Source organism: Pezoporus wallicus, unplaced genomic scaffold, assembly GCF_028554395.1.
Source record: "Pezoporus wallicus isolate ANWC-B61680 ecotype Strahan unplaced genomic scaffold, APGP_CSIRO_Pwel_v1 contig_7842, whole genome shotgun sequence".
In the NCBI taxonomy this organism is placed as follows: domain Eukaryota; kingdom Metazoa; phylum Chordata; class Aves; order Psittaciformes; family Psittacidae; genus Pezoporus; species Pezoporus wallicus.
The window spans coordinates 137,492-253,717 of record NW_026638766.1 but is presented as its reverse complement, the minus strand read 5'-3'; the positions used below and the strand labels follow the sequence as shown (position 1 = coordinate 253,717).

Sequence of the window (116,226 nt, the reverse complement as noted above, 5' to 3'; positions counted from 1 at the left end):
CCGGGCCGCGTCCGCAGCCCCTGTGGACCGAGGCCGGCACCGGCAGGACACGGGCGCGCCCCGCGCTTGGCTTGGGCGCGGAGGCGGCGGCTTGGCGCGGCCGTGAGGCTTTGCCCCCCCCCCCCCCCCCCCCCCCAGGGCCATGGCGGTGCGGCAAGCGTGGTCCCGGGCAGCGGTGCCCAGGCGGGTCACGGCTGGAGCTTCACCTGTGCGTGCAGGCGCGCTCCTGCCGTGCAAGCACCAGCGGGCACGGTGCACAGGCAAGCTCCGTGTGGTGACCGAGTCAAGGTGCTGCTTTGAGAACGCCGTTGCAGATTCACTTCGGAAGTGTAGGAGGCTCAAAGGACAGAGGGACAACCAGGGCAAGTCTTAAATACGCTGACGGCCGGGGTAGCAGCAGCCCGTGAAGTACATCACACAGCACTGAAAGTGGAGTTTTGACCTAAAAGTCTTTTTCCAAGTGCTCGCTCTTTTTTTCATGCAGAGCAAATGTACATCGTAGCTGGGCTCACATCCTGCCAAGGTCAAGTAGTTTCTCACACCACACAGTTGTGTTACAAGATGTTGTCCTTTACGGTTTTCCCAGGACTTTTGGGATCACAAAGCAGTGCCATTGTCTCTGCCTGTCCTCTGAGGACCGGTGGTTCTCCCTCGCGGAAAAATCCACGTGGAGCCCGACCGGTCGCAGAGCACAATGACCCTGTGATTATGGCTAAGAGGTAGTCTGTGGGCACTGGCTGACAGAGGCGGAGGGAGGAAGCGGTTTGGGATCGTTTCCTTCCTTTTGTGCGCTGGGAAACAGTCTGCTTTTGTAACTGGACTTGTACCACTGTCATTAACTCTGTCCCTTTTTTCTCCACCTGGGTGGAACAATCCACAGGACCTTGATTTTTTAACTAATTATTCAGGTCTGAAGGGTTAGAATAGATGATGCGTTAAATATAAACTGTGTATCAGCAAACTTGGATCAGTAGCAGTGTTGTGTTACACAGTGGAGTAAAACACTGAGCAGTGTCTACCCTTACTTTCTCTAGAGCAGCACCAGAGAGGGTTAGATTTGGTTGTTCTCGTGATCTTACATGAACTTTGACAGGCGGCTGCCCTAGCTTCACAGAACTTAGAACCATGGGCTCCTTACCTGGCTCCACCAGGTCCTTACCTTCCCAAGGGAACACCCTGGCATGAATGAATTTATCCCCCTTCGCTGCAGGTTGGACCCACTGAGCAGAAGCTGAAATCCTTCTCCACCAGCTTCTGCCCCAGCAAAGGGCTGATTTCAGAATACTTTAGACCATGAGCAGAGCCTCCATCTTCTAGTTGCCAAGTCGTAGCGCTTGAGGAAGTGAGCCTTTCTTGGGACAGAGTGTGCTCCTGAGGAGCATGGCTTTGTGCACTGACCACAGTGAAGTCAGAGTGAACCCCTTGTTTTGGCTGGGACCTCTCCATATGGTTGTGTAGCTTTATGGGGGATTAAAATTCCTTGGAACAGGGCCTGGCCTTTGGTTCTGCAGATGTGAAAAAGTTTCAGCATTGTACTTTAATAGCAATATTTATCCAAATCCTGATTCTAATGTTTATCTTTCCTAGTGCCTTGCTGCATAAATGGCTGCACTGAAATTATCGGCACCAGTAAGAAGCACATGGCCTCTCCTAAGTAGCGAAGGCTTTAAAATTTGGCCTTTAATGGAAATTATTCACTGTATAAAAGGCAATTCTTGATTTTATTTCTCAAATTACCATTCGCTTTTAAGATTCTTTTTGTTAAGTGTTGTAAGGCCTCTAGTTCAAGAATACCATGAAAATTAAATTTGGGTTCAGTGAGTGTTCACTGCAATAGCCTTGCCCTTGAGCCAAGCAAATGCATTGTTTAGATTTCTGTATATGTACGTGTCAGATCAGATTTGAAGCTTTTAATTATACGATGACAAAATTCTGCCATCTGTCTGTCATACAGTCTGTCCCCTGTAATTAAGCACATTTGCTTTTCCTAAATCACATGTTTACGTGCTAGTTGACAAAAATGCTTTCCAGGGAAACAGTCCTGAGTGGTGCATCTTCAAATCCTGCTGGCAAAGCAGATCTCCTCTCACTTGTCAGTGCAAAGTAGGTGAGAGATAGAGATCAAGGAGGGGATCCCATGGAAGAGTGAACCCAAGGAGGATGGAGATGCCGGTGTTTGAGCCCATGCACTCAGATGCTGCCACAGGACCTTCTAGAAGCAACACGTCATCCCTGCAGTGTGTTTCCTCGGCTTGAGGACCACACTCACCTCCTGACCCCAGAACAAGGGTGCCTGTGCCTGTCCCTTGTGCTTCAGGTGTCTGAGCTGAGCCTGCCAGATGGGCACTGCTGGTGTGTCCTGCAAGACAAGAAAGTAGGCTCATACTCTGATGTAGGGAACAGCATTTATTTTATGGGAAATTACATTTTGTAGTAGCAAGCTTCTAATTTATGTCTGATTAGACTGTGTCTCTCTAGTTCAGTAAGAACTTTGTTATTAAGCAGCACTTAGAAATGGAAATCAGTCATGTTACAAGGTGAATCACGCTAGTTATGAATGGGGGAGTGGTGCAGCCTCCTTGGAAATGGTCTTTAGGCAAATCCCTTTCTGCAAAAGGATTAGTTAATAAGACTGCACATAATCACCCTGTCTGGGGTGGGTGTTTTCTTATTCTGAGTGCTCAGCCCCTGTGCTGGTTTCTTTTGTTGTTCTCAGCATCTGTTGCCAGAGCACCAGCTGGGTCTCCCGTTCCTACCTATGCAGGGGAATCACAAATGACAATTGCCTGATCTGCTGAGTACCCAGAGGGAGGCACAACACGGTAGGACTTTCACAGGGATTTTCTCCATGAGGCTGCCCACATGCTAAGTGTCATCTTCTGAGTGTTTAAAGGAGAATGGAAATTGCCAACTGAATCATTCAGTTATTGACAGAGAAGTCAAATTCATTTTCCATTTGTCAGGCCTGCAGGCAGCTTCTTAATTGGAAAAAACTCAGCACTGTCTGTTGGCAAACTCCTGTGCTGGTTCGCAGATGCTCTACACAACGTCATTCTGTCTATAATAAAAGCAGAAAAGGATTAAAACACAGTGAAGCATGTCCTGGATGTGTCCAAGATTGCTGTCCTCTTTCCCAGGCGCTTGGCCACTGCTCTGCCTTGTCTAAGAGGTGCGCTGTCTGCCTTGCAGGCAGGGCTGTGCCTGCAGGCTGACACGCTGCAAAGGAGAAGTGCCAGGTTTAACCTGAGCCAAGTGTGCACCATTCCTCTCCCACCACCATTGCAGATGGGTTGCTGACAAGACCCACATCAGCCAATTGTCTGTTTTCCTTGCAGTGGAGCCAAGATGAGGGGGGTACCAACATTCCTCATAGAGGCTGACTTGTAAAAGTCATTCGGACTAAAATGTACCCATCCAAATTTTACTTCCATTTCTGCTAATGCTTTTACTTCCAATGCCATTTACTTCCAATACTGCTTGCTGTCAAAAGTATCAAAAATAATGATGGTTTCACCTTGCTGTGTTCCACCTGACTAGGAGTGGAACATTCTTATTTTAACATCCCTGGTGTAATTCTGGATTGAGTGGAAAGTACCTCAGTGGAGATACGTTTCTGCAAAACTGACGCAGGAGAAAGCAGAGTCAGGCTTGCCATGTTCTGTTGGCAAACAGAAGATGCCTGACTCCATCAGCCAAGCACAGCAACTATGGCTGTGAGAATCAGTGGGAACAGACAGGAGAGAAATGAATGGGCTCAAGACACTTAAAGAAACTCCCTGATGTTTATACCATGCATTGCTGGAGAAAAAAAAAAAGGGGGGGGGTGGGGGGAGAACTTCACTGAGTGTAAAGAACGAAGGAAGTAGGTTAGTAAGGACAAGAATCTCTCAGCAGATCCAGCGCCAGCAAGCCACTCCTCCAGCCTGTCTAGTTATATCAGTAATTGTGTTTGGTCTGTATTACTGTCCCACCAAACTGTCCTTTGAAATCACTGCAAATTTACCCCACCATTAAGGACTGCTGGGCTATCCCTTCAACACAGATGTTAAATCAGATAAAAATAGATAAGGTCCATCTATGCTGCTTCCAAGTATGTCCTAGGGAAAAGCAAGCATAGTTTATGGCTCCACTTTTGTGGGATGTCAGTGCCAGCTGAAAGGGTGAGACAATAAAAATCTTGCCTCCTAATCCGTGGCAGTTTTGGAAGACTAGAAAGGTAGGGATTATGTGGCTTTATGGGATTACGATGTTGCACAGACACTAAATTAACATCAATGTTTTGTCTTTATAATACATGTTCATACCCACCTTTGCTCCATCTGAAGGGGCTTTTCCTAACTCTGTCTTGGTTCTGTCAGCTGCTTTTACTTCTAAACCAATGGCTTGTGGGTGCCCTGCCATGAGCAGACTGCAGTGAAAGGAATTAATCTGACTCATCAAGCCACAGGCTCATTCCTCTTTAACAGGGAATTGTGCACCACAAAATACCATTGTGCTGAGTGTCACCACTCTATGAATTTTACCAAGAATGAAAAGATAAAGACCAAAGAGAGAAGCACCAATGAACAGATAAAGAGCCAGACGATTTCTTGCTGGAGAGACTGGAACCGAGGATCCAAATCACAGCACTTTGATGTGGGCCCTTTACAGAGAGGGGTGAGTTATGAATATCAATGGCTGTGAACTTTCAAATCGCAGTGAGGTGTGTTGTACTGGAAAATTGTGAAAGGCAGCATATTAGTCATTTCCCTAGGAAACCATGTGAACGTGGCATCTGTTCGTGATAAACTTTGAATGTCTGAGTTTGAAATCAATCTGCACCCCACATGTGCTAATGCCTTAACTGCAGTACAGCTTTCACACATCCCATAAAACATACAGTATTTTAAGAATTTCATACCATAACCACCAAATGAACCACCCTCAGTCTGTGAAGCTAAAATCCTTTTCCTTTTCTTTATATATGCCCTGTTACTACAGAGTTCTCTTGGTAGAAAATGGGTAAGAAGGTGGCAGGTTACTTTTGCAGTGTGACCCTTCTGCTTCACCGTGTTTCCCCTTCACCTTTTCCCTATTTCTGACATAGGCACTGTGATATGGAAGTGAGGACCTGTGTGTATCACACACAAATATGTGCAGAGGTCAAACAGGTTTATGTACGATATCCATGGTATGTTCTTACAGGCTTAGACTAAGTGACTGTCATTAGAGTATTCGAATCCTTCATTCAGTGCCTAGGCTGGCTGATAAAAATCCAAGTAATTGATACCATGGTGACCCCTGGAAGTTTCTGTGCTACAAATGTAGAAACAATGTCATTGTTTTCACAAAGTAATCGTCTTTCCTGCCAAGCCAGAATGTTGAATTCTTTACACAGCCCCTATCAGTTAAGCAAGTGTAACTTTACTGGTTTACCTGGGGATTAAAGAATGCACTTTGGGGAATGGGTCACTTTAAAAGTTCCCTGTTTCATGTACAAAGGAATTCAAACGGCTGTAGGTTGCTGTCTTTTTATTATAATACTCACTGGATATTGCCATTCTTCTTCATCCTCTCCGTTCTCTGAAGTTCCAGGGAAAGCATAGCACCAATGCTTTCTAGCTGTGTCTGAAAACAGCAGGCTTGTTTGAGAGTGGATACTGGTTCTGGATGAAGAGATTTACAGAGAGTGCTTTCTGAGCATCGCTGCTGGAACTCAGGGGTACTTGAACTCCAGCTCACATAGCTGCCCACTGCTTTTCTCTGTCTTGTCTTGAAAGGAGATTGTGTGTGTGCCTTAATCCTGTTAAGGAGTGTGTACTTTCTCTATGTTTTTTTTTTTGTTTGAAACTGCAATTTATTTTCTTAGTCTTGCACATTAATAGTTTCTAACTCAACAGTATTTTTCCTTTGAGGATTGCAAAGCACTTTCCATGACAATGAGGAGGTCTGTATTTTTCTGCAGAGCATTAACAACCAGGGCAGCTACAGCAGAACCAGATGTGGAGTGCTGGGATCAGCAAGGTGTAGGCATTAGCAAGGTACACTGCAATTGAGGAAACATTGCTGGGAACCTGCCAAGGAAAGCCTTAAAACATGCTGACTTGAGCGTATTACAAGACACTATGGTTCTCGTCCTGCAAAAGGGCTTCACATGTTCTACACTGATAATTAATGCTATTTATGTAGTTTAGAATGTTGCCATGTTTTTAAGTTAAAGATAGTATCAGAGCTTGCAGACTCAGGACCTAAGAAATAATTGTAGCAGCATTACTTGTTAGAATTATCATGTCAAATTTGCTCAGGTTTCATTCATAAAAAATTTTTTTTGGATACCTAATAAAAAAAAGACTGATGCCAAATCTGCCATTTGCCTTCCTGCTTCTTCAGTGTGTGCTCTCCACTAACCCTAAAACACAGTTTTATTCTCTTCATGCCTGGACAAGAGTTCAGATCCCCAGCTCAGAAACTGCCAGTGAAAAATGCTGTCTCTTGCCAGTGAAGTTCCTGGAAGGGCAGTGAATTCCCCACGGATGGGTAAAGACAGTGCTTTCAGACCTTCTTTATCTGTCTCCAGGAAGTGAAGCTCACGATGTTTCTTTCCCCTGGAGCAGGCACAGCAGAATAATAATCTCGTTTTGTAAAGTATGTTCTGTGTCAGTTTAACATTCCTGAACTTCTGGGATGGCTGAAAACATACAGAGAATGTACAAACAAAAGAATCTGAGTTCCAGAAGCTTTTCCATTCAAATCTCTGAATGCACAGAACCTAATTAGGGCTATTATAAAGAAATTAAAGTTAATGACTCACTATTATACGATCCTTACTGCATTTATATTGCAGCTTGTTCATAAAGGAAATGGTCTACTCAAGACCTGAGCCTTCAAAGCATCTGTGGGTCAGCAGATGAGTAGCTCAGCCAAGGAGACATTGACCACTGAGGATGGTTTCAGCAGAGCAGGAAGGAAGGACCTCAGCAAGAAAGCACACCAAGAGCTTCCGCTGTGCCTGTAACAACAGAGAGAAACATCTTCCCCTCCGAGAAGTACGGACTGGCCTCAGCCGGTTTGGGGTGTAGCTGCTGGATACCGAGTTGAGCAGGACAACTCTGTCTGCAGCAGATGTCTTTTGTGGGTGGGTACCAGGCTGCACATTTGCAGTTTAAAAGCATTCTGTAGCAGCTAGATCATCCCTGGTGGCTGGCTGTGGGAAGGAACGGGTGTCTGCCTATTCATGAACTCGCTCTTGCTGTTGCTGGCTGATCCAAATGTCATCCATACAGCAGGCAGATGTGTTTGTTTCTTCTGAATGGAGAAGGCTTTTCTTTAACTGTTTTTCCACTCACTACGTTGCATATCTTTCTGATATGTATTGAGCTATATATTTAGATAACTGTTAGTAAACCAGTGCCAGGACAATTTTTGGTGACTCGCTCTCCAAACCAATGTCAGATTTCTAGCACTGCAGTCATTTTACAATTGCTAAAGCCAAGCATGGCCAAGTTTTGCCTTTCTCAGTTTTGGCAGTCAGTCTTTGGATCTCTGCTACAATCTCTATCAAAAAGATTTTCTTGAGTAGCTCAAGATTTCTCTGAGTCCTGTCGTTGTATTCCACGACGTGCACAGGAGGTGAGTTCCTGTTCCATCCTTGGTCTAAATTCGTAAAATCACAGCCTTCCTGACACATTTTTCACACTCAAACACCAAAATAACAGACATGGACACCTCCCGTGTAGGCCTGCACCAGCTACCTCTGCAGTCTGCAACACAGCACCCCAGGGCTCGAGCAGGAATGCTTTACTGTTGGTTTTCTACCCACCTTCCCTGGACTCAGGCTACGCTGTTATCTGCGTTACAGTGCTGAAACACTCTGTGTTACACTCACCTACGCTGCTCCTGTTGGTTTAAGCACAATTGAGGCACAGTCTTGTTGGTAACTTGTTCTGCACACTTGCTGAAGCCCAGCCACAGCAAATTACACAGCTGTCATTAGATGTTCAGCTTCGAATGAGCCTGAGGAGAGGTTAATCAACAGGTAATATTCTTGTTCTAGGAAATAGTCCAGCAGAAGCTGTTGGTAAGGGTTTGTGCTGGTCTGGTTATGCCCTAGCTGAGCTAATGCTGAAGACTTTCTGCTCACTGCCTGCTCTCTCGCTGTTCTTGTCTCTTCCCTTCCTCAAGTTCGCACCTTTTGGCACCTGAAGAGTCGGTGCTTGAGGGAAGCTTAAGCTGTCCCAGCCATAACCGGCATAGCCGGTGCTTGCCGAGAGGCCTGGGGAGAGTCAGGGCCCAAGAACGAGCCCATTCTCAGGGTCTGCACAGCTGTTTGTGGCCGTTGCTGTAGCAATGGTGAAATGCTGACCAGGGAGCGGGGAACAGCCCGCTGTGTCTCTGGAGTTAATAATATGATTTCATGTAGTACATCAAACAAGAATGCAACAACTCAGCAACTCTGCTTTAGGAGTCCAAAGGAAACCAGATGAAGCTATGCAGTTTTGTTTTACAATATCCAGAGTCTTTCTGCGAGCCACCTTCTTTTATAAGTGTTCATTCTCCGGGAGTCCTCTGAGGATCAGAACCTAGTCAATGTGCGTATCTGTGTGATTTTCAGTTCAGACTTTGCACAGGAGCTCTGGACGCTCTTTACGAGCCAGGGAGATTCACTTATCAAGTCTCAGCTTTTAACCCACCTTGCCAAGATTCTTCCCAACATGCACCCATTTATACTTCACCCATTTATTCAGTGGCACACACACCCCTCGAATACTGTACTTCCTAGGGACACCAATCTCGTGACTGCTGGCTTTCACTGCAGCAGATCAGTTATGCAGCCATTCATGCAGCCAAGAAAATGCTGTAATATATTTATTTTAATATTTAAATACTTATCTTAGTTCATGATTGCTTTTACTAAACCATGTTCTTTTTTGTTTGCTTTTCTGAAGTATCAAGGAGAACATGTATTAAACCACAGTGAACTATAAGCCTGAGTAGCCTAAGACTTTCACCTAAAGCATTTTTAGTGTTGATACTTATGTGAATTTTAATCTGTGAACCATAAAGTATAACAGATAAAGTAAAGCAGTCATAGAAATAGTGTGAAACTTGAGCTTCCTTTTGGCTTGTTACACATGTTCCCATCCAGATATAAAACACATATGATCTGTGTGACAGAACTTATAATTACTATGCAGGTCCAATTTCAATTTTCCATAAATATTTCATGAGTAAACTCCAAGTCAGGATCATTTGGTGAAGACCCTCGTGAAGCTATTAACTAACCAAGACAGGGACCTGCGGAAAACCCATCCACAGGAAACACCGTGGCACTTGTCAGTTGCACTGACATTTATGAGTCATTCTCTCACCTGCACTGCAGGGAGGACACGGGACATCCTGCCGGTGCCGTCCCCAGGTGAGAGCCACGCTGAGGTCAACAGGACCTTACGGGTTTGTGACTCTTCCAGGTGAGAGAACATTAACGTGAACCGGGCGGCCCCGTCCTGCCGGGCAGAGCCTGGAGCCCTGGTCCCGCGCCCGGCTGGGGTCAGTCAGAGCCACCTGCTCCTCCCGATCCCCTGCAGGGCTCAGCGCAGGAGCTGCCCGGCCACTGGCACTCGGGGGCCAGGCAGCGCCAGGCCCAAGGCGCGGCATACACGGCAGCGAGCAGCTTCCAGACAGCCCGGGGCTCAGGCAGGCCATAAGGGAGGGTCAGTGCTGGAGCCAGCGGCTTTGCTGGGGGCACTGGAAACCTGTTTGATGGCTGGGTCTTGCCAGATCCCAGGGTTTTGTTATTAGTCTCTGCAATTGCCTTACATTTACTGCTGTGGGTAAGAGATGCCCCCAAGGCATGAGGATAGACAGTGCACCAGAGAATAAAGTTGAAGAGCTTGCGTTTCCTGCTCCTGCTAGGCTCTCGTGGCTCAAATGTGAGTGATTTTCCTGTGTCTGAGGCAGTTGAGGAATGAGGGCAATGTACGGCGTTGGGGTCCACACTATGGCTGCTGTTCGTTGAGTGATGGCTGTGGAGCTCAGCTGATTTCTGCATTCTACAAGATAGCTTGGTACAGGATAAGGCCAGAAGTACACAAACAGTTATTGTTAATTTGGGTGCGAAAAGAAGCAAGGAGGGTGTTGCATCTCAGGACTCTGGACTTGAAGCACTGCTGGGCCTAGCCGGGCCCTCCAGTTTCATCAGTGCTGAAGCTGTTTTGTCTCCCAGCCATTATCACGTAGGTAAATCTGGAGATAACAAATGTCACAGGATAGCAGACAGCATGGATTAAGTGCAGTTTTAGGGTTAGGGATCTGGAATAAAAGAGTTGATGGGGTCACCTGCTTGATTGCTGATTGCTTTAGTTCTTGTGTCCCAGGGTTCACAGATATCAGCTAAGTGCAGTGCTAGAGAAAATACCAGGGTCCACTTCTGTGGGATCTGTAGGTATCAGTGTACCATTTGTTGTGCGACTGACTGGGACAGAATCAGGAAGAAAGTAGCAGGAGTAATGGGTTTTTATTTACTCCAAGACCAGGAGTCAATAAGATAGGATCATACTGGGATTAATATTATAGTCAATGTCAAGGCTGGCTTTTGGATTTTGTCCCTCCTTTGGCTGATGCTGCCTCTCAGATATGGTGTCAGTCTATAATTAGGGAGTCTGTAATCCATAGATAAGTGGCTCCATGCTCTGAAGTCTCCATCTGTTGTACACACTGAAATCATTATATCTCTAGTCTCAGTCCTCCTCCAGGCTTCTAAAATGGTTTCCACAGGATTTTCTTTGTTGTGCAAAGCAGCTTGTTCATGGCTGTCACTTGGTGGTCAGGCACTAGAGCAGACATTGCACAATGGCCTCTTGTCAGTGTGGCACAAGCTGTGGGATGCTCCCCTGTCCAAGCAGAACTGGGGCTTTGGAATGTATTTTTCTGCCATGTTCAGACTCAGCCCCCCTCGACCCAGAGCAGATGGCACATTGCCAGTTACTAGGCCTTTTACTATGTTTGGAAATCTCTCAAACAATGGAAAACTACTGCCAGCCAAATGGGCTGCAGAGACAACACAGGAACCTTTTAAAATGCAGTCAAACTTCTTTCCACACAAGCCATGAGTGCTGGCCATACCTGCCCCTGACAGATGCACAGCTCAGCCCTGTTCAATGACAAAACAGTGGACAAAATGGACAGGCCTCACGCAAGGGCTGCCCAAACAACTGCAGCCTGATTCTGGTTACCATTGTACATCATTCCACGCATGCACAGGAAAGGGCAAAATCAGACCTAAGATACACTGACGCCTGGGCTTACCATTCTGAGTTGTATCTGTTCAGGATGCCAGTTTCATTGCACTGGTTCTTCATTCCTCCAGCAAAGATCTCCAGGCTTACACCAGCAGCAGCACAGACTCGGCGCTTACACTGCAGCTTTCCTGTGAACTTCCTGATGCGGGTGCTGTAAGCAGCACCCTGCCTGAAATAAAGCAGTCATTTTATTACCAATTTTCAAGAGTAGCGTGGCAGCCCCAGTGTCCTCGCCTGAGAGCTGTGTGGGGCACAGCGACAGCCTCATCGCCTCTCATCCCATACAGGGGGCATGGCTGCGCTCCACTGCCTTACCCAGGAAAGCTCTGCAAAGCCTGACTCAGCTATGCTGCCACTGCCACACAACAGCAGGAGGCTGCTCACAGACATCCTGTGGGAAGCAGGGGCTGCAGAACTTCTGCAGCACCCACATACAACCTCCATCCCACTGGGGTTTCCAGATGAAAAAGCCCACTCAAGCAGAGCTGCCCTTCTCAGGCAGGTGCAACGCTCAGTGTGGCACTGAGCTCCTTTTCTGGCCCTCGGACACCACTGATGGGTTTCAGCTGTGAGCTCACATCTGAAATGCTCACAGGTGAATCAGTCATTACCCAGACACAGCTGCCACAAAGAGGTAGTGACAAGGATCTTTGCCTCAGGGTCACAGCCCCAGCCAGGTGAGCCACTGCGGCCCCTCTTGTGTGAGCAGTGACGCAAGTGCAGCCTCTTCTGTCCCACTGCACCCTGCCCCTTCACCAGTGACACTGCACACAGGAGGCCTCCAGAAGCAGTGGACAGAACACTTCCACCACGGGCAAACAGTGTCCAGCGGTGCCCTGGGAACAGCCCGGGACGCTCCTGCACTAGAGCAGTGGTGGGGCAGCACAGCCAGGACACCCACAGCCAATCTTCTGCGTGTGTTCCTGCTCTTGCCCGTGTCTCTTGAGCATCACCCACCTCGAGACACCTGCGGGCACCCCAGCCCTGCCCATGACAGCTTCACTCCCATACCAGATAAGCTCACTCCAAGGGGCCTGTAGCACACATCTATTCAACGTCCGTATCTGATCCCTTTGACTTAAGGCTGAATTAGTGGGGTTTAATATTAAATGCCCCTTGCGTGGTTTCTGGCCAAAGGCGGTGAGGTGCTCGGCTCACGTCCTCTGCTTCACTCAGTACCGGAAGGCCACGGTGCAGGGGGTGGACATGAACGCCTCTGAACGCGTGAGCAGCAGCGACCCGAACCTAACCCGAACTCCCTCTCTGGGACCCGCTCCGTGCGGCCGAGGCGTTGAACAGCGAACGAGCGGCAGCGGGCGGCGCTGCCCCCTGGCGGCCGGCGACGGCACCGCTCGGAGCCGGGAACTGCCTCCGCCCCGCCCCTGCAGCGCAAGCTCCGCCCACGAAGCGTCTGGGCCGCGGCCCCTTTGCAGCCCCCAGGGTAAAGCCGCGGCGGCGGCGCCCGCAGCGCTCCCGGTCGGGAGCTGCCCTGAGCGTTCCCGGTGTTGCCGGAGGGGCAGCGCCTGCCGCTCCCTGCGCCCCTCGCCCTGACCCACGGCGCCCGCTCCTCTCCCGCTGTCCTCTCCCCTCGCCTCACACGCCGAGCACACGCCGCGCATCCGCTTTCGGGTGTGGCGGCCCAGCCCCGCAGCCGCGCCCCGCTCCCGGCGGTACCCGGGACAGAAGAGGCGGACGCCGGGAGCTCCGGGAGTGTAAAGTGGCATTTTGTTTTGTAAAAACGCTGCTGTTTTATTCTTTGTACAAACTAAAACACCAGAGGTCATTGAATCCTATATTAAATACATAAATTAAAAAATAACCATTCATAAAACTTTACATACAATGAGGATTCTCTTCTACACGTTAATACATATAGTACAGATACATGTCCAGTGTTTATCAAAGGGTCATTCTGCCAAGTCATTTACAATTCTGTTCTGAACAGACACAAAAAAAAATGGGGACAAAAAGTACATAAAAAACACCTGGGTGCTGATGGGAGGGAAAGGAAAAACGCTTGGAATCGCCAGGAGCTGCGTGGCTGTTCCTGAGCCCTGCCCAAAGGAGCAGGAGAGCCTGGCCTGCCCAGGAAGCTTCGGGGGGGGGGGGGCAGAGGGTGCTTCTTACTGAGATGAGGGCAGGGAGCTGGCAAATGGGGAACACCTACAGAAAAGTCTCCACGGTGTCCCCGCAGTCAGTAAGAGAGGATGGAGGTGGGAGGCAGGCTGGTCACAGTGCAAGAAGCCTCCTGTGACCTGCAGTGCCTAAATCCATCTCACCTCACTGGGCTCTCATCTGGAATGCTTAAAGTTGAAACAAGAGTCTTGAAAATCTCCTTAGTCAGTGGAGAAAAAGCAGCAACTCAGATTTTGGTCAAGCTGACTTGCACTACATGGTTCCTGTGACCACATGGATAGCCTGAGTAACTCCTGCCACGGGCCAGGATGGATGGATGGGGGTGGGGGGAGGAATCCAGGGCTCCATTTGCTGTCCTCAAAAGCTGCAGTAAATCAGTTTTCATTTTGTTGGTTGGTCTGGGGAGGGTTGACTGCAGTGAGAGATTTCAGGGATGATTCTCAATACTTTGCCTCAGTGAGTACCAGGAGCAGCAGAAAGCCCTGGATAAACAGCTTCAGGACATCGAAGGGGTGAGAGCTCAGAAAAACAGATCCAAAACCGAGTTGCCCATGAGCTGTAAAACTAAACCATGAGGAGTGCCCCAGTTGTAGCAGCTAAACAAGTCTAGATTCAGTTCCCCACACCTAGATTGGAAGTACACTTCCATAAGCTATATCAATGATTTACTATATACAATAGGGAATAAATGCATATGTATGTATATATATGTACATATACATATATATTGTATATAGATACATGTATATATATACACAAAACCATCAAACTCATTTTGATCTAGCTGATAGCAGAAGGTTTGTATTACTAGTATCAGCAAGTGTGTTTTAGGCATGGCTTATGTTACCCTGCAAGCAGAGTAAAGCAGCTGCAAGACTCTCTGGTGGGAACACTCAATTGTTTACAAGTCTGCAGACCAAGATAAGCTGTGGACTGATACCACTCCCAGCCACCTGGAGCCCTTGGAACATAGCACCTGCAGGTGCACGTGTGCAGAAGAGTGAAGGAGAGGAAATTAGGCAAAAAAAAAGTAACTGAAGATGTGCACAGCACAGTTCAGAGGGCCTAACTGATGAAGCCTGCCGCAAGATCAGTCAGTGTGTCCAGAAACATGGGATTTCTATCTGCCAGGACCCTTCCTCATGAGTGCCTGAAACAAACTTTTCTAATCCTCCTTTTGTTTTGTTCTTTTTCAACCAAGCAGAGGTGGAAGCTTTTGCTCTGTCACAGAAAACAGGCGCTGCTCATTCTACAGGAAGAGCTCAATGGTTTCATTGCCGGCCCTAATGCTAGGGCAAAGAACTTCCACAGCCTGTTTCACCTTGCAGGACACTGCAGCCAACTGGAACAATGGACTGCAACAGGGGAAAACAAACAGTGAGAGGTGCTAGAGAGAATAACCACAGAGGAAACTCTCATTTGTAGCTAATAAGATGTTGTGAAGTTGCTCAGTGATCTAAAGGTGTCACGTGTGTGGATGAGACTTCCAAAGGGGCTGACTCCAGAGCTTCAGGACTGAACTGCTAGCAGCACTCTTGGAAAGCACATGTAGGTTTGGGACAACTTTAACCACAGATTCTTCTGGGGGAAAGAGTTTGAACAAAGAGCATGCAACATACCTATATTCATTTAACATACGTGCCTAAAAGCCTGTCTTAAAAAAATGAACCAACCAACATACAGCTGGTGCAGAATTCAGTAAACCCCTTGGCTGAAACAGACTGCTTAAGGAAGATGTGGTCATTCCATAATTTAAATTAATTTTAAGGAGCAGGAAAAACTCACTTGCTAAATAGCTTCTAGTGTTTGATGGAAGGCTTAACTCAATCTCAGGGCATGCAAGAAATGAGGATGGTAAGAGTCTTTGTGGAGAAATGGAGCCCAGCATTGCAACCCAGTTGGGTGAATGGACATTAATGAATAAAAGCTATTCTGGCCAACAAATACCTGCAAGGAGCAGGCACCCCTCAATACTAAAGGAACTTCATCTCTGCTGTAGCTAAGGAACTGCTTCTGACCTGCTGAAGTTGCTGTGGCAAGTTACTTCACTGCTTTGTGCCTCAGTTGCTTCATCTGTAGAAATAAACAAGCAAACAAAGGACAGACTGTTTATAAAAGCACTTTTAAAGCTTCTGGTGTGTGCGTAAAGCGTTGGTACACTTGAGGCCTATTTTGAAGGTTTAAGTAATGCGCAGGCTGTATTCTGGCCCTCAGTTTTCTATTTTGTAATACGGACATCCATTTCTCTCAGTGAAAAAAGTAAGGCTCAATCGTGGAAGACAACTTAAAAAGGAGCCTTGCCACAGGAACCCAAAGTCTAAACAGGTACAACTCCATTTGCACGCCGATGGAAACAGTGGCACAGAGAAGTGCCCTGTTCAGTACTTTCCATTCAGCACAGCAGTGCTCGTGGGGTGCAGGACCTCACCATGCTGGCTGCATCTGTGATGCTCCTGACTGCACAGCACGGACCTGTGAGACCTCGGGGAGACACCAGGACTGGGCTCCAAGCTTTGTGGTTAGAAGGGGAAGTAATGCTTTGAAATGCAAACTACTCATACTGGTCCTTAGCTGTGGAAAAATCTATAAAGACTAGCGATACTTTTGACTTAATAAGACGTGTTCACACAGCTTGTCCCCAGTTTTGGTTTATGTGTCACTGATCAGGAAGCCAGCTAACAAAATCAGTTTGACAAGCTAAACCAAAACATATGTTCCAAGCTGGGACCACACAGTTGGAAGCTGCTGCATTGTGGATTGTACCACATGGACTTTTCCCTCCTCCACCCTCCAACACTTTTTTTCTTTCTCAGAAGCTACTCTGCAGGTCCAATCCAGTGATCCTCAGTGTATTATTCAAATAGTAAAACCAAGTACAGTCATTATTATCTCAATGGCAGTCTCTAAATAGAGTATGAAAAGTGTCTGACAACAGAGAGGCTGTTCTTCCTGGAGGGAGAGTGAAGAGAGAGAAGGCTGGAACTCCATCAGAAATCCTCCTTATGCCAGATACCCTCTTCTTCCCTTCCTTTGCTGAGTAGGGTGGTGCTCTTTTATGGTCTCAAGTGCAAACTGTGGTGCCCTGTCCTGCCCATCCTGTGTTAAATCACACTGCATTTTTCCTTTCTTCCCCCACATCGCAGCCATAATTTGTTCCTGAGGTTAAAACCAAAGGGAGGAGGAGTCCCTACAGTGAGAAAGCCAGACAGTTCACACTGAGCGCTTTGTTGTCAGCATCTCTCCATGGCTCATGTTTCTTCTGCCCTGTCAACTTTTGATCTGTTCGTGGTACAACGCTCTCACATTTAAATGATTGCCCTGCACAGCAGGGATAGGTTTTTCTGTTGTAACTTTGGTTCCATGCCCAAGACACACTGACTTGATCAGCTGAAAGTGGTTCCTTCCCGTTAAGTTCTTCCCAAGTGATGTAGGTTCACAGTTTGTTTTTCTTCCCCTTTTCCAATTTCAACATGTAGAATTTCATTAGATGCAGCATATATCATAGCTTTAGAAAGGAACTGTCAAGTAACAAATCTTGAGTGATGGCTTTAAAATACAAGGTGGTTGCAGTCTTGGCTACAGGTTGTTCAATGTTATACTTTTTAAAATAGGTGTAAACAATGTTCTCTTCATCAGGGGGTGGAAGCATTTGCCTTTATATGGACTGAGCTGTGGTCGGGCACTCTGAAAATAAAATAAAGAACATCTGTATCAGCCAAGTGAGAAGTTCCTCCACCTCCCCACCCTTGACCAGACGCAGCTATCAGTCAAAGCTGAAAAGGTCTGTTCTTACAGTTATCAGCGTTAAACTGTTTTTGTTTGTCCATATGAAAGGCATTTGTGAAAATTCTGAGTATTTTGCCAAGCCTGTCCATTTAACCCTAACCCTAATGTACAGCCCTCTCGTCCATAAAAGCCCCCATGGGCATCTTCAGATGAATATTTACGCACCAGTTTCAGTAACTCTTGAACCAAAACTGCCTAAAATTCACCAGTGAAAGGAGACATGACAGTGGGTGGTATGCTTGTGGTGTCAGGGCAACCCCAGAGCCTTGGCTAATGCAGCAGTGAGGCAGGCACAGACTGCTCCAAGGAAGCCTTCCCTACATATGGAAAAGAATTATGGTTCTCAGGTTTGAAACCAGGGAAAAAAGGCCATATTTTTTCTGTATTCTCTCAGCATTCAAGCCTACATGGTAAAAATCACAGAGTGAATTCAAATTCACATGAATGAGAGGCAAATACTCAATAGAAAAAATATTCCATACCCATAAAGGTTGAAAATATAGGTGAAAACTTTATGTACAGAAAATCCTGAACCTCTCATTGCCCTAGTTTTTCTCATTTGCTTCAAAAGGATTTTATCATAGCTGTGGTATAAACTAAAAGGAGGACAACAGTATAGGCAATTGCAGACACTCGCGCAGACAGGTTCTTGCAAATGTCACTGTCAGTTCCTGTGAGTTTTCAAGATGCACCTTAAAATCCAAGTTTGTTTGGTTTTAATCACAGAGCTATAGAATGGTTTGAGTTGGAAGGGACCTTAAAGATCATCCAGTTCCAAACCTCAGCCACGGGCAGGGACATCTTCCACTGGAGCAGGCTGCTCCAAGCCCCGTCCAGCCTGGCCTTGAACACTGCCAGGGATGGGGCAGCCTATTTTCTTTGTTTTTCTGACTCTCTCTTTAGGCTGGCAGCTTGTTCTGGACTCATGATTGTCTGTTACAGGAAAAGACAGTCAGATAAATTTACTTGTTACTGTGGCTCCTTAAGACTAGCCTATACTATTTCAGACTTTCTGATCTTTTTCCCCACAGTGAATAAGCAAGAAGCTGTAAAATCAAAATTTCACCAGTCATGGCCACTCAGAGCATCTCACAGAGGCTGTGCTGTGTTATGGTTTCCAGAAACCCTGTGGCAGGAACATTAATAAGTATGCAGTCTTAACTTAGTCCATTTAATGTCCACTGGATCAAGGCAGTATGTTTCAAATAGCAGCAGCTACATAATGGCACTGGCCATTGTTAACAAGTGTGCTGGATGGTGCTGGTCTGACTGCAACTCCCTGTGGCAACTCAGAAGTGTGATGACTCTCCATTGTGAACTGTCACAAATTGACAACCTGCTGAATTCTCTGACTCCAGACATACACAAAGGCACACAGGGATGTGATCCTCAGCTCTATGCAAGAAGCACCATCTTGGAAGAAATAAAGAAAATAGTCTTACCTTTCCAAGAGGCACATTGACATCAAGGCCAAAGAATAAAGGCAAGAGAGAAGAACAAGAATAGAAATAGAAACTGCAGAAGAAAAAGAAGATGGTGTAAGAACTAAAGGTCATGGCATTGTAAGCGTCAGAATTACTTTTGCACTCTCTAGGACAACTAGAGTGACTATGCATTCGGAAAACACTATTTCCCTAGTTACTTCTGTAGGTACCATACCACCTCTCAGGTTTAGAAAACTGATCCCATTAATTTTTGTGATCAATTAGAATTGGCACCATATTGAAAGCCTGAGGTAAAACTGCCACTATGAACTATGATGGGTTGACTTAAGTCAACAAAGCTAGATATCAGAAATAGCATAGGTAGTATTTTTAAGTGCATTAAAAAACTGCCATCAATCCATGCTGGAAATAGCCTGGGAATATCTATATCCATATATATATATATATATACACACACATACACACACATAATATCAAACCCTAAGAATTAAATGTTTAATAATAAATTTTTTGATGTCTCATTTTAATAATGAACATGTTATCTTCAGAGATGCGAATTTTTGTGAGTTGAAAATTGACATTAAAATGTCTCCTATCCAAGGTCTCCATTTGACCATGGCATAAGTTCTGCTTTGCTTTTTTATTTTCATCAAAGATTATCATCTGTTATTTTTCCAAGTTACATATGTTAGAAAGACAGACACAGAGTCCTTATATCACAAAAACATTGGTAGAAAAGCAGAAAGAATTATGTGTATCAAGTTTTGCACTATGCCCACTTGTTTCACTTTAGGAACATACATACAAACTGAAAGGGCTTGTTAGCACTGCTGCCATTATACAAATAGAGCCATTATTTCATATGCTGTTTCACACATGGATGTTGGTATTTATTAATAGAAGTACATCATCAAGGCCACCACCAGAGATGCATTTTACACGAGTCTGGCATTTCTAGAAAAGACATTCTTGATAGCAGCACACTCTGCTATAACCTTTTTTCAGCAACCCCATCTAACCTAGCTACAAGTAGAAAAATGTGTCAATGTGACAGAGTTGGCCTTATTCACTGAAAAAAAAAAATGCAGTGCATATTTTGACAGAGTATGTGTGTATATATGTATTACATATAAAGAACGTGCATATATAGTTCTTTGGCAGTTTAGTTTAAGGACAAGATTCTAGTGCTATATTTATGTCACATAGTAATTACAAGCTTCAGTAAAAAGGACAGCATCAGAACCTGAGTTCTATAGTCCTGCCAGATAAGAATCATTTTCACTTGGTTTCATTCAGTCCTTCCTGCTCGCTAGCCTCACCTGGCCTTTGATGGAAGCATTGCCTGTCTACCAACACAGCATTTAACAGCCAAGTAAAGGCTTCCTTGTTTGCCTTTATCATTCACCATAATTAAAAGTGCTTGGCATATATTTCCTAAAATGAAATATTGCAGAGGGGACTCTTAAGATTATAGTCTGAATATACAAACTGAAAAGAAAGCATAGTAGAACAGCACCAAGAGATCCAGCTGATTCAGCATAACAGAAAGCTTGTGTAATTCACAAGAACTAGGTCATCATGTTCCAAAAAGTTCCTCAGTGTGGTTCAGAAGCGTAACAGAACCAACCTTTTCCTCCAGATCCTTAATTTGTCTCTTCTGGATGTCAGTTTTATCTTCTAAATCTCGGATCCTCTAAAAATCAGAAAAGAAAGCATCTAGACTGAATTCTCTGTAAATCTGCTCTGCTGAAGTAATAACTTAACCTTCCGAGTGCCAAGAGCCTGGAAATTAACAAATGCATTTCTCTGGCAGAGTTAATCTTGTGAAGTACCACGACCCCATCCACCAACCTTGCCCAACCATGTCTTTACCATGTGTACAACTGCTCAAAACATGCTACTGCAAATATGTGACTGTATCCTCAAATGCTGGACATTAATATTAACTAAAAAAACTAGATGCCAGGCTCCCTCATGACCTGGAGCTTGCCTAAATTTCACCTCAGCTGATGTTCTTATACAGCGAATCTGAGTAGATACACATGTACATGGTTCCTTTTTCTTACCTGATGAGCCTGCTGGAGCAGTTCCATCCTCTCCTGAAGAATCTGGCAATCATATTCTCTGCTTTTCCTCAGCATCTGACGTCTTAGCTTTTCTACTGCTGTCCTCAGCTCTTCCTGCTGTTTTTCAGTCAGCAGTTCCCCAAACTTTATCACTGTTTCTTGCTGCAAAGCATTGTACAAGGTGGCTTCAAGCTCCTGGATCCTCTGGTTGATGCAATACCAAAAGCCAGTTAGAGATGAAACATTGTTTAAAACACAGTGGGAATTGTGGACTTGGTGGCAGATTCAGGCACCTGCATGAGAGGTGGGCTCTGTGCTCAAGTGTGCAAAAAATGTGGAAAACGGAACTCAAAATGGTTCAGCATTTTGACAACAAGATATGAACTTTTATTTTTAAAATCTTTTCATATAATTTTCACCGAAATCCCTAACTTTTACACTTTTATTTTTTTTTTAAGCAGTTACAGAGATATTAGGAGTCGTATTTTTCCTGCCTATAAGGATCAATATATCACCAATTCTAAAATTCTGACCCATTGTGCTAAAAAACAGGAGGGAAGACTGAAGGTCACTGTCAGACTACTTTGGTCTTAATGCTGCTAATCAAGGAGCATTCTCATTCCAGATCTGAGTTCCAGTTGGTTGCACTGACTCCAGCTGGACAAGCTGACGTTAATGAGCAATATTTGCCTTTAACTGACAAAAATGTTTCAGACTTCAGGAGACCTGCCTTTCTGTGACAAGAAAAAGGCAGATGCCGTGGTGACTGTGCAGACTGCACGGCAGAGCATTAGAAGAAAGGGAAAAATAAAAATTAAAAAAAAATGCTAGGAAAAAAGCAAAAAACTCTCTTGCTGATCCAGCAGGAGTCTGTGTCCTTTCACAGTGCTGGCCAATATATGCTGTAGAATCCCCTTTGTACATACCATGTATGCCTGGTCAAGAGCCTGCTTCCTGTAGTCCAATTCTTCCTCCAAATAACCTTTTATTTTGCAAAACTGCTCCTACAATGAAGGATCATGTAGACAGAAAAATTAATGAGTTACTCCAAATATTTGGAGAACTTTTATACAATCAACTACAATTATCTGACTCAGGCAGGATTAGAGACTGGTCGTCAAATGACACTCTGCGGAGTTATTAATATCTGAGCTAGAAAAGAAGGAAGGGAAAATAGCTGCGGGCCACTTGTGTAAGATAATACATCTGATCTACATGGAACATCATCTCTTGGTTGACTTCAGTGATATTGCTTTGCATTTCAGTAATGTAATTTTAGGGTTTCTGTACAATTTCTCTAAAGTTACGTCTTCTGGCATCATGGACAACTCCTTTTGTGCTTTCTCTTATTCTAGAAGTATGAAAGTGTAATAAGCTAAACAAGCGTATTTATGTTCACATTATGTGGGGGAAGCTGCTCTGCTTTAACTTCTCAGCCTACCTTAAGCTGAATTGACTCAAGTACAGACAAACCGCAGGAACAGAATGTAAACCACTACAGCTATCCAACTCTTGTAGTTATGCTTGTTTATCTTGTATGTTAACTAGAATAAGAACAGAGTAAGGTACTAACTTTACTGGTGCTATAGCAACTTCAGTTCAGCTGTGAATGTTTTACCTTTAGGATGGTATAGGCTTAAAATGTAATGAAAGAAAACAGTGTAATAATTCATTACTTTCCCATATACTGGTGTTTAATAGAATGTGATACAACAGCTGATGTTTAGACTGTGAATCTTATGAGACAAAGGGTGCAGTCATTTTCATTTCTGAAAAATCACTGAGCAACCTTCTAGTCCTCTGTACTTTTAAACAGTCATCCACATGGAAATAGAAAGTTTTCAAACCTTCATTACTTCTGTTTCTGAACCAGACCAGTAACAACCTCATGAATTCATCAGAAGAAGACTACATACCTAATTTGCCAAAAGACCTTTTTAGTTCTCTTTTGGCATACCAAATGAATGTGACACACTCAGTACCTTGTCCCTAAAACGTGTATTGGGGAAAGTTTGCTTACCATATCACTTTCCAGTTCCATCATCTTCTGATGCAGAGCAGCTTCAGCTCCCTCAATCTGCTGGATCCACTGGAGGAAAGACAATGAGAGCTGTAGCCTGCTGTGTCTTCTGGGCACATGAGCAGTGGCAAGTGGGACATCTACAGTATCTTGTTAGTCTATTCTTAGTAACCTATTGCTAGTTTAGGCCCATCCTGAGGCTGTTTTTGTGTGACAGGGGCAGCCACAGTGTCTGTAGGCAGCCCTTGACAGAGAAGAAGCAACAGGATCACCATTACCAGATTGCTGGAAGATGGAAAAGCACACTTCCTTGGATGGACAAGAAACCCATTTCATCCCATTGATAAGGGCCCACGACGAGGCTCTAGCAGCTTATAGAATCATAGAATGGTTAGGGTAGAAAGGACCTTAAGATCATCCAGTTCCACCCCCCTGCCATGGACAGGGACACCTCACAGTAGACCGTGTCACCCAAGGCTCTGTCCAACCTGGCCTTGAACACTGCCAGGGATGGAGCATTCACAACTTCCCTGGGCACCCTGTGCCACTGCCTCTTCAAAACTATCTTAAAAATAGCTTAGCTGGGTAGATGGCCATTCCCTTTACAGAGAAGAAATTGTTGACTAGAATCCTTGGAAGCTGTCATGTTGACAAAATAGTGTACTGCATTTGTGCCACAGAAATCAATTTTAACCAATCCTCACTTTCTTTTTCATTTCCAAACCAAGGAACTTAGGCACATACTTACAGTGGAAATGTTGTATACAGATCCCTTCAGAAGCTTTGGAAATGTCAGGACTAGAGATCCCATGCTATGACTAACTGCAGCTTCAATGTCTGATGGTTTCTCATTCAGTTTACATTTGCAAGTTTCATTAGACATTCTTTTTTTATTTGCATTTGTTGTGACTTCACAGCTTGGGCCAGCTGAGTTTGGTGGTTTTGCTGCTTTAGCAGGTGTTTGGGACCATGCTGGCACAGTTTACTTCATCTGGGGATCACTTCCTACACTAGAAAGTTTGACAATATTGACAACAACAGAGCAGAAAATTTCCAGTGTTATATGAGGCCTTAGATGACAAATGAGAAAAGCAAGCACACAGTTTACCTTTTCTGCCAAGGACAACACAGTGGAGGCCTGGATTATGGCCACTTGTTCTTCATTTCTCAAATTCTGAGTAGGGAAAGAGAGGGAATAAGAAAATTGGCGGCAGTTTCCTTTATGAATAAAGATAATCTAGGTGATACATTAGGTCTACCATTTTCAGGGGATCCCTCTAGTACTGGGTATCCCATAAGCCCATCAGTCTGTTAACATATTAAAAAGAAGACTGCTTTTGTCTACCTGCATGATACGGACTAACTATATGTTTTCATTCCACTGCGTCTTAAGAGAAATCTAAACTAAAATTAGACCCGTTTGTCTTTCCTCCTGCTAGTTTTACAAAGCTGAATTTCCATTAATGCTTTTCTAAAGACAATGCTGATTTACACCAGCACGTGAACAGACAATCATGAGCCTTCGTTTTTATTTCACTTTCTTAAAACATACCTAAGATTGGCCAGAGATGCAAGATGATCTCTTACACAGATGACTAAAGCAGACAGCAATGTCCACTTAGAAAACCATGAGGGATTTGATAACTCTTGCCTATTTATGAAACTATATGCAGAGGAATCCTAGTCCTGATGAAGACTGGTTGGCTGAAACTGCCAAACAAATTCATGTGCTTTCCTGAATGACTGGAATTCAGTCAGGCCCAGTTCCCAGTATGTGGCCTTTGGACAGTCTCCCAGTCTGCTAAACCAGATGCTGAAGCTGCTGCTTCGTTACTAGGCCTCTGACTTTTGAAATCTCACAAATCCATAACTTACAGAAATAATAACTCTTTAAATTAATTGTTCTGATGCTGCATAATTTAACAAGTATCTTAGAAAATAGTCATGATAATTATAGATCTCAATTACACTCATGTACAAAATGCAGCTTGTAAAAGGAAAATATCTCTGACTTTAACTTACTCCGTTATCACCTAGGATGTCTAACTGCTTTATGAGGTCTGGGATGCTGACATCCTGCAAAAAGAGAATAAGGTATAGGCACAGAATGCACGTTTTATCACAGCTGCAGTATTCGTCCCTCCTACAATCCATGTTTAAATCAACCATTTTGTTTTATCCCATGGAAATGCATCACACACTGATTTCAATTACCTCTGAGCCAGGTTTTGTCATTATGGTGAAAATTGTGAATCCAGTTCAACTGTGTCAGTCATCATACACTCATTGTAGACTGAGTGTAAATGTTTAAAATTTACTGGAGTTATTGGCAGACATCAATATAATGGGTTACATGGGCACCACTCCTGTAATGAGAAGTGCTGCCTTATAAAACTGACCTACCTTAACCCCTTCCTTCATGCAGTAGATCTGTAGAGCACTCACACCATCTGAGAATGGGTGAATCTGGAGATTAAATGGTGGGGACCGTCTCTCTCTTTCCTGAAAATCAATTGAAAAGATGACAGAGAACATATTAGAACAAAGGAGGTGGACACAGAGCTCGTTAAATGCCATAGCTACTACATCATGCTTTGCAAAGCCAAGCTCCAAGTCAAAGATAGAAACATTTAGACCTAGTCTGAAAAACAGGGTGCCAAGTGGGATGGGATCCTGAATCCAGGTTAATTCTCTTACAGGAGATTATTGATTGATTAATTATATCAATTAGCAAATTGGGTGGGGAAAGGCTGTCACCTGCTAAGACTCAAGTGACTCGCCTAGTGAGGTACTGAACAACTATATACTGTTGTAAATACTGCCTTTAGAAACAGGTATTTGACTTAAGACTGCTAGGATACTCCAGTTACACATCTGCTTGTCCTGGTATGCTGTGTGTTCTAGTATCCGTGGAAAGCAGTAAGTTCAAACAAGCTGATCGAATCAGCTGTTTATACACCCTCATTGCACAAAATCGACAGGTATTTGTCCTGTCTTAAGGGACCAAAGACAAAAATAAAATCGGAAGATGTTATTTCTCATCCCTTTCAAGTACTCGGGGAAGCACAGCAGTGAAAATCAAATTTCAAATATATTCTTGGTTTATGTAATTCACTTGGTCAGACCCGTTCCACGTCATGGAACAGAGCTGTCAGGTAAAACTGGGAAAGATCTATAAATAAGGGACAAATCTGTCCCAGCACTGAACCATGAGAGCCAGGAAAGGCCCTGTGTTACCTTCAAGCTCTGAATGGCAAGTGTGTAAGGCTTTGGACAGCAGCTGCAAAGAGCAACTGAGAAATAAACCAGCTCATACTGGAGAAAAAGCAGATGGAAGTTTTTGTCTGTTAGCACTCCTATAACAAGGGGCAGACAGGAAGAGGGAGCTCAAGGTCTAGCACAGTCCTCTGGCCACCTGCAGAGGCTTCTGTAGCTCCTCCACTGATTTCCAGAGTCACCTGAGGGGCCTTTCTTCCCTAATGCAGGTCATGAGGAAAGCTGCTCAACAAGGAACCGGCAGGGACAGTGGGCGGACAGGCGTGCGAGGGCTGACAGCCTCTAGACGCAAATGAGGAGAGCTCTAGGCCAAGCACCCTGTGCCCATAGGCAGGCACTGCTGGCTTTTCTCACGTGCCAGCATTGGCAAGCATGATGATAAAGGCCACAGGAGCAAGACCACCTTCACCTGTATAAAACATCTCCTATCCCCACCACAGCGGCAGGGAACTGAGGTACAGAGATCAGATCTACGCGTGCCTCAGGAATCAGCAGCACAGGGGCCATTGCACAGCCTTGTCCCTTGGGCACCTGAGCTCTGCGCGCCCTCTGAGCCCAGGTCTCACAGCAGGGCAGCAGCTCCAGCAGCACCGGGGATCCACCGATCCCCCCGCAGAGCCGGAGCAGCTCGCTGCAGGCTGCCGCGGGCCTGGCTTCATCCCTTCCCCACGGCATCTGACATGCACGCTGCTCCTCTGCAATGAAGAGTGCTCTAACCCCCGGGAACACATCGGTCTGGGGAGGACAGGACCCGGCGCCTCTCACAGCCAAGGTCCCACAGTGAAAAGTGTTCAAAATTCTCTGGGTCAGAGGGGACAAGGTACAAACCTTTCACCCCCATAAGACAACAGCCCTGGGTCTGACACTTTCTCTTACAACTGCTTATGCAATTTCATCAGTCATTGCTGAACTGAACTTCAAACAATTCCTCTCCTTCAAGCAAAGGCTGGAGAGGTGCACTTCTCCTCACCCTGAGGAAGGAATTGCACCTGCATCTCTGACTTCTCAGAGGAACACTCCAGGTATTAGAGAGAAAAGTACACTCAACATTTCTTTCTCCTCCAAGACCTGCTCAGGTTCATGAAAACAAAAACAAAACAAAAAAGAGCCCCCAAAACCAACCAAACAACAATTCCACACAAAACCCTGGGTACCTACTCACGGGAGAGATCTTAGCTGTGAACCAGGATACAGCCCTGAGCAAAGCACGTGAGTAACTGCTTACTTAGTTAATTCAAATGTAATTAATTTCTGTTCATTTTGGTAGACTTCAGGACAGCAATAAGAACAAAGAGACTGCTCCGAAGTGCTAGAAAAGCTGTATCTGCAGGTGTGGTAACTAAGAGCCACACTGACATTAACCAGCTAAGCTTATCTATGCACACTGGGCACCTCACTCAGAGAGGTTTCCAAGGTATTAGGGCTGGCATACTTCAGCTCACAATTAAAAATGCTGGCCCTGATTTGTTACTCTGTTGTATCACTACAATGCCTGTGTAAACACTTGGTTAAAACTGGTTCCCAGTGCAAGTGCAGTAGTTTAACTCGATACCAGCTCTACTGTAATGAGCCCATCCATCACCTCCAGCTCAAGGTTGCGGAACTCCAGCAGCTCATTCTGGTCTCGGGCATCCTGAAGCTCCTGTTGCAGGCGGTTGTTTTCTCCTTCCAGTTTCTCTATCTAATAGAAACATGTAAGTTCAGGATCTGTGTGACTGTTACAAGAAATATTGAACATTTGGTGAGTGGCAGCTGAGGTAGCATAGGCAGTGCAAAATCCAAACTCTAGAGATGATTCACTACTTGCTGTTTTACCTCAGTGAATCTTTAGTTTACAGGTGAACTTCTGCTCATCAACTTCCTAAATATCATAAAATGCTTAGGCTGGAAATTTCCCTAAAAGGGTCTAATCCTAGTGAAGATCAGCAGGGAAGCTAACTCTACAGAGGTGTCAGGTTAGCTATCAGGTTAATCTGCATCAGCTGTTAAACACACTGCTCTCATGGCAAAACACTAGAATAGATTGTTTGGGGAGGGATGTGGAGACATCATTATTGAGGGGCTATGGGAAGATGATGGATAAATATCTGTCAGAAACACCTACCTTTGGAGAACTCAGGCTAGATCAGACATTCCCAGTGTGTAGCACCTGAAGCACAGATGGCATGCAGGGAGAGCCGTCTCTGTGGAGGCAGCTACCTGAGCAGCCATCCCTCCCCATGCAAGTGCTCATGTGAACTGCACAGCAAGCATCTCCACACAAGGAGTTCTGTTAGCAGATGAACTTAAACACCACCCATTCACCAACTGTCTATAAATTGCTTGCTGTGGACAAATCCACCACTAGCTCCTCAGCCTGCTCTCTTTTGCAAGTCTCCAACTAGTGCCAGAACATGTATTTTGCAATCAGGTTGCCTGAGTAGGGCCTTAGAAAAAAGCTAGGGAGCATGCTAAGACCCAGCTCAAATGTGCCCCCATGGGTCAGTTTGTCTGGATGGGGAAGAACAGCCCAGGGCTGGAAGATTATTAGGGGTGTTTACAGAAGAGGATAAACACAAGCAAAGAAATCTCATCTGGGGAGGTAAAAGCCAGCAGGAGACCTGGTGCTGGGAGTTCTGGCCTCTTGCTGATGGCAGTCATATGTATTGCCACTGCTGTTACTCTTGGTGATATGCAAGCAATGTTGAGGTCCTTCATATGCGTATATTCTATTATTATAAATATATAGATACAAATACACACACACACAAACAAACAGTATTCCTAAATGCACCAAGGGGCTGAGCCATACAAGTTCCATTAGACTTAGGATGACTTTAAGGCTTTAAAAATATAGATGACGCACAAGGACTAGGCCTATGAAAGGGTCCTGGTGTTAGAGGGTGACTGCGCTTTTACTGCTGTTTCACACCAGAAGCTAAGCTCAAAACATCCTGCCAGGGCAGTAGCAGACTCTTTAGTGCAATGCTACTGGAACACAAAGGTCTGCACCTCCGATTCAAAAACTGAATAGAGCTTCCAGCCCTCAGGCTGATGCTTACCAGCACAGTTGGTGCATCAGCAACTGCCAGCCATAAGGGTGCCTAAGTAAAGCTGAAGAGGGCTCATCTTTCTGTATGTCATCCTGTCCGTGTTAATCTATGCTGTTCTGTCCTTATACTACACATATAAGCACCACACTGCATGTCCAAAAAGTGTATTGCAGGATCCAGATTACATTTCAAAGTGAACACACAAAACTTGGGAACATACCTTGTCTAAAAGCTCTTGGTTTCTTTTAATGAAAAGCTGTTTGTCCTCCACCCAGTGCGAGTCCTGTTGGATGAAGCAGTACTATTACAAAATAATCAAACTCCACGAGGTTACTGAAAATTGGAGCCACAATATTCAGGCTTTAAAATCCTAGAGGAACAAACCGCCATTTACAGAACAATGTATTGTTCTACCAAGCTGTACTAAGGCTTTTGAACTCATTAGACCTGCCTGTTTACTGAACAGCAACATTACATCTCATGCAAATCTACTGAAATTGTGCCAGGTATTTTGTGAGCAGAGCAGGTAAGATCCGAAGCAGGAAAAGAAAATACACACAAGAAGTGCTTACCTGCCCTTTCTGTGCTAAAGTTTTCTCCAGATCTTCTATTTTAGCTTTATACCTCTGGACTTCAGCTTGGAGCTGCTCCTGAGCCTGTTGAAGTCAGGCACAGCATTAAATAATACAAAACAAGCAATGTGACTGGTACTAAAAGGAAATCAAACACAGCAGGGTCTTGGTTCATGCTGTTGCTTCCGCTGACTGTTACAGAGATTCTAGCTCAGCAGTGTTTTGTGCCACCCCACAGCTTGGGGTACAGATGACACAAGGAAACCGTGGCAAATCAGCTCCTCTCCCCACCCAAGCCTGTTACTACTGTGTACTGCATTACAGTAGTGAAACACAAGCTTAGGTATTTGGGGTGACAGGCTTTGCTCAAAGACCCTTGTAAGGGGCAGTCCCTGAACTGAAGAAAAGTGCTTAGTAGGATAGGAGCAGGACAAAGGTAATGGAAAGCAGCAACTGTAACTGCCTGGGGCAGCTTCAAAAGCCAACTCACCAACATGCTGAACAGCCTGATGCCATCTCACAGCTGACACTGCTTTTAGCAGGATTTAGGGATGCAGACCGCCCGAGGTCTGAATGATTCCATGATTTTATTAGAGGAACAACATTTTTAGACTTGAAAGATTTACAGTAGTCTGCATCACATTCAAATTTGAATGCGATTTGCATTTCTTTGTTAGAAACATTCAGGTGACTATCTGAAAGCCCACAGGGCTCCATTTAGCTGGAAAACCCAACCCCTTCACACCATCTTTTGATGAGAATACCCTTGTGACCTGGTGCCAAACTGCAGAATTGCCTGTTTTGGCATGCCTGCCTAACTGCAGTTTTCAGGTTCAGGTGGAGGACAGTCCCATGTAAACCTAGTCATTGTGTCCATTCTTAACAGTCACTCTCTTTAAATGCACTCAATAAATGAGTGAAATGGACAATTGTCAGTTGTATGGATGTTGTATGTGTGTTCTGTTAGGAATCAAATGCTTTTACCCTCAGATACTGACCTTGGCTTCTCTTTCAGCATCTATGATGCCCCCCGTCTGCTCCTGCAGTAGTGCGTATGCTCTCTGCAGGGCCTGGTATTCCTTTGTCAGCTGTCGGAACCGCAGCTCTGATTCTTCTGCTGCTAAACCCTGAAGGATAAGAAAGGACACGTTTAAGCACCAGACAGTAGAGCACTGCTAAAGCAAAGAATGCAAGTGTGATTTGTTAAGCACAATAGTTGGTTTACAAGTCTTGATTCAAATAGCTTTTTTTGGTGAGTTTACTGTAACATGAAGTAATAATGTGGAATTTACACAGAATTTATGTCTTTAAGCTAAAAGAAATGTGATAGGTTTATTTTCTTGAAGGAGAGAGGGAAAAAAAATCATGTCAGATTGCAATGAAGTCATACTGTAGATTCTATGGACTAGATTTTGAAAGAACTTCTCAGCATTTTAGTGTATCAGTAAGCAAAATTGAGGCCAAACCTAATGAAGAACTTAGCACTCAGTACACACTATAAAGACCTCAGTGTTTTGAGAGCCCAACCACTTTTGGAAGTCAAAGTCTCCTGAAAATCTCTCCTTGCCTATGGAAAGAGCCAGCTCTTACCTCATCTAGATCATCATCTGGGGTTGCTGGTGTTCTGTCTGTTCTATATGAGGCCACAGAGGATGTTTCAGAGTCCATGGAATCATCATCATACCCAAAAACTGTATCCACCACATGTCTCTAAAGGAGGGAAAACATGATTTCTGAATCTCCTTGGAAACATGGGTTTCTGATGGGGTGAAAAGGGCAGTCCAAAATCACATTGCTGGTTACTTAAAGGCAAGACATAAAAAAGAGCGATGGGCTACCCCTGCAACTACCATCTCCAAAACAACCCAAAAAGAACCATATGGAAGATTAGGTCTTGGACTGGTGGAGAATGAGTTTGCTGAGTAATTTTTTCTGAGCTGAGAACCTGGCTCAGTCTAAAACTTGGAAAACACCATGCTAAAGGAAAAGTCTCTGCTCTTGCAGGAAGGCATAAGAATTGTTCGTTAACATGAAAGCTGCTCAGAAGACATCTCTCAACATGCAGACTGGTGGGCAAAGACAACACCACAACAGCATGGAAACGCATGTAGAATAGGGAACCCTCCTTATTCTCTCAAACTGCTGATATTTTTAATATCTCGGAGCTTTTCTCACTGATACTGCTGTTGGAGTAAGTGAAAGTTATGCTAATACAAACTAGCATGAAGTAACTTTTATCTCGCACAGCTTTCCAGTACTACAGTAACTCAGTTACAATCTCATGTGGTAAGAGACTGCTAACACTACACACTTTGGTTAAATGTCCGACACCTCACTATCTTCTATCTGAGTAACGGAATTAAATCAAATGAAAACTGTATGTCCTATGAAGGTATAGATGCCTGGCCCTGCTGGCTTAGCTTCAGGGCACAGATTTCAGCATTTAAATACTTGGTTTATGAATAATTCTGCAGACAAACTGATCAATGGGCACTTAAGATGCACTTCTGCTTTGCAGCATTTTTCACTTTTGCTTACAGGTTGCAGCCTTCTAAACCTGGAATTTTAATCATACAAAAAACATGTACCAAAGATGCCAGTAACCTTTTGCATATATTATCTTTTTATGTTGTTCATTATTGTAGAAGACAATAGCCATATCCTCCCATGTTATAAACTCTGGCTTTGAAATAAAGTTGACTGATTAAAATATTTTGTAGTCCTTGTCTGCCAGCTATGTCTGCTGTGTCTTGCTTCAAAACCCACAGAGAAACAATGTGATGACACTGAAATTCTCTTGTGTGTAGGACAGTCCTGCATTTCTTTCACAGAACGTGGCTGACATACCAGGGGATGTGCTTGAGGGACAAATTGCAACTAAGCTCTGTCTCCTACCCAGCATTTCCATTTTCTGAAGGTAGGACATGGCTGTTACAAAGTCATTCTTCACATCTAGCTTATAAAGGAAACTATTTGAAAAGCTACTGACTACTCAGCACCAGCTTTGGACTTGACCCAATTCAGGGTAATACATGGAGTAGCCTGTGGAACTGAGCAGGAGTGAATGGCACTCAATTTAAGAACTACCACTTGAAGAATAAAGATGCACAAGGATTTTGCTTTCACCCATATGTGCTATGAAAAACAGCAGAAGATAGATGGGAGGGCATCTGGAAATGTAAATACACCACAGCATAATAGATATTGAGATCAGTATTTATAGAAACCAGATGGAAAGAAGATTATTACTATTTCAGAGGGAGGGGGCGAAACCCCATTTTACTGGAAATAAAATAGCTACATACCCTTAACTGAATTTCAAAGTGGAGTTAAAAAGCTCTCCCAAAGTGTAAGGTGTTTATAAACCTGATCACTAAAGCAGATTGTTATAATCCACAAAGCTCTCTTTAATCAGATTGCTAAAGCGTGTTTCCTACAGAGCCTACTAGTATTTTTATAAACCAAAAACCATTTTTCGCTTACTTTAATTGGCTTTGAGCTTCTTTTATGCTTTCTGCGACGAATGAGTTTCTCCCTGTCCTGGAAAATAAAATTAAAAAGTAACTCTCATCTTGCTTGCAGCTTTAGAAAGCCAAATCTACAGAGGAAATAAATCATTGGGCTTTCACCAACTCTCTGTTCATACATTCAAACAGCAATCTGATTCCAGGTGGGTGGATTCATACCCAAATCTCTATGCATGTCAGCTGAAAACCACTTGAGGAAGATGGGATATCTGCAGAAAAACCCTTGTGCAGTTGCCTTGACAGGATGCTGAATGACAGGCACAGATGGATTTCCTGTTAAAATCACTGGGAAGTCTGTTGCAGGGGCCTGGTTTGGGCTTTGTGTGAGAGGCTGTTCACCTTCCCTGCAAAGGAGATGCTGCCCATTTCAAAGTTGTTACATGATGGTAATGTTGATCTCACCCCTCCTAGCAATGACCTCTTAGAAAAGGCAACAGTGTGTTTTGGAGTCTCTTTCTCCTTACCCTCAACATCATAATACAAAGTCAGCTGAAAAAGGGATTGTCAGTATTAAATGACAGGAGAACGAGTGAACCACCATCTAGCAGCACATGCTTTCCCAGCACATGGTATCACACTGTGTGCCTGCCTCTTGTTATGGAAACTTTTGAATGGTAGCTTAGGTTATAGCAGTAAAACAAAACAGCCTTGTGAACATGTAGGTACCTTCCCAAGCTCCACAGTTCTTAGTCTGCGTTCATTTCTAGAGCTCAGTTCTCATATAAGTTATACTTTTGAGTTGTAAGGGCTGATGCCCCACTAGAAATTCAATTAAACTGCTCCCTTGCACACCTACATCTGAAAATCTGCAGGTGTTAAAAGTAAGATATTAACCCTTGGATCTCTAGTTACAAGAAGAAATACCATCAGTGGTGAACTGTACATAGGAATTGTTCCTAATTTCCTGGTGCTCTGGACGTACCCTCGTTAGCTCATCAATTATGTTCTGTTGTTCTATGACCTGAAGCTTTAAGAATTCAGTTTCTTGTTCCTCATTAGCCTGATCCAGGTCATTGAGAGATCTTAATTTCTTTAGAGGAGGATGTGATGTAATTTTTTCTCTCTGTGGTAGGAAGAAAAACAGATAAAGTAAGATCCAGCAATTAAAAGACCACCTTCAGCTAAAAATTAGACATTTAAGCTGCACAGCCTTTAAATATCCCTCAGAAACATCACTTTTATAACTTTATTTATACGTGCCAGCACTTCTTAACAATAGAGCAGCACAGGAAGTTTGAGTTCTTCAACCAGAAAAACAAAGCTTTACCTATTTACTTTTTGCGTGGCAAGGTAGCCTCTACAGCAGCCTTTACCCATAGCTCTTCCTTTGCCATGTATCAAGATGCCCTAACATATGGCAAATTCAGCTGAACTCCCTACCTGTTTGGTGAGTATGCAAAACAGTATCTACTCCTGCGACCCCATGCCCTTACTGATACCCATCACATGGCCATACACACTGAGGAGAGGGACATGCTTTAGTCACATGTAAGACATATAACCAGTAGGAAGAAGAGGAAAGGCAAAAAACTGTGGTACCACATCACTTTTAAGTAGAAATCCACATCCTACCTGGGATAAGAGATGGCTACAGCCCGTGAGAATTGCTCTATCCACCCACAGCCTGCTAGCTTCCATAATTTGGGCATCGATAGTATAAAAAGTATATCTTAGGGAGCTAAGTTAGAACATGTGACTGCTGATGTCTAATGCATGCACATGGCCAGATCTCTTCTCTCTGCTATGGGACAGCCCAAGGGGCTGTGATCTGTACTACCACAGCTGTGGAAGAACAATTCTGACCTGTGACACCTGAATTGCAGAGTCTTAAAGGGGCTTAACCTTGTAACACTAAAGCTTTTTTTTCAAGAAAGTGAATCTGATCCTCTTATCCTAATCGCAGGAAAGCTGCATCCATTGCAGAAGTCAGCCTGCTCGTGACTGTGCTGGTGCAAGCCAGAGACAAGGAACACAAACACACTTACAGGAAGTTGTCTCAGCCTGCCATCTTACATCTGGCAACCCAGAACTTCCACCTCCTGATTTTATTAATGCCAAAGCAATCTCAGTGCATGTGTAGGGAGTGGATTCTGACTGATACTCAGGGAAATTTCGTTTGAAGGACACAGGCATAAGTGCTTTGACCCCATTTAACATATCCCGGATGTGAAACTGATAACCCTAGACAAATTTAGAATACCAGAATTACCCTTTCCCATACCCATCTACCATGTTTATGTTTTATGGGAAGACCGTATACGCTCAGTGCCAGACCAGGACTTCACCATCATCAGCAATAACAAGAACATGTATATTCAAAGATGAACATCACACTGGCTGAAAACATCACTCTTAATAGCTTCCTTTTTGAGTCCCAAATGCCAAACAGTAGACTGTGATATGATTCTGATGCAATTATTATTAATTTTTTTTTTAAATAATTGAAACTCAATATTCTAATCTTGGAGATCTTAGTAAACATTCTACATTCACATATTAGGCATTCACTTAAGTGTATTGTATGCAATACATGATGTTACAGTATGTATCTATTATACAGAGACATAAGCATGGTTTTATCTTATCAGTAGTATTACACACGATATACAACACTTCTTTTGTACATATATACATGCATACACTATGCAGATGTGGCTACCATAACAGACATAGATCTACAGCAATTCTCACTTTGCTCTTCGATACCAACCATTTCTATGTTTTCTTTAGTAACTGCTTTGAGTTTATCTTCCATACGCTGCAAAGACTGCATAAGTTCATCATTTCTCTTCGTGAGGCACTTGTTCTTTTCCAGAAGAGGTTTACATTGTTTCTCAGCTTCTCGGACACGCTTCAGCTGTATTGATAATAGCAATTAATAATGGTAAATAATCCAAATAAAAGAGTTTGTTCTCACTCCTTTGTTAGAAGTCCTTTTATTTCTTCCCTATCGGACTAATGTCCCAGTAAAACACCAAAGTGATTTAGTGGAACTGATGTTTACAGCTTACATAGCTTTATCTATATACCTCAAAACATAATTCTGCATATTCATTTCCAAAAGATGGCTTTATCAACGAGAAACTGAGACTTAGAAATGAAGCAACCCAACACAGTCAGGCAAAGCTGCTACAAAAGTCTGAAATGACCTGTGCTTCATCTGCAAGAAACTCACCGATTTTCTCACTGAAAGACAGATTTGCATAGGTATCTACTCAGTCTGGATCACAGCAATAACAACATAGTTGTAACTCTGGTTTTTAATGCCACACAGTGAAATACTTGTGCACATGCACAATGAACTTTGTTTTAATCAAGAAATCACATGACATTTAGTCATCAAATCCTGTTAAGATAGGAAGATATCTTAGGGCATGCTTGGAAGTTCCAGTATTGGTACAACTAGAGTTTTAAGCAAGATCTCTTCCTCTGAAAAAAATAGTTCCATTCAGTAACACTGAGTGTTTTATAGCTATATTTTCTTTCTCTAAGGGAGAACAAGGAAGATGTCATGTCGCCTTGAAAAGACATCATCTCTGTGTCCAGATGATCTACTTAACAAAGGCACTGTCCCAGTTCTGTAGTATTCTTTGTCACTGGGAGGTTCCTGCCCCTTGCAGTTCTGCTGAGGAAAGGACTGCAAGAGTTTTCTGTAGCTATTTAGCACAGTCAACCACACTTGCTTACATCACCAGATCATCTTACTAGGCTATTTAAACTGAACCAGTGATTTAGTCTGAAGCAGGTTAGCAAGTATCTGACAATCCCTTCTGCTAACAGAAAAGGGGGGAGCAGCTAGGAAGTCATTACATCTTTGATCAGAAAAGCTGTGGACAAAACAACTGTTTGTCCTACCCTAACAAATAAGTTAGTTGTTTCTAATCTGAACGAATCAAAGCATGTAGTATTTCCAGCAGTACTCCTGGTCACTTAACCAAATGTGTTTGTTGTAGCCACGTTGTGTGAGGAACAACTCAGCAGCTTTCTAAAAGCACTTTTTTTTCTTTTCAAAAAAATAGCCTGAACACTTAATGACATGCAGCAGGTATTCAGACTGACCCATCAGACTCCAAGTTATTCAGTGGCACAGAAGTCTGAGAGTTAAGAGCTTTTCATAACTGGAGACACATGAACATATCTGTAATTTTCAATCTTGCAAAGACATTTTGCAAATACTACATTAAGAACTTGAAGAGATTCAAGCCAGCTAAACTGATGAGAAACAAGTGCATTAGGAGTCCTAGCTCAGGAATAAAAAAAAATCATGAGTTGAATTTCAACACCCTCATCCTTAATCACAGAAGGGGAAATACAGAGAGGCTAAAAAGCCAGGATGCTGACTTCAACATACACATATTACCACTTAGGATTAAGTCAGACAAAGGGATCAATTCACCACTGTCCAGTCTCCCTAGATCCCTTCACTATTCTCAGCCTGGTCAAATACTGGATTATAAACATTACTTCAGTTACAGGATAAGCCCCACCATACACTGTTGTATGCTCAAAAGGTCAAGGAGGGAACATAAGCGTTCATACAGACACCTACAAATCTCTCTGCCTCAACTTTTATTGTGACTTTTTACTCATGTCACTTCAATGAAATTACTGTTTAATTCTAGGATTAAAAAAGTCATTCTCAGCCTCCCGATGGATGGGAAAGGCATATTCATCACTGCCTGTCATCTTTGGATCCTCCTCTCTTTGCCTTTCCCTATGGCTCCCAACCTCCTCTGTCCGACAGTGCAAAGCCTACACACCAGTTCATTTCGTTCATCAACAAGCAACGTATTCCTGTCCTCCAGCTTCCGGATTGTGGCATTCAGCTCTGCTATCCTCTTCTGGTTTCTGCGCAAGTCCTGTTTATTGGCAACAATATAATACAGTTACTGAGTCTTTTCAAAATACATGCTTGGGAAAAGAAGCCTCAAAAACCACCCACCAGTCAACTTAAGCTGTCATCATCAGCAAATTGTAGTTATGTATTTTCACAATATTGAACGTGCTTGCAAAAATATACATATATTTGGAAGAAAGTATCTGGTTTGGGGGACACTTCAATTGAAAATTTTCAGCTGTTAAAAAAATAAAGAGAAAACAACCAAACAGACGTTGGTATGTTTTTACGATGGGGAAGAAAAAGCAAAAAGATAAAAGATCCTAATTTTTATTGCTTTTTCCTATACCTCACTTCTATTTGCTGAGCCACTATGTCAGGTGAAAAAGGACATCCTTTTCAGTATCAATTGCATTTATTTTCTTATTCCTTATATGTATAAACATGGGTATAGTCACACATTTGTTGTGCAAACATCATACATTTAGTCACACAACTGGTGAGTTGCATGCTTTGTGAGTGATGGCAAGGGCTGCATACCTGGAGAATAAGACAAAGAAAGATCTCCCAAAAGTCTCCCAGATTCTGATGCCCTCCTTCACCCTCTCCATTCCTGACCATCTTCATATGTGGCTTTATGTGGTTTTAAGGATCTGTGCTATCCAGGCAGTTATGTTAATGGAATGATTCTTCCAAAGGTGCACTAATTATTTAATATATTTTATACCTGTAAATACAGCAACTGAGGAAACAGCCTTACAAAGCTTGATCTCATTAGTATTCTCTCTGAAAAATCTATAGACATAACTTCTCTGTAGTGAATAGAGTGGGAATGTTTTCCCAGGGCCTGAGAAAATATTTAAGCAAGAGAAACAGCCATGTTTCTGCTTTGCAGCAGCAAGTAAAACCTGCATACAGGGCTGCTGCAGTGCTCCGAACCATCTCCGGCCCTTCCTGGGATTTCTCTCTTGGGACTGCTCATGTTACACTCTGCTTCCTTCACCAAGAAGAGCTGTTCATCCAGTGCTTCCTTCTGCAGCTGCAGCTTCTGTACATAGCCTGTCTGTGTCTCCAATTCTTTCTCCAAGGAAAATATGATCCTGTCTTTAGCCTTGATCTCATCCATCTGAATGAGAGAAAAAACACACAACAATATTACTGTGTAAACGCAACACCATTTTAGCCTTCTCCAATATAGTAGTGTATGGTTTACTTAACAGCAGTGTTCAACATCTAAATCTGCTATATCACACTGCACCAGGCTTGTAAAACAACACACTTTGAGATTTCAGCCATAACAGTACATTGACACAGTGGCAGATTCACTAGCCTTACCGAGTGAAGCCCGGGGACTGATCCTGGTGCAATGTTAACAGATAGCTGGGTGAATAGTTCAGGCTTTCGCACTGCATTTTGGTCATTGATACTAGTGAAAAATAAGTATAAAATCTGACAAACCCCAGAACGTTTAGAATAGCTCCTCCTCGTGTAAATGCAGCTGCATTGGTTGGGACAGGAGAGGTTATGGCCCAGTTCTGACAAACAGAAGATCTGTGCAGAGCCAGTATTTCTTAAAGGTGATTACTATGCTATTAACCTTGGCTGAGTGCAAACTCAAGCTATTCATTTTATTGTTACTTAATTTCTATTTAATACCCCAGGTCTAGCCAAGACAAAAAGAAAGTGTCACTTATTTCACCTCACAGCAATTTTTGAGAACGATGGCTGATAGGAAAATCTAGATGAAAACTTAGAATTCTAAGATCAGAGCATGCAAGCCTTGCAACCATGAAAACTGATACAAAACTGACAACATCATCAAGCTCAAAAAAATTTAGTGAATGAGAATTTGCAAATCACTCTGGAAAACAGAAGTTCTATTATCCGGGAACACTACTAATCGTTCCCTGAAAACAAAAATTGTATCTATCCTGAATTTTGGCAGCTTCAGGCAAAGACACTTTCTGGTCTTGCAACTTTCCAGTCTTGCAGAAGTCCTCCCCAGACTGTTTTTCCAGTGAGTAGGACTAGCTTCTGATCTCCATTCACTAGATGTCACCCTGATGTAACTTCCTGCACTCTAATAGCAATACAGTGGATTTGGAAAACACTTGTGTAAGATAAAAATAATTCTGGACGTGTTCAAGTTTCTTATGTGAGTAAATAGCTGTCAAGAAGCCTTTCATCAGTGGCTGAAAATAAAATACACAACACAACGGTGCAACCGGAGTTGATCTTAGTGTTATTATATGTAGCTCTGGTTTACCCTGAGTTTCACTATAGTTCCTTTTCATATGAAAATATGTAGACAGAGCCTCAATTCCAGATGAGGGAAAAAAGAAACCCAACAAAAAAAACCCAGTAGTTTGTCTTCATGGCTACACAAAACTGCAAATGGGGATCAAAGTAGCAAGAAGGGTCAAAATCAGAAGGCAGATATGAAGAATCCACCACTCCTAGTCTGCACTACATCACTGAGCATTCTGGCAACAGAAGAACATACACAGGTTTCAAACAGGTTAAGGATGACCCCCCAAAAATTATCATTCCTGACAGCTTACATCACTATTTCTTTTACTTAACTATTAAATCCTGAATTCCAGTTTTCAAGCCAAACTTTCCACCATTGCAAGCAGGTCCAGCTCCCTGGATGAGGAAACATGGCAACTTGCACCATTGCTAATGTGGGCCTCATTTTGTTCATTTTCCCCTGTAATTACTGAAGGCTGTGCCAAGAACAAAACAAAAGATATCTCTCCTCCTGCCATGGATTAATGTGTTTAGGATACCATCACAAGGGCAGGAGAAACTAACAGACCACAAGCGCAGATGCAAACACTCTTTTTCTAACACTTTGTAGCGCACATGTATTGGCATCTCAGCAAGCCAAATTCTTACGGGCTAGGCCAACCATTTCCTCACTTTAAGGTGTTAGCTGCCATCACAGTGGTTGCTCTCTCACCAACTCACCATGATCTGCTTATTGCTAAGAAATAACAGTGAGAAGCCTGTAATACTTCTGCAAACTGAGGTGCATTGCGGAGTTCTGCATTCAGAAAAAGCTAAGGGCACAAGAGGCAAACTCACTATGGCATAAAAACACATGAACTGTTTCGGTTACTGACCAGGCGGCGAATATCCCTTTCACTCTCCCATTTGATCTTGGAAATGGCTTCCTGGTGGGATTGATGCTCACTCCGAAGATCCCCTGCCTTGATCTTATCGGCTTGGATCATATTGTTAAGGGCCTCATCTACCTGCTTTTTGGCAGATTTCAGTTCAGTAATTTCCTGCAGAAGTTTAAGGCGCTCAGAGTCGAACTGCTTTCTGGCCTCCTCACGAGCCTCAATAGTCAGCGCTGTCCTTACTTTATCACTGCTCCCATCCCGCAGCGCACTCAGCGCTGACTTCAGGCGCTGGATTTCACTGTCTCGGACTTTGACCATCCGTGTCATCTCCTGCTCATGCTGTTTGATGAGGTTCTCCCTCACAGCCTGCAGCTCCTTCATTTTCTCCTCATGGAGTTTGGCTTTTAGCTCTGTGATCTGCACAGTCTGCTTGCGCTGCTCCACCTCGCGGATGCGCTTAGTTTCTTGAGTCTTCTCCCTTTCAAGTTTAGCAACCTACATTGAGATAAAATGAAAGTCACTTGCTCCCAAGATAATGTTATCAAAACAGGCCCACACAGACACACAGTCATGTCAAATTGAGGAAGACCCTGCTGGAGAACCTGGATGATCTTTCACCCTCCTAAAGCAAAATACAGGCCAACTCCCAGGGCATTCACACAGATTTTATGCAGTTTTACTCAAGTCAAAACAACCCTGTCTTACCTCACACAGTGACACATGTAGCTTAAGTATTTCCTAAGGAAATAAGACCCCATGTATACGCATGCATCTGTCTAACAACTTTCTATCCCATCAATGTCAGTCACATTCACCAGAAAATTAGAGGGCTCAGATATAGCAAGGTTCCTATAACTTTCATGACCATGGGCAGTCAATCCGATGAGAGAGAAGTGCTTGGCTCTATGTGATCCCACCTGAGGTAAAGTGCAAGTCTCAAAGTCCAGGAAACACTTCATCTTTTACAAATGTTCTAACCCATACACAGCACTTTCACAGACATTTGTAGTAACTTCTTAGTCACATATCTACAGACAAGCATGCTTCATGGTTGTTATGCTTATGAAACAGATAGCTTTACTTAGCATACATCATTTGATAGTACTTATTAAAAATAGTTTTTAAAGTTCTTTGGCCATAGTTTCGGAATCAAAGTTGCAGAGCAACCCACCAGTCCACAGTACACTTGCACTAATACATCTCTAGGTGTAACTTCATAACCCTGAGCAATTCCACAATAGTCACCTGTGTGAACCTACACCAAAGGAAAGCAATGGATAAGGAATGGTTTCAGTTCAAAGCAAACTTGGTAGGTTTGTCATTTACAGTGAAAAAGAATGTGGTTTCAAAGATTGTAAGAACTTCCTTGTTAATTCCTTATTGAAAAAGGACCACAAGGAAGAGTAAGCAAACCTCAAAGGTCAGGTTGGGCAGGGCTATGAGCAGCCTGATCTAGTGCAATAGTTCCTGCCCATGGCAGGGGTTTGGAATTGGATGAGCTTTAAGGTCCCTTCCAACCAAACCCATTCTATATTCCATGATTTTTTCAGAAAGAAAAAAACGGGAAAAAAAAAAAAACCTGTCAATACAAATAAGCATAGTAGCAGGTCATCTGAAAGCCCTCCAGGAGACACTGGTGGTCAAGCCTGCAGGCCTAATTGATTATTTGGAGATGATTTAGTGAAGGTAGGTTTCTATCACCAGATCGTTCTGACAAGTAACACTCCTTAAAAATGAGAGGCATCTTCCTCAGAAGGCTCCATGGAAAACAAATCTGAAGGCTGCCCTACATAAATAATGCAGGAAAAGAGAGTGGAAAGTTCAGCAGAAGATACAGGCAAGAGCTGAAGCTGCAGCACACAGTTCTGAGGTTTCTAAAAGGTTTCTAAATTACCTGGGAGGCACCTCAAACCTCCACAGGTATGTCTATACCATAGGGCCATGGCTATACCGTGTGTGTGATACTCATCTCCCTTTAGCCTACATATCTGAGACCGTAACTGTGGCAGACCAAGTGGTACGTAAACAAGATTTAAACACTGCATACATACCCTAGGGTATAAATACAATTCAGCTGCACTGCAGATGGATTGAAAGGGTTGACATGGATTGCCATGCTATACACTCAAGGAACCCTTCACTTGACTTTGAAATAAGGGCATGTCTTGCTGAGATATCAGCCATTCAAAAAACAGCAACACTGCACAATTTCTAAACACTGAGTGGATAGGATGAAACCCACTAACTTGAATATGGCCAAAGGTGCTACAAAAGACACATTGCTCCATTTGAGTGCCAGAGGCCTCTTAGACTTGTACCTCAATAAAGTCTTTTCCATGCAAGCAACAGGACATCCACAGTAAGAAAATGCTGTATGAGGAGAAAGCAGCAGACCACTATTCTAGGAAACAGTTGTGTTCCATCTGATCAGCTGTAATACCACCTTTTTCATGTGTTTCCCTCCTTCAGCACAGACACTGTTAAATAAAACCAAATCCTCACTTACCTTTGATTTCTCTTGATGCAGCTCAATTTGAATGTCTGTTAGCTTGGTCCTGAGTTCCTCATTGGCAGCCTGTAGGGCAACAATCAGTGCCTCAGGCTTTTCGCCCTTGCTACGTCCTTTTTTGGACATGGTTTCTTATCAGCGAGAGTCCACGTGTTTAATTACTTCAAATACAGACTGCCATCTTTTTCTGTTCCTTTCAGTGCCACTTAGTTCAGCACCTACTGCATGGCATTCTTTAAGCTCCTGGACTCAGCTGCTTTGGAAGCCCTGTGAGAAATAAGACATACTATTATTTGTCAGTAAACAGTGCAGCATGACAGCTCACATGGTTACAGAACACAAGAGCGAGCTTGCTTCTCGAAACACTGCAATCTTTGTCTGAAAACCTGCAAGGGAGATCCCAGCACAATCAAGCTTCTATACGCAAGTCTGGTATATTTGTGGAGATTCCATGTATGCCCTTTTTATGTTCTCAGAAAGGGCACCACGCAATGAAGACAGGAGCTTGTTTACCGTAAGGATTGCTGCTGTTGGGAGTACAGGGCTAGAAAGGGCAGGTAAATTTAACCCAAGCCTTGCAGCCTGAGGTAACCACAAGGCAGGCACTTTAGTCTTGAGCATCCACCAACTATATCTTCCCTTTACCCTTCCCAACCCTTGATCCCCCTCAACATGCTGTGCCACACTCAAAGACTTTCCAGAACACAGCTACAATCTGCTATAGCTCTTCTTCCACCTCTCAAAACCTGGTGAAATATTGCTTCCAGGAATTCATCTGTCTTATAGAAACACAATGGTATCTGCATCCATACACAAAGCTGCACCAGGGGAATTTTAGACTGCATGTTAGGAAGCATTTATCTAGCAAGAGGGTGGTCAAACACTGGAATAGGCTCCGTAAAGAGGTGGTCAATGCCCCACGCCTGTCAGTGTTTAGAAGGCACTTGGACAACGCCCTTAGTAACAAACATGCTTTAACTTTTGGTCAGTCCTGAAGTGGTCAGACAGTTGGACTAGATGAGCATCATAGGTCCCTTCCAACTAAACTATTCTTTTCTAACACAAAGGATAACAAACCAGATCAACCTTGCAGATTCACTCTGCTGATCTGAACGACTATCCTACTGAGACATAGGAAGATATGTAATTTTAAAAATATTTTGTTACTGTGCTTTATGTAGAGCAGCTCTGAATAGATAGAGTGAGGTAGAACAAAAAAAATGTACCCCTGAAACTGGTTTTTGGACTGCAATTTCCATTTAATTTGAGTAAATTAATATTACAGACAAGATTTATCTTCTTTCAGTGGAATTCTTTTTCGCTTAAAGAGTGTTGTGATATTCAGATGCCCAAAGTTGTGTCTTTTCACCTGTAAAGGCAGCCCTACCATTCTTTCAGAGGGAGGGGCCCAGTGAGTTTGTCAGTTCTCCAACATGTTGCTTTTAATTGCACAAAGCTTGAATTTTATGCCAAAGCATTTTTAAGCGTCTGCTTTTCCAACACCTGCTTGCAGACTGCAGTGAGGGACTAGCCTTTCATAAAAATCCCTGGTTAACTTGCAATATCACATCTTCCCCACATGGTGCGAATTATATTTACCGAAGAGTACTGTCCCCGCAGTCTGCCATGGAAATCTAGGCAAGTCTGGAGGATAATTTCACCAGCTGCCATGTCCTTACTACAATGAGCACTCTCAACCCCGAAGTGGGAAGGGAGCCAGTAAAATGTACTGGTTCTCAGCGGTACACATGATCAAATCCTAGATTTTACATCTGAGAAGAAACAGTTTAGTTCTCTGCATAAATAAATTTCCTTGGTTTCAGTGGGACATAGCCTTCGGTATATAGACCTCCCTATGAAGTACATAGGGCACTGTGCTGATGCCATTAGACATACCAGCTCAAGGAAATTAATACCACCACAGCATTCCCCGACTGTGAGAATAACCTGACCCTCATAACTGTTTCAAAACCTGGTAGTTTATTTGGCAATGCATCTATTTAGAGATTACAAGAAGCATCAGTCACAACTGTAAGCAAAAAGACCAGCAGAATTATTTACGACAAATGTCTACCAAGTACAATAGCAGCTGGAACATCTGTCAGCTTTGTCCTCTACTAGCACGTGTCAGTATCATCTGTAGGAATTATTGTTGGAGCCATGAAAACCTCTGGTTAAGAAAAAGAAAGCTTCAAAACCAAGCAAACAAACAAACACATCTACATGCAGATTTCCATCCAAGATAGCAAGATTAAACCCATGCCTAAGCCATAATAAATTGAACCTGGATGTCAGACGAAAGATTGTATTTTCCTTCTCTCCTGAGAAAATCTATCCAGTAAATTCTGAAGTAACAGCTACACACATTTGAGATACATCTTGAATGAAAATCTAAATTAATTCACTGAAGGGTTTGCCTCTATTTTTATGGAAAGTAGGAACACATTGCTATAGGCTGTGAAGTATTTATCAGCAAGAGATCATGGCTACACTTGTCCTTAATCAGAACTGCTGCTGCATGAAAAGGCACATTTGAATCTCAAAGTTTGTTTGTTGGTTGGTTTTGGGCTAGGTTTTTTGGTGATTTTTGGTCTGAGTTTTTGCTTTAGTTGGTTGGGTTTTTTTTAAAGATCAATTCAAGCTTAGCTGCATGATATAATGAGGTAGAAGTCTATTTATTCACATTCCCAGAATTCTAAAGCAAATAAGCATTGAGTGTGCAAATAATGGTGTGCTGCTTCCCAAGGCAGAAAAAAACATAAAACATAAATGCCTCAAGGAAAGCACTTCATAACCTTTAAGGTTGAATATAAAAAGACAAGTACAACTGGATGAGCAATCCCACTCAAAGCTTTTTCCTACCTAGTCTCTTTAATCTTTTGTTTTCCTTCCTTCCTACAAATTTCACCCATTGCTTTCCGCTTCCATGCCTTCCTTTTGATTTTTTTTTTCTTTATTTGCTGTTTGCTCTTGTTCTTTCTTTTCTATGGCATTCTAGGCTAACTTTTTGTTAATACTGGGTACAGCCTCTGCTTCAGAGATGTTGGGGATCAGTCATTTTGATCAGTCATGCATGTTTTTATTCTCTGCTAAATTGCCCATGCACGATATTGCCCAAGCAGAACAGGATGCCCAGAACCTTGACTATGAATTGTACAGGTCTCCATACTGAGACACAAACCCTCCCCAGGTTACACCTGAATCTCAGAAGTGAAGAACACAAAGGACAGACCAATCCCTCTCCTATCACTGATTTCCTTACTGATTACACCCTAAAAACTAATTCCAGGCTGAAAGTGAAAAAAGCAGGGGAATGCAGCTGGCTTTGAACACTTCTTTTTCTTTCTCTTGCAGTTTGTATCCTGTGCTGAGGAGCTGGGAATGATTGCTCCATTTCAAATTTCTTTTTAAGCCAGGCATCCCTTTACCAGACGATCAGTTAACCACCTTCTTGGTGAGCAATTCCCAATCACAAGCCTTACCACTGTATTTTTCAAGGCTAGCTCACGCAAACTGCACCCAGACATGTTTCATGTCTTACCCTTATCTACAGAATTATGGATTTCAAACCTGCATTTCAGGACAAAAGTTTCTGTTTCAGCAATAATATTTCAGTTCAAATCCAGAGTAGCAATCTTGCACATTAATGAACCCTCAGAATTAGGGCTTCTTCAGTTAGTTATTACACAGCAGAGGGATAAGACAGAGAAAAATTTACAATGCAGTCTTTGCCCCAACAATCTTACAACTTCAAAAATCCTATTGCAATTACAGTGAACAAAGTACTTTCCAAAAGACAGAAAAACTACCCCTTTTCTAACCCCAATGTTACTGTCCACTTTGTACAGCATGCATCTGTACAGCTGTCACCACAGCCACAGTCTGTCATTAATGCCTCTCCCAGCAGGCCTCTTTACAGAGGAATATGTGTATAGCTGTATGTTTATAGCAAGAAGAAAGTCTCCGCTAATTACACAACAGCTGCCTAACATGAGGGCCACCAAATACAAGAGGTATCTGAAATAGCAAAACTCAGAGAAACACTTTTGTGAAATGGCTCTGCAAAGAACCATTGAAAAACGAGTTCCTTCCCTCCAACAAGTTCCAGTGGAAGTTATCCACTTGTCTACCAAACTGCAGTCAAAAAAAAACCTTACTTGAAATACGAAAAACCACTTGCACTTGAAAAGTACTTTACCAGTACATCTGTACAGTGTTAAAGGGAACTTTGCTATTGACTGCTATAGGAGCAGCAAGCAGGAGACCAATACATCTCCCAGTGTAAGTGAATTCATAAAACATATTTCCAGCTGAGCCTGGGAACTTAGTAAAACATAATGAAACAGGATGCCATTTACTCTTAGAATCTTAATCAGCCATTCTGCCTTTCATCTTGACAAATGAATTAATGTACCGATGTTTTCTCTTGCTCTTTGAACAATGCCACATGTGTACTAGAATGCTGCAGTGGTGGGTGGGCAGCAAAAGGCTGTGAATTCATAACTCTGGTTTAACTAAGAACACTTCAGCAGTGTTCACTAGCATTCAGATTATTCATAACAGCATATCTTAATTTCCTCTTCCAACAGAGATCCAGAGAAGCATCATTCAGCCCAATTAAAGTTTAAACATAAAATTAGGTTTAAAATAAAACGTAATTGAACAGTCCCCTTTTCTGTATAGGTATCATCTGCTCTAGATGTGTACTGAAGATGGGCACAAGTACCCAACTCATCTCTGCTGAGTAACCTCTTGAATAGATGTTTGAGCACCTTTCATTATCACTTCAACTTTCTTTACCACAGACCTGAATGCAAGATGACACATACTGTAATCATGGATGTATTTAGCACACTAGATTGGGATTGAAATGAAAATAACTGACAAAACTCTGTGCAAGGCAAGCTGGAGAGAAGAACAGAAAATGTTCACTAACAGGTGCTGCGTGATGAATATAATGTGCAGTTCAAACCGGCAATTTATCAGATTCAGCCATAGGAGCCCTACAACACCTTGGGTTACTGTGAAAAATCAAGAACAGACTCAGCAGTCTCATCTCAAAATAGAAATTCCTTTTTTCCAGATGGGAAAAACATATCTGAGCTGAGAGATATGTGAAGTATCTTTAGATTCAAAGCGAAAGAAATGAAACAAATGCTGCCCTTCTAAATTCAAGTGTAACTTTCCTAAATAGGCAGTGTAGGCTGTAGCTGGTAAATAGCAGCATGAATACAATAAAGAGACAAATCATGCTAAAGCATAGATTAGGCTAGAATTAGGAACACAAAATGCTGACAAAGAGACAAGCATGTATTTATGCATTAAAAAGCCACATGGAAGTCCGCTGCCATAAGACTGTTTACTGACATGCAGCAGACAAAGTATAATATTTATTCATATTGCTAAAAGTAATGAGAAACATTAGGCTTATAATTTTGTTTCCAAATCTAACAGCGCTACGCTCTATTTTCTTTGTCAACATTATTTACTTTGTCCCCCCAAAGGACCCAGCAACATCAATAAAGAAAATACAATTATCTGCACAACACATCAAGATCTTCAGAACCCCATAAATTCACACTATAACCCTATCAACCAGAGGGCTGCCATCTGTCCCTAAAATTGTATTGACCCTATTGAGTCTGAAGGCATGAAATTCTAGACCAGTTCATGATTAATACTGCAAGACAAATCCGCTCTGGGTAATTTCTAAATCCTTTCCCTTCCCAGAACTAAAAAGAAAAATTAGAAAGTCCTGCAAGATGGGGGAGGAAAGAAAAGGGGTCAAATCTAAGTAGATGGAAACCCCTGAAAACTAAGAATTTCCCTGCATAAACAAGAAAGACAAGGAAAGCTCTTATATTTCTCTTTTGGAAACACTGAAACTGTCTCATGAAATTGCCCTGCTATTGTGAAATTGGTGTCTAATTGTCAAGAATGTTATTTTGATTTATATACTGCCACACTTAAAAGGAAACAGCCGTATCAAAACCATGCAACTCCACCAAACCAAGCACTAATTAAATGTTAAAAAAATGTAGCAAAATGGTTGCTGCAGTTTGCAGCACCTGCGAGTTTGTGAAGTTTCATTTACCAAGTCTGGCATCAACAGAACAGCTTTTACAGCATACAGATAAAAAAATAAAGAGAGCAGCCCCTCTTCCCCACCTTCCATTCTCAAGCTCACCTACAGAGCGGCAAGAAAGACTTGCCTCCTTTACAGATAAGGGAAGCAGAAGGAAGCAGCTTGTCAGGTTGGATTCTAATGTGCACTGTCAGGAAACCTGCATTTCACAACCAAATCATCATTGCATGCTAATTCTGGAAAGAATTTCACAGTAATATCTTCCTTTCTTAGAAGTCCCTACCACAAGGTAAAGAATACTTGGTGTTGGTACAAGCACTAGCTTGTATCTTTTTGTCTACTTCAATGAATCACCTGATCACCTGTATCAGAGCAGATGAACCCACTTTCTATTATCCAACTGAATTCCCTAAAATCTACAGGAGGAAGTTTCTGGGGATAATGCAGCACCTCCAGTAGGGAAGGACTATCAGGAATCTTTGAATGGTCTCATTTGTGTAATCATCTCTGATCTGCTAAGGAGGCATTTGTCACATGGACAAGTCATTCCATCACCACTGAACAAGTTGCTTATATCTGAAATTGCAATTAAAAGAAAGTGGCTTTTTTTTTTTTTTCTTATAAAAAAGATCTCACCCCAGCTGAGCTCACTCTAAGGCTTGTCTTTCATTTCCAGTTATACTTTAATTTTCTGCTTTCCAAGGACAGGAACAGATAGGGACCACAAGTCATGCACACACTCCTCCCAGAGCCCTGCTACCAGACACTTGGCTCTGCTCAAGGAGAGAGTGACATTTGTTCCACTGTGAAATGGATTTAGCAATGGGAACAAGCAGAAGTTCAAAACTAAACTTGCTTTCTTCAGGGTCCAGAGCCAAGATAGCGATTAGTAACATGGTAATGGGGAACTTTGCTGACCCAACTCTCTGCCAGGGATAACCTGAAGTGGGATTCAGGTTAGGTAACCCTAACCTCAGGGGTTTTTCCAAATCAAGATGCGGATCCAACCACTCTGGCTCTAGATCCGAGAGCTGACTCTAGAAACAAAGCTCCAGAACATGGCAAGTCAAGATCCCAAATCAAGCTGTTATGCCTTTCCATTAATTAGAGAAGTCTGATGGCAGTTCAGGGATACACACTGATATCCACCCCTATGTCAGAAACTTCTGTAAGCGTTAGTGAAACAAAACTCTGTGACCTTCAGTAGTCCCTCCTGCCTTTACAGGCTCTTAATGCAAATTAAGAAAACTAATGCAAAGACCACTGTGAAGGTTTTTCCTCCTCAGCAAATCCTCATGGCCTCTGCTTACTCACAGTCTCTGTCAATGATCTGCAACCATTCCAAAACATTTCCTACTCCCACAAAATGGTGAAAATCCCTTGAAACTAGAGGGGTAGCTGCAGTGCTTACCTGCTGGAAGTCTTATCCCAGCGGCTAGACTGGATTTGTGCTTGTTCACTGATCTGGTCTTAAGCAATATTTTAAGGAAATAACATTTCCACATGTCATAGTTTAAGCCCAGCCAGTAACCCAAATGACAGCAAATGACTGCTAGAGCTGAACCCAGGACACCGCGTAAGCCAATTCCCATCACTGCAACAATTCTGTTAGATGCAAGGGGAACTCTGGCCATCTACAATCCCGTCTCTCCAAAAGCTGTCTCATTTTGCTGTTGGAATTCGAATATATCCAGAAATAAGTCTTTGCTTTGTCTTCTATTTACCAGGTTTCTCTTAAGCTTTGCATTGTTTCAGAATAAAATTCAAGCCCTGATTATTACATTCCACGGGTGTGCTTTATGTCACATAACCGCACACAGGATTAATGAAAACTGTGATTAAAACAGGATTTATATTTGGTACAACATTATAATTCAGCACCAAGATGAACCCAAAAGCTCAGCTCAGACTTGCTGCAAATATTTGCAACGTTTATACAATTCTGTTCTGTATTTCTTCGTACAGTCAGAACACAGCAAATTTCACATGCAAGCAGTTCACACGTGTTTTATTCCACCAAATGGTGATAAACAGCTTCCAGAACAAAACCTAATCACCCCCTGATTTTGACTGCACAAAAGTCATAGCACTGAGGTTAGATTTTTAATCAATACCACAAAACTTTTTCGGAATACTAAAATACCTTCAGAACTGAATCCACAATATCCCTTGGATTCAGGGCTCTGCACAAGGAATACAGGATGAATATGCTGCTTCCAGGCCACTCATGCTAAAATTACCATTGGCCTTGCTCTCAAACATCACAGTATCACAGTATGCTAGAGATTGGAAGGGACCTCGAAAGATCATCTAGTCCAATCCCCCTGCCGGAGCAGGAACACCTAGATAATGTTACACAGGAATGTGTCCAGGCGGGTTTTGAATGTCTCCAGGGAAGGAGACTCCACAACCTCCCTGGGCAGCCTGTTCCAGTGTTCCGTCACCCTCACTGAGAAGAAGTTTCTTCTCAAGTTTAAGTGGAACCTCTTGTGTTCCAGTTTGTACCCATTACCCCTTGTCCTATCATTGTTTGCCACTGAGTAGAGCCTGGCTCCATCCTCGTAACACTCCCCCTTTATATATTTATAGACACTTACAAGGTCACCCCTCAGTCTCCTCTTCTCCAAACTATAGAGACCCAGCTCCCTCAGTCTTTCCTCATAAGGGAGATGCTCCACTCCCTTAATCATCTTTGTTGCCCTGCGCTGGACTCTCTCCAGCAGCTCCCTGTCCTTCTTGAACTGAGGGGCCCAGAACTGGACACAATATTCCAGATGGGGTCTCACCAGGGCAGAGTAGAGGGGAAGGAGGACCTCTCTTGACCTGAACCTCTCTCGACATGAACCAAAAAACCCTATCCAAGTTACTGGAGGTTCCATGGAAACCATCAAAAGGGGACAGAAGAATTATCGTTACCCGCATCAAAGCTGAGATTTGTTAAACCAATATTCTAGTATTCTGTGGCTAAAATACCATCTGTTTCTTTTTCATACAGTTATTTCCCTAGAAGTTGCCATAATGTGATGCACATGCACAAGAACACTACCAATGAAAACACGAAATCCTGCCCTATCCTGAAAGGAAATGGAAATTTTCCAGAATGGCTATTTTTCAGCACGAGATGCGCATGGACACAGATTAGACACACTATTTAAGAATGGCAGGATTGTTGGGAAAGGGATGAACTCTATCAACCTGCTCAGCTCATTGCAAACTGGGGGTCTAAGACAACATTTCAGTAGTTTTGCACTTCGAGCATTATTCAAGGCCCATTCTTGGTTTAGTAAAAACATGTTTTTGTAAGTGCATTTTATGCAAGTATGGTCACACTCAACCATTGCCAGAGACAACACAGACAGCATGAAAGGGAAACATTGCAGTTCCCAGAGTTTATAGTATCAGGCTCTCTTTTCTCTCGTTTTGATTTCAACAAGCCAGCAGAACCATCTTTAACTGCAATGCATATAAACAAGAAAACAAGCAGAGAGGGAAAGCTCATTCCCTGACCTTTCTGCTGGAAACCTTTCCTTTTCTTTCCTTCTATTGTCTTACGGTATCAGAGAAGGATATTTTATGTTTACTACTAAAGACTGACAGATATTTCTCTATTTAAAGACAGATATTTCTCTATTTAAAGTAAGAGGGTTAACTTGTGACAGTTTCTGCCATTTTTAGCTCAGCTCCTGCTATAGCCAATGAAGGTAGATACTGATGCCAGAGTAAGAAAAATTTGCTTTCTGGCCTCCCATGTTCACTTCTAACAATGCAGATCTCTACAAGGAATAGCTTTCTTTTCTGGACGGCTTCCAACCAGATCACCACCTTCTTGCAAGCTACACAAGTTTCTTAGCTTGCAGCTCAATATAACTTGAAAACGTGTATTTTCTTATCCCACTATCAATGCCCCGCAGAACCTCATGTACATATTGCTCTGATTTCCCTTGTCCTGTATTCCTCTTGCCCTTTCCTTCTATTTTCTGGGAAAAGAACCTCAGTGTTGCCATTACCAGGGAAGTTCAACAAAAACTAAGCCACCATGAATTACAGTTTGTGCCTTCACATCAGCTTTTCAGCTGAAACCGGACATCAGATAACATTAGAGATCTTCTTTTCCATCAATGACATTGATCAGCTGAGTGACAAGTAACTGTCATTCCCTGTCCTCTCAACAAAATAAATACAATGAAAACATACTATATAACACCACACACACTGACTTAAACAGCTCTACTCAGCATGGGAAGAACAAATAAATAATCAAGCATAAAGTGAAACTCGTGTTAAATGTAGAATTTATACTTACAGTTTACTACTTAAAAACTAGCCCTGACATTCACAGGATGACTTTCAGCTGAACTGTGCTGATTTAAAAATGGAAGCATCAGCTAGTATTGATCAGGAGAGCAGCATTCTCCTCCCACGTCAGCGGGTGATGGGTTGGATTCTCAGAGAGAAAAAGGGCAAGCATGAAACACCACCCTTTAAACACAGCTGAGATGCTGGTTCGTACATGACATGACAAAATCCCAAAACATTAAAAGGTTTCACTTCTAAGACACGCAGCGTAGTGCCCTGAACACACAGATTGCCATTAAGGCTGCATCTGAAACCAGAAAAACATTTTATGGTAATCTCAGAGAGACTTTCACAGGCTTTCAGATATACTATATAATTTCAAATCAATTTCCCAGGACAATGCTTATGTCTTCCTTGAGTTCACCTCACACGGACTGCCACACAGATCACTAACACTGACTGCACATTCCAAGAAAACGGCAACATGTAGGTCATGCTGTGACCCACAAAGAAATACGTGACACAATTCAAAAGGGATCTGTTAGCACAGAACCTGGCAAACATGGGCTGAATACCAACCACTAGGTCAGTAAGACTTACCACTGAATATGCACAGATGTTGATTAGCTATCAGCTGTGCCTCTGAAACACTTACTGGACACACTCTAAACTTACAGGTTCACTCTTAAAAAGCACTTCCAAATGAATTAGTGCAACCTTTTCCTACCAAATAGTAATCAGCACAATTGTTCTTTCAGCCATAGATTACTCAATGTTCGTCAAGTGCAACAGTCCCCATATACTCTTTGTTCATCTGAGATTGATTATAATTTCCCATCAGATATGAGAAGGGGATATTAATAAGGGTTGTATTGAATTAAAGCAAATTCTCCCAGCTGATTCTCCAAAAATGACTGCACCTCATTTTGTTCCTCACCACTGCACAGAGGCAGATTAGAGCAGTTTGCAGAACCTTGAATATTAAGTACAAATACATACAGCATAAAAAAAAGCCCAAGGACTTATCTACAAATTACAGAACCTCAAGAACAAAAGTAACATTCATGTTCATGGAAATGTAAGTGTATATTATGTATTAATACGATCTTAAATCTTTTTAAAATTAATCACTAAAATATTTGTAAATCAAGCCTGCCCCAAATACATGCAAAACAGAACAATAGCAATTTCAGTTTCTATTACCTGTAGCATTAAAAGTTTCAACAATTTTGCATGCACCACAGACATAAATATTCTGCATCCATTTAAAAAACCCAACTTAGTGAATTTTAGCAAACCAGTGCACATGTAAAAAACCAAACAAGCCAGAAGCTCTCCCTCCACAATTTCTTCCAACTTTATTTACTTGCTCACTATTGATTACCCTAAACCACCTGGGACCTCAGTCCAGTTTTCAACAGCTGTTGTCTCTTCTTCTTCTTCTCAGTTTTAATTTCTATGTTACTTAGACCTTCTGTTTACAGTCCATGCAATGCAAGGTTTAACAAAGTCTTTCCCCTAAACACTTAAAAGAATATTACAATAAACAATTTTAACAAAACTCAACAAATAGCTTGACAAATGGAGTATAGGTGTTAAATGGTAACTGTGAGATGTTGCCTCCTCCTTACTTGAGATGGGAGGAATGCATAAAGTGACAATGGCAGACAACATGCCTTTAGCATCAGCTGTTCTCAATTAATTCAAACAATTAGTTTTGTTATTTTTGATAAAATAATCTGAGATAATGTTATACTTTGCATTATCATTAACTCAAAAGAACACCTGGCATACCATAGCAGCTCTTCTATCTAAACAATTTTCTTTCTCAGGTACATCAGTTTGCTTTACTATTCACCAGAGTTACATTTCATTCAAGGTTAGAAACAGAACTGTGGCTCCTCCAGTCTTCATTTGTACTCCTTGTTTGTTGGTGTTTAATAAACTCTTAACTACGCAGCTCTGCACTAAAATGTTTGCTGTGCTCATTTGTCTCTTCCTTATTTAACTATGCTATGTGGACAGTCACACAGACCAGTTCACTTTGCTTCTCTCCTGACAGCCACTGATTCAGACTGCTGAACATCAAGAACTTGCTGTCATCTCCAGATGTCGTCTTCCAAATAAAACACAGGTCCTAAAGTTTCCAGCACGGGTGACAGTTTCTCAGCTACCCACCAGTGATCCAAATGCATGTCAAGCAAATCCTACAGCCCCACAGATTTTAGTGAGATGAATGGAAAGCCTGCATTCCTGAAAGCGCTCATATCATTATTTTTCCTTTAAAGTTCATCAGACGTTTTAGAATCAAATTGCACACTGCAATCCAGACTGGTTTTCTTTCATTTACAAAGAAGCTGCATTTGTGCACATTTAACTTGACAGCCTTCAGTGCTAGACCCTTCCAACATTCTGTTGAATTTTCTATTTAGAGCCCCACCTCCTGGCACAAAGATTTCTCGTCCTTGTATTTCAAAGGAGAAATTCAAATAGGCCTTAAAGACAAAAATTAGAAGTACTACTTAAATTAAAATTTTTCTGCCCTCTTGGATTCAGGATATTGAGAGCTGATGACACAGAGAATTGCACAGATGCTTTGCACAGATGTAGATGATTACTATAAAGAGAGCCCACCTCTGAGGATGGGAGGATAAATTTCTTATAATTTGGCAAAGACCAGATCTTCAAGTGATACAGGTTTATACAGGAGCTCTGAAGAGGTTACCTGCTGCGAATTAGAGCAAGCTGTTGATTTGGAAACACATAATGCAAACATGCCCTTGTAACTTGAGTAAAATAATTGGTTTTTAAAACAAAAACATTTGCTCTGCAGTCTTGTAATCCAGATATTGCATTGCCATGCACAAAGATTAAAGAGAAATCTGATGAAACCCAAAAGATACAAAGAATGACTGACTCTAGAAAGTGATCCAAAATTCAGGTACCTGCTAAGGACTATTTCACTGCCTCACAACTACACAAAGCAAACAGAAAGCTCAAATATTGACCATGATGAAAAATGGCCATAACTCAGTAGTGAAAGCCAAGTTATAAGCCTCATCAGTCTCCCAAAATTTGGTTAAAGAGAAGAGATAAAAAGAAGTTAGAATTAACAAACTACTCAGATTTCAACTGCTTGAGGTACACCTGAGAATCTATCGCCATGCCTTTTTCTCAGTTGGAGGACTATTTTATAAATTATAAAACACAACATCAACTGCCTGTTAAATGGATGAATATAAATCAGAATTTAAAATTATTCTGGGCATCATTTTGACAGTTATGTTTCACAGCATTTTCCTGACTTGAATACCTTGAGGTCATTTATCCTTCATAATGACAGAGAAATTATGCAGCATGTTTCCAGCTACATTAAGGTCTTGATAATAAAATATTTGTCAGAACCCTGCATACATTTACACATTACAACAGCCAATCACCTCCTTAACACACAACCGTATTTTAGCTGTACCTTATGTTCAATTCCTAGTAAGTAGGATACAGAGGATCTTATTCAGAAGATTATTTAGCTGAGAACGGCCTCTGGAAGTGGAGGAATTATCAGAAGCACCGATAGGTGACAGGGATGAGGTTATTATAAGGGAGGCTGAGGCAGCGCATTAGCACTTACGGTACCACAGAGCCTGAAATTAAGCTTGGGGTGGACTCTGGAAATACCCTGCTCGAGTTCATCTCCAAGACGAGGGCTGTGTTTCTCTACCTTGAAGCACCAGCAGAACAGTCAGTCCAAGATCCACAGGTCAGAAAGGTTGCAACATCTGTCACTGTCAGCCTGGTCCTTCCAGCTAAGAGCTCTGCTGACAGCCAGAGAATCCCAGCAGTCCACCACATGGCCACAGTTCTGAGCCAAGGCCAAGGCCAAAGGGGCAATCACAGCAACAGCTCCTGGCAGCCACCTTCTCCTATGGAAACCGCAACAGAAACTTTCCAGCCTTTCCTCCCTGAGGCTCTTCCTTGGGATTTTGCTCACACTGGAAGCTAGGGTAGAGCTGGCTGCAACCCCATTAACTTGATTAGAATCACAGAACTATCTCAAGTTGGAAGGGACCCATACGGATCATTAAGTCCAACTCCCTACTACTTGCAGGACTACCTAACAGTAAGCCGTATGACTAAGAGCATCACCCAGGTTGCTCCCGAACTCTGACAGGCTTGGTGCCATGACCAGTTCCCTGGGGAGCCTCTTCCAGGAACTGTCAGCTTTCTCAGTGAAGAACCTTTTCTTAATGTCCAACCTGAACTTCCTCTGACACAGGTTCATTCCATTCCCTGGTCACCAGGGAGAGGAGATCAGCACCTCTCCCTCTGCTGCCCCCCCTTGAGAAGGTGTAGACTGTGATGGGGTTACCCTCAGTCTTCTCTTCTCTGGGATGAAGAAACCAAGCAACCTTAGTCATCCCTCCCAAGTCTTGCCTTGAAGACCTTCCACCATCTTGGTTATCCTCCTCTGGACACACTGTGATGTGCTTCTTGTATTGAGATACCCATGGTGTCTTTTGTTTGCTATGGAACTACTTCTAGAACACTTATGCCTTATGCCCTCTTCAACAATTACCAGCTAGCCACCCTCAGACTGCACCAATATCATAACTATTCCCAGAGAACCTCTTAGAATCACTAGATATTCACCTCACTCAAGCACCAATCTGAACCTGGTCAAGTGCCAGCAAAGCTAGCTTTTACAGCACAGTAGGCCTAGATTTGAAATTCATATGTAGAGCAGCAGGCCAGATCAACAGAAACAAAACCTGAGCCAGAGTAGAAGCAATAAGCCTAACATTATTGCCTGAAAAGGGACAAAACATTCTCCCGATAGGCCAGCCAGGCTGCTAGACCAGGCATGGTGTTCACACCAGTGCAAAATCTGACCCAGCAAATCAGAGGCACTGAGAATGGGACTCCAATGTGTCACCTTACAGTGATGCATAGGGCAGCATCAGAATGCAAATGTTTTTTAAAAAATGCATCTCATGCATTTTTTTCCTTACAAGAATCCAAAGTAAGCTTTTAAAATACGTACTTCTCTATGTTTCCAGCCTACAAGGTACACTCAGCATCTTTTGCATGTTTGCATTCACAGCAAAAACTAGACACAGATGACAAATGAGCATTCAGTGCCATACGACAGCTCAAACACAGGATCAAGATCTGCCCTGAGTGGCCATGATGAAACTGAGGATAGCAATCCAGAAATTCGAATCGCACAGCTGCCTGAGCGGCGTCTCAGCACTTAACGGCTGTGAGAAGAGGCATGTGCTGCACGTACAAAGACATGCATCTTGCGGGTCTGCATTTGCAAGAGGGGATGTCTGCACACACAGCCACAGCCCCCCCGGCCTGGCACGCAGCGCATTTCCACAGGTACGTGCTCGGCAAGGAGCACTGCGCGAGGCTGCGCTCATAAAGGGCCGGGCAGAGATGCACCGCGGGTAAAAATAAACCGGGGGCACACCCCTGGAGCGGCTCTTCCCCCCCCCCCCCCCCTTCCCCCGCCACCGCACCGGGCCCAGCCTGACCTCCCCGGCTGCGGGCTCTGCTCACGGCACGCTTGGCCCTGGAAACCCTCCCTCGTACCGGACAGCGCACCTGCCCCCCGCACGGGGAGGCAAGACAATGGCCAACCGGGCACAATGGTGCGTGACCGGAGGGAGGCTGAGGCACGCAGGCTGTCTGCCACACCTCTCCATCCCCACCATCATCCCCATCACCGGCTCCAGCTTGTCTCTCCTCCACTCCATCACCTCCATCTTCACCTCACCTGCACCCTCTCCCCCACCGACCCCACGCCCCGCGCCACCGCCCGAGCCCCATCCCCGGTCCCCCGCAGCAGGCCGAAGTCATTGTTCCGCCGACCGCAGGGCCCGAGCGACCCTCCCGGCTGCCGCCGCTCACCGTGCCGCGGCCAGAGGAGGATGCCGAGCGGCGAGGGACGAACGCAGCTCATCCATCTTCCCGCTGCCGCGACGGCTCCAGCGCCCAGCACCGGCCCCGCCGGCCTCCTGCGCGCCGACGCTGACGGCGGGCGCCCGCCCCGCCGCCTCCCCGCGGCTGAGGCCTGCGCTGCCGGGCCGGGGTCTGCGGCAGGCCCCGCCCCGCCGCCGCAGAGCCGCGCTCCCGGCCGCCATGGCAACGCCGCGGCGGATGGCGGCGGCGAGGGGAGCCGCAGGACGAGCAGGGCTCGCTGCGGCCGCAAGTGCCCGTGCGGCGGAGGGGCCGTGTGAGGGCTCCGAGCGGTGCTGAAGGGGGCCCGGCGCGGCTTCGGAGCGCTCCCTGCCTCGAGCACCTGTGCAGGCCGCGGGGAGGGTACTGCAGGCAGACACAGCGGCCCCCAGAGAACGAGCCGTCGGCAAGGCGGGGGGCGACTTGTGAGGCCGTGAGCCTCAACGCAAGGGCGTTCTGGGAAACAAGCTCTAGACCGGACCGAGTGAATCGGAGCTGTTTATACCCCTCAGGGACCTGCAAGAGCAGTCGCACTTCTGCCGGCGAGGTGTCAGGCGAGCAATGGCCACAGGGTCCTGCTCTTCACGCTCCTCGTAAGCTCCCTCATCCCCATCCCTTACCGACTGCAGCGACATCCCTGGAAGAGGGCGGTAGGCTGACAAGAATAAACACGTCAAGAATTGCAGTCATGACCCTTTTGGCCCTTCACGGAGATAAGGATTGCTGTTAGAGCTGACAAGGTGTACGATTTCTGCAAAAACAGACTCCCCTGGTTGTGGACGAACCGATAACAAATGTGGGTTTAGGTCTTAGGCTTTTTTCTAACCACAGCAACATGCAGGAAAACAAAAAGCAAAGAAAGAAAAAGAACACAAACAAACAAAAAACCCCAACCCAAACATTTACAGAATAAAAGATAGTTTAGTGCTGGAGTTGTAGATTATCTCAATTTCATAATGTATTTCCCTCACGAGTGACAAAATCAGAACAAAACTAGCAGCAAAGGCTGAATTTTCAGTCATCCATCCTGAACACTGAATTCCATCAGAGCCTCCCCTCAGGATCTAGTGGTTGAGCGATTGAAAAAAGCTTCAATGCCCAAGTAAAACAAAGTTCTGTTTTTTAACGACTGCTGTGATCTGTATACATCTAGCCTAAATGTTTTCTTTTGCATGTTTTGGTTACCGATTGCATAGCTCTGCACACGAGAAATGGAAGGTCTGAAATATACTGAATAGGGAAAAAACAACTCTGAAGAACACTAAGACATATAATGTGGCACAAGTGCTCTGGGATTGCAGGCACAGAGTTTGCTTTCTCAAGAAAACTAGTTTAACTCTGCAGCCTGAGTGTACAGGGGAGAAACAGATTTTTCCAGCTATGTATTTCTGTTGCAGGTATCTCAGCACCACTGAAACAACATTTGGAGGGTACAGCCAGGCAAATTCCAAAGTGAAGTCTTGAGCAAAAGTAAATCAGAATATGGACAAATTCATGTTTATGGCACTGGAACAGGTCCACATCTACAGACAGAAGTAGCAGAAAAGGGATACTTGCTTACAACCAAGAATCCTTTCCTAACCATATGTAGGAAAAAGACTGGCTTTGGTTACTACAGGTCTCAAGCAGAAGAGAATAGAGGAGCTGTCGACCTAACATTCAGAAGTTCTGACAGCTGAAGGATCTTGCCCCACCTCCTGCCTATACCAAGCTCACTCTCTGTTCTGTTCCTTTATTGCAGAATGTCTCCTCACATGGTAATAACTGCTGGCTGAGAAACAAGAACACTTTAGCAATGGTGGACTGACAGCAAATGGTAGCAAAAAATATTAACGGATCAGTGGCTAAATACACTAATAAACGTCAGAGATGGCAATCCATCTAGGCCACAACTTCAGGACAGTAAATCTGGCAAGCTCCTAAACTGCAAAGAAAGGAACGTAGAAAATCATGTAACACATCAATATGTCAGTGAAACCCCTGGTAAATAGCCCAGGAAACAGCAAGGGTCAGTTGTAGTTCTGGAAACAAAGTCCTGCATCTTACTAGGTAGAAATACTGAAAGAAAGACTATACCAATCTTGGAATAAGCAATTGCACTAATAGCAGTTAAAGCTTTAGAAAAGTGTTCCAAAAATGTAACCATAATGGGTCTTTTTGGTTTATTTTACAGGGTGATCTCCAAAGGACGATAGCTTCAAGAGAAGTAGTTGGACCTATTAGTAGCATTGTTGATTTCAGTGATGTCCTTTCAAGCACAAATACAGAAAGACTCTAGGAGAGATTAGCAATGAACTATGACTGAAGAAGGATAAACTCAGACAGAACCAGGACAGAAAGAAGGCTCCATAAATCAGTACTAAAGGACAAATATCTGTCTAGAAATCAATTTGTTTCCAAAATTTAATCTCATGATGCACAATTTTAACTGGTAAATGTGGCTGATGTAAAAACCAGCATCTCTTTTAAAGTGTTAATAGTTCTCTGTAAGACTGATTGTTCCTAGAAAGCATAGAGTTTGAAAGTTGTTCTTCAATGCCTCAAGTATTAGAATTCTTTCATAGCATTCTAATGATTATTTATCCTACATAGAAAGCTTTTTTGTTTTAGCAGAAGAGAAAGACAAAACTAGCAGATTTATTTTGCTGCACAAGTTGTTTAATTTACATTGTAAGAACTTGCTGTTTGTGTGGCATAAGGATTGATCATCAATTGTCATTACTGAGCTTTAAGGTCTCTGATATATATAGCAAGATGTGACATTTATATACGATAGGATACTAAAAAGCTAATAGACTGCTTGTAGTTTTAAATATACTAGCAGGCAATATTAAAAAAAATGAGGTCCCATTGCATCCTCAGTTTTAGGACAGTAGGTAACCTCTACTTATGTGCAGTTTGCTCCTTGTTCTTAAAAAAAAATAAAAAATAATAAAAAAAAATCACTCCCACCTTGTATAATGGATGTCATTACCAGCAGGCACTGCCACACTTCCAGAGCTTCCATAGCAGAGACGCCCATCAGTACATGTCCATCACACACATCTTTGAACTTGGCACCAAGTGCGTTATCTAAGCCAGAGGTAAGGGACACAAAATGGTGACCTCACAGTCTTCATAACACAACTTTGACAACCCTACTGCATCTTTTACAGGTATTTAAATTCGGTGTATCTGGAATAAGTATCCTCCACATCAGGGGAAACCAGGTTTCACTGGTTGTCCCACCTTTGAAACCCAGCAGGCAAAGTGCATTGTACCAGATCAGTGCCATTCCACGGTTCAGAGATGGTGAACACAGTTAATCCCTACTGGCAGCCTCCCACACTGACATCTGTATTTAACATAGGACCTTTACAAGCACCACGGTTTGGACAATCTTCATTACAAAACATTCAACTGAGACATGGACTATTTCCCCCTATGGAAATCTTCAGACAATTATAAAACTCAGTGGGAGATTCCACTACTGGATAGCTCTGTGGGAACTGGAGCTTGTTTAGCATGAACACCTGCAGATTATCCATAACTGCAGATTATTAATAGCATATCAATATATTCATAGGTGGCTATTCATTACCCAAAATGTATACAAGCCTCAGGTACTTTTTAAAAGACCTCCAGGTTGTATCAAGCTTACAAGTTGTAACTGAATAGCACCGAGATATTTGGCTGAAGTCCTCTGAAGTCGCACATTAAACTGATATCCCAAACTGTTACAAAGTCCCATTCCCTTCAGGCAGATGAAGCCCAAACATAACACTGTCCTCATCTGAGGGGTACCAAGCATCAGTGAGCAAGACAATTCAAGTCAAAGGCAGCAGTGTTATTAACCTCTGGCCTTCACTGCCTCTACAAAATACAGGATCACGGTTGGTTACAAGGAAGGGTCTTACAAGCAAGAGCAAATTTACTTCATGATGTGGGAGAGGGATTGCAGGACCACCTTGCAGGACCTGCAAGATGCATCATCAGATGCCAGGAGAATAAACACAGACCCTGTGGGAGGGGAAAAGACGGGTCAGGGAGGCTCAAGCATGGGAAAAGTGCGGGGAGGCAGGGAATGAGAATGTTGATGGGAAGGGGCAGACAGAGAAGCTGCATATTCACAGGTTGCTGCTCAGTAACCCTTGTCTGGCTGAGACCACTTGCCATGCTTTTATTGATTAAGTATTACTGCTTGTTTTCTATGTTATTGTGCTCCTAACTTTGTGTACACATGCATGTTCCAATAGCAAGCACACAAGAGAAACCCCAAATCTATACATACCCTAGGTTCAGGATTGACTGCACAACACACCCAAGGTCTAGACATGGAAAAAGGTCATGGGCAGAGAATGGAGAGACTGAAGAATATGAGCATGTACTCAAGTCACTGTAAGCATGTATGTATGTTCCACTAGCAGACTTTAAGCAAGCGGAAACATGATCAGGCCAGTTCTGCAGTTTCTGTTTTAAGCAAAGACATCTAAGAGCACCGTACTCTTGTTTAGGGTAGTTGTTAATTTATGGTCATGGCTGTAGTGCACAATTTAAACTGCGTGAGCAGGGACAAACAGCAGCACTGGAGGGGAGGAATCCCATATAACATCCTGTTCACAAGATGCGGCGATCCGGAACAAAGTGGTCCCTTACAGCTCATTCAGTTTCATTTGCAACAGTACACATGAAAGCCCAAGGACAGTAATTTAACCATTAGTTTTTAATGGTGTTATCCCAGTGGCTGCTTTTCTACTGAAAGCCAAAGTATGTCAGATCCACAGACAGAAAGACAAGCAGCTGTCACCTACAGCTACTTGGAATTCCTCTGACATCTGTCAGTACTGACACATAGACATGGCACTATACCTAAGTGCCCATATCTACTGCTTCAGTGAAACATCTGTGTAGTTCAAGACAATTAAAAGTCATTAAGTAGGCAGGCAACAGTTCCCAACATAGATGGCAATGATACCACCAAAAGGTCATCCAAAGAAGTTCAGTAAAGACTAGAGGTAACACAGCAGAACCAAACTTCAAATACATTTTAACTCAAGCAGACAAGTTTTTTCTGGTCCCTCAGTTAGGAGTGGTCCTGCACATTGAAACATTCTGCCCTCTGACTGGAATGACCAGGTGAGAAGCACAGCAGTTCTCATGTCTCAGCACAGGCACTTCTGACATAGGCTGCACCTTTGTCTGGTGGGGCGCATCCGTCTTCAGCTGTGAGCTCTAGTAACTCCTCACCCTCGCGGCAATAATGAATGTCCAGGTTTCACTGGAAAGAAATCTGTAAGGTCTCATTCAACACACAGAAGTATAAGCATTGCTCATGGTGTTACAGAAGACAGATTGAGTGGAGAGACACGACGTGTAGGAGTGTTGTTTGCTGACAGGGACGCAGGGAGGAAAAAAGGAGCAGCAATATCTGCGGATGATGTTTCTCCTTGGTTGCGGAGCTGTAAGATCTGCCGCAGCAGGGCCTTCCCTTCTTCTCTAGTCTGAAAAGGATTTGTAAAAACCAAAACAATACACCTATGGATGGGTAGTTTCTGGGTCAAATTCAGTAGGTAACCAGTGTAAGTTACAGTACTTTGTCATTCTGTATCTCTGCAAGCTATAAAAACCATCCTAATTTCTTCTGCTATTTAAAAATGTTACGGAATTTAAAGCCTTTCCTCCCTTTACCCACCTAATTTGCATGTCACTTTGGTATTTCAGACAGTGGCATCATCAACCACTGAAGCTGCCTAAATATTCCAGCAAAAAGTGGATTGGAAAAGTTTCAAATCAGTTGAATTCAGATTCTCTAGAGTTCCAGACAGCTTTGCTAAGCACAGGCCATGCACCCTGCACTCATGGCCAGTGTCTGCAAGTGCACACTTATAAACATCGCAGAATCAGTCACATACAAACATAAGCACTATTATAAACTACGCACTGTCTACACACAGAAAATGAGAAAAAAAAAAGTTATGTGAGTACCATCATTACACAGCATGTGGAATCTGTGAGCGTTTAACCACCTCCTCAAACCAAGATTTTCAGTAGTCTTAAGACTGCCATATGGAGCCTCAAATTCTTCTACTTATTAAACACCAATGAGACATGGTTCAATTTTACTATCTACACCACATTCCATGACTTTAGTCAATCATAAGCAGCATTAGTGATCAGGTATACAGCACCACCACTTAGGATATGACCTGCATGGCAGACAGCCCTCATTCACTCAATAAAGGATCCCTTCTGCTCACGGGGGAGGAAAAAAAAAAAAAAAAAAAACTTTCCAACCCAAACCATTCTATGATTAAGACTGAGCAACTACTCACATCATTGAATGCACAGCACTTCTGAGCACAAGCGGAGGCTTCATCCCAGAGCTTACACTTGAAGTAGTACTGGGCCAGGTAACGGAAGGCAGTGCTGACCTCCAGGTGTTCCACTATCTCCTGCAGTGAGGGGGGTAAAACCCATCATCTGTGAGTGCCCTCCAGGCTAGCTCTATACCATGTTTACTTCTTTTATTCCCAAGATACCATCTTACCCCACAGGAATAGATATCCTGGATGTATTTGATATAGCACTGAGCTGCCTGTTCAGATTCATTCAGCTGTTCATGCAGCCTAGAAAAGGAAGAAAACAGGCCACTGGAACAAGACAGCACTGTTGAAGACCTTCCTGGTCTACAAGAAAGTACCTACTTGCTCTGACTCAGTCTAAAGCCAGGTCTTTTCCTTCAGAATCTGCATGACATGCACCAGGTACTGCCCCTCATGGAAGCAGATGACCCAGTTTAAGAACATTTACATGAACAGGAAGCAGCCAGTCAGGTACTAACTGCCAGAAGCAGTGACAACCAAAGCAGGGACCTTTGCTTAGTCTATCACATTTCCTTTAGTGCTCCTTCTTCCCCCACTATATCCCAGAAGTCTTTGTAGAGCAGCTTCACCCTCTACTTCCCCTTTTCCTTCCCCTTCATTTTTAACACTTTATGTTACTTTATCTCCCTCAAAATATTAGTGGCGATGTCACAATGTTCATATTTATTTCACATTAAACCCTCTCCCAGGGTCACAACCACATAATGTGGGGAGGGAGATAATAATAAAAACATAAATCAATCTACAATTTTGCACATCATCTACTATCAGAGATTGCTTTAAGTTTCAATACAACAAATACAATTGCCTGATCAAAACACTTCAGGATTCAGGGGTCCCTTCCAACCCACACTACGATTCTCTCTAGTTAACCCAAGAGGGACTGGAAGCTAAAGCTGGACACAGAATTAGCAGTCACTACAGACCTAACAATAGCAGTTATTACAGAGCTACTAATACCACCTAACAGCAGCTCCTCGTTTTACATTTCGTATCGTATCATTAGATATCAAAGTGCAAGTTGCATTTAACATAGTATTGACAGTTCAGTGACAAAACATACTCACTTTGCTAGTTTCACCAGTGCCATTTTCTCCACATCTCCTACAGCATAAGCTCTCCAATAGCACTGCCGAGGAAGGAGAGTCAGTCAAGCACACCACAAAAGTGACTCCAGCTCATGACTCATGCAAGCAGGTTAGAAACAGAAAACTACATGGCTGTCCAGCAAAGGGGCACATGCCATCTGTAGAGGACCCTTTTTATTTATCAGCAGCTCTAGTTACATTGCAGCAGAACTTATCCCATTGTAAGCACCACAGAAACTGTTCCAATAAGCTCCTAGCAACATGCCCAGTGCATTTACAGTGGCACCAGCCACACAATTGTGCTATAACTCCTCCTAGTGTCCTGGGAGACATCCTAACGTCCTCCTCCAAACATCAGTTCTCACTCACCTTTTTAGCTTCCACCAACTGATTGAGTTTCTCATAGCATTCTCCTAGAGCAACCAGCATACGAGAATCATTTGGTCTGTAAAAGAGCAATTCCTAAATGCAGCTTAATGGACAACAAGCTGACCTCAGGATGGGGTAGTGGGGGAAATCTAGACATAGCAGTGCCTGTCATCCCCTCTCATATAAAACATCACTTACACTCCTGACCAGCATTCCTCAGCATTTAATTGACAAAGCCTTTGTTAACTGTTAACTAATGCAACTAAAAGGGTTTGGAATAGTGAGACTGCACAAGCCACATAGTATTGATGTTACTCTTCCTTCCCCAACTTGGTTCCTATATGTAAGTTTCTTAGCTAGTAGCAACATGGGTCCATTTGGAACCTTACCTGAGCTGGTGGGCCCGTCGGTAGTAATAAAGACAGTAAAATGGCATTTTCAGGATTTCGTAGGTTTGCCCCAAGCCATACCATGCTCTGTAGTCCCTTTTGTTCACCTCTATTGCATGTCTGTCAAAGGAGATGAATCAGTCAGAATAAATACAAAGATACAGTTCAGCAAAAGGCTACCAAATAACAAAGACATTACTTCAATCCTTATGTATGCAGATTCACACACCATTTTGTGCAGTACACAAGTGATACCTATAAGCCTGGATAGCTGCAGATGTGTTCTTCATTTCCATATACTCATGTCCCATAAGAGTCCATGCTCCCAGATAACGAGGATTCAGTTTCAAGGCCCTCTGGAAATAGAGGGCTGCTTTTTCATGCTGGGAACGCAAACTGTAATAATTCCCTAAAGCAAAAGTAACAATATTTAAATACATTTTAAAAATAAAACCAAACAAAAAACCTCAAACACACAAACAAAAAAACTCAGAGAAGTAGAAAAGAGATGGAAGAGGTATGATCGACCACCTCCCAACTTAAATTATAAAGAGTCCCATTAAAGGCAGATGTGACTAAAACCTCAAGAGACCTAATAGCAGTCTGTTCTCCAGTGTTCTGCTCAATCCTTTTCCAGTTGCATTAATCAAGATCCCAACCCCTTGTCCTTAAAACTCATGTCATCACTTAACAAATTAATTTTCTGGTCCAGGCACACAATTATTTCCATGGAGTTTCAAGACTATAAAGGGATTATCAGCTACACTGGTCTTCATAATGATTTCTTCAGTTCCTTTCTGCACTGAGAGAACTACAGCAGTTCTTACAGAGCAGAGCAAAGAAAAAGGGTGCTTTGTCATTTGGTCCACATTCACAAAGTAGTTTTGACAGCCTTGCTGTTTAATCCATTTTCCACAAGCTTTCCTTACACAGCTTGCACACAGCATAATCAAGACATGTGAAAGAGCTGGCTCTCACCAATTACACAGCAGGTCTCCACACGGTACTTGTCTATCTCACAGAGATTGTGAGCCAGATAGCTCAACTCAGGCTTCATGCTCTAGTGAAACAAAGAAACAAGAGAGATTAGAAAAGCAACATGTTACTGTTTCAAAGATAAGCTAGGCAATTAGCAATGTACACACTGTATCTGTCCATGGAGCTGTGAAGCAGAAAGCATAAGTCAAAAGCCTATATTCAGAAGCTAGATAGCACCAGCTGCTTTGCCAGTGTTTAAAACATCTCTGAAGATACCATCATTATGGACAGACAATAGAAAGAGTGCTTACCCTTACATATAGCAAGTTGGAGAAAGTGTCCATGTTTTCTATCCTGTAAGGATCTTGTTTCCTTAGCTCATTAAAGATGGATAAAGCTTTGTCAATATCTGAAGAACAGCAGACACAGAACAATAACGAGAAATGCTAAGTTGGCATTAAGAGGCTTATTCCTCCTGGTTAGTAAGTGTCACTGACCTCGGATATTGTGGTAGGCAACTGCAATCTGAGAGATGATATAAGTGCTTTTGGAAAATCCTGCATCAATGAGACTCTGGTACTTCTGCAGAGCCTCCTCTATCAGCTGCAGCTCTGTATAAATGTGTGCAAGAAAGAACTCTTTCATCCATGTATCTGGCAACGACAGGAACTTCAACTAGCGAGAACCAAAGAAGAGGAGGAAGAGATGACAATCAGTAGTATTCCAAGAACCACCTGAGGCAAAGAATCCGTTATCTTCCCTCCCATAATTTAGCAGATGGTCTTGAGGTAGGAGGCTTTCCTGCAACCGCTTTCTTATACCATAACAGCAGCTACAAAAGATCAGTATTAGGACCAGGAATTAATATCAGGCTCTTCCACAGGAAAGACAAAATAATGTCTAAGTTAACAATATTGAAACAGAAAAGGAGCATTAAGACACTCAGTCTAAAAACCAGTACAACATGGACCACAAAATTCTATTTAGTCACTCTGCATCTGTCCACATGACTGCTGAAACTGCATAACTGAAGCTATTTCATTTGATTAACAAGTGAATAAATTGTCCTCAAATCTGACAGCACCTGGCTTTCGATTCAGCCATTGGCCTTGTTTTTCCATTAAATTCAAAGTCCTTCAAAGGCTCTTCCCACGTTTGAGCATCAATATCATATCACTGTTTTTTGATAACCTAAGTGAAGATACTCTCATCAAAAATACATTTCCCTTTTACCAATCTCTTCTGTGCCACCTCTACTTTGTTAAATATTCCACCAGCCAGAACTGACTGAAGAATTCCAGGAGTCAAAAAGTCCCAAGTGCAAAGAAAAGTAACCTATTTTGGTTTTATATCAAAGTTCAGTTCTTTCATACAAAGTAACACATAGGAGATGAATTGTATTTTACAAAGGGAACACCCATGTTACTATATTAGTTTTAAAAGCAGGGATTCTACACACCCTTCCAGGCCACCAAAGTGCTCAATAACTGTGGAACTAGAACCAGATTCAGGGAAGAAAAACAAAACGAAAACCAAAGTTATCTTAGAAAAGTACTTCAGGAGGATCTCCTCCACGTGCTTCATGTGACAGGGCAATAAGCCTGCTGACAAATGCTTCAGAATATGTGAACACGCCATTTCTTAAACCACTTTGTGAGTGAATGAAAGGAAATCAGCCCTGCCTGCATAAAGATTCTCAAACTACAGCATGACAAGCAATTGAAGAAAAAGAGGCTTTAACAACATCATTTACAATCTTGGATTGCTTTGCCTGATAGTCTAACAGAATAAAGCAGTGGCTGATATCAATCTTGTTGCAACTGAATCAATGGTTACTGAATCGTGTTAAACTCTGGAATTTGTTACCACATCTTGATATCTCCCAAGTTTTACCATCTCTTTATCTGTAATCAAGTTGCAAAGTTCCAGCCAGGCTCCCCAATGCAAAGGTAAGACATGGGTAGCTTCAACGAACACATCTATGGCTTCTTTCCCCAGGTCCAGCTTCCTCAGCACGACACCGTACCTGTAAATAAAGTTATCAAGTTAATCAGAATCACAACACTGCATGTTCACACAAACAGAATCATGGATGGGCTTGGGTTGGAAGGAACTCTGAAGCTCATCTAGTTCCAACCCCCTGCCACAGGCACAGACCCCTTCCACTAGAGCAGCTTGCTCCAAGCCCCTGTGTCCAACCTGGCCTTGAACATTGCCAGGGATGGGGTAGCCATAGCTTCTCTGGGCAACCTGTGCCAGTGCCTCACCACATTCACAGGGAAGAAAATTCTTCCCAATATCTAATCTAAATCCACCCTCTTTCAGTATAAGTTCATTTAAATATATTACAAATGCATGCACTTACAGATAAAGGCCAAATCCATCCAATTCCCGTGCCTTGTGTTTCTTGCTAAGCTCAACTCGCAATTCTCGTAGAGCTTCATTTTTCACCTGTCCTTTTTCCAGAGGTCCTGCATGAAGAGAAAGTCAACTAGGTTTCAATCCAGAGTCCTACCACAGCAATCACAAAGTCCAGGCTATATTCAGAGTCATCAGTGACATGACCTGAAGGCTTCCTCTTTTTAGAAGAAAATCACTTAATCTGATCATCTGCTTTAACAGAAGAGCTAATAAATGAAAATCTGTAACCTGTATTAAGCCAATGAATTGAGAAAGAATGAAAGAAATGTTATACTATTTCAGTTTTATTATCAAAAAACTGAGAGGGGAAAGCCACACAGATAAGGTGATTTACATGAAAAGGCATTACCTGAAACTTCAATATATTGTCTTGTGTTTCTTGACACCAGAGACTTACCCAAACTATCCACTGTTTCATCATCCTTCTTCTTTTCCCCTGACTGTGGAAAAGAGAGGAAACCCAAAATTACATCATAACAGTATATTCCTTACGCCCACTGCAATGCCAGCAGCAGCACGTGAACTTAAACTGAGCCTTCACAAACACCATGGTCCTAAAAAGAACAGTCCTATCCTGCTTCCCCCAGGCATGTAACTGGGAATTCTGGGTGCTCATTCAGAACAGAAAAGGGAAAAAAAAAAAAAAAAAGGTATGCCAGAGAGGGGTGGGCAGCAGAGGAATTTGGTGTGAAAAGGCGATCTTCCCTTCTGTCTTACCAGGTATCTAGAGTACATATACAAGAAGTAAGCTTTCTGACTCTTGCATCCCCGTAGAAAATAGGCAGCCCTGTCATATTCCTTTAGATCAAAGTAAGACTTGGCTAACGTGTAGGCATCCAGATCACGAGCATCCTCCTGCAGGGACACAGAAGAGCTGTAAGACCTCAGAAGCTCTGACATGCTTTAGGACAATTACGTGGTTACAAAAGATCAATGAAATCGCTCTGGAAGCTAAAAATGTTTATTCATCCTCAAAGATGGTTTGAGGACAATCAGGAAAGTACCTCTATTCCCTCACATGATCAGATTCCTAGATCTCAGATAACATGAACAGACTAATCAGAAACATCTAAAATACACAGTGAAACTCCAGAAAACAAATTGTGGCAAGGTGCCAGAAGACATGAATTGACTATTCAGCAAGTATGAACAACCACCAGTAAGTAACCTACTTAGGAATTCCATAGCAAATAGTATTAAGTGCTCTGAAATGCACTTGCGATGTGTCACACTGCTATAACTTGACAAAACAGGCACGTACCTAAAAGCCCACCTATACACCTAAGAACACAGGGACAGAGATACAATTTTTATCTTCTGTAATCTAAAGTATCCTAAAGAGCACGAGTTAAAGGCACGACGTAATTTGTACTATAATAAATTTTGGCCTTGGTAAAAACAAATAAACCCCAAAATTAAGTAGCATAATTTCAAGCTTTGCTTAGAGAGAATCATGTTATAAGGACAGCCACACATGGAACACCTCCCATCCGGGAAAGCACGCTCAGCTCTGTCTGCCCCGCTATGGAACAAAGCTCTGCACAACCACCAGCGCCCGGAGCCCCCTCCTTCCTGCGCGGGATTTTGAAGTGATCGCGGTCGCGGTTTTAACCCGGTGCTGCAGGCAAGATCAACGGGCAGCACTGCACCAACCGCACCGTCCCGTCCCCCCCCCCCCGAGCCTCAAAGCGCTCCCACGGCGGCGGCCCGCCCTGCCCAGCTAGCCCGCGGGTGCCGATTCTTGGGGCGGCAGCAGCCCGCTCCGGCCGTACCTCTGTGAGCGCAGGCGGCGGCGGCAGCTCGCTCAAAGGCAGCGGATCCAAGGCAAAGGCGAGCTCGGAGGCCCTGCGAGGGGAAAAACGGTTGAAGCGGAGCCCGCGCGCGCGCCCGCGCGCCCGCCCGCCCGCGCGGCTCTCACCACTTGCCGCTGTGCTGCAGCCCTCGCTCGCGACTCCGCTCCGCCACGCACAACAGCTGCTTCTTGATCTCCCGCAGGTCCGAGAAGTCGCCTCCAGAAAACCCCGCTGCCGCCATTGCACCGGAGCGCTCCCAGCCAATCACAGCCCCACACACTGAGTACCCTTCAGCACCGTAGACGCAGCATTCTCTTTGGCTGAGCTCGAAAAGGCTCGTTGCCAATCAAACAGACGCGCTGAATCCTAAAAGCCTGACTGGCTAACTGGTGCTCTGACTGGCTAACTGGCGCTCTGATTGGCTAATTGGTGCTCTGACTGCCTAACTGGTGCTCTGACTGCCTAACTGGTGCTCTGACTGCCTAACTGGTGCTCTGACTGCCTAACTGGTGCTCTGACTCGCCATCGCCGGTACAGCTGCGCTCCGGCACCGAGCCAGGCTGAAGGGGGAGCGAAAGACGCGGGGTCAGGCTCGTTCCGCCCGTTGCTATGGGTGCAGCGCCTCAATAAGCTCCGGCCGGTCCGGCTCAGCTCGGTGCTGTCTGCCTCGCTAGTCCACCTAGGCTGTTTACGCCTCGGCGCTATCAGGCGCTTTTCTATTCGAATCTGTCCGACTCCGTCAGCCTCGGTTCTTTCCGACTCGGCTTTGTCCGCCTTGTTTTTGTTTTTTTTGTTTTTTTTTTTTGTTTGTTTTTTGTTGTTGTTGTTTTTTGTTTTGCTTTGTTTTTTTTGGTTTTTTTTTTTTTTACGTTAAAATAAAATTTCTTATCTAAATGCAACTGAAGGTTACCTGTCAGAAGAGGTTAGAGGTCTGCTCTTGTCTCTCCTGAAGTGTGTCGTTTCACGTGTCAGTTTACGAAGGATAATATTGTACAAAAGAACAAAGGAAAGACCTCTTTTGACGACGTTTTGTGTTTGTTGATTAAAAGAAAATCATTCCTCCCACACAGTATTAATAAATGATCTTGATAAACGTTGGAACTGTGTATAATGTCCCAGTACAAATTCTTGTTCAAATGCAGATCAGGCACTGCATGTGTAGTTGGCCACGTGATTAGGAAGGGGAGGCAGGGGATTTCTTTCGCAGTTGATGCCAGATCTGCTTTTGGACCGGCTGGGATAAAGTGTTTATAAAACAAGAGGACCATGCTCTTTTTGCCTTCTGCTAGCCATAGGCCTGGAAATCTTAAGTGCCTACTTCACTCCTGTGTCCGCTTCGGCTCTTTCCGTGTAGGCTCTGTCCGGCCTGCCCTCCTCAGCTCTTTGCGTCTCTGCCCTCTGGCTCTGTCAGACCGCCCTCGTCTCGGTTCGTCGCTTTCCTGCTCGGCTCTTTCCTCCTCGGGTCGGCGCTCTCCGCCTCTCTTCGGCTCCCGTGGAAGTTTGGCGCCCCGTCTGAGGAGCGGTTCCGGGTCCCGGCCCTACTCCTTCCCGAGAAGTGGGCACTCCCGGTGCGGTTTCCAGGGCTCGAGGTGTTGGCGGGAAGTATGTCCCGTGGGACGGAGAGGGGGTTTCCAGTGCAACGAGGTGGGCTGGGTTACACGAAGTGGAGGGGCTCCCAATGCTCCTTTCCTTTCTGGAGGGGCAGGGGGTACCTTGATGCCGGCCTCCCCGCTCCTCTTTTCTGTACTTTGCCTTTCTTCATTCTTACAGAGTTTGCCCTAGCCTTTGACATGCCGAACGTTATTAACTGTGTGGGCTTTTTGCCTTTCACTGAGGTACATCCTTGCCTTTCTTTAACAGGTGTCTATACGGAGTGCTGGAGACTGAGGACCAGCACTGTGGTGTGTTGACGCTGCAGTGAGGAGGAAAAAGGACTGGAGAAGACTGGAAGAGAGATCCTTTGGTGGAGTCTGAGCAGCGGTTTGTGCCGTAAGGACACTTTCGGGAGGGCCCTTCCCGTTCAGCACAGCTGAAAATCTCACCCATTTCTGACTTAGTGTTTGAATTTTCCCTTTTCTTTATGTAATCAAAATTTATCTGGCTTGAGTCTTAGACTGGCGATGCCTGCTGTTGGATGAAAGCTGGGGAGGCAAGGCAAATAGCACTGCAGCATCATAATCATTCTGAGATAAAGAAACAGGGGCCTTTCTTGTTTCTAGTTGATCAGTTCTCAGCCGATAGCAGAAGTACCATTAGTAGGGTCGTCCTCGGGGTTCTAGTCTTCAGGGTCATCTGATTGTTTCTTAATGGAGTATTTCAATTTGCCTCTGTGTTGATAACACCTCCTAATTTAGTCTCATTTGAAAGTTTCACTGCCTACCTCCTGTGCTGAACATCATAATTTAAAAACACGAAGTAGAATTAGTCCTAATACCACTCACTCAAGCTTGTACTTTTAAACCAGTATCATCTTTTTAATTTTGTCATTTGTTTATTTTCTTGTGGCATTTTTCCCTGTGATGCTTTGGGTACTTAACTGGAATTACAGTGGAATGGGATTTAACTCTTGGGGTGTTTTTTTTGTTTGTTTGTTTGTTTGTTTTTTTGTTTTGATTTTTTTTTCTAATAGTACAGAAATTTAAGCGCTTGTTTTGAGATCATTTTGCTCCACAACTTTTTAGGCTTTTTCAGAAAAATAATACTACACCATTGTGCTCTTTCCAGTATCAGAATGTCAGCTTTAACTCTCTTTTAAAAGAGGAATTAGGAAAGAATACTGTTAAAACTCATTTTGTACACCACTTGCAGGTTCTTTTTTTTCTCTTTTTCTGATGGTAAGGGAAGTATATTGTCTGTATCATGAAAGTAGCCTTCACTATCACTTCTTTTATTACAGAAGTGACTTGAATCAGAGGATCTAGTGTTTGAATCTGCCGCAAGTCTGTTGGCAATAAGTGTCACTGATTAGCACCATGTCTCCCTACTTGATTCTTTTGTATCACAAAGAAAGGTTTTGGCTTAGTTGTGGTTTTGTGAGCTACTAATGTCACTACTTCCTCTAACACTGAATTCAGTTTAAATTCTAAGGTTACCACCAGCTTTCGGTTTGTTGATTATTGTGACAGTTTCTAGGTTGTGACTGTGTTGTTCTGGAGCAGTCTCCAGACTGTTGATCTGGAGCAGTCTGCTGAAATCAAGGTTGTCCTACAAAGGTTGACAGCAATAGGAACAGCCCAGTTTATTTGGGAAATAATGGGTTATTTATAGGTTTTTTGGTCTTTCAAATAGACAAAGCAAACTGGTCCATTGTTTGAAGTCTGATTTTAGTATTTCATGTTTTTTTTCTGTCTTAATTTTAGCCATATGTTACAAGTTTGGTTGAAGCTGTAATAGAAAATACTTCTCTTACTCTGCCAGCCCATATATCCAAAATGCCAATAAAAAATTCTTTGTTATTCCTGTTACTACAAAGATGGGTCTAGTTAATACACAAAATGCCTGACTCATTCCCCATTCCCTCTCCTTGCCCTGTCCCCAAATACAGATGAACAGAGACTCAGGTTTTGGTTTTTGATCTGAAGATAAACTTTTGTTGTCTTTACAGTCTCATTAGTACATGGGTATTTTTATACATACTTGGGTATCAGCTGTTAGAGCGGGCTGTTCTGTACTCCTAAATTTGCATTTGATGTTTGTTCGATAATTACATTGTTTTAACTTAAGGATGTTCATATTTTGCAATCATACAATGACTGGTTTTTTGTTTGGGGTGTTTTTTTTGTAAATTATTTTGATGTATGTGAGGCCTGTGAAGTCATTTTGTTAGTCTGTCCATCTTTTGGGCCCGCTGACTACTGCATGCTATTTTCCTTCTGGAAGCTGTGACGATATGCTTCAGGCGCTCTGTGAGATTTCAAAAGGAAATATGGAGCCTTCTGCAAGAATGCACAAAGTTCTACTTAGTCGGACGCTTGCTGAAATCTAAGTAACATACCCTTTATGTCAGGTTCCTGATGTGTGCCACTGGGGCAGCACTGCTCTAGCTGTTCATATGATTGTTCTGCTGGAAGAGCAGGAGCTCAGAAAGCTCTGACATACTGAGCTTCTCAGTGAGAAAACATGTTCATTTTTTGGTGCCTAACCAGATGGATTTGAGTGTGTGAATATCTATCACTGCAGTAGGTCACCAGCTGCTGAAATTGGGTTTTGTGGCTCCCGCTATTCAGCAGAAGGTGGCGCTTTGGGCTCTGTCTTACAGGCATAAGAAAAGGACAAAAGGGCACTTACTGATAGCTAGAGTCCAGTAATTCAATTGCTCTAGACTTGCTTCATAATGAGAACTCATCATTCTTCCTGTCAGTCCGTTGTTTAAGAGATGCATATTTTAAGTGACACCCAGGGCTGGCTTTTAGAGCAGGGGCCTAATTAAATCCACTGCAGGAAACCTGGTAACATCTTTGGGAAATCCAGATTAACTTGCCTGTCCTAACTGGTGCTGTTGGAAGAGCAGGAGGTTGTTCACCATGTCACTGCAGAGCTACCAGGGTGAGACTGTCTCTAGTACCAGAACATAGAAACACGGTGACAAAAGCAGTGAAGGTCAGAACGGGGGGGAATTGTGTTCATTGTACAAATGGCTTGTGTAGACTTTAAAAGTTGGTTTTTCTTTTTTTTCTGTTTCGTTGTTTTTTTTTTCCCCCAAAGTTAAAATTTTCAGCTGTACAGCTAATGCCCAGTGAAATCTGTGTAAGTGGCCTCTACCAAGTCAAGTGTCTTCCCAATACAGGGAATTTCATGTGTTGACAGAGGAAATCCAGACTTCTGCATTCTCTGGGTTCAACTTCTTTATCATGATACTATCAAACTGTGCTTTTAAACTTGCTTAAAAAACAGTTATGATTTTAAGCTATGTATATGCAAATGATTTTAAGCTATATATATGTAAAGCTGTGAGTACAGGTTCTTGTATAATTTTACGCTGAGAAATTTTCTACTGTTGGTTGTATTCTCTATTTAGCACAGTTACTGCAACCCCTCTGTTTGCTTGTACCTTCTGCCAGCACGTCATTAAGGTTAGAGCTTGGAAACTATGTGACCCTAAGCTGTGAGAGAAACCATTTGTACTTAATTTACAGCAAGACTGAGGAATAAATTCTCACCAACTGTGGATAGCCTCAAAGGTGGGAGATTGCCTGTCAGAAGGCAAAAAGGTTACCCATGAATTTGTGTCAGCTCTGTGACACAGTTACTGAGTTCCTGAGTGAGAATGGAATTAATTCTATTTGTTTAGGGTGACTCTTGTGTACTTCTAATCCCATGGAGATGAGCTTTTCTTTCAAGCATCCTTTTGTATTTCTTCTTTCTAATAGTATTCTTCCTTCCAGAAATGAGAGTTACATTTCTGTCTGGGTTCCATGTGTACATTATGCCAGATCTCCTTAAGTGACCTTTGGTTTAAAAATAATAAAGTAGTAGTATGAATCTTCTTAAACCGGCTATCCTTTAGTTGATTTGTGGCTACTTGAATTGTCCTACTTCAAGTGAAATTTGAAGGTAACTTATTTAGAACTATGAATTTTGATATATGTGCATATGTATGCTGTCCATGTAGTGGCCAGGATGTTTCTCTTTTTTCAAGACAAGGCACAGGTTACCACGTGGTACCAATTCAGAGATTGCCACTAACACTGACGGAAGATCTTTGAACAGTTCCTGCCTTTTGCAAAATCATATCTTGGAAAGTCTTGGTGTGACAACAGCAGATTTTTAAAGAAAATCCTTTCTCTGTGAGAACTCGATGGGTTCTTGCCAAATTTCTGTAACTGGTTGGAACAAAGTTCACAAAGAGTTTGATTTATCTGACCCTCCAGGATGTATTCTAACCAGCATGTTCAGTGAACTCTTTGAACTGTATTGTCCTCACATTAGGCAGCACAAATAGGTACAACTTATAGATAATGCAAGTTCAGAATCAGTATGTAGATTCTTGCAGGAATCAACTGGTTGGAGCAATAAATTGATGTGCAGCTTCATTAGAAAGTGACTGAAATGCCTGTTCATACTCAGACTTTCCTCTTTGCATTTGTAAAAGGTTCTTAATTGCAGATAAACTCCTGGCCTAGAATAGCTGTCTTGTAACCTCTGATGTTAATGGAAGGTCTGTTTTTGTGATTTAACTGTAGCGAGATTATTAAAGTGCCGAACACTTGTCCCAGAACTTTACTTGATATTTCCTTTGTGTTTTTTGCAAGACTTAAGTCCACGCTTAGGCAGACAAACATCCGTTCCTTTATAATGTTGGGGGGGTTCCCCCTAATCAAAAAACTAATAAGCTGGGAATATCTAAGACCAAAGTAAATTCACTGGGAATAAAAGTGACACCTTTTTTTTTTTTTTTTTTTCTTTTTTTTTTTAAGGCCAGCCTCCCTGGGTAAGTGGTGCAGCTTGAGAACCACAAGTGGTTTAACTTCAGTGTAAGGAAGTCTAAGCTTTACCAAATGTAATTGTAGTTCAGTTCCAAAATGATCTTGTTGGGGCAAAAATAGACACTGAATGCACTGAAAAAAAACAGGTGTCAGTGTTTGGAATATTTGGACAGAATGGAAAGGGTGGGTTTTAATATGGCTTTTCCATCTTCAGTTTGTAATTTTGCATCCCCCCATCATCGTCCCCCCCCACACCTTGTCTTGTATATACCAGTTGCTAATCTTGTAAATCATGCCTGCTGCATAACAAGAACAGGGAATTGACTGCAGGATATCTCATGTGACAAAGGCGCATTGTGATCCACAGCCATAGTGCTGGCCAGGACAGTCTCCAACATCTGCTGTGCTGAGAGCAAGTCACCATGAGCAGTGAGCGCAGAACGGGCTGTTTGACACAGCTTTGCCCATAGGTGACAGGTGGTGATACAGTATACTGCAGGGGAAATTTATAACTGCCTGTTACAAACATGATAGAATAGTATCATTCACTGTAACAATTGTTTACTGTTTTTCATCAGGGTTTAAGTGACAGGTACGTTGCTCAGACTGCAGTTTCCTGATCCTTCTTCACCCTCTTGAGGCAGCTTTTTCCAAATACTTCTGTCATACTGGTGGTAGCACTTATGCCATTACATGATCAACTAGATTAGGAAACTGATCTGGTTTTGAAAAGATCTTGGGTGAAAGAGTGCTTCAGCTTTCATCTGACTCACCTTGTCCAGCTTGTGGGCTGACAATGGGACTGCTCCCTTGGGTGGCAAAAGGGCTACAAGAGTTTATGGGAAGAATGGGACTGTCCTTTGCAGCAGCAGTTTGGGCTTAGTTTGCATGGTTTGGAATCCATGTGTTTCATCTGCTAGTGAGAAGGCAGTGCTAGCTGTGAAGGGTTTTGTAGTGTGAACTTCTGTGTGCTGGGGCTTACGGAGTAGAAGAGGAACCAACTGGCAGTCAAATTGAAACAGCTCCGGGCTGGAGTTGACCCAGTGGTTTGGTAGGAAAAACTATTTTTTCCTCATATGATTTATTCATAGAGATCTGTATAAGTGCAGAAATGTATGTGTTCTTGTATCCTGATCATGGCAGGATTGTTTGAAAGCATTGGTTTTATAATGATGGATTGCTATAGACATTTTGGGCATCTTTTCCAAACACTATTAAGCCTTGGGTTTCTTCAGGCTGTTCATTTTGTGATTAAAGTATTTTATGTGTAAGGTAATCTCTCTAATAATAATTCTCAGTTTTGTTAGAACTGCATAGGCCTTTGCATGTCACTGCAACAATCCTTGTGATTTGTTCTTGATTCATTTTCACAGACTGCTAGCTTTGGGCAACCAAATAATATTCCCACTCCACAGGAAGCACTGGATTTCCTTGTGTGGAATGCTGTGTAGCATAGTGAAAAAAGTGTCTTAAAATAATGTAACAGAGTACTGACAGCTACTTCTGTCAGTGCTGCTGTGTAAAGGTGGTGCTGGAACAACTGCATCAGAACAGGTAATGGCATCTGTGAGTTTACAGTAAATTGTCTTTTTTGCAAGTAAGGAGATAGAAAACAGTCTTGTGACCCAGAAGCTACTGTGAGCAAGTTAGAACTGTTGTATTCTTTGCAGTATGTGCAAAATTGGGATGGGGAACATTTTGAACCTAAATAACATGTTAAGGTACACTTTGGAAAGCTGCTTTAACTTTCAGCTTCTTTAACTTTCAGCTGTAATAACAACTTAATTGTCATCTGAAATAATTTCTCCTTTTACTCCCAGTAGGTGGCTGTTCTTCTATCAATACTATTTATCATCTGCTTTCCCACTTCAAAACTGAATTCCAGGAAATCTGCCTGTGATTCAAGTAATACAGCATCATGACATCAGAGTAGGCTTTTTTGTGTTGTCAGTAACGTCTTTTTTCCACTCCTTCTTGATCAGATCTGAATTGCTTTCCTGGGAGGTAAATTGAGATTAAGTGATATAAAATGCCTCTGAGGACCCTGGAGTCACGCAGCAAAAGTGTTTACTGTGCCTGAATCACTTCTTTATATCTGAGAAATCCATTGACTCATGCCATGTATTTTCTGTTTTGGAGATTATATTCAATTGCAGCTTCTGATGAATTTGAAAGTAGTATCAGCTATGCATGCATAAATAGGCCAGGTGCTCTGGGGAAACCAGCATGCATCATTTGCATAGCATATTGCCCACCAGGACCCCTAGATATCACAGTAAAACTGTAAAGAACCATGCAGGTTCTTCAGGATTCTGTTATTCAAGAGCCTTCAGACTCTTGCTAAACTGTGGTTCCTGACTTAGTGGAGAACAGACTTGCCTTTTCAAGAGACCGTGGCAGTTGTTTCAACCAGTCTTCAAAAATTATGATTAGACTGACTTCTAAGAACTAGATTAATTTGATTGGATCGTGTTTAGTGTGCTGATAATGCATTCTGGAAGTCACTGAGGAGTAGAGAGACTGGAGACAATATACTGAGTGATGGTCTTCATCTTGCACATGAGCAATAGGAATCTGTGGTTGATGAGCAGTCCAGTCAGTACTGAGATACTAGAGCCTCTGGTTCCACTGGCATTGCTGTCTAACGTAAGTCTTTCCTGTATGCTGAAAAGGTGAGTCCTGTACCTTCCATCCTTGTTTTGATGCTAATGATTGTACACATAGATGATAATGAAAGAGCTAATTGGAAGGAAAATCCATTGCTCTTTTTTTGCGGGGCCACTGGAGTCAGCGTGAGAATGACGGAAGTGAATGTGGGAAGGCAGAACCGCACCCTTCATTACTGTTGAAGGTTTCGGCAGGAAGAAGTAGAAACTAATAACGTTCAATGATTGAATTCTTCTCCCCTCCCCCTATGAACTGAGCATGGATGTAAAACAGGTCAAAGCTGCTGGTAGTTTCCTTGTGTGTCAGAGCTTTGTTACTGAGCAAGTGAGTGCAGGTTTTTACTGTCAGGAAACTAAAAATTTCTGCAAACCCGTACTGATATTCGGTCTGTCCAGGCGTTCCCCCCCACAGCTTTTCGCTATATTTTCCATTTGAGAAGAGAGGAGGATGGTTTATGGTGATCAGCAATCCTTTATGGCTGCTTCTGAGGCAGCAGCATTTTACACAAATTGAAGCAGTGACTTTGACCTTACAAAATAAATCAATGACCAGTACTCACAGCTCCTCCTGATTGTAATGCACTGATTGATGTACTGATGCTCAGTGTATCACAAAATCAGAATGCTTAGTAGCCTTTCTGTTTTGCATCTGTCTTACTGAGAGGCTATATTTAACAGGAAGGGTGTCATTATCAACTTGATCTTTTTAAATAAAACACAGTATTTGATATTCTTTTGAACCTCAGTGTTAATGATTTCTGCATGCTTCATTAAGAAAAAAAAACCAGTTCTTTAAATAGCTCCTGTAAAACCAGCTTCTCTTCAGCAAAAGAATGTTGTGGCTGTTTTCTGTGTAACAGTTTCTGTGGAGCTAATGAAGGCAAGGGCACACTACTGGCTTCTGTTTGGCTTGGTGTCCACCAGGACTCCCAGGCCCTTATCTGCAAAGTAGCTTTCAGCCTGGTGCATACATTTCATACTTTCAGCATACATTGGTGCATGTGTTAATTTTCTTTCAGCTTCATAGGCTTGGTGTTAAATGACATTTAAAATTTTTTGTTTATTTTTTTTTTTAGCAGGTTAGGTGCTACTGTGGTAGTGATAAAATGAATTTTAATTAACTTTTCAGCATAGGTGTGATGACTTCTCAAATTTCACTTTAACGTAATGATTTGTAAGCCTTGCTCAAGTGAAGAATGTCTGAGGACATTGTGAATATCCAAGTAAACATCAACGCCAGATTACGGGCTTTTATTACCTGTGGTAATTCAATTGAAATCCGTGGCTTGTTAACTGAGCTGTACTGATTCTGAGGGAAGATGAAATAGTGCCCATGTAGATTTCTGTTGTGTTGATAAATTGCTACAAAAGGGATTTCTGCTGTCAGTGGATCAAATACAAAGACAAAATTTATTTCCTTCATGTAACAGTGTATCGTATTAGACATCCTGAGGAAAACGAAGTTAAATATTAGTAAAGTATGTTCTGCACATAATTGACTTTATTTTCTTTAATTGAGAATAATGCCACTCTGAAACAGAATTTTGTACATCTAAGTTGTCTGCTGCTAGATATGTTATAATGGGTTAGAAGGTCTTAATAGTGACTTGTACAGCATTGCTTGTTTCCAGTTAATTTTCCACAGGTCAACAGAAGTTGGGGTATTAAGGAACTTCAGTTTAACTCAGACACTGGTATGTGCTGAAGGATGACATTTGCACATACATTCTCCTCTTATTTATTTCAACTAAAACAGGTTAGCTTAAATCATAGAATCGTAGAATCGTTTGGGTTGGAAAGGACCTTAAGATCACCTGGTTCCAGTCCCCCTGCCGTGAGCAGGGATGCCTAACACTAGACCATGTCGCCCAAGGCTCTGCCCAACCTGGCCTTGAACACCTGACTGCCATGATTTTTCATATATGATGGACAGTGGCTTAGCAACTTCATTTGCCAGCTCCTTCAGGGCTCGTGGATGGATTCCATTAGGACCCATGGACTTGTGCACATTCAGGTCACTGTGATGTTTCAGTGGACTAGAAATGCATAGCCATTTGAAGGATACTCATGTTTTAAAATTGTCCAAAGTCATCTTCCTATACTGCTATTATAATGTCAGGGTAGATAAGTAAGAAGATTCTATATTCAGAGGCAAAGAGAAGGCATTTCATGCTCCCTGAACCAATGCTTTCTGCCTAATTGAAAACTGAAACTAAATCAAGTGCCTGTATTTCTGCTTAGAAGCAGACTTTTTCTAGTAGTTTCACTTCTAGGAATGTTGGTGTCCTGTCCTTCTTCAACCTCTTGGCTGCTCTAAACAAGCAAGCTAAAAGAAGTCTGTTGGTACCTAGCTCATATAATTAATTCAGTCTACAGACATATCAAATTAGTAACTAGCAAAGAAGGACCCCAAGAGGACTGTTCCTAAGAGTCTGGAGTTTTCTGTGAGTGACAGGTATGATAAGCAAGGATGCTTGGCCTGAGTCCAGCCAGTTTATAAATGGAGAAGTCAGCACTGGTAGCATGTCACGAGAGCGTAAGCGTAAGATTTATTTGAAGAACATTTAATTAAACTGGAAGGTAATGGAAGATACAGTGTGTAGCTTTTCCATTATAGAAAGTACTACAGTGCTTAGATGATTTATTACTGGGTAGAAATAATGGCTTCATGTTTTTTCAGGACACAGTAGGAAAGTGCTGTATAACATTTGAAAGCTACGTAGATTACATTGATACAACCTTCAGAATTATTATAATGTGACTTGTTTTTTGGACTGTACATCCAAAAGCAATCAATTGTGGTGGCCCATGGTGAAGAGTTTGGGGTACGGTTATTTAAAAGGCAAATCTGACAAATACTACAGAAGTCTGCAGTCGGAGGTTATAATTCAATTCTTTGTGTCAGTGTGTGTTTCATGAATTGATAACCAGTTCTTGCTAGGCATGACACCTCCTTAATACACTTTGTTATAGTGTGTTGTCTGTTAAAATACTTTTATGGTTCCCTAGAAGGACTATTTTTTTAATCTCCTCTTTTCCTCCCCCTCCCTCCTCCTCCATGGTTTGAGGTTTTTTGATGGAGAGAACTTGGGTGAATGTGCTGCTTGTCAGCTGGAGATTTACCATGGTGCGTATTTATGTTGTGGGGCAGTTACGCACTTTGTCTTTATAGAAGTTGCATGAGGAGAAGCTGATCTTTGCATTGCATTTTTCAGGGGCATAAATTTTAAAACCAGTAGCTGGGATTGATTGAGCAATACCTTCAAGTTCACACGCAGTAGGGTGCTGCGCAGGGAGTGAATGTCAGTTTTCTTCCTAGAATAGGCTGTCTCTTTTTTCTACCTGAAAACTCCTCCAGACATCACATTGTGCAGTGAGCACTGATGATCCTTAGCTTCAGGAACATTTTGCTTATTAAAAGAGATGCAGTTCTGTACACTGACTTCAGAAAGTCCAATCAAAATCACCTCTTTTTATTTCATGTTACACAGTAATTCATATATTCTCTTCAGACCCTGAATGACCCTTCATATTTTCTGTTTTCCAGTATTTGGGCTTTCCTTATGAAACCTTTCTGCTTCTTATTGACCATGAAATCACTCGTTTCATTTACTATGTTAATCCCACACATAAAATTAAGTCTGGTGGACAGTGATACTGTGTGAAAGAGCATGTATTCTGAGATTAGTCTTTTAGAAATAAAATTAGTAAGTATTGTGTAAGGGTGGGGCAATAGGACAGATTTAGGTAAAGTTTGGATAGGCTGTGGTATCCAGAAATCTTGAAACCAGTATATTAAACCAACTGAAAGCATGAAGTAGTTGTAATCCAAAGTTAGAATTTTTATCACCTGCAGATACTTACCTAGGCTACAGTGTGAATACTTTTGCACAATTACCAGTATCAAGATGACCTTTGGTTGAAGACACTTTAAAATAGAGGCAAACTTTGTGTTCTCTTTTAAGCGTGAAGGAATGGAGACTTAGTATGAGAAAAGAGGAGGGAAGAGTTTGATTTCTTTTAGATGCATCCATTGTTGTCAATTATTATAGAATCATAGAATGGTTTGGGTTAGAAAGGACCTTAAGATCATCCAGTTCCAACCCCCTGCCATGGGCAGGGACCCCTTCCACTACAGCAGGTTGCTTGAAGCCCCTGTGTCCAACTGGCCTTGAACACTGGCAGGGATGGGGCAGCCACAGCTTCTCTGGGCAACCTGTGCCAGCGCCTCAGGGAAGAACTTCTTCCTTATATCTAACCTGGACTTCCCCTGTCTCAGTTTAAACCCATCACACCTTGTCCTATTGCTACAGTCCCTGATGAAGAGTCCCTCTGCGGCATCCTTTTAGGCCCCTTTCAGATATCTTCCTTTTTATGATTAAAGTGAAATATGAGAAAAAACCCTGTATAATAAGGTCCTCCAATAAACTCCTGGGAATGGGGGACATATAGAATAAGTAAATAGAGGCCTGTATTTTAAGAATATAAGTATTGAAATAACCTTTAAACAATAAAAGGTTAATTAAAGCATTAAGGTTTAGAGAGTCTTAGAATGAGGGTGTTCTGAAGGGGGGATATGAAGATTTTTCATTAACTCAGGCTGTCTTCTCAATACTGTGACATGCAGTATTTGGAGAAAAGACATCATGTTCAAGTCATTTGTCATGTTCACTTATGCTTAAGTCCTTTGCAGGACTGTGTGCTGTCAAGAATCCATTTTCTTTGTAACACTTGAGCTTTTCAAGGTGCACAAAATGGAGCAAAGGAACTGATCTGGTTGGAAGAATTTCATTCGGGGGGAGCAGATTATTGCTTAGAGCATTACTAGAGCTGGAGACGGTTTTTTATCACTTCTTTTGACAAAATGGTAGTGTGTAGATGGGCTGCCCTAGTGGAATCTTTTGTAACAAGACCTGCAGTATCCAAATCATGGAAAAAAAGCATTGTACTCTGAACTGTCTTCCTGTTGTGTGCTGTCATGAACAGAAGGGAGGTAGGACACCAGAACTGTGGTCATGTCTTTGTCTCTTCCAGAACTTTTAGAATTGGGTTGTAGAAGCCACACTGTGAAAACTGTTTTACACTCTATAGTGAAAGGGGCACCATCAGGACTCATTGCTTTCTGAAGGGGTCTCTGCTTCTGTGATGACCAGAAGTTGACCAGGGCACCAGGCACTTCTGTTTTGAATGCACTTACTGTTTCTCATGTGTAGTTAAAATTCCCAAGTTCATTTTTGTTTCTGATTTTTGTATTCTGTAATATCTCTGATAATGTGTTTCTCAGTCTGCTATAGTGTTGCATGCTGTCATGCTTACTCATCTAAACAGGATTAATGTAAGTTCCATGTTACTGCCAGTTTCCGCCTTACAGACATTAGTTTTCCTTGGCATGTTGTGGCTGCTGTAATCTCTGATGTTAGACTGTAGTGTCAGTCAGTACTATCTGCAGTACTGCCTGTTCCTCATCAGTTATGGAATTTAAATTTCTGTCAGAAAGTATTTAAATATTCTGTGTCATTTTAGATATAGCTAATGTTTGCTTCTCTTCTGTGTGAAATGTCAAAGCCCTAGGTTCTACACATCTGTGTAACATGAACATGGTCCTTATTTTTCTTTGTACTGTTCTCTTATAGATCTACTTGTTTCTTATCTCGTTAGATAAAACGTTCAGCTTTGGTTTGTAGCATCCACTCTGTTGAGCAGGAAATTTGTAATGTAGATGCTGTATGCTTCCTTTAAAACAAAGGTGAAATGCAGTATAAGTAAAAATAACTTCCGGTTAGGTGATAAGACAGTATTGCAGTTTTACATAGGGAATACACAGGATGGAAAGTAGTTTAAATTTTTGTCATGAAAAGTTTATGCTGCTACATATAATATTGCCATGTCAAGTTTCATACTAGTTACAGGAGTTGTCAGTTGAATGTTTTACCCTTCCTGATTTTAATGTCAATTTGTATTATCTATAGAGGTTATAAATTCAGAGTGAAAGTGTAGCTGTAGTGTGACTGGTAGGTTTGTGATTAATGAAGCCTAGGACTGAAGCTGCAAAAAGGGGTGGATCTGCTGTTGCTGGTATGGAGGCAGCTGAGTTTTACAGGATGGAGCATCTGTATGTAAAGAAAGATGATTTTCAGTCACTCTTTCTTAAGATAACTGTGAAAATAGTACTATTAATACATGTTGGAAAACCAGTGAAGTTTTAATAGAACTAAATGTGGCTTCTCCAGACTGTGGGCTGCCAGTCCCATTTGGGCAGGCTTCTGAATTAATCTGACATCTTGTTTAGCACTGATAACACTAGAGAGTCCAATTAAAGTATTTCAAGAAGACATCCCCATACAAGACTACACTGATTGTCTGCTAATGTGTATTGAATTGTAGCTGAACAGAGCCCCGGGTGCTGTGCTGCAGAGCAGGGGAGCTCGCTGGCCAGCTCTTAATTCCTTTTATATCGATTTGGCTGCTAATGATACAACCTTCTTCTCTAATTAACTGACATCTGCATTAGGCTGAACAAGAGCTCCCTGCTTGAAGCTGTCCACTTGTTTGTGTTATGAAATGTGTCCTCCTTATATGTTACATTTTGTCCAGATTAGCTCAGTCTGTGCAAAATAGGTCTGAGTGGGTTTACAGCATTTTCCATTTCTTGCTTGACAGGGATATTGTTAGGAATAGAAGCTTATTGGGGTGAGTGTGTGTACGTACAACCCCCTCATCCCCACCAGTATATATGTATGCTGTTACTTCAAAGAGGACAACAGATCTGTGAAAACAGGTTTCAGGAGTTTCTTTACTTAAGGAGCAAGTTGTTTCCCATGTTATTATAGTCATATAATGATAAAAAAGAACTTCTGACTCTAATCTGTGTTATGCTACAGAGCATTTCAGCCCTGTAGGGGGAATTTATGTCCTATATGGTGTAAATAAAAAGGGTGGGATTTTACTCCCAACTTTTTTAGTAAATTCCTTCATGACAAGTCATGATGTCTCTCTGCCAAAGGGCCTTTCTGTGTTGAAAATATATATAAAATGTGCCTTTGTACTGTGATTTGCAGGTCCATGTTAGTTCCATTTGCACTTTGGTTTGTGTTTGCATATTAAGAATTAAGTGTTTAGTGTACTAGAAGTGTGCTTCTGATGTGATACCACTGCAGCTCCGACTTGGAGGTAGACTGGCAATCAGTTGTATAGTGCGTTTGAGGACCTGGACTGCTTAGTTTAATTTAATAAATTTTGACAAGGCTGGATTGTAATTGAGAAAAAATATGGGCTATCTCTCGACTAGTTTCTACTTGAACTGTTGTAAAAGATGCACATGCTCTGATTTGGAATTATGGGAGTGAAATCCAAAGAGCCTGAGGCTGTAAGAATTAGCTGCTAATCTCACATTTCTACGAAAGGACTGAGCAATTCCTATTTTATAGCCCTGAAAACATAATGGAGCTCTTGGGATAACTGACACAACAAGCTTCTGAGAGCCACTAGCACTTAGCAAAATTGACTTCAGTTAATCAAAAGATTCTGTAGGGAGAGGGGAGGAAAAAGGCTGCTGGTTTGGAAAGCTGCAGAACAATTGTGTGTAGACAGTAAAGACATTTCAGTTCCTTGCAGTGGGGTTCAGTAATTAGTAATGACAGTATCTAATGGGCAAACTTAAGTAGAAGGAAAAATAATTTAAGTGCTAGACTGGTGGGGAAAAAGGCAAAAGGGAGGCGAGAGAGATAGAGCACAGTGGCACTTAGCTCACACTTTATTAAAATATTTCTCGAGTGAATTGTATATATGAATCTGCAAGCGCATTAGAGATTACAGAAGTAATGGGTGCAGAAAGAACAGAATTATCCAGCGTGCATGACCTGGAATATTAACATGCCCCATTATGAATCATAGAATCATAAAATTACAGTGGTTTGGGATGGAAAGGACCTTAAGATCATGCAGTTCCAACCCCCTGCCATGGGCAGGGACACCTCATCCTAGACTGTGTCACCCAACCCTCTGTCCAACATGGCCATGAGCACTGCCAGGGATGGAGCATTTACTACTTCTTTGGGCAACCTCTGCCAGCACCTCACCACCCTCACAGTGAAGAACTTCTTCCTTATATCTAACCTGAACTTCCCCTGTTTTAGTTTGAACCCATCACCTCTTGTCCTATCACTACAGTCCCTGATGAAGAGTCCTTATCCAGCATCCTTGTAGGCCTCCTTCAGACACTGGAAGCTTCTCTGAGGTCTCCATGCAGCTTCTCTTCTCCAGGCTGAACAGCCCCAATTTTCTCAGCACTGTGGGAGGTGCTCTAGACCCTAATCATCCTCGTGGCCTCCTCTGGACTTGCTTCAACAGCTCCATGTCCTTCTTATGTTGGGGACACCAGAACTGCAGACAGTGCTCCGAGTGGGGTCCCACAAAAGCAGAGTAGAGGGGCAGGATCAGCTCCTTCAACCTGCTGATTATGTTCCTTTTGATGCAGCCCCGCACATGGGTGGTTTCTGGGCTGTGAGCACACACTGGCTCATGTTCAGTTTCTCATCTACCAGCACTCCCAAGTCCTTCTCCACAGGGCTGCTCTGAATCTCTTCTCTGCCTAACCTGTAGGTCTGCCTGGGATTGCTCCGACCCAGGTGTAGGACCTTGCACTTCACATTGTTGAGCTTCAAGAGGCTGCCACTGGCCACCTCTCCAGCGTGTCCAGATCCCTCTGGATCCCATCCCTTCCCTCCAGCATATCAACAGAACCATGCAGCTTGGTGTCATAAGCAAACTTGCTGAGGGTGCATCGATCCCACTGTCCATGTCACCGACAAAGATGTTGAACAAGACCGGTCCCAACACCGATCCCTGAGGGACACCACTCGTCTGCAGCTGGACACTGAGCCATTGACCGCAGCTCTTTGCATGTGGCCATCCAGCCAATTCTTTATCCACCGAGTGGTCCATTCATCAAACTCATGCCCATCCAATTTAGAGACAAAGATGTCATGTGGGAAACATGTGAAGAATGAAGAATATGTTTGACATTATTCTGATTTATGTGCCATTTTCCTGCAGTCCTAGGTAAAAGGAGGCACCAAATTATAACCAGTACCTCACAGTTCTTCCTAGGCATTTTTTTTCAAGAGTCCATGGTGAAATCTCTGATGCAGTATTTTAAATTGGCATGGCTGGTTTTAATAGTGTCCTTTTCTTGCACATTTTATTATGTTCTGCTTATAACTGTTGAGTGCTAGATGTTAAAAGAAACCCAGAGGGAATCACCTTTTCTGGAGTCCATTGGAATGCTTGATAATAGAAGAGCAAAGCTGTGAGGGTGGTGAGGTACTGAAACAGGTTGCCCAAAGAAGTAGTAAATGTGTTATCCTTGGCAGGGTTCAAGGCCAGGTTGGACAGGGCCTTGGGTGACATGGTTTAGTGTAAGGTGTCCCTGCCCATGGCAAGGGGTGTGGAACCAGATGATCTTAAGGTCCTTTTCAACCCAAACCATTCTGTGATTCTATGAAAACACTTCTGAGAAGTTTCCATGTTCTCTGTTTAGGGACTGAAACTGCAAGAAACCTCCTGTGTCACCATGTCCAGTATCCTCTTATTGCAGTCACAAATTCATCCATAAAATCTGTCACATAATACTTGGGTTTTTTCCTGAGAGCAAATGCGTTAAGATTTATGTGTCTCCCAATAATGGAATAAACGGTTTTATTACAGTGGAGTTTAAATGGTCATTTGTGAATGCCAGGGGAATTTATCTACAGTAGCAGTTCCAGCATTATAAATCAGCTTGCATCTTTTTTCTGCTGAATATGTCACTGTAAACCAACATTTTAATTTTGCTTCTCTGTATGTGTTGCAATGCAGATGCTTCCATGTAATATTCCTCCCTGACCAAACAACAAAAAGTTTGAAATAGGGATGGCCACAGTTTAGAACATGAAGCATTGTAACAAGAAAACACTTCTGTTTTCCTTACTTGAGGAGTATACTGGAAGGAGAAAAACAGGAATACAAAGATCAAAATCTTTAATTTAGTTTTGGATGTGAACGTGGAATCCTGGGTGGTTGTGACAGGAGAAGGAAAACTGAAGTCTCATGCAACTGTTTTATTCTTGTGCTGTCTTCAAAGGGGTGATATATGCAACAAAGTGTATATGTGCATGTTGTAATGAAAGGGGAATAACATTGTTAGATGCAGAGATTTCCAGTTGCTCTATTTCTGTATAGTGCTTTTCTAAATGTTGCTCTCTATTTTGATCAGAGGTTGCTGAAATACAATTCAGTGAAAGACTAATTTATTAATTTCATTTCAGTCAGATTTCTCAGTCTTTTTCTCTATGCACACAGGTAGCTGTAGCTCTCCTGTGTTCTTGAGCTTACCAGCAGTTCTTCTTGTAAAGTGCTTCTAGAGGCTCCAGTCTACATTTCCTAGCTCTTCAAGCATCTAGTGGTGTGAACTCTGTGATTCTGGACGTGCAATAATACAGAGGCAAAGATGATTTTCTTGCATCAGGATAAACTATTCGAATGTTGCCTAATCAGTTTTGTCGTCTGATGGGTAGAGGGGAGGAAGAGCTGGACCTCATGCCTTACAGGAAAACAGGTAGGACCAATAAGAGGAAAGATGAGCAAAAAATCACACAATTATTTTTTGCTAGCTTAATGGCTGCCTTGTTCTGCCCAAAGGTAAAGACACAGTTATCAGTGCCATTTATCAGGTACACCGTTTTAGTATAAACTTGTTTAAAACAGTGTAGAGCCCCTTTTTTCATCTTAATTAGACAGTCACCCATTGATTCCAAGTGGGCCTTCATTTTCTAATTATTTAGTACATAATATAATGTCATTAAACATCTTTGAGTGGACAGGATTGCTCTAAAAGCTTTAGCTCCAGAGGTCTAATATTAGGCTTTTGGCATTCATCCCTGTGTGTGAAAAGCAGTCAGTTTGTTTACCAGGAATTTAGATTCCCATTACTGGGGGAATTAGCAATGAGCTATTAGTCTGATTCAAGCACTTAACAATTGCTGATCATCTCCTCATAGCCTGGGGATAATGGAGCTGATCAGCTGTAAATGGAAAGTTTGTGGGCCTGTTTTCATGAAGGCACTTGAGAAAGTGCTGCATTCCCTGACCTCTGCTAACCCTAGGGTTTGCAAGAAACCCAGACACCAAGTCACTTCCCGGAGGACAGCTAATCACCTCTAAGAAGAGCTTCCATTAGGGCCTAAACCAAGTCCACCCTCCCTCATCTGAGAAAAGGTTCAGCCACAAAATCCCTGAGGTAGAAGTGATGAGCTTCTGATTGTATTTACCAGTATCTGTTTCGGTGGGGGAAGCAACTGCAGAATAGTGGCTGGTTTTGATTCTGTAGCAGTATTGAATGGTCCTGTTGAGTCCATGGTGCTGGTTGGCTTCCTGCTTCTCTACTGTTGCCCCAAAAGCTTTGTCTGATTCATGGACACCTCAAGTTACTTTGAAAGTGTTCTTTCTTGTTCTTGTGTAAAATTGCTACCATTTTAGCAAATAGAGTGATTTTTAGGATGTATTGAGAAAGATACTTTTGTTTATAGGTGCTGAACCTGTAGTGTTGTCTTGTCAGCTTGAAGTTACCTTCAGATTTTAAGAGGCACACCAGTGATCTGTAGCCAGGAATTACTGTTTGAAGTAAAGCTTAGCCTTTCCTCATCTGTGGTACATATTGTGCCCCCTTTTAAAAGGAAAACTGCAGTCAGTTGATTCTTACTGACACATATGTATTTGTTGGAGGCAGTGGGAATGTTTTTAATGGGGCAAGGATACAATCATTTTGGACTTCCAAATTCAAGGCTTATCTCTGGCATAACCTTGCTGATGACCTCAGGCAAAAATTATGAATGCTGCATTAGACCATGTTAAGGGATCTAAAGCTATGTCAGTTATAGAAGCCACATCTGAAGTTTGTGACAGTGAGTGATGTCTGTAAAAGTTAAGATTGTTTTGTAAGGGATTCTGTCTAACTCTGTTCTTTAAATTTCTTTCCCATAATGCCTCCAGCGTTGGAGACAAGGAACATAGCTTCTATCAAACGCAAAGGAAGCAGGAGACTTCTAGAGTTGCAGGATAAAATTTATTAGTCAGATTTGGCATTGTTTCACACTTTTAAAAATAATCTACCTTACAACGAGAAGGTTCCCTCCTTTTACATGCTTGCTGAGAGCTCAAGGTTAAGTCTGTCAGGATAGAGAATTTTTATTAAATTATTTTTTGTGTTAGGAGCAAGGGTACTCACAGGATGTTGTATTTCAGCTTCTGGGGACTAGAAGCTGAGGAGGGTTTGTAAATTCCCCTGGAATATATTTAGTAAGGATTGTTCTGAAAGGATTTAGGTAACTGGCAGTCGTTGGACATCGGCAGTGCTAAGAGAACTGAACTGATACTGGCGGACCTTTCTTGCAGTAGTTATACTTGTGCATGCATGTATGCTGTTGTCCTGGGTTGAATAACTGATATTTGGAGAACAGGTGTTACAAAAGTCTAAGTGAAAATGTGTTTGTACTTATAGCAGTGTGAGTACCTGTGAATATTCAGAGATGAATTTTGTTTGCAGTTACTGATGAACAAGCCTGAGAGGCGGCTGTGTGTATAGAGGTACACATGTACATGCGAAGGGAACATAGGACACCTCAAGAAAACCCCAGATTGACACGTTTTGCTTTCCTTTCAGTCTGTAGTGGGATTTGTCTGAGTGTCAAGCATTTTCCTATGTAATCCAGGACATGACAGGAGGCTGCAACTGCAATCAGTAACTTAGGGGTAAGGGGTTAAAGGTGCACCATGTCCTGAATATGAACAACAAAATGCCGATACCTTTTTCCATATCAGCCTGTCCTAGAACATGGATGTGGGCAAGAGGAAAGATCACAGTGCAGATTAGTGGAAGAGGAATGCAGTACACTGTCTGTGTGGTCAGATGGCTCAGGGAAGTCTACTCAAGTATTCTAACAAATAACCTCACTGATATGGGTATTGCAAAGAACATTTTTTTCTTCCCTGTAACTCTCCACTGAATTCTGGAGATGACAGACAGCATTACTCTAGTCAACAATTGTGACTTGTTTCTAGTCCAGCCATATGGAGGATGGTCTAACGTAGATACTAGAATATGGTAATGTGGACTCTTCCTATTAAAGACTGTTAGCAAACACATGGACACAGTGCTGTCTCTTGATCCAAACAGCCATACTGCAGTAGACATGAGACAACATGAGATTCTGTAATAAGAAGGTGTCTGACAGTGACTGGAAGCCACAGCATATTATCTAGCTGATGCTTTCCTGGCAACAGATAAACCACAGGGTAAAAATAAACACGCCCATGTTCTGAATATATTCAAGATTATATTGTCTGGCTGTGGGTAATACTGTTCAGATCTGGTTTGTCTCATAGAACAAGCAAGGGGCACTATTGTGTGCATGGAGGAGCTGCTTTGAGATGAGTTTCTGCTATCCTGAAAGCCTAGGCTGGCTGATGAGGCACCTCTTGAACACAATTGATTGTGGACTATTAACCTATGCTCAAAAATCAATATTCACTTAACACCACATTTCAACAGGCAAATGCAGTACAAAACAACAGCAGTTACACAGTGCACGCATTTACACTCAGAAAAAAAACAGGTCATGAAATAGTTTGGCAGAGATTGGGCAGGCAGTGTGGCAGGGGACAGTGATAACTGGAATATGTGGAGACGTACAAGGTAGTTACAGCTCCCAGAGATTTTCGCAGCTTGAATATCCCAGGGATTTTGTGGTCAGTGAGCTATATGCATTCTCTAGGTGTTACTAAGGTTTGTCCTGAGGCCAGGCAAGGTCATCCTTTGCTAGATGAGACTAAATTTACTGGGGTTGAGCATAGAAATCCATTCTAACCCGCAAAATCCAAGTCTGTTGCTAGCTGTGATGATTATATATATGTATATATATACATGTTGCAAGGGGCAACCCGCAAAGGAGCAAGAATATAAAAATGTAGTGTCCTTGATCTGGAATGGTATTTTTCGTACTTGAAATGAATCTGAAAAGGGAACTGAACATAACCCAGAACTGGTGTTTACCAGAGACTTTATGTTTATTGAGCTTTACTTGCTGCCCACCCTGGAGCATGGACTTCTGGCCTTTAGGATGATGTGCTGAACTCCATGCCTTGACAGGCTTGAGGAGTGGGCCCATGTGAACCTCCTGAATTTCAGCAAGGCCAAGTGACAGGACATGGACCTGTTTAAGAAGGTTTTAGAGCAGAGCCACAGAAATTATGAGGGCTGGAGCACCTTTCCTGCCAAGAAAGGCTGAGACAGCTGGCATGGTTTGACCTGGAGAGAGAAGGCTCTGGGGAGACCTTACTGGGACCTTTCGATATATATAAAGAAGGATCATAAGAGAGACTATTTAGCAAGGCCTGGAGAAACAGGAACACTGTACTGCACTCTTTTAACCTGAAACAGGGTAGGTTTAGATTAGATATACGGAAAAAAAAATTTACTATGAGGGTGCTGAGGCGCTGGCACAGGGTGCCCAGAGAAGCTGTGGCTGCCCCATCCCTGGCAGTGTTCAAGGCCAGGTTGGACACAGGGGCTTGGAGTAACCTGCTCTAGTGGAAGGTGTCCCTGCCTGTGGCAGGGGTTTGGAACTGGATGAGCTTTAAGGTCCCTTCCCACCCAAACCAGTCTGTGATTGTATGCCTGAGGAAGAGCTCCAGAACATGGAGCAGTAGGGTGCATGGTGTTGGGTCCCTCCCTGCAGTCAGAATCTAGTGCTGCAGAAGTTCTGTCAGAACTCAGACCTTCGTTTTAAAGCATTAGCCTGACTGTTACTCAAAATGCTAACATGGCAGAAGCAATGGTGGGCACCAGATCTGCAGAGTTCAGTACAAACTGGTGGGGGAAAATGGGGTGCGAAGGGGGGGGGAAGTTTTCAGTGACTGCCGTTCTGGGTTAAGGCTTTTCCACTCCTCTTTTCTGTAAGCTTTCTGTTTTCCAAGATAAATCCATAGTGGGAGGTGCCGGGATATGAAATAAAATTAGTAATATGGGAAGAAAAGATGCCATTTCTGCCAGGTTAATGTGGGCTCAGCCACAGGGGCAGGAACAGAGCCAGGGATGGCCAAGAAACAGCGGCTCCAGAATATACTGAGGAGGCCATAGGCATACTGCTGTGTTTGGAGATGTCTCGCTGTGTCTTCCCTTCAGCCACCTGGGAAATGAAAAGGAGGAATGAATCCCAGTTAGACACATTTATGCTCAAATGTCTGGCTGCAGAGCTTCCAGTTCTGAGCACTGATGAGAGATCATAGGAAACTCCTGTAGCCAGGCAGCACAGCCTCCTGCTTCTACTAGTCTGTGGGGGAGATAGCCCAGGGTCCAAGGGTTCTGTATACATGTCACATTCCTCACTTTGGTGTCCAAAATCACACCTTTCCAGATCCAAGGCTTCTCAACTACTGTCTCAAGGCTACTTGTCTCGCTGCTTTGTGAGAAGGCAACAAAGCAATGCATACCTGGGACATTTCTGAAGCAAGAGATGTGCTGACACTGTCTCGTTGGAAGCTTAGGGAAGATGAATAAAAGAAGTCTTCCTGTCTTTCTAGAGCTGTCTGTTTCAGGTGCATTTGAGACCAAATCGCATTTTCTGCAAACAGAAGTAAAGCAAGAGTCTTAATGTGCTTTTCTCTGCACCTCTTGGAGTCTAGTGAGCAGAAGTCTAGGGAAGCTGTTAGCTTTCAGACAGGCTCTGTGGCTTCAACTCGCAAAATACGTATTCTCTGTTTAGTGAAGGGCCTGTTAGTTTGTGGGCTTACTTGTGAGGCTGAGCCAACTGCCAAGCCAATTTGCACTGTACTTAAGGACCTTTGGGTCCATCTGGGACTTTCCTGAGTGTCTGTTTGGTAAGGCACATGTATGTAGTAACTGAGATGGGATGTTTAGGTTGTAGGTGTATCTATAGTGCTGGGTGTAAGGCTTTTCTATAAAACAGGAGGTAGATTTAAATATTAATCATTTATGTAATGATGCTGGTTTCTCTGATATCCTTTGGGAGCTTTTACAAACATAAAATATTTAACTTTTATTACAGTCTGTTGCTAAAATGCTAGGGAGAGAACATACTTAGGAGTATAGTTGAATGTAACAGGATTTTTGTAACTGTTGTGTTGCTGAATCTAGTAACAGGGGCTGTGTTAAGAGCTACTTATCCTGACCAAGTGAGGGCCAAGGAAGGGGGACGAAAGGAAGCCAAACTGCAGAATCCTGGTGCACTGATGTGGTTACTCAGCAACCTATGGATACAGCATGTCTGACCTCCCCTTGTGATTTTCTTTTTTTTGCAACCCTGTCATTTGAATGTTGCTTGGAAATACCCTCATGGTGTTTGAGACAAACAGAAGGGTCGCCAAAAGATACAGAAGCACTTCTGAGAGGAGATCCAGGCTGGTCCCATAGGTTGGATAAGGGATCATGGAGACACTGCAGAAGACAGAACTATACCCAAGAACAATGCAACATAGGATCTTGAAATCAACAGGATTTGAATTTCCCTGTGCTGAGCAGTCTCTCTCATTCTGGGATATGATTGATGCTTACCAAGGCATTTGTTGTTCTCAAACATGCCAAGTATCTGGTCACACTTCTCCTTCTCGTTGCCGCTGCTCTCACATGTGCACCACAGGGATACCTCCACACTGGAGTTGCTGACATAGTTGGGTGTCATGGGTGTGCCTGTCCCAGAGTGCCAGAAACCAGAATGAGGATTTACTTACCAGATGAAAGAAGAATCATGAGTCCCACTGTAATAAAGGGAATGCTGCCCTGAAGGCAGAAGCCTTCCACTGCGATACACACTACTCAGGAGATGCCAGGGTGCCCCGCGAAGTGACCCAGGCCTGGTCAATCTACATGAAGTCTGCTGGGCTGTGATAAAGTGTGGAGATTGCTACCCCTGGCTCAGGCAATCTGATGATGAGGTGTGCTGATAGCTGAAGCTGGTGCAAGCATCAGGTAGGATGCAAAGCTGCAGGGTCTCGGCTGCAGAACTGGCATATGGCAGCAAAAGGTGCTCGTTTCTTGTGTAGCTGGTAACACTGTGAGGCCAAATGCCTTTTGCCACAGAAATGCTGCATGCTTGTGGGGTTGCCATTCAGCCAGAGTTCATTTGGCACAAAACCAGCAAGGACCAGAAGGTATAGTTTAAAGCTCCTGAGATACTGTTGCTCTTTACAGTTCCTCTTTTGAGACAATGAAAAAGTATTAGCAGGTTGGCAGTGAATGCCTAAAACCAAAGATGACCTTCCTCCTAACAGCTGGTAGTGCCATGTTCTGTCTGGCTCTGAGAAGAGAGCTCTTTTTGGGCTGCATTTACCTCAGAAGCAAGAGGGAGCACCAGCATCAATTATTCACTGGTATACTGAGCAGCATCAGTGTGCCTGCAAGTTTGTGTCCTACAGGCACCCGCCCTGTGTGCTCCTGTGGCTGTCACTTACCAATCATCCCCATGTAAGCCTGCAGGCATGCAGCATGGCTGTGCTGAGAGCAACCATCTGGAGATGTGTCTGCAGGTTGACAATTTTGTTGGAAGTCAGCCAGTCGGGATCTGTAGGAAGGAAAATGAGACTGTCAGTGTCTATGCTGTTCTCTTCTCTTGGCTAATGTCCGCTGCTGCTGGACCTACTTGCAGATATGGTCTTCTAAGCAGGAGTCCAGAAGCCAGAGGCAATTGGGTTTGGTGCTATACTGGAAGGAACAATTTGGAACAATAGTTTTCCGGCGTCGTTCTCCACAAAGCTCATCTTGACATGGACAGAATAGGATCCTTTTGGTGAAATCCTCAGGGACTTTCTCAAAGAAATTCCTCAGCCCTCTGTGGCATTTTCGACGGTCACACACGTCCTCATTTAGTGCTCCTTTAGTGCAGATAGAAGCATATTCTGTGCGCAGACGAACACACTTCTTGCTCAGATTACAGACATGAGTTGCTTTTACGCATGGATTTGTTGCATCTCTTGCTAACTGTGAGCCTAGAAAACCAAAAGAAATCCAGAAACAATGAAGGAAGTCTCCAGAAGAGATTCTGTGTGGAAATAGGAGTAGCCCTTACTTGATGGTCAGATTGGGAGTATCAAAAAGAACAAAACACACATTAGTCCTGCTGTGTGCCTGCAGTGTGATGTTGCAGTTGTACTAGTTACAAAATCATATTTTTTGTTGGTTCATGTTAGGGTGTTTGTTTCAGTGAGTGCATCATTGTGAGTTATTCCCTGTTTCATGGACCTTGATCTGTGGCTATATTTATACTTGTTAGGGGGGATGAATTTAGGCAAGTATCCAGAGCAGGCATTCATCTGATTAAAGAGGCCATTACCCCAAATTGTTCATAATAATCTTCAGCCCCTGAAAAGATAAGAAATGACAGCATTATATCACGTAACCATTACAATCCTTACCTGATAACAGAGCTGCCAGTTTATTATAGTCTGTCTTCCAGTGTTCTTCATTTGCTGGATTCTCATAGGGAGAGGTCTCCAAATTGAAATAACCTGGGCAAGATACAAGATATTTTATGCAGTGGAAACACGGTTTGGTTTTTTTTCTTTCTTTTTTTTCCCTCCTTAATTTTTTTCTTATTTGTGCCTGGCTGTTTTCTCAGGCTGGAGTTCAGAGATGCTCTGTTTTGCTCAAAGCCAAATGCCAAGAATGGTTCTGCTGGAGAAGCCATGTAAAAACAGTGTTACATTTTGTCATCATTATTTCCTCTGGCTGGAGTTTGGTCTGTGTTGTCATTTGGGCCTTTTCAGCCTCAGTAGTAGTGAGAGGCCAAGTAGAAGCATCCCACTGAAGCTGGAGAGAAGCAGCATGCTCATGGATGCTGTTAGTGTGTGTAATAACAATGTGTTGTTTTAAGTTATGACAGACTCACACTTTGAGGTGATTTTCATCGCACTCTCCCCTCACAGCACCAAATCTAACTGCCTCGGAGTAGCTATCTTTGTCTCTTGGGGTCTCTGTTGTCTTTGAAGGCCCAGCCCAGATCAGTTTTCTCTGCTTATCAAACAGAGCAGTAGTGAATTCTCTTCACTGGGAGGTGACTCCAAAATGAGCTTCACTGTTGGGAAGTCACCTTTTGCAGTTGTTTCCAGATGGGGGGCAGGGGCGAGCCTCACTAGTACCTTATAAATTTCTATTATTTCATCTCACCATCTGTCATGCTGGAATGAATGGTCCAGAAAACACGCAAGCAGTGCTCCTCTCTCTTCATGCGCCGGTGACACTTGCAGTGCAGCAAAGAGCTGTTCCCGAGGTCTAGCTCTGCATTCAGACATTGGACCCTGCTATCATGATCCAGTGGAAGGAAGCGAGTCTTAGCCAGCGCACAGTTTTCCAGGATCCTGTAGGTGCCATTGCAGGTAGAATCCAAGAGGCACAGTTGTTCTGCTGCTATGCAGTCACTCCTTGGCAGAGCCAGGAGGTCTCCTGGTCAAGTAGGGAAAAGATTATTAGGATCACAATCATGATGGATGCCACACAAGCACCTTGTCACTGTTCTGTAGGCATCCTTTATTCAATGAGGACTCCTCTCAAGAGGCAGAACTGGTTGGGGTCTCTCATATGGAGTAGTAGGAAACAAAAGCTGTCTCAATTTAGAAACAGAAGGATGAATATTAATGTATGAAAGAGGGAACAAAAGGTTAAAGAAAAGTTGCAGAAATAATTTTGTTTAATAAAATGTTTTTTTATCACCCTTAACTCTTTCAACTTGGCCATGATCAGGGATGGCTCTGTTTTTTATGGAGTAGTAAATCCCCATGGAAACCTTGGGGTTGATGAGGCCTGCTCTGAAGAAGCTCTTCTATCTATTATCTATGGGTAATGAAAACCACAGTGCAATAAACACATAGTAACACCATGCTGTGTGCTGTGAGTCAGTGCTGCTGCACTTGCTGAAGTATATACTGGTCATTAAGAGATGTACTGAGAAAGCCATTCGTAGGGTGTAAAAACAACTGCTTTACTGAACTTGGAAACTTAGGAATAAGAATGTGTATTTTTTGCATACTAGAATAACTCCTTGACATAAGATGCAAGTAGCTTCATATAGCAGTGCTGATGTGCAATCAATTCAAGTACACAGGACCCAGTCCCTGAAATCCCTGAAAAAAATGCTGGGATGCGGGCTTGGTCTGCTGTCTTTCATCTCTTGGTTGACTGTGAACTCTATCTATCTGTGTGTATGTACATTTGCATAGCACAGGCATTGATTATATATAGACACACACATACACACGCCTCCTTTCCCTGCATGACAATATTGCTTGGCTGTTTTAAAGAAAGGACTGTGCTGAGCCTTACATCTACCTTTAATGTTCTTTGGGTACACAATATTACCTGTCACTATCTTGGTCAGTAGTGCTACTTCAGTCTGCCTTCACTACAGATTAGAACAAAATCTTAGTGTGCCTCTGTACCTGGTATACTACCTTCACCATCTAACTTGTTCTCTCACTTCCTTTACTTTTGCTGGCTTCATCAGTTCATTTGCTCTAAGCCATAAATGGCACAACTGTGTGCTAGTCTGCTTCTCAAACCTACTCCTGCAGCCCTGTAATACTCTCTAGGTGTCTCCGACTCACTTGTACAAATGTCTTTCTTTGCTTTTCTAGCAACTTTTACTGTATGTTGTTTTTCATCTGGCTGTTACATAGAGACTGTGACTTTGTAAGCTCCCTGACAAGCAAATCTCTCATCAGAGAGAAATTCAAAACTCTTCTACAGACATCATCTAATAGCTATGCATTGTTTTAAGCCCTAACACAACTTAAAGGTAATAATAACGTCACAGATTATGATTACTTATACTGTAGAAAAAATGGGTAGATAATACTATCCCTTTATTCTCCCTTTTCACTCCATGTCCTGCCATATATATAGATATGTGTATTAATTTCATGCCCCTGGTGCACCACGCTATTGGAAAAGGATGATTACAGAAGGGAAACCTATCAAGGAAGCAGTAGGACTGAGACATGGAAAACTGAGGGACATCTGTTGTGCTCATGTGGCTGCAGGTGTTGCTGAGGTCTCAGTGCCATGGCCCATTTTTAGAGCAGTCACTGTGATACTCAGCAGCTGCAGCTTTTTCTGAGTAAAGCACTGACATCTCATAGCCAGAGTCTAGGAATGGTTCAGAGCAGTTCTGTAATTTCTGCATTTCTAGTCACATCAGCCATGGAGATTGCACAGGAGATGAACTGGAGAGGAACCGTTTCTATCCTTGGCTCTTGTGACTTGGCAGTAATAAACGGCAGAGTAGAGCGAGCTGCTGCGTCTCTGCAGGAGTTCCTCGCTCTGGTCTTTGCAGACTGAGCCTCACCTCAGAATACTACCGGCCTGCAGCACTCGGGAGGGGATCAGGAGGGTGGGTGGTCAAAAAAAGCCCTCGACGGAGCCCGTGTGAGGGGTGCAGCCAGAGCCGGCGCTCGCCGAGTGCGTCTCCTGCCCCCAGGGGGTCAATTCCCGCTGTCCCGCTCGGCAGCACGGAGCCGAGCCCGTCTCCGACGCCAGCCACAAAGACGAGCCCCCCCTCCCCGGCACGTCCCTCCGCACCGCTCGCCGCCGCATACGGCACTCGGCGTTCTGGGTCACAAGTAGCGGCGCGCCTTTCTCGGCTGGAAGGCGATTCTGCCCCCGGGGCAGCAGGGCGGCCGCCCTCCGTCGCAGCCGGTGGCCAGGAAGCAAGGCTGGGGCAGCGGCCGAGAGCTGCGACCGCGGGACGCGCTGTGGGTCCGCCCAGCACCGGAGGACACCGACCCGGGACCCCTCTGCCGCTTTCCCGGAGGGCAGGGGATGCGGATGGTCCCTCGGGGCGGCGGCGCGGGTCCCACTCTCCCCCCGGCGGGAGCGGGACGAGGGACATGCCGCCCTGCCCCGCCGCCCTCCCAATCCCGCCCCGTCCGCCACCCCACGCTCCGGGCGCTGTTACCTGCTCGGGAGAGGAGCAGCCCCAGGAGCAGGGCGAACCCCATGCTGGAGCCCGCGTCGGCGGTCGGTCCCTCAGAGCGCTGGGGCCGCAGCTCACATGCTGCGTGCAGCCCCGTCTCAGGTCTCCGCCGTCTGCCCCGCGCGGCTAGGCTCGGCACGGCACCCACCGGCCCGCCCCGTCGAGGAGCGGGCGGCGAGCGCCGCCCCGCAGCCCGGCCCGCCCCCGGGATCTGACGGGGGGGTCCGGCCCCAGCAGGGGTCGCGGCTGCTGTCGGAGCCGCGGCGGGGGATCGCGGGGTGCTGCGCTGCAGAGCGCGGGAGGCGCCTCCGGGGAGGCAGCTGCGAGCGCGCTCCAAAGGGGAGCTGCTGGAAGGGGCTGTTCGGCTCGTGTGCGGACTCACGGCCCGTCTCGTGCTGGGGTCAAGGCTGGGCCTGCGCAGGGCAAGCACCCGCCGGGGTGCACTGGGTAAAATAAAAAGTCTCCAGCGGAGTGCTGCTTTGGTCCGCAGGAGGGATGAGCGAGCTTTGTTCAGCTTCTTCCTCCGAGCTTTGTTGTGGAGGGTCTTATTTCGGCACCTTACCTGTGCTGGCTCTGTCTTGGCTGAGGATGGCATTTCTAAGAGCCTGCCCGGTATTCAGGCAACCGTGCTTTTTGAACAGATCCTTCTCTTTAGTTTATATCCTACAGTCAAATTGACCAGCACAAGAATTAAGTAGAAGTCCAACATGTGCACATCAAACATTAGTATATGAAAACGAGAGAAACCTTTTGTAGGTCGACTGTTTGCACACATAGAGAGACCTACCCCATCTGCTTGAAAAGCCCAAGAGAAAGGGTAATAACTGTGCAAACACAGTAAGCATTCACAGTCCAGTTCAGGGATGCCCTCCTCTTCTGGGGTTTGAACAAGATTAGTCCTTCTGCTTCCTGCAGGGAGCTGCTGAGAGAATTCTTCTGAAAGTGGTCAAGTTGTCCCCAAACAGTGGGAGCTCTTACTTCATGCTTGAGGAGTGAAAAAGTGTTCTCACCATACCTTGAAGTTTAACCAAAGTCTGGTATTTGGAGGAGCTTAAAGAAAATGGTGGATGGGATGGGGCGTTTTTGACTTTGTAGTTAACTGCTTGCAGTTATCATTTAGGAGGAGGAAACAGGGTAGTTAGGCTGAAGAAAGAGTAGAGGTTTTCTTGTAATGCCCACATGTAAAAACAAGAAGTGGCTTGTTCCTGTGAACTTCTCTATGTTTTTATCAGAAATTACAAGATTAAATGAGTAGATCAGAAAAGTTTTTAATCCTGATCCAAGTTATAAATGTGGTACAGTCAAGATCTGTTTGGATTATTACTATGGCTAGAGTGTTAATTACAGTAGTGTGCAAGTTGTGAGGAATAAGAGGCAGAAGAAGAGATGCTGCCTCCAGTGTCATGGATTTGTAGACTTGCTTTGAGACTGTAGGAGGATCTTCTCTATGCAGTTTGAGTGACTGTTAGAAGGGAAGGAGACTGGCCACTGCCATTTATACTCCAGGCTGCCTGGCAGTAAACCCAAGCAGAATGATCCAGTGCACAGCAGTGGGAGATGAGAGCTGCCCAGGCATGCCGATGACACCAAGCTGTGTGGTTCGGTTGATAGCCTGGAGGGAAGGAATGCCATCCAGAGGGACCTCGACCGACACGCTTGTGAGATGGGCTGATGCTAACCTCATGAAGTTTAACCATGCCAAGTGCAAGGTCCTGCACCTGGGTCGGAGCAATCCCAGGCACAGCTACAGGTTGGGCAGAGAAGAGATTCAGAGCAGCCCAAGGAGAAGGACTTGGGGGTGTTGGCTGATGAGAAAATGAACATGAGCTGGCAGTGTGCGCTCGCAGCCCAGAAAGCAACCGTATCCTGGGCTGCATCAAAAGGAGCGTGACCAGCAGGGCGAAGGAGGTGATCCTGCCCCTCTGCTCTGCTCTTGTGAGACCTCACCTGGAGCATTGTGTGCAGTTCTGGTGTCCTCAACATAAAAAGGACATGGAACTGTTGGAACAAGTCCAGAGGAGGCCACGAGGATGATGAGGGGACTGGAGCACCTCCTGTATGAAGACAGGCTGAGGAAGTTGGGGCTGCTCAGCCTGGAGAAGAGAAGGTTGCATGGAGACTTCATGGCAGCCTTCCAGTATCTGAAGGGGGGCTATAGGGATGCTGGGGAGGGACTCTTCATTAGGGACTGAAGTGACAGGACAAGGGGTAACGGGTTAAAACTGAAACAGGGGAAGTTTAGGTTGGATATAAGGAGGAAATACTTTCCTGTTAGGGTGGTGAGGCACTGGAATGGGTTGCCCAGGGAGGTTGTGAATGCTCCATCCCTGGCAGTGTTCGAGACCAGGTTGGACGAGGCCTTGGGTGATATGATTTAGAGTAAGGTGTCCCTGCCCATGGCAGGGGGGCTGGAACTGGATGATCTTAAGGTCCTTTCCAACCCTAACTATTCTATGATTCTGTGATTACCACATTACTGGTAGTACACAAAGCTTATGGGATGTGGTACTGACTTTCTTGGTACAGGAGATGATAGCCAGAGGAGGGGAAGCTCTGCTAGAGCTGACTGTAGCTGACATGTGTAGCTTCTTGAGAATGTTAACATAAAGGGCTGTCTGGGTGGTCATGACTGTCAGCTTGTGATCTTTCAGTCCCTTCTATTTTGCTGGTTTTATGCTTCTAAGCAAAGGCAAATTTCAGTAAACTCGGTGAACTTACAGCCAACATCTCACAAGAGAAGAGCTTGAAGAAGGGAAGGTGGTGTGTTTGCCTTGAGAAAGGGAAGAATATAAACAACTGATTTAAACATCAAGCTCTAGGAAAATTCTGGGATGCATAACCAATCTGTTAGCATGTGGAAAATAATAGGCCTGCGGTTTGTCTCCCAGGTGGATTTGTCAAGGACCAATACAATTTCTTCTACAATAGGGTAACAACTTTTGTGGGGGAGGAAAGAAAAAGAAGAGATCGTGTGTACTGGGGATCTTTAAGAACAGCTTTAGACGAGTTGGTCCAGCTTGGTACAAGAGAATAGTTTGAAGGATCTTTCAAATTCATTTCCAGACTCGTTTTCTGATTCTGTGATTATAAATCTTCACCCAAAGCCCACTGAAATGGTTCATTAGCTCAGCTTTGGATTATGCACTGCAGCAAACATAAAAGGAAAGGGAAGATTCTTCCTTCCATGTTAAAGCTGAATGCTGTAGCAGTGCTTTCAGGGTGCCTTGCCAAGTGGCCAAGTAGAGGAACCCTGATGTAGTGTCTGGTGAAGGGTTGGCCAGGTCCCTACTCTTTACTAGTCAGCAGAGCCTGTGAGGGCAGTGCAATGGTTCCTTTTTTGATTTTTGCATGCTTATATATGTATCTTTCCTGGGACCCATGACATACAAGGTTATTTGGTTGTTTCTCCCTCCCCACACACATGCAGAGCAGCACTGTAACCTCATTATAGGTCTCAGAGAATTGGGTAATTACCAGTCTCTCACGACCAGAGCTTTCATCACTTTCTATTTGAAATTGTATAGGCCAGCTCTGACCTATGGGGGTCATCTACCAGTGTAATGTGTAATATCTCAGGAATCAGTTTCTCTAATTCTGTGCAAGATCCAGGCCTTTGACCTTCTTAAACAGCTGCAGAAACAGTGATCAACTCTGATCTGATTTCCTCAGCTTTTAGCACCCGTTCCATGGTTTATGTTATCTTTGCTGCTCTTTGCTGGTTCATGTAGGTCCTGGTTGATTTGGGGTTAGTGATGTCAGCAGGTTCTGTGATGACAGACAACACCAAGTAGGGCAGGAGTGCTGATCTGCTGGGGGGTAGGAAGCTCTGCAGAGGGATCTGGCCAGGTTGGATCCATGGGCCAAGGCAAATTTTCTAAGGTTCAACCAGGCTCAGTGCCGGGTCCTGCACTTGGGCCCAACAACCCCCTGCAATGCTCCAGCCCTGGGGAAAGGCAACTGGAAAGCTGCTCATGGAAAAGGAGCTGGGGGTGCTGATTGATGGAGCTGAACATGAGCAGCTTGTGCCCAGGCAGCCAGGAAGGCCACCAGCATCCTGGCCTGGATCAGCACCAGTGTGACAGCAGGGACACGTCAGTGAATGTCCCACTGTAATGAGCACTGCTGAGGCCGCACCTCGAATCCTGTGTTCTGGGTCCCTCACTACAAGAGAGACATTGAGGTGCCGGAGCAGGGCCAGAGAAGGGCAGCAGAGCTGGTGCAGGGCCTGGAGCACAAGTGTGATGGGGAATGGCTGAGGGACCTGGGGGGTTCTGTCTGGAGAAGAGAAGGCTCAGGGGACCTTATCGCTCTCTACAACTTAGATCAGCCAAAGACAGCAACTGCTTTTGCAGCAGTCATGGGAACTCTTCCTACCAGTATGTTACAGACAATATGACCACTATGGTTTCCTCACCACGCCACTCCTCCCCTGGAATACTGCTGTACTTTACTTTCCATTTTTGTTTTACCATCTATGAGTCTGGTTTCTCTGGTCCTTGCAGTGCAGACTACAATCCCATCTGCCTCTACTGGGAAATACTAGCACCAAACCTCATGTTCTTGAAATTCATTGGAGCCATTACAGTTCATCTTCATATTGCTGTCAGGCTATAAAGGACTTAATTCAGTGCTTGAAAGTTTTTCCTCTAACATTAAGAACTCATTCAGCAGGCTTGGACACATGGCAGGCCACATCTGTGTTATATCTTATCATAGGCTCTGTGTGAGGTGCACAGTGCAAACAAGAAATCCAGCCTGGAGAAGAGAAGGCTGCATGGAGACCTCATAGCAGCCTTCCAGTATCTGAAGGGAGGCTATAGGGATGCTGGGGAGGGACTCTTCATTAGGGACTGTAGTGATAGGACAAGGGGTAATGGGTTAAAACTTAAACAGGGGAAGTTTAGATTGGATATAAGGAAGAAATTCTTTACTGTGAGGGTGGTGAGGCACTGGAATGCGTTGCCCACGGAAGTTGTGAATGCTCCATCCCTGGCAGTGTTCAAGGCCAGGTTGAATAGAGCCTTGGGTGAGATGGTTTAGTGTGAGGTGTCCCTGCCCATGGCAGGGGGATTGGAACTGGATGATCTTAAGGTCCTTTCCAACCCTAACTATTCTATGATTCTATGATTCAGTTATGCTGGTGCTGTTTCTTTATTAGTTGTTCCTCTCTTTGGTGGCAGGAAAATCCTTATGGGTTCTGCAGGAGGATAGTTTGTGTTTCCTCTTCTGTTCAATAGCAATGGACAGGCCTTTCCATTACGGGGGAGCCCTTTTCAACAAACTTTTAGTTTACCTTTACAGCACAGATTTTTAGTTTACCTCTGAAATGACTGTATATCACTGTATCAAATCAAGTAGTAGTTCCAGTGATGTGCTAGGCATTTCTTCTCTGCATCTGCCACAGCCATAGCTAGTAAAGAGTGGGTTTGACCAAGCAAGTATCTTGTTTGCAGTATTTGCTGAGTTGTACCTTATTTTGTGTAATACTAAACTTATGAGGATTATAGCACACTGCTGCTTTTTATCAGGATTTGGTCCCTACAACCCTTCTTGAGTCAAAACCAGAGCACTCTACTCTGCAGTGCAGGAGATACTGAGGCTCTGATAGCTGAGCCCTGGTCATTTGTAAGGGGTACTATCAAAGTACTACTGCAGGAGGCAGCACAGAGTGTGCAAACACTTCTCTACCTGGGCTAATATTTGTAGCGCCACACTCTGCTCTTTACAGGCCTAGAGACAGACAGCAGACACTCACAGCTCATATTAACACCTGTACATTACAGAAATATTAACCTAATGCAAACAGCCCAGCAGAAGTTAATGTCTATATTCATAGAAAACCAAATAAAAACTGCTTTCATTTCCTAGTGTGAGTGCTAGTGCCCTAAACTGCTCTGGCTGCTCATTGCCAGAGAAGGTTCAGGGATTTGACATCCACAGCAGTACCCATAGTTTTCTGCTTCATTACCTGTGGTATCTGGCCACTTCTGGCTCAGACAGTTTTATTCTTTTGTTCCTATGAATAAAGCATTCAAAACTGCTCTTGGATTTTAGCCTCAGTGTGGTTCACAGCAGGAAGATGAGAGACACTTAGGTGTCTGTCTGGATACATACAAAGTCATACAGCCTAATGGATAGACTATATCTTTGCTGAGAATAACTGTCTGTACGTCATCCTACAGGAAAAAGGAACTAGGAAATTTACAGTGATAATAATTTAGGGTGGGCAGTTGACATGCTGGACACAGAGGGACTTTGAGAAATGAAAGAGCTGGTTTAACAGGCACCTTGTGAAGTTTGGGAAGGAGAGTGGAGTGTGTCTGTTTTGGCTGGGGAGTGAGTGGCTGAGGAGCAGCCTTACTGAAAGGACCTGGAAGTTGCATGGATACCACTATGCTCCAATCCTGAATAAGACAACCCACACACCACACTGCATTGGGAAGAACACAACCAGAGGCTGATGGACATTACTCCTGTCTACTTTGCAGGAGTGTGGCCACACCCGGACTGCTGTGCACAGTTCACTACCTCTGATATTCAAGAGGGATGTGGAGGGACTAGAGAGGGTCCAAGCGGAAGGTTACGACGCATGTGACCAACAAAGAGGTTGACAGAGCTGGGCGTGTTTGCTTGGCAAAGAGGAATTTCAGAGGCGGTCTGTTACCAGCCTATAGATAGTTGAAGGTGAGTTGCAAGGTGACAAACCCAAACTCATGTTGGCAATGGCAGGTGATACAAGAAGTGATGACAGCCACGGTTTCTAGGTTGGGTTGGTCAGGCTGGATACTATGAAAAACTTTTTTGCTAAAAAGTTGGTGCAGAGCTAGAATATCCAGAGATGTGTTGGTGTCTGTATCCAAATTTGCAGAAAAAAACCCAGCTGACTTGCTCTGGTGTTAGTAGTACCACCTAGCACACAGGTTTTGGATTACAGCCTCCTTTATGGTCCCTTCCTGCCAGCTAGTCGAGGCAATGATCAGCGTGCATGTGCTTGGATGACAGATTCGGAAGCAACCTGAGTCATGAGCAGCTTAGAAAGAAATTTATGTGTAACAGGAAAGCCAAAATACTTCTTCAAGGGAAGAGAGGAGGGGCCCCTTGGAGCAGCACTGATCTACTACCTTAAGTCTAAATCTTTTCAGAGACAGGAACATAGAAAAAGTAAGTAGTGTTAATAATGCATTACACTAGACGTTGATTCAAAGACATTTAAGCAATGCACTATGAGTCCATTGTTCTCATCCTAGTATATCCATGATGCATATTGTCAGAGCAGCTACTTGTTCTCTACTTAGCTGATGTAAGTAAGCTCACTGAATTAAGTGAGCTAAATCAGCACACAGGCCAGTGGATTGGGCAGTGCGGAATAGCCCAGGTCTTCAGATAGTAGCTGTTCACAAGACAGGTACTATATTGAACAAGGTAACAAACAGAAAATTAGTGGAAACAAGAATAAGATTTTACTGTTCCTGGCAAGGAACTCAAATGGGTATGACAGCAATCAAGTTACAGAATTATTTCCACTTGATTCAGCATCAGCTGTACAGCTGTGTTCCACTGTGAGATCACTGGCTTTCCGTTAATGCAAGCCATGAGATGGGACTCCAAGGCACATCAGGCATCAAAGATCAGAGGTCCCATCATGCTGCCACCTTCACTACCTTTCAGTGCTGCGGAGGGCAGAGTGAGAGGCAGGAAGCTCCAGCTGCTTTTAGTTGATTTTTATTTTAATCACTCCTGTACACTTTCTCCTCTTTGCTTGTAAAAGAGATGGACACACGGAGGGCAGCAGCTCAGGGGCTGTTTACTTTACATCTTATCAGCAGCATTAGGTACTCTAGAGACTACCAGGAAAGACCCAGGTATGAGCCACTCCCACTTGGCAGGACTTTGGACCACAGCATAGAGCTGCTGTGCCCAGACAGATGAGGCTTTCTCTACCAGCTCTGCCCCTAGCAACAAGGTTTTCAAGATCTCCAATTTCTTTGTCTGTCCTCAGGAAAATGCTCTCTTTCCTACTACCCCTCCTGTTCTTTTTTAAATGTCCAATACAGTACTTGCCCAAAGAGCTATGAGCAAGATGCAGTTGACAGTCCAGGAGCACACCTTGCTGCTCTCAAGAGACCTGTTAACTGGGAGTTTTATACAGAGGTATAAAACGTCAGTCAGCGTAAATGCAAAGGGAGACTCCATGTGCTCCAGAGCACAAAGGCTGTTGGTTAATGCGTGGAGGGTAGGGCTTGCCTCTCAGATTGTGCATGCAGGCCAAGCAGGTAAAGCTGCCCAATTATTTTTAGTAGTAGTATATAGAAACTGTTGTGGTGAGGGGTTTATTGTTTATTTTAACTAACTCATGCTGAAGGGAAGCTGCCAATAGCTGAGGCACCATCACAAGTTTGCATATGCACCTCTTTTACCCCAGTGATCTAGATAATTTGTAATAAAATGGAAGATGTTCCAACTTGGCCCCAGGGCCCTGCTCAGTTGGTCATGGTTGGGGAGGCAGAACAGCTGGGAGCAAGACAGAGTACAGCATCATCTCTTCTTGATGCAGACACATGCACAGGGGCTACCACACCAGAGTCTGACACCATCCAGTGCCCTGGGGTTAAAAACAATCCCCTCATGCAGGCCTGGATGGGCTCAAAAGCTCAAGATACTCTGTGTGCCCCTGCAGTTCCCGTTCGTGCCGTCTCCCCAGGGAGACCTGTCCTAATGCCTTCTCCTAGGCGTGATGAGCTGGAAAAGCAGCTGCGGCCCCTGGCTGTGGCTGTGTTTCCTGTGGTGCTGCAGGAATGCTTCAGGAGTGAGTACTGCAAGAGTCAGCGGTGCAGAAACACAAGAACGCTTCAGGAACCCTGCAGGAACACTGCCAGAGTGCAGGAATACTGCCAGAGCACTGCAAGAGTGCTGCCGGAACGCTGCCGGAGCGCCACAAGAACGCCGCAAGAGTGCTGGCACTGTGCACGAGCAGTGCGGGAGCGCTGCACGAACGCCGCAAGAACGCTGCAGGAGCGCTGGCAGTGCGCACGAGGGCTGCCGAGGCGCTGCAGGAGCGCCACCTGGCGGGTCCCGCCCTCGGGCCGTGCCAAGCCCCCCCCGGGGGCACTCACAGCCGGGCATACCTCGAGCAGTGTCCGGCAAACGCTGCTGGGGCAGCTCTTGTGTGTTTCGATCATCTCCAGAGGACGTGTAGGAAACGTGACAGGCTTTTCCAAGCGACCATGATCATAAGGCTTTTTCGGCCTCAGGTGGGCTTTGTTAGGTAAGAGCTGATAAATTAGCATGGAGCCATCTTCTGAGAATCACAACCTTCAGGCATATGATTTCATAGGGCAGGAGAAAGCTAAAGCATATGTGGCTGGTAGAGTGCAACTCATTTTACTCCAGCACCTAACAGAATTCTAAGAGAAACGCAAGACCTTCTTGTTTAACTCTACTATCATCACCCCCATTTCATGCCTTTTATAATTGCCAGGATCTCTGTTGTTAACTTGAATGTAAAGCAGAACATACAAGCTCATTGTGCATGGTGACTAACTCTGTTAGCATCACTATTTCCTTCCTTGATAATCTGCTTATTACATGAGACCTCAGAAACCATGACAAAGCATTGGAGTGGCAGAAAGCAGCAGAACAGAGTCCATCCTAGCCCTGGTCTCTTTCTGAAAACACCCATCCTCAGCTGCTCCATAGGCGGCCTTAAAAACATCCCAAAAGGAGAAGCTGAGCAACCTTCCCCTATAGAAAGCTCCCCTTGTCTGCTAGCTGGTGCTATATAAACGCATGTAAACCTATCAGATCTTCAGCCTTGCCATCCCCACCTAGAGTCTATAGAGAGATAAGAGCAATACAATTACATTGAGCTACTACTCAAGAAAAAATTGTAACTGTAGTTTCAGGGCTGCAGCTTGGGAAGACCGTGACTGACATGTCAATAAGCACTTAACAGCCACGCAAGAAAAGTTACTGTCCCCAGTTCTCACTGTTAAATCTTTATGGAAGCATAAAGACTTAACTTACTGGAGACTTATTTGCTGGGATACCTGATCCCTGGTGATGAGCTGAGAAATCGTCATTTTAGGTATCCACCAGTTAAAAGAAAGCATGCTTTGCTTTCTTACCACTGAATTAAAACAGGGAAGAAGGGCCAGTGCTCAAACACTTTGGTCTGCTCTAACTCTTTATTTTACCACTCAGAAGTGGCAACTAAGAACATTTACAATGTGTGGTACTGAAGAGAAAAATGGAGACTCCTGTCTTAAGCAGCAGGGGTGAGAACATCATACTACTAATAACATATACTGCCTTGCAGTCTTTAGGCAAAACAGCCCAAGAGCTGGCTTAGTCTTTAGTGAACAAAGATGACTCTTACCCTAAGCAGCCGTGGTACTCTTATTTGTGGCTTTATACTCAGCCAGTGTCTCACAGAGGCAGTGTCAAGATTTTTTAAACAGACCTCCTTTTAAACAGACAGAAGCCTCAGCAGAACAAGGCAGGTTCCCTTTCTCCCTCTTTCACCATCACAGCCTAGCTGTCTTCAGGGAGCTCAACTTTGATCTGGAAGACACGACTCTTCCAAGCAGCTTCTGTTCTAGATACTGCTTTGGTGCTCACAGTTTTATGAGGTGAGTGACCTGGTCCTGCTTCCATCACTCCATAGTCCATGACTTGCTCTTGGTGCTCAATTTCAGCAGCTGTACTTTGAAGTCCCAATAGTGCATTGGACAATAGCTCTGAGTTCACAAAGTTCCTGGTAACTGGAGGGAAAACACATGGTGTTGAGTGTCTACTATTGGAAGATGCTGGGCAGACAAAAGTAGATAGTTTATCCCAGGAGACAGTATGTTGGTGTTCTCAGTGTGGATGTAACTACCGTTTATCCATGCAGGCACCTACAGGTGGTAGACAGAAGCACAAACCTATGGGTTGAACAAATTAGGAGTCAGGCAGTCCATGAGTATCTTTAGCTAGATCAGCTCCCATGGAGAGCAAACAATCCCAGCTTTAGGTGAAAAAAATACCAGCTCTGCACAGATTATGTGGGAGGAAGGTTTGGGGAGTTTCACAGAACTAAAACTAAAAACTTAGTAAAATATGAAGAATAAACAGAGAAAAGCATTATGCAATTGTATAAAGTCCTTTTAAGCCCTCTATCTCAAAGAATACAACAGAGATTGCACAGATACAGAGAACAGCAGCAAGGCTGATCAAAGTATGAAATGGAAAAGCTGAATACACTGAAATTCTTCAGTCAAGACTGACTGAGGATCTGGCAGAGGTCTATAAACCCCAGAGTTCCTTGGAGAGCATGAAATGGAAAACTGTAGAGTCACTCAATACAACACTGCAGGCACCAAAAGAAAACAGGTGTCAGGTTCAGACCACATGAAATGCAATGAAGCTTGAGAAGTCCGTAACGAGGGAGTATGAATGCTGTAAATTTACAGAGATTTGCAAAGTAAAAAAAAAAACAACCCCAAAAAAACAACAGATGGAAAACATTTCTAGAAGGCCCTGCCAAGGGCTATTACACACACAGATACCACAAGTTGCTAAATAATAAAGAATTCTCTGGGGCAATACAAGTCCATGTTTGTCACCTTTTTATACGCTTCTTGTCTCTAAAGGCACAAAACAGGAGAGAAAAAGATGCCTCAAAACAAGCAGGCGAGGTGCCACGTATCCAGCACCCTCCAGTGGGGTCACTGCTGCAGCCCAGTTCTGCAGGGAGCCGCAAGGAGCCGTTACTTTCTCCCGTTCCCGTACG

At 43.5% G+C, this 116,226-nt stretch overlaps 3 protein-coding genes and 1 long non-coding RNA gene across 7 annotated transcripts; all 4 read right to left on the bottom strand.

Moving 5' to 3' along the window:
• Positions 1-10,471: 10,471 nt before the first annotated feature.
• Positions 10,472-12,434, bottom strand: LOC130600810 (uncharacterized). Its single transcript, XR_008972530.1, has 2 exons — positions 12,230-12,434; positions 10,472-11,441 (listed from the first exon to the last, which is right to left on the bottom strand). It is a non-coding gene; the product is annotated as an uncharacterized LOC130600810 (long non-coding RNA).
• Positions 12,435-16,185: 3,751 nt separating this feature from the next.
• On the bottom strand, positions 16,186-60,072 carry JAKMIP2 (janus kinase and microtubule interacting protein 2). Of its 3 annotated transcripts, XM_057412402.1 has the most exons (22): positions 59,905-60,072; positions 43,608-43,877; positions 41,099-41,596; positions 38,890-39,099; positions 37,897-37,995; positions 35,847-35,993; positions 34,059-34,199; positions 33,093-33,149; positions 31,200-31,319; positions 30,608-30,736; positions 29,610-29,693; positions 29,258-29,320; positions 27,588-27,686; positions 25,133-25,231; positions 24,752-24,805; positions 23,838-23,903; positions 22,730-22,798; positions 21,636-21,713; positions 20,710-20,913; positions 20,271-20,336; positions 18,641-18,713; positions 16,186-17,096 (listed from the first exon to the last, which is right to left on the bottom strand). In XM_057412402.1, exons 2-21 carry the CDS (start codon positions 43,734-43,736, stop codon positions 18,663-18,665), a joined length of 2,463 nt encoding a protein of 820 aa, XP_057268385.1. In that variant the 5' UTR covers positions 43,737-43,877; positions 59,905-60,072; the 3' UTR covers positions 16,186-17,096; positions 18,641-18,662. The 3 variants fall into 3 exon arrangements, with proteins under 3 accessions (XP_057268385.1, XP_057268383.1, XP_057268384.1); XM_057412400.1 differs by lacking the exon at positions 18,641-18,713; XM_057412401.1 differs by lacking the exons at positions 18,641-18,713; positions 59,905-60,072 and adding an exon at positions 55,195-55,329.
• A 4,559-nt stretch (positions 60,073-64,631) lies between these two features.
• On the bottom strand, positions 64,632-73,597 carry CDC23 (cell division cycle 23). 2 transcript variants are annotated; one of them, XM_057412405.1, is made up of 16 exons: positions 73,478-73,597; positions 73,332-73,404; positions 72,277-72,414; positions 71,957-71,999; positions 71,504-71,609; positions 71,032-71,164; positions 69,636-69,813; positions 69,450-69,547; positions 69,139-69,220; positions 68,416-68,569; positions 68,161-68,280; positions 67,772-67,847; positions 67,382-67,443; positions 66,479-66,557; positions 66,264-66,383; positions 64,632-65,432 (listed from the first exon to the last, which is right to left on the bottom strand). In XM_057412405.1, exons 1-16 carry the CDS (start codon positions 73,591-73,593, stop codon positions 65,262-65,264), a joined length of 1,749 nt encoding a protein of 582 aa, XP_057268388.1. In that variant the 5' UTR covers positions 73,594-73,597; the 3' UTR covers positions 64,632-65,261. The 2 variants fall into 2 exon arrangements, with proteins under 2 accessions (XP_057268388.1, XP_057268389.1); XM_057412406.1 differs by having other exon boundaries at positions 73,481-73,597.
• Positions 73,598-94,521: 20,924 nt separating this feature from the next.
• On the bottom strand, positions 94,522-104,602 carry LOC130600805 (GDNF family receptor alpha-4-like). Its single transcript, XM_057412408.1, has 8 exons — positions 104,439-104,602; positions 101,657-101,932; positions 100,906-100,998; positions 100,134-100,479; positions 99,946-100,055; positions 99,050-99,184; positions 97,969-98,099; positions 94,522-97,664 (listed from the first exon to the last, which is right to left on the bottom strand). Exons 1-8 carry the CDS (start codon positions 104,479-104,481, stop codon positions 97,530-97,532), a joined length of 1,269 nt encoding a protein of 422 aa, XP_057268391.1. The 5' UTR covers positions 104,482-104,602; the 3' UTR covers positions 94,522-97,529.
• Positions 104,603-116,226: the final 11,624 nt, after the last annotated feature.

Coding starts and splice junctions, on each gene's coding strand:
- CDC23 (XM_057412405.1), bottom strand. CDS start 73,593: ATGGCGGCAGCGGGGTTTTCTGGAGGCGACTTCTCGGACCTGCGGGAG. Junction 69,814..71,031: donor TGATTACAGATAAAGAGATG/GTAAAACTTGGG, acceptor GGTTCTCGCTAG/TTGAAGTTCCTGTCGTTGCC. Junction 66,558..67,381: donor GCACTGGTGAAACTAGCAAA/GTGAGTATGTTT, acceptor TTCCTTTTCTAG/GCTGCATGAACAGCTGAATG.
- LOC130600805 (XM_057412408.1), bottom strand. CDS start 104,481: ATGGGGTTCGCCCTGCTCCTGGGGCTGCTCCTCTCCCGAGCAG. Junction 100,480..100,905: donor ACTGGCAGCTCTGTTATCAG/GTAAGGATTGTA, acceptor TTGGTTTTCTAG/GCTCACAGTTAGCAAGAGAT. Junction 99,185..99,945: donor GGCTTACATGGGGATGATTG/GTAAGTGACAGC, acceptor ACTCTGGGACAG/GCACACCCATGACACCCAAC.
- JAKMIP2 (XM_057412400.1), bottom strand. CDS start 43,736: ATGTCCAAAAAAGGACGTAGCAAGGGCGAAAAGCCTGAGGCACTGATT. Junction 23,904..24,751: donor ACATCCTAGGTGATAACGGA/GTAAGTTAAAGT, acceptor TTCCCTACTCAG/AATTTGAGAAATGAAGAACA. Junction 20,337..20,709: donor TGCTCCAGCAGGCTCATCAG/GTAAGAAAAAGG, acceptor TCTGATTTTTAG/AGGATCCGAGATTTAGAAGA.